Below are 144,179 nucleotides of genomic sequence, written 5' to 3' on the forward strand. Positions count from 1 at the left end.
AGCTTCCGAGGCAGGGTATCCTTTGCGCTGTCCCTGTTGTATTAATCATATTATGAAGGCCAAAAAAGTCAAGAGTTCCTGGAAAAGATGGTTGAAAATGCTCCTTGCTAGCAAAAATTTGATACTATTTTTTTCGACAGGTTACAGAATTATGCTCAAATCTTCATAAAAGCTCGGACAACCAAACATAAAAGCTCCAGCTTTAGAGCCTTTCCCATAATGTAGCCAAATTAGTACTTCAGTAGTATTTTAACTGACGACCCAGCAAAACAAGAAAGATTTTCAACAGAAGGGAGCGACCAGATTGTGCATAGTGGCTTTGCCTGTTGCATAAGGAGCGCCGCAGTTGATCCCATGCACATCTTCCATGCTCCACAAGCCATCCTCCCACAAGAAATCCTCATTTGTTGATGTTGATGACGAGGCCTCAGGAAGAGAAGCATTGAAAACAGAGTAGAACAAGCACTGGTCATAGCCGAAGTTATTGGGACATGCCCCCGCGATCTCGGGTCGGATTTGGGGTGCGTACGGGATTCTGTGGTGGTGGTCGTTGTTTTCTTCGAGCAGGGACAGGATGCTCCTCATGTCAACCGGAGTCAGTTGCAATTGCTGTTGCTGTTGGGGCAGCTGCTGTTGCATTTGCTGATGTTGCTGCTGCTGTTGCTGTTGCTGTTGCTGTTGCTGTTGCTGATGATGATGAAATTGTTGGCGCCGCAGAATACGCGCCGCTTTCAACCTGTCCGGGTTGTTCAGAGAGGCCTTGGCCTTGTTCTTGAAATGGGTCCTCCAGTAGTTCTTGATCTCATTGTCTGTCCTCCCTGGCAAGCTTCTTGCAATTGTTGACCATCTGTTTTTCAATTTTTTTTAGTTTCAATTCGAGAAGTTATTCCAGGAAGATCTTACTATTATTTAAAAACATAAAAAATAAAACTTTCAATAGTTTGAGTAATTAAATTTACCTGTTTCCCCACCTAGCGTGGAGCTCTAGGATGATGCTCTCTTCATGTGGGGTTATCTGACCTCTCTTGAGGTCAGGCCTCAAGTAATTCACCCACCTCAATCTACAGCTCTTCCCATTCCTCTTGAGCCCTGCACAACCGAAACATATAAGACACTGAAATAATTACCTTTTACTTCCCATAATCTCAAAATTCGACTCTAGGTTTTCCCTTCCCTTGATGCAAAAGTCTTGTGATAAAAGCTCATGCCAATAGAAACAGAATTAACCTAAGAAAGCTTGTATGGTTTGTAGCCCCTCAAAAGGAAAACAAAGGGAGATTTTCTGGTAGGTTTTTGTGGGGGATATCTAAGAAGTAATAAGTACCAATAATGCAAACACAAGAGGGCAACAAATTTAAGAGGATTATAAGGATTGTACCATTAAAAAAAAAGATAAAAAAAGAAGCAAACCAAGGATGGCATCACTAAAAAGAAAACAGAAACCATGAAAACTTTCAATAGCCTTACGTGGGCATCCTGAGTACTAATAGTGCATAAACATGAAGGCAACTAACTCAAAGAGAACATACATAAGATCCAAAGATTAAGAGGTTTATCATGTGGGGATGCTGATTGATTGAGCACTAATTGAACATAAAAACAAGCACATGTATGTGTTACCTGTGAGCCTAGCCACAGAGTTCCACCTTCCCTCCCCATGCAACTTCACATAGTCAATAAGCAACTTGTCTTCCTCGGCAGTCCAAGGACCTTTCCTCCACACCTCTTCCATGGAGTTTGAGCCCCACCCAAAGTTCCCTGTCATTGCTACGCAAGACATGCAACTCTAGAGGGCTGAAGAAGTGAAAAGGGAAGAAGAAAAATTCCTGCTTAACTAAATATGGTGGTTCCCGAATTGTGACTCTTTTGGTTTGGTTGGGTGTAGTTCTTTTCCAAAGATCTTCTGTGGCAATTTGAGTTGGTGTGCATCCCATATTTATATTGGCGCTTGAGCAATGTGTTTCATGGCATCACCAAATTTTCTGTCGCCATCAAATCATCCCTATCCTTTCCACTGTTCAAGGTACGGGGGTGATTTCTTGATAAAAATAAACTATCCACAATGACCCTTTTAACCCCTTCTCATCGTTGGTTAGTTTGGTTCATTTGTTGAGATATTAGATGATAAGGTCATTAATGAGACCACGACAAGTTGGATTTACCTCGTTTCGCATTGTGCAATAAGCATTCAAGCCCTTTGCTCATATAGTCGAAGTGATTTTTGGAGTTACATCATAAATTCGGAGTTAAGTGAATATTAAATTGTATGGTTCAATTTAGGAGTTGTTAAACCGTGAAATTTTAAATAAATGATAGGTTAAGGCGTTGTGCAGCCACAGAATTTGACAAAAATTGATTCGAAGTTTTGGCTTAATCGCGCGAGCTCCACGTAAATGACAATTGTGAATATCTACTTTGATCGAGCATTTTCATTGGCAGAGTTGTTCTGTCAGCAATTAAGCTTAGTTTAGTCGTGGATGACCTTTTTCCGACTTCAATCGAAAGGACATAGGGGCCAATTTCTGTCAGACAAAGGGCATTTGGAGAATTCATTCTTCTGTTGAGGCATTGGGTGACATGCTCTTATCAAAGATTATTCATATCAGATTTTTCCCACACAAGTTTTTATGATGCTAAAGCAAGACAAAGGGAAGGGGGAATCTCATTGCAAGAGGCCACGTACGATCTAGCGATTATGCATCTAGACACAACAAGAGCTAATTTAATCAAATTAATCAAAGCATTCCAAGCAAAAGCTTGAGGAAAGCTAGTGCACAAAAGAATTCCTAGGTGGAGCGGAATTCTTTACTATTGAAAGCCACCAGGCCACCAATGGCTCTTCACCAGCTGGTGTCCTTATATTACTAATTAAGGAGATTGATCCCTGTAATCTACAACAAATCTTATTATTTTATTGTGTTGTTGGATACCAGATAGGGTTTTGTGGGCATTAGAATAATGAGGCATTGATGGAGTTTAGTGGCATCAGCAGGGACACGTGGTGCATCCTTGGTGATTTCATGTGCTTCTGGAAACTAGCAGGCTTTTTTTTTTTTTTTTTTCTGTGGTCACATGCTTCTCTGGTAATGAGGTCACCCCCTATTGGTTTCTATGCTTGATTCTGAGACTTGATGATTATTCCAAGCTCCCTCTTTCCCCTTAGGATTCTCACATTTAAATTTAAGAAGCTAGAGTTTGAAATTCTCCAAAAATTGAGAGATTTAGGAAGAAAATATTATGTCCCTTTGAAACTGAAAAATCGAGAGGGATTGAGTGATCCACTAAATGATTGTTCCCATGAACAGTGATAACACATTTATATGTCAAGCGACAGAAAGTATTCCGCTAAATGAAATGATTCATTAGATTTCATAATTTTCTGAGTCATATGTAGCTTGCTACCCCATATTCTCTTTTTAATATGTAAATAGGTTTCATTGCAGAACCACATGCTTAAGGAGAGCTGAATCTCTTACATGCTCACAGAAATGTCTCCTGGTATATGACCCAAAAAACAAAGACCAGCGTCAATCTCATATACCAGTCAATATCCCTAGACAAGTCATCTCCTCAGCCTTAACCAAAGTCGTATCAATCCAAACTAAACGACTGCAAAGACTTCCAAAACCATTTTTTTCCGGGAAGAAATAATAATAAAAATAACAACAACAATAATAATAATAATTTTAAAATTTTAAAATTTTCCTTCTTTTAAACTTCGCAAATATTTCGAAAGAAAAAATATTTCCCTCCTCCCCCCCCCCAAACAAATTTTTCCCCAACTCCCCCGACATCCTCTTAATCAAATGATTTTGCTAAACAATTTAGTTAGTAAGTATCATTGATTTGTTTAATTATGAGTGCTACTAATAAAGTGGGCATGCGAATAAATCTGTAGTTGATACTAACAACTTGTGAACTGATAAAGCTTGTGTGCCCCTCAAAGTACCCAGTTATGAAAGCAGAGACAAAAGATCACTGATTGTTTGCGTCGTGATGTAATGGACAAGATCTTGTACGAATGGTACCTTATCCTTCTTTTCTTTTCGTTTTCCTAAGATGTCGTGTCAAGATTGATCATAATATAAAGTATGAATATCAAGATACTGTGGGGCTATAAGGAGGTTATAATTACTTATCTTCTTTCTTTTCAAGCCTGAAAAGAAAAAAAAAAAAAAATCTTGAAGCGTAACCATGATGTTCTAGAAACCAATGTCTATTTTCTCATAGATTAATACGGAGAAACCCGTAAAGTTGCAAGAATAGTCGTAAAATAGAAATTTGGGAAAATTCTAATAAGTGCATAAAATACCTTCATTTTCTTAAATAAAAGCTTGAATTGAACATTATTACAAATAAGGACTTGAAATGCCGTCATTATTTCAAAGAAGAGTTTGGTCGATGATAATTTCGTCTTTTACTTCTTTTATTATTATTTTTTATTATTTTTTCTTTTCAATTTTTCCTTCTTCTTTTTTTCCTCTTTGTTGCGGTCGGTGAGGGCTCGATGGTCGTCGTTGGCCGCTGGTGAGACAACCCTTCTCCGGATGTGGCGAGAGCCAACCTCTCTTGTGGCTAGTGAGGGCAACCCTTGATGGCTAGGAGCACCCTCGCCTAGCCTCCGCTAGTGGACAACCATCACATAAAATCGGCCACCGCCAAAAAAGAAGGGAAAAAGGAAAGAAAATGTAAATGAAGAAAATTTCATTGATCGGCCCCTTTGTTGAAATAATGAGTTATTTGAAATAATGTCCACTTTCAGGTCATTATATAAGAAAATGAAGGCATTTTATGTTTTTATTTGAATTTTCCTTATAAATAGTCATTTACTAAAAAAAATAAAGTTACCAAAACTGAAAATTGTGTACGTGTCAGCGTTTGAATTTGGTTTCTACTTGGTTGTAGGAATACACCGGTCAAGATGCCAAGCAAGAGTCCGCCTTTTCGACGGCACCAAGGTAACTTCTTCCTAACATCATTAAACAAATACTAGAGAACACCGAAAGTTGCTGCTCTTTTAGTTTTGCTTTGAAGTTGCAAATCTTGATCCGATTTTCTCGTATCTGGTGTAAAGCTATTTGTTTTGGCCACGTGTCATCATAAAGTTTGTCAGAGGCCAAACTGCGAAAGTCGGAAGCAAAGACCCAAAGAAAAGTTTTCTTCATGTTTTCTTTTTTAGTTTAACTTTTCGTGATAAAATTTTGGATTGCTAATTTTTATAACTTTTCATGATAAAATTTTGGGATACGTGCTCCAAAATCCTAAAATTTGTCATGAAAGTGCAATTGAATCCTACAATTTTTAGAAACTACAATTAAATCTCACAACTTATCATGAAGTACAATTGAGTCATAAAAATTTTAGAAAGTACAAATAAGTTCTAAAACTTATCAAATTGATCTAATCAAGTCATTCCGTTAATTGCACTTCTTGAAATTTTTAGGACACGATTACATTTTCGTGATAAGTTTGAGGACTTAATTGCACTTTTTGAAAATTTTAGGACTCAATTGAACTTTCGTAACAAATTTTAAGAATTTCAATGCATTTATTCCTAGTATTTTCATGGCCTTATTTTAAAGTTCATGTAGTACGAGTTATAAAATCTTGACTTTTATACAATGAGACTAAAACAAGACATAACATTATTTCAACCATTTTTTCAAGATCATGGGTTGTATCATTAATAATCTTTTTAATGTTCATCTGAGAGGTAGAAAATGATACATATATAATAGGGTTAATATTATATTGTTTCGGCCTGCAAATGTTTGGTACTTTGTAACAATCTATCATTAGGATATACGTACTTTTTGTGTCTATTAGCGAGATAAGTAGATGTACGTTGAGCAGCATAGCTTTTTTATCTTAATCTTCTAGCGCGAAAAATTTCCAATACGTGAGACATGAAAAAAGAAGTTCAAAGTACCACTTTTTTGATATTTCGAATGAAAGTAGCTAGCTAGCAACCTACTTTGCATTCAAGCGCTATGTTTACGTGACGAGTTTAAGAACATATGGATGCCTTGAAAGACAACAAACAAGCATAAGATCAGCCGATAATTTTGATCCTAATAAAATAATGATGGAACACACTTTGTTAGTCATACGTCGAGAAATTAACAAAGCATGCACATCTAGTAAAAGTCAAATTTAGTGTGAAAACACTTAACGGACTTTAATGTCTCAAGATTTGTAACCTGTCGTGACCGTGAATTTCGTATTTTAAAGAATTAAATATGACCCCTTTTTTCTCGTATAATTGCTCGATAGCTCAAAGTTTAACTCAAACGAAGTAGCGAGCCCCTTTAATTTATATCTTTTGAAAGCTACTTTCTCACTAACTTTTATACCCAAAAATATAGAAAAAATTATTTAATTATTTATTGTTAAGATGCACGTATTGGGGTGTTAGGCGAAAGAAGTTTTAAATTGGCAACGTGGTGTAAGGTAAAATATTTCATATATATATATATATATATATATATATATATATATCAGTGGACTATAACTCATTAACTTAATATTTTACATTAAAATTGATCTAATTGACTCGGACTTGGATTCCCTTTTGATAATCTCATCAAATGAAGCTATCGAGCTTTCTCTCACCCGTTTTCACAATTATCTTTTGCTAAACAAACAAAAAAATCTTGGTATCACGCATCTACTTGTTTTCTCATTTCTGTTTCTAGACCGGATAATCTACAATTTTTTGCTTCTCATTTCTCTTTCAAATCTATTTCTGAAATAAGAATTTGTTTCAGAAACGGAAAAATAGAATTGTATTACCAAAACAATTTATGTTCCAAACATACTCCAGAAATAGGTTTGAAATAAAAATAAAAAAATAAAATAGTTATCATGCACGTCCTAATAGATCCAGAAACCAATAAAACTTGTGGTTAAAGGAGAAAACCCATCTCCGATTCTCATTTGAATAAACGATTCGACATACTATTCAAAGCATGCCGGGATATTTCTCGGAAAATTAATTTTTTATAAGTCAGTGGAGCTATAAATATTAAACTTTGCGAGATAGTTGCTGGTGGGACCCTACGAATATTTGCATGTAATTGATTAACAGATTGAATGCTAAAATTAGAATGATTACAAGATCTTAAACGTTCTGCTATGTTAACTTTTTCAAGTTATAGAACAAACAAAAACATCTATCTACAAGGCTAGCATGCGTAGAAGTGAAGGATGTGACTTTACAGCAATTAACCATTAAGCTTGAAAAATTAGTAACTTTGCTTTACAGCAGCGAGGCTAGATATGGATGATTTCATGGGATTTGCCTGACCTTTTTTTATCGGAAAAGTTGAGAAAATAATTATAACCCTTTTTTTTTTGTGAAGTGTACCCTATTTTTCTGTGTAAATATCTACATATTTTATTGCACTCACTTACCATCGAACATCAGCTTCGGACATACTATGTAGTTCATCTTTTGTTCACTTTGTAAAAGTTTTGGCGGCTAGCGGTGGCGGTGAGGGCACCATTAACCACCCAGATTAAAAATTCATGACCAATTGCATCGTAACATTCCAAATCTCACATCTGTTGTGATGCTGTTCATAGATAAGGTACATTCCTAGGAGGTTGCTCCTAGGGATGGACAAGTATGATAGAGTTTCTGAACCGACTATGTTCTAATGCTATGAAATTTTGTAGAATCACTATCAACTGTTCTCAAAGCCTATTGTCAAATGAAGACATAGTTTAATATTTGAATATTCTAATCCTCCCCCTTATGCATAGACTGAACATTGGCCTAAGCCAAGCATGGAAACCTCATTGTTCTAATACCATGTGAGATCCAATTGTTCTAAAAATTTAAGATGTTAAATGAAAGGTCATTTAATATTTAGCAATTTAACTGAGTAGATGTAAATGGGTAGCTGATTTGGAGAAACAGGCTGGCATCCTATAGGGTTTTGGACTTCATAGTTGGCAAATCAAATAGCTGAATCCCATATTCATAGCTAATAAACAGTTTGTGGGATTTTAAGTCGTTTTTACCCTATTAAGACTCTCGAAGTTACATAGTCATAAAAGCTTGTGACCGCTGACAATTTAATCTTGTGTAACAGAACATTTTTCAATGACAGTCATCATTTCACACCTAACTTTTAATTATTATTAGACCTATGATTTTATGATCGTTGAGCTAAAAACTTTTGCAATCTTATATTAAGACTCTACTGATTTATACTTGGATATTTGCAATACATGAGTATCAAATAAATAATTGCGTTTGCAAATTTGGGTGGTTCATCTTGTATTAATCATAAAATTAACGTTTATTACAAAAACTTATGGTGAGTAGTAGGAACGTCGATGGGAGCACGAAAACTTTAATGAGATGAGTTTGGGCTGTCATATCAAATTTCATAACTAGTTTGGGGACTAATTAGAAGTTAATGAGAGATGAGTTTGGGATGATGTTAGCTATCCTAAACATATTTTACTTCCATTCCTAGTCTAGTGTGATTATTTTGAATATTCCTTTTGGAGAATTAGTTTTTGTGGATGGATTAGGTTCTACTAATTGTATCAGAGCAGAAGCTCTATAGTAAATATGCTGTTAACGAAGAAGGCCCGAGAACCTATTCAACGAGGGCGTGAAAAGGTAAGAGGTGTGAATAAGGTGTGGCTCCTGATAAACTTTTGAAAAAGCGAACAGTTGAGAATATACCATATTGCACATCAAATAGGAGGATTATTGGTAGGCAATAAGGACCAATGCTAACGGGTGCATGAATCCTTTAAGTTGGGGAGTTTGAAAGGTCCCAAGTCTCACATTGATTATATTTGCCTACTAATGTTATTCATAAGTACGATTCACTCTAAATTATCAGAATCTTGGGTGCCAAACCTTGAGTATTGTTTTTAGAGACTTGGGTCACATGGAACTGGTCGGATCATTATACTTACATGGCTGTTTGAAGCATGTGCTTTATGTAGATAATAATATTTGTTGTGTAACATACAGAATATTAATTAGACTATTGTTTAGCGCCCTAGGTAAACCCTGTTTGTTAATTATGTATAAACTCCGTAAAGCACGCCCAAGAACGGTTAATGGTAGGATTGAATTAGGTGTCATTTTGAAAGCTTGGAGTGGACATTAGTTCTTTCTTTCATCTCGTACGGTACTCCTAGGAAAATTGTTTTTAGGGACAATTGTCCAAAAAGCCCTAAATCTATTGTAGCTTTGTCAATTCAATCATAAACATTTTCACATTTTGCCAATTGAGTCCACTTAGCCAATTTTGATAGGAAATTACTAATGTGGATGTCGGCCTCCTAAGTGACATGATTGGCATTGACATGAATAATTTTTTATTACGTTTTAGTATTTTTTTCCCCTTGTTTCTTTTCTTTTGCTTTCCTTTATTTTATTTTTTTTCTTTCCTTCTTCTCTTTGCTAGCCATTGTCGGGCTCGTCAATGGCTGATTGAGAATAGAAGGGAAGAAAAAATTAAGGAAAAAAATAAGCAAAACAAAAGTGAAGAAACAAATGAAAAAATTGAAAAAAAATTGAAAAAATATTATTAAATTTTGTCTACATCAACACTAGCCGTGCCACGAAGGGCAGCTGGTATCCTCATTAGGTATTTCCTGCCAAAATTGGCCGGATTGGAATCAATTGACAAAAGGTGAAAAACTTTAGAACTTAATTGGTAAAATTAAAAAGTTTAGAACTAAATTGATAAAATTATAATAGGTTTAAGGCTTTTTGGACAATTTTTTTCATTTTTTTTTAACTTCAGCATTCCCTTCATGGGTGTAATATTAGATTGAAACAAATCACAAAAGAAGAAAAAGGAAAGAAAATCCTAGCAGTGTGAGCAGTCAAAAAGTAGCAATTCGCTACCCCCGCACCAGCATGTGTAAGACATGCCTATGGCCAGGTAAATCCAAATATGCATATTAAGTTTTAAAAAATAAACTTAAGCTCCGTTTATTTCATAAAAAATAAATAAATAATTTTTAGTAAGAATAATCGATTGTATTGCATATAAAAAATTAATTAATAAAATACATTTGCATCGTTCATAAAAATATTTAAATACAAATTATTATCAAAAAATAAATATTTTTATTGACTAATTATTTTAAATAATATAAGCAATTATTTTCTAAAGAATATTTTACAAATTAATCATTTAAAGAAAAACCAATGAAAGTTTATTAATGGCTAGAAAACTCTAGTTTTTACCGTGCCGTGCGTCCATCGTCGTCTCCTCTGTGGGCCGCATCACCGCACGACAGCGTTGATCACAGTCGCCGTACGAGATCCCCGCATGACACGACTTGAACGACTTGAATGAATCTGAATTGCAGTATTATAAGATTAAGCAGCCAATAGAAGTAAACATGTAATCGCAATAAAAGGAGTTGTTAAGATATCCTCCTATCAGAATGGAGGTAACTGGTATTAATAAAATAAAAAAAAAAATCATCGTTCATATCAGATTTGAAAGGTTTATGTTTTCCTCCATCTTTAACCGGAGAAAATCCTCCGACCAAATCTGTGATTGGTGGATGAAAAATATGGATATTACTCATATGCAAACTTAACTAAAAATAAACATGAATGATGTCAATATATATGTGCTCGCAAAATTTGAGGACTCTTTAGTGGAAGTTTCCTGAAAAAATTATCAAAAAAATTCTAAACCTATAGTAATTGTGCCAATTCAGTCATAAATATTTTGCAATTGTATCATTTCATTTTATCCGGCAAATTTTGGCTGACAACGTTGACGTGGACGCCAACTAACTAGTGACATAATATTTTAAAAATTTTTATTTTTTTATACTTTTTCTCCCCTTCCCTCTTCTACTCCAAGTCCTGGCAACCAGCTAGAGGTATGAGAGGGAAGGGGAAGAAAAAAATAAAATAAAAAAAGGTAAAAGATAAAGGAAATTAAAAATATTTAAAAATATTAAAAAATTATGTTGCCGAGTCGATGGCGTCCACGTCAGCGCCGGCCAAAGTCCACGTTAGTGATGGCCGATCAAAATTCATCGAATGGGCTAAATTGACACAATTATAAAAGGTTTAGGACTAAACCGGCAAAAAAAAAAATTAGGACTGAATTGACACAAGTGCAATAAGTTTAGAACTTTCTTAATAATTTTCTAAAGTTTTCTCCAACTAGGGAAGGAGAAAATAATGACTCTTTACAAAATGGACCTTTGATTTGTGGAATAAAAATACGAACATAACCGCTGACCCACATACAAATTTAACCTAAACGAATGTGGGATATGCTCATGTTCGTAATCCGCCAATCAAAATAGTGAGTGGAGCGGACCTAAGTAAGTCCCTAAATCGTTTCGTCCGAGACCTTATCCGGACCTTGGGATCTCTCGGACATAAAGCAATTAGATTGTATTCCCAACCTTCAAGAAAGAAAAAGATATGGTTGGCAATTTGGGGGTGATAGTGGGGAAGCTAAACTTTATGTCATATTTGGATGACTACCTTCGAGAAGGATCGTATAGTAGCGTCTCGTGTCTAGCATGACTCATCGGAATTTCAGCTCCTACGTTGTCGACTCGTGCTTCGCATAATATCCGTAACCGACTTGTCGGCAGAGATATCGAATATGCGCGCATTGGTAATCCACCAATCAAAATAGTGAGTTCAAAGTTTCCCCTAGACGGATATGGTGGAAAAATACGGCCTTTGTAAACTTGCTTGGCGAAAAGAATTAATATGTTTAAACGTGTGCTGTCCAAAAAAAAAAAAAAATCTGTGTCGAGTTCGGAGAAGAGATTAATCCGTTAGATATAATGAAATAATTAAATTAATGGGCCGTATGCGATTTTATTATATGTGTCGGTAAGATTAAATTCCATTATAAATCCGTGAACACAACTATTAATGTTTCATTGATACTTTAGAATTATTATTTTGTTCCTTATATGATAGCATATAGAACTATCATTCCCTCTTGATTATTATGGGAAGAAAATTTCCTAGCCAAAAAAGTTGCTTTTGGGTTTCGTCTAGACCTGTCAAAACAGGTCACAAACTCATTTTTAACACATATGCAATAGGTTGAGTTGTTTTTTAGATTAGTTATATTTAATAAATGAGTGATAATATGAGTGTTAGTGGACCATAAATGTGTCGTAAATGAGTCATAAATGGGTTTATAACTTGTTTAGACCTAACACACCTCTATGACTCTATCCTTATTCTCTTTCGCCCTCACTCGATCTCGCGTTTGCTCACTCACTCCGCATTCTCACCTTAGTTTGAGTATGAATTTTTCTAGATGAGATTAAAAATGGAGGTCCTTTAATAAGATGAGTCAAGTCGGGTCGGAGTTGTGTTAGTTATGACTTATTGATCGGATCGAGTATGAGTCATTAGATATGCATTACAATAAATTAATTATAAACGGATTTAAATGATTCTATTTGGATCAAATCACTTTTGATTTGATCCGATCCATCCGTTTACTGGTCTAGTTTCGTCCAACAACGAATAGAAGGTGGAGAATATAGCTAACGAAAAGTGAGCTGATGAGCTAAGCATGGATTTCCCAAGAATGGGTCGATAATTCAATGCCAGCTACCGAAAGAGAGAGAATCTGAGAGATAATCTCTGTATTTTATATATAAGGTAGGTTAGTAGCTGGCTTCAAGGTTGAACCAAGTTTGACCGGTGAGTGGTGGAGTTGACCGTACCTGTCCAGGCAGGCCTAAAAGGGAATTTGAGTCAATGAGTAAAAACACTGGAAGGTCCAAATTCGTTTCCGTGTGTAAGCCTCTCAAAACCAGTCTTTAATTTGGGTCAATCTCTTTGACTTTGCTGATGTGCCTGTCCTACGCATTAGTGAGAACCGCATTTACAAGTGGTCCCACGAGACAGCTTGGAATTCTTTAGTTTGCATTATCTGACAATAAGAACAAATTCCAAAAAAAAAAAAAAAACCTAAAGTACCCTCATTTTTTAAAATAAATACCTGAAGTGAATCTTATTTTAAATAAGAGCATGAAATGCTCAAATTATTTCAAAGAATGAAAATGCCCTTCGACTAGACCCCTTTTTGAAATAATTTGAGCACTTTAGGCTCATATTTAAAACAAAATCTACTTAATACCTTTATTTGAAAAAACGATGACACTTCATATCCTTATTTAGAATTTTCCTGACAAATAATTCATCATTTTCGAATTAATGGATATTTCTTCCCCTGTTTTAACGAGTCTTGAATGCACCTCTTAAACATAAAAATAAGGAAAGTTTCTCATTATCAAAGCATGATTATTATTTTTTTTTTTTTGGTGTTCTACACATCAATATAGTAAATGAATATAATTTGTTTTATTAGATATGATTAATCAGTACTTTTGAAATACTTTTAAGCAAGACCCTTGACTCAACCCATCAAAAAAAAAAAAAAAACTGACAAAAAAATCTCCAATACTTTTTTGAGATTATCCTTGCATGATGATTCATATGTGGAATTTTCATGAAGCATTAAGCATATGTGCTCACTAGCCGGCCTACCTAGCTAGCGATAGCTAGTGACAGGCACTTTTTATGTCATTTTTGACATGGAATTTTACGGTCACATATTCCTTCCTAATGAATAAGTCTATTTAATATTTGCCCCCAAACCAACCTGCATTGTTTTATAACCTTTTGTTTTGTAGACTATTGACTGTGCACATAACCCGACCCAGTGCAATTTACATGCCGTTTTAATTTGATTTCATGAAATTATATATCCTTTTTTTTTATAACCAACAAATATAGTCATTGAGACTTTCCTACCTAGAAATCCATATAACAACTTGTAAGCACCAAGAACTAATTAAGTTTAAGAATTTAACATGTACAGGTGGTCCTAATCTAGAATAGCTAGCATGTAGTTGATGGGTTTTGACAAATGACCTACAACTCTTGAGTTGGAAATCCCTTGACACCTCTACAAACTTCGCCAACCCTTATGTGGCTTCTTGAGGAGTTTACAAGAATTTTTCAATCGTTTCTCTCTATATCACACTCTACTACTTTTCACACAACCCAAAAACTTTGGGAAACATTGAAAAATATATCACATAAAGTAGATTAAAATAATGAGGAAGTGACAAGGCATGTTGAGGATTTTTTAACTGTTTGATTTTTCTTTTCTAATTTCACACGTTATTAGTTTTTGCATTCCTAGTTATATGAATTATCAAATGTTTCGCATGTTGGAATAATACAAAAGTTATCTTACCTCTTGATCAAGATATCATAGAGTTTTGATTACTTTCCTACTTTACAGTTTTTAACTTATGCGTATACCCTTACCATTTTAAACTAAAGTTTCTAGTCGAATGCATGTTACAACAAATAATTTCCAATTAAGATGGAATGGGAAATATGAATTGCATTTTGTTTGAGCTATCTTTTTAGAATCATGGGTTTATGTTTTTTAATTTGGAAAAATAAGAAAGTTAATACCGTTCTTTTCTCATGGCAAAACCCGATAGTAATTGGAAGCCTGTTCAATTCGGTTTTTGGTTCTTTCCCCACCCTTAAGATGCTTCATCATAGTTGACATAAAAAAAAGATGCTTCATCATAACTTTATGATAGAATTCTATGATGGTAAAAGTGAATTTTTATGATTAATATTACTACATTAACATATATAATTTGGCTTTTTGCTACACAAGTACAGTGCAATAAATAAGAGTAATCACGCACTTTCATATTATCTCACAAATGATAGTTTAAGCACGGCAATATTTGTTTAATAAATCGCTTTTTATGTATGAATAGACAGTCTTGTTATTAGCTTGGTTCATTATGATTATCAAGATAAGTATAAACCTTGTTCGACCGATTACAATATACGAAACATTAGGTGGATTTGTTATTTCTGTGATGAAGTTTTATTTTTTTTCACAATAATAAGATCATTCGGTATTTTTTTTTAATATGTCTGATATATCTCATATACCCTTATTTTCGTTGCTCTCTTTCCCTATTGTAATCACTTCTAATTACCCTCTCCTCTCACCATCACTTACTTTCTGCTGCATAGATGCCATCTCTAACCCTTTTTCTCCAAAATCTTCTCTCTCTCTCTCTCTCTCTCTCTCTCTTGCTGAGCGGACATTGATGGAACTGATGTCCCCTCGAACTTGGACAGCGTGGGGGAAGAAAAGCTCGTGATTGTGCACCAATTCACGTCCGAAATCGCCAGAGATAAACTAGTTTAATGCAAGCTTTCTCACCGAAAAACATAAAGGAAAAAGAAAGTTCGAAGCAATTAAGCGAGTTCAAAAGGCATTCGATTCTTATCCCATCCCCTCATACTTTGACTCCAATCCAAACCCCATGCCCTTTTTTCCAAAGCCACCTTTTTGACCCCACGTGGGAAGCCGAATGATCCTCCCATAGGCGGGTCAACCGGTCAACCCTTTCGCCTCTCTGGAACACGCTTGGGGGGAGGGGGGGCTCCTGTTTCGGTAGGCATCCATTGTTGTCATCCTCACGAGAATCCCACCATCATCGGTTGATGAACCCTGGTCAGGAGAGAGGGGCTTGGCACCGCCATTGATGCACCCTTCCCCTAGTTTATTTTGATTATCATCTTCGCTTTTTTGAGGGAGAAGCACTTCTCTCTCATGATTGCTGAGAGATCTCGAAGGATACAGTGGATCTATTAATCTATGGAGTCTTTTGTCTGTTTCTCTCTGCACTTTTGGGTGTCATGATTGATGGGGCAATGAGATGCACGCTGCGAGCGAAGATCTATCGGAATGGATTCGTCACTGAATCGGAGAAAATATCTTTGGTCCAAGGTTTCGGTCGTGTCGATGTAATAGTTTTGGCCTTTTTTTATGAGCTCGGACCAGATAATATCATCATAAATAAAATAATGGGTTTATCGTCCAGAAGGGATCCAATCACAGTGATATGTGAAATCATTGTCGTTTAACCCATTGAAATAAAAAAAAAAAAAAACAAATACCATAACTTCTAAAAAATATTCACTTCAATGTCATCTTTTAATCAATAACTTGAATACCAAAAATTTTAAAAAATATTTATCCAAGTGCCAAAAATCCAATGTGGCATAACACTTGTGGTAAACGTTTTAAAAAGCTTTGACACTTAAGTGATTGATTAAAAATTTATATCACAATTAGATCTTTCAAAAATGGATCCAACACCCATTTAATAATTCAAAAATAATTAAATGGATTACAAATGGGTCATAATAAATTTCATAAGTCAGCATAATAGGTTTGAAAAATAAATAGGCTAAAATAAGTGAGTCATAAATGGGTCCATTATGAACCCATTTACAACCCACTTAATCCATTTATAGTTTTGAAAAAAAAAAAAAAAAAAAAAAAAAAAAAACCTTTACAGCGTCTCTCTCATTCTCTCTGCTTTAGGATTCAATTAGGGAAGATGGAACGAAGGCAGCCTCGATATGTTCGTTAGCGATGGAAGACAATGATTCCTCATCGTCAGAGCGGGACTCGATGGATTCGTCCAGTGAGGGTAAGAAGATTGACGACGGACGAGGAGAGGGGAGTGGGAATGGAGGGAGCATCGCAGAGAGGAGAGCCGCCAAGTTCGGGTTCAATGCGGCAGCAAGAACAAGGATCGACATGGCTGCAGCAGAGGAGACGGCAGTGAGTTCTTTGGCTTCGTTGTGCCTCACGATACCTCTTGGAATCAGCCCCATCGTTTTGCTCGATTTGCCTGTTTGCTCCGAGACCTCCCATGCCTAAACGAGAGAGGTGTCTTCTCTTTGGAAAATTTGTCTTTTCATTTTTATTTTTTTGTTCTGCTTCTGAATTGTGCAACTGATTGAGCAAGATTTCAAGCGTTGATGCCGATTTTCTGAACAATGTTAAAGTAGATTCTTGAAATTGGAGGTGGAAGCTTGTACTGTCACAACAAATTTTAGTTCCTGTTCAGGAGATTTTGTTGTTAAGAAATGGAAAAGTGAAGGAGACCGTGTGAGTTGTCTATTGCCTAAATGGGTTGGGCTGGGTTGGGTTGGGTTGGGTTGGGTATGAGTTCGGTGTGGATTTGGTCAGATATGAGTCAGAAAATCTATATGGTAACTAAATAGGTCACAAATGGGTTAATGAGTCTATTTGAGTTGGACCATTTATGACCCAACCCACCCATTTGATAGGCTAAATGACAACTAAGTGATCGGAGAAAAAGTTACGACACTTATGTGAGTATTGTACAAACTATGGCACTTAAGTAATTGGAAAAAAAAAATTATGGCACTCAAGTAAGCATTGTATAAAAATTATTGCATTCAAATGATCCAAAAATTAATTATGACACTCTAGTGAATGTCATACGAAAATTATCATACTTGTGATGTCCTTTTTCCACTCATGAGTTTAGTTTGAGAGTGCTTCTATGATCACGGGAAGAAATATTTAGAGAATTGATAGTCATTGGATCACAATATAGCAACATAATATCATGTTTGAGACATCTATTAGCTTTTGACACGCATCATATTTGGTCCTTGGATATGGTCAATGGGCTATCTCCTAAGTGTAAGTTGGCAATTTGAATCTCTAACGTCAATACTAGTATATAACAATTAGTGCCGGTCTAGAAGATATCCATTGTTTAGTTTGTGAATATTACACAGGAGGTCACTCAATCTACTTACTTTCCAAATAGCCCAACTGTAATTTTGCGTTCAATAAGGTTTCCCTGGTCATAGGCCCCACCAACAACTCATTAAGAATTGGGCAACCCAATGGAGCTTTTTTTTTCGAAAAAAAAAATGAGCCTTTTTCCGACATCGACCAAAAAAAAAAAAAATGATGCTTTTTTCACTAGGAATCTAACGTGACAGCTTCAATGCGATATTACTTTTCGAAACTTTAAAAAAATTGAGTGACCTATAACACCAGTCATCTAAAGTTGAGCGAAGGTTATCTAAAACTTAACCTGCGACAGAATTTTTCAAAGAGTCAAAACAATTCCTAGTAACCAGGGCAGACACCCATTAGACACAATTCTAAGCTCAATTCGTGGTGAACTGATGCTAATCTCTCTAAACGACCTGCCACTGTTTAAGCGAGGCTTGCACAGTTATACTTGCCTTGTTGCTCGGCATTAACGACAGAAATCCAAGTTGAAGTTCAGCAACTAATTTCATTCCCAGAAGAGCAGTATAGAGCTTAACGGTGCAGATACATGTACATGCTTATGCAAGTTAGAAAGAAAAGTTCGACGCTCTCTGGCTTTCAATTAAATTTGAAGAACATCAAACCAAAAATACACGAAGGGCACAACACGACAGTCAATCCGTAATTATCGTGGCGATCAGACTACTTCCGGATGCATTTAAGATCAGCAAGTGTGAGAGCCATGGAGCTAGTAGCATCCGTGTTTGGTTCAGTGCCCCAAACTGGCCAATTAACACAATTCTTGTTCCCCTCTAATAATCGAATTAGGCTGCTGTTTGTTTTATCTTCACCATTATTTTCTCGACGTAATGGAATATATGGTGACTAGATGTTTGTATACATCAGATTGGTTACTAAAGAGGTTTTTATTTTTTTAGGTCAAATACTAAAGAGGTTTGATAGGCATAAATCAGCACTGCACAACTCCGATGCACTGCTTCCCTTGTGCTAATCAACATTCTTCAATCTAGACATGGTTCAATCTGCAATCGGTCTAAGAACCATATGTATGTCGATTTGCTCAGCGTCGGAAAACACCCGCCAACAAATCAACAGAAACATCAATCAAGTGACCCTTGTTAAGATGGATGGTGTTAAGGAGGGGTCATCTCCTGCTTAACGTTTGATCAAATTGGACTTGCAATGTTTTATACCAGGTATGTACATATTTGCAATGTTTTATAACGGGTTGTGGCACATCGTATCTTATATTTTCCAACATATTCTACATTTTCAAATAAAAATGTCTCTGCTCCTTATCCAAATCATGGAACTCTTGCCTGCTAAAGCTGTTAAAAAGAGGACAAACGACATGATCATGCCATTACTGTAAATAGTGGACCATTGCACAACTACAGAATCCATAGTGCTGCAACTAAAGTTGAGCAAAGTCATCCCCAGTTTTACCTAAAAAGGGGAAAAGTCCCCGCTGAACTCGAACACGGACCTATCCGTGCTAGAAGATTTGCTTAATGACATGCACAGTAAGTCAACAACATTAAACCCCTATTATTGGATTTGCAAGGAGAAACTGGTATCGCTAGTAACTTCCCCACTCATCCCTTTTTGACAATCTTGGCTTCAAGGCGCAATTTCTTTGAATTTAATCAAAAACTAATGGAGACATGTATCATTGCCACAATGTCTTTTTGAGTTCCCGTAACATCGACATAATTGGGGAGTTGATCACTCAAAAATACCTACCTATCTAAAGTTAATCAGTAAATTATAATAAAGCTTACAGCGTACAGCAGCCCTTCGTAAAGCTTCACTATCCTTTTCTCCACTTTTGCTGGTCACTTCAAGAAAATAAGTTGTGTAGAGTCACCATATCACGTGACATACTGACTTGATGTCATCGATCGATTGAGCCTGTTTTATGTCTTGATGTCGGCGTGAAAGTCCTGTAATTCTAATGTGGTCTTCCAGTCAATCGGCATCAAAGCAAGAGCTCCCGACGGGGAGCCGAACTAGATCTTTTCTTTCTCGGGCGCAATAAACAGAGATGCAGGGTTAAAAGGGCTCAGCTGCCGAATGGAGTGATTCCTATCCCATGTTTACTAGCAAGACATGAGCATGTGGCTTGCTCAAGAACAAAATGTCAAGAAGAAAAATACTTGATAAACCAAATCGATGTATATGAATTATTAATGCCTTGAAGATTGTTAGTTTCGAGATAAGCCTCGGGAGGGCTGGCCCGAAGTTTTATTTTACTTATTTGTTGCCGACCTTAGGGGCCTGAAATGATGTCCATCGCTTTCGATAACTTTTTTGTGATGCTGATTAAAACCCAACCACACTTTCTCTTTGTCTCTCCGCATGATCTCACAAGCAATAGCGGTGTCAAGTGCAATTATTCAGGGAAAAAGAAGAGAAAGCAAAGACAAAGGCGTTTGAATAAAGGCACGATTCGGGCCGCAGGAATCAAAGGTCGGTTCATCACTTTCATTATTTCTACTGGGCATCGCCTGCATCTATATAGATTAAACCCGAGCTTAACGAGTGGTTCTATCTAATTCCAAGTTATCACAGAATAGAAGGGCCTCAGAAGAAAATTCCACAAAAAAACAAGGAACAAAAGTGAAAGTTGTAGGAATTAGAAAGCCCCAGCGACATAAATAACTAGTAATCTTCTTCATTTTCTAAATGACTGAGCAGTTGGCTCACTGGTAATCATCTTCATTGGTCATCGTGACATTTTGGGACCTTTCTTATTATAAATAAGGGTAGTACCAATAAATATCAAATTCAGCCATTCTATGCTATTTCCTTCAAACTATTTTTGTGTTCATTTCACTGAAAATTCCATGATGATGAAAAATACTTTTTATGAAAATCATTTTCAAGAAAAATGCTTGGTTTTTATTTGTATAGTTAAAAGATTTATGATTGAATTGACATAAATATAATAAATTTAAGACTTTTTGGTACTTTTTTCTGAATTTCACATGAGCGTGTACTCCTATCCCCTCTAGACCCACACCCAAGCTCTTCCGTATTGCTTTAGTTAACAAGGACCCTGTAGTCGGGTCGCTTCATTTGAGAGTGAATAGAAAGTGTTTGTGTCTACTTACTTCGTGTGGCACGTGTCGTACTTGTGTGAGACTGACTCACATTATATTCTAAGTACAAAAACCCAACATATTTATACGTGTACGTTGAGTTAAATATACAAATGATCATACATAGGCAAAATAAATAAATATACATTGAGTAAGTCTATTCAAAAGCATGGTTTATAACTTTTAGATTTCCTCTATTGGTTTTGATGATGCGTTTGATTCTCCATGCTATCGCTTGTAAATAGGAGTGAGTAGTTCTAGGTTCTTTACGGGTTCTATTTGGAACCTGGAACCTACCCGTCGTAACGGATTCCTCATTTTTTGGAACCTAAAACCTACTCGTCACACCTTGGGACCCGGAACTTACCCTATCACAGGTTCTAGGGTCGGTTCCAGGGTATCCGAGAACCTATCAATTTCTTTTATTTTCTTTTATTTTTTCATTTTTAGTTAAGCGGAATGAGAGTGAACGCTATAAAATCTAAGAGAAAGTAGAAGTGAATGATTTTAGGCTCAGTACAGGTTACATTTAGAACCCGAAACCAATCCATTGGAACACGTTTATCATTTTTTAGAACCCGAAACATAAAAAATTGTTTGGCTCCAAATTATATACTCATCATCTAATGCCATAGAACATTGTATGATTGTGAAAAAATATATACCAAGAAAAATATAAAAATTTGTTTCAGAATCTAAGGTCCAGGTTCCAAGTTCCAAGTTTCGGGTTCTAGGTAGTGGAACCCGGAACCTACCCATTGGAACATGTTCCTCAATTTTTGGAACCTAGAACCTACCTTGCATATCTTGGAATCTAGAACTCAGAGCGGATCCTACAAGTTTCGGTTCTAGGTTCTCGATTCTACCCCGGAACCATGCTCACCCCTACTTGTAAATGATTATTGATGTGAGTATCACTTTTTTTTTTTTTTTTTTTGATCGGTAGAGTATATCCATTTCATTCATATTGAAAAAGCTGGTAAGTATACAGATGGGGCTTCTAAGCAAAACAAAATCCCAAATGATTTGAAGTAGATTGGAAACCCGGCTAAGGGGAAGGGTATTTTGGGCTCATCCTTTACACCTAGTTCGCAACGGTTTGCCGGGCTCGAATATAGTGGCTCAACTGGAGGCCTTTTATTTTGATAAGCGGGTGCACTCTGTTGCCAATCTCTAATAAAAGTGCATAAACTTTCCATGACATTTGATCCGTATGTGACAACATTCTCATTAAATTTAAGTTGTCTAACTCAATTATTACTTAATTCACGAGGTTATTGGGGTTTACTAATGAAGAGTAGAATCATCAATGGATTTGACTTCATGTTAGCCTCCTCATTTTGCGAGATCGATGTCTCTCTCAATGATGACCATGAGCCATTTATGGAAGGATGAAACGTTCTCCCTATTGATACGGGAGCCCAAACTACCAAACCATAAACATTGAGTCTAATCACAAAGGAAACCAATGTGATCCAGGTGATTCGGGTTGATCACTAATTAGACAATCTATCGAAATGCTTAGCCGACCTTCTCAAACCACTATTGGCAGCAATGGCATTGAAGCAAAGCTTCGATAGGAACATCTTCATAATTGAGGGGCAGTTGGTTTTCTAAACAACAGACCTCGCATTTTCACGGATTGGGTGCAAGTTAGAAGGGTCGACCGACGAAATGTGACGGACTAATCACATTGCTAGCATGTTGGACCGACTAATCACATTGCTTGCCCGACATGCTTGCCATCTAGCGTGATGTTTAAAGTTAGAAAACATTTACTTCTTTTGACGCCGCGTATCCCCGTTTTCGAATAGATCCTTACTCTACTCTATTTAGTATCTCATCAAAGTTGAATTTCGAATAGATCCTTACTCTACTCTATTTAATATCTCATTAAAGTTTGACTTTCTTTGTCCCCCACGCCTCTTAAATTCCAAGAGTTCATCACTTCAATGTGGTGTGACCGTTACATGAAATACATCTTCTTCAAAAGGGCCAAACTTAGATTTTTGTTGCATTTTCTTTTCCTCCCCTAAAACTTTAATTGGTTGGTTAGGATTATTGGCACTATCCAACGTGGAAGAAAGTTTCACCTAATTCTCATTAAATCCTTGTGAAATTACAGCTAGATACGAATTAGTACCGTCAAGAGTGCGATGCTGAATGTGTTTTATTTCTTAGAGTATTATAAATTATTAAAGAAAATTAATCCTAAAAAAGAGGAAAGTGCAAAAAGAACAGAGATTATTTTTTTATTTGACATGCGGAACTTACCCCGTAGAAATTGGCTACATCAAAAGTTAAGCCCAAGAGCCTGCGATGAAACCACCACAGCCGGATCATGTCCTTAGGACCGCGATCACTCCGCTAATAGCTCATTGAAGAAACTAACTCGTATCCACAACCGAAGAATAAACCGACAAAGCATACGGACACAAGCATAACATGATTGTGAAGTTAGATCCAGCGTCAAATAATTACAAGTGCTAAGGAACTTCCAACACACAAGTACTACAATTCCAAGAAAATCCAAATCACAAATAGACTCTTATATAATATTATCAGTTATTTTGTCTTTACTCCTCGACCCTACACCTGAGCTCCGGTTACGCCGCCGCTGCCGCCGCCCCCCTTGGGCTCAAGACCACTGGCAGCGCCGCTATAGGGAGTGTCTCGGTAGCCCGGCCCATATCGGCTGCTGAAATGGCCGGCGTGGAGTGCCAGGACGTACAGCAACTGCGTGACCGTCACGATTATCACGAAAGCTTCCAACACCCTCAGCCTCCATCCTCTGTACCCTCCCACACTTATCTCTTTCCATGCCAACCTACACATGCCAACCCGGAACCCAAAATAGAATAAAGACGTCAATGAATTGATTTAACTTATTCATCGTCATTCCCATAGTCATTCCTTTATTCTCAGAGTAAATTGATATAGTATATAATATAAACCTTTGATGAAAATCCCGTCCAAAACGTAACCGGCAGATAAACGGTGAAGAAATAAGGAGGACTTTCTATATCGAAATATCAGTTGATGGGCAAATTCCTGCCCGCAAAAATGTGGAGAAGAATGAAAACATAATGGTTCTATCTACTAAAGAAGAGATGCTGCCTACAACTATATCCTAATTTTTGAAACAGTTGCGTTGCGTTCTTCCATGCAAGAAAGATGACTTGGAAAGAGCAAAAAAAGTTTGGATCCGAAAAAATACTTACATATTCAGTGACTTTGACACTAAATATTTTTAAATGAATAGAACCGCATCGGGTAAATTCAACATGGGTCTACAGAATTTATATGTATATAAATGCATCTATTAGTCTCCTACCATCTACATCTTTTAGATGGAAAATTCTAACCTGGCATGAGAGCTGGATTTACCCAATTTTTTTCGGATCAAAGCTAGATTTACCCAATTTATATTGTACGCGAATCAAATTTAACATGTAATGAAATTTTACCATGCCGTATGATATGCATATGGTGTATCTTTATATTACAAGCTTAAAATTTTTTAAGTGCACTTTTTAAATATATATGCAAGTACATTAGCCTAATTCGTAATGGTTCAAAGTCTGAAGACATGTGGCTTGCCAGACCGTCAATCTTAAGCAAACATTTAGACCATGACCTATTTTCCTTGGCTCCACTATGTCTCCACTATCTGAGGTAAAATCAAACGAAAATTGAAAAGAAAGAAGGTAATCTAGCTTTGAGCTTAGTAACTTATATCATTCTGCTAAAGTAAGATGAATAGGAACTTATATTAGGCTAAAGAATGTACCCAAAGGCAAGGGCAGTGATGGCAAATGCCACCACCGAAGATGAAGCCGCCGCAGCCAAACTGTCGCCCCGCCATGGCCTAACATGGAGGGCTCCTGGCAACTTCGAGACTGTCCCGACGACTCCCGCCACAAGCGCGAACACGAGGAAGAACATGGTCGCGCCATTCCCTCCGACACCTGCCGTCATCCCTTCATATTAAATTGAAGAAAGGAAGAAGATTAAAGTGGCATTATAATCTAGCTACTCATTTCCTAGATAAGTAGGATCGCTTATCTATTTCCATTTAAACTATCTGAAGATCGTATTTTTCCATGCGACAAATCAGTCGAAAATTCTTGTCCTTCTATCAAGAAGATTTTCCAAACCCGTCTATTCTTTTCTTTTTTTTCTCGTTTCCTACGTAAGGTCTTTGAGATGGGGGCTGAACCGGAATGATCGGATTGGCCGTTTATGTAGTGGTTGATGCACCAGCTAGCGAAGCCCACCACGACGCAGTACAACACCAGGTTGAGGATCATCAATGGCCCCGCCATGTTCCTCCCCATCCCCGCCATTTTCTCCCTCTCCTCCTCCTCGCTCCACCAAAACTTTCACAAGAACTTCTCGAAAAGTCTTGAAACCCTCCTCACTCGTTCGTTCACACAAGCAGACGCATGAAGATCGCTTCAGAATAATTTGCACAGGTCCTATACAGAGGAGGACGAAACAGAGGATGCTTTTGGAAGGAGACTCGAGGGAGGGAGAGACTCTGCATGCAACGGCCCTGGACACGCGTCGCCCTTCTGGCCTCTGCAAGTGTGCTCCGCTCTTACAGGTGTTCGGGCTACTCGTCCAGCTTCTGTCGAATGTGCCTTTTTGTTTTGTTCTTTGTTTTGCTTTCTTTCCCGAGGTACGTGTAATTTATGAAAGGACGGTGCGTTATCTTGAGGACGTGGCTCGTATCGACCGTTCTCAATTGTTCAGTTTGTGTTCTCAAACTACACAATGGATGATTTGTGTTGTTTTGGCTAGACTTAATACTTCAAAGGGGTTAATAGGTGTTTGTAATCACATTTTATGAAATTAATGCGGAAATAAAATAATGAAATTTGATAGGAGCAAAAGGTAATCAGCAAAACCATACAACGCTTCTACTAAACAAATGATATAGTCAAGTAAGGTGTAAAAGATAATGCACAAGAGATTATAGTGGTTCAGCTTTTAATAAACCTACATCTACTCTCCCATACTAATAACTTACTGACTGGATTCTACTAAGTAATCAAGTAAGAGATTATAGAAAAATATAATCGCCACAAGCACTTACACAGAAGCGAGTGTTGCCTATATCAAGACTATACACCTCTCACAAGATCTCAAGTAAATGCTCAAATAGACAATTTAGAACAAGTAAAGCTCTCTTGAAATAAAAATGGTGAATTATTCATCTATTTCACTTATCTTCGCACTTGGTGCTCTTTATACTCCTCATCTTCCAAGCTTCCTGTTGAATAAAACCACTTCGAGGATCAATCTCCAAAAACTAGCCATTGGTTGATTGATGAATAAAGATCACGAGCCGTTGAGATAAGAATGATCAGAAGTTTAAGAGGATTTGTTCGCTCATACAATCAAATCCTAGAATCTTTAAACCAAGCTTCTAACAAATGAAATCGTCTAAAGGGTGATTGCCAATCGATCAACATTCCTCATATGAAAAGTCACAAGAATATCTTTGTGATTGATGGTCAATCAATTTAACTTAGAAACACAATCCTAACTAGATAATCGACCATTAGTGAGGCAAATTTATCCTGTTTAATAAATAAGAATTAGAATGAAGTAAACAATGAGGATTAATCTAAAGGTTTAAAATCATATCTCCCATAGAAACTTTGTGAGTTTGCCTCTGCCGTAAAAAAGTTCAGAGCAAATTTGGAGGTTGGGGTTTATATTCTAGACAAAAAAAAAAATTCGGCCCAAAATGGGGACTGGAATCAAAGTTACGAGTTCTTTACAGAATTAGGACTAAAATATTGATTTGTCAGCATTTGATGCTTGTGAGACCATATTGATAACAGAAAAAGAAAAGGGACGGTTCGATCCATATCCTTTCAGTACAAACTACCTCACCATAGCAAATCCAACATTCTTTCATGCGGGCACTACCTCATGAATCTCTTACCATCTTATTTAAGAACTAACAAAAGAAACAAGTGAAGGACTGATCCTCAAAATTTTATAAACTGAATTTGAATATTTTTTTATTGTGAATCTGATTTTTCGAAAATTGGTTAGGTTTTCATATCATTGACATATGTAAAACATGCCGGATTCTTTCTCATGACATTATCACATGTTCAATGTACTTCTATGTAAAGACCTACGTGTCGATACCTTAAGCGCAATTATCAATACTTTTAGTTGAGGATGATAGTGACGACAGAAAAATATAATATTCTATGCATATCAATAGAAGATTATGAGAGCCTATTTATAGGCTTTACATGAAACTATATGAAGCAACAAACTAAATACAATCAATCGGGATCAATCAAGGTAAATATACAGAATCACAGATTATCCTAAATATCTCTAACATCCCCTCAAACTCAAGGTGATTTGAATGATGTCAACTTGAGTTTGGAAAACAAATCTAGAAAATGCCTAGGTGGATGTGTCTTAGTGAAGACATCAACGGTCTGTTCATCGGATGAAGTAAAAGAAAAGTCGAACGGAGCCTCAAAGGACATGACAACGGATGAAATGACAATCTATTTCAATGTGCTTAATGCGTTCATGGAAAACATCATTATATGCAATTTGGATAGAACTTTGGTTGTCGCAATGAATGATTATTTCGCTATAATGACACACTCCACATGTCTTCTAGTAGCCACCATAATCATAGCAGCTCCGACGTCGTATCGGCAAGAGCTCAATATTCAGCTTCTGCACTTGAGCAAGTGACAGTGGTTTGTTTCTTGCTACACCATGAGATAAGCAATACGCCAAAAAAGAAACAGTATCTTGTAATGGAGCGACGATCTTGAGGGTTACAAGTCCAATCAGCATCATAATAAGTTGTCAACTCCAAGGTAAAATAAGCAAAATAATGGAGGCCATGAAATAACATACCCTTGACATACCGAAGAATTCGAAGGACTACAAAAAATGAAATCGTAGGCGGTGCAGTCATATACTGACTAATAATGGGAACTGCATAGGTGATGTGAGGATGGGTAATAGTGAGATATAGAAGATTGCCTACCAACAGCCGATAAAGTGTAGGATTCGGAAGAAAAATTCTATCCTTTTCATTGAATTTAACATTTGACTCAATGGGAATGTAAACAATCTTGTTATTAGTGAGGCCAGCTTGAGAAATAAGATTGGTGACATATTTTGCTTGAGAGAGATAATAACCTGAAGCATCAAACGCAACCTCCAAGCCTAGAAAATAATTGAGTTGCTCGAGATCTTTCATTTCAAACTGTTTACTAAGATACTATTGGAGTTTGGTACATCTAGCTCGATCATCACCGGTAATAACCACATCATCCGCATATAACAATAGCATAATGTACCGCGATATGTGCACCGAACAAAAAGGCAACTGGATTTTAAATCAAGAGATTCCATGGTTGAGCTAAACTTCAAATACCATGCATGAGGAGCCCGCTTCAATCCATACAATGCCCGATTTAATTGGCAAACTTTTTTCGATGAATGAGTGTATCCATGAGGAGGTACCATATAAACTTCCTCGGTAAGATCACCATTGAGAAATGCATTTTTAACATCCATTTAATATAGAGACCAATATTTAATAGCAACGATAGCAAAAAGACTACGAACAGAAAAAAGACGGGCATCGGGGGCAAATGTCTCATCATAGTTAATGTCATACTCATGAGTAAAGCCTTTTGCCACTAGCTGAGCTTTATAGCAATCCACAGTACCATCTACCTTGGTTTTAATCTTATAAACCCATTTACTACCAACAGCAAGCTCACCAGGAGGCAAATCAATTAAAATCCCACGTATGAGACTTTTCCAAGGCTTGCAACTCACTTACCATAGCTTAACGCCAAAGAGGATTAGTACTGGCTTCTTTATAAGTACGAGGTTCCTAAAGAAAAAGCAATGGTAGAAGAACAATGATAATCACGAAGATGAGCTAGAGGTTGGCTTACTCCGATGGAACGACGGATAGAAGTAGATGAAATGGTTGAAGGCATACGATCCTCGATTGGGGTGGACATGTTAGGAGTAGCCGAGGTGGAATCGCTAGATGGTCCTGTATCAAGATGAGTAGAAGATAACTGTGGAGATGGAGATTTAAATGACGGTGGTGCCAAATCTTCCTAGGAATAAATCCATTGGAGGATCGGTAAAGAAAGGGACATGAGAAGTAGAGGATTCAAAGGGATGAAGGAATGAGAACATCTTATGTTCCCAAAATGAGACATGACGAGACACACAAAGACGGTTAGAGACAGGATCCCAACATCTATATCACTTGTGCTCAATACCATACCCAAGGAAACGAACATGAGGTTCTAGCTTCATGTGCATTCATGTGGAAAAATGTGTACAAAACAAGCACTACCAAATACACGAAGACGATCGTAATATGTAATTTTGCCATATGAGTGCTCATAAAAAGAAATTTTGTCGATGGGAAGGGACATGGTACGATTGATAGTATAAATAGTTGTGAGACAAGCTTCCTCCCAAAACTTTTATGGACAAGAAGCAGAGATTAAAAGAGCTCTTGCAACATCTAAGATATGCCTATGTTTACGTTTTGCACGTCCATTTTGTTGGGAACTTCCTGGACATGAACGATGAATAATAGTACCATGCTAGGAGAGAATTCTAAGAAATTATGTGTCTCAATATTCCATAGCATTATCCGTATGAAAACTATTGACATCTTTAGAAAATTGTGTTTTTATCATGGTAACAAAATCACGATAGGTACGAGTAAGCTTAAATCGATTTTTCATAAGGTAAAGCTAGGTATAACGTGAGTAATCATTGACAAAAATAACAAAATAGTGAGAGCCTCCCGTGGTGGGTGTTAGAGGAAGTCCCCAAATGTCATAGTGAATAAGATCGAAAGGAGCATGAGAAATAGATTCACTAAAATTAAATAGGAAGGCATGATGTTTTCCTAATTTGCAAGGTAAGCAATGAAAGTACTTATCATCAACTAAGCCTAAATAACCACTTAAAATCAAAGATTTTAATCTAGAAGAAGAAGAGTGAGCTAAGCGAGAATGCCAAGTTTCAGATGACACTATGGTAGCACAACCAGCAAAAGAGTTGGGAATGTTTAAGGAAATGAGTTCAAAGAGGCATCTCACTCTACGACCAGTTCCAAGGGTCCATCCTATTCATGGATCCTGTACATGATAACCATGAGAGGAGAAGTGAATATCAAAATGAAATTTACACAATTGTCCTCCTGAAATAAAATTTAGAAAGAGTTTAGGGATATGTTCACTAAAAATCCTAAAACTCGTCATCAAAGTACGATTAAGTTCTAAAATTTGCAAAGAGTGTAGTCGTCTTAAAATTTTTTAAATTGGTGCAATCGAATCCTTCCGTTAACTTCGTCTAATTTTACTAATGCTAACACGACTTTTTTTAATATTTTCTTTATTCTATGTGGCAATAACCTAGCTAAAAAGACATCATTTTGGTATGAATAAGATTTTTATTTAAATTAATTCAAAAAATAAAAATAAAAGAGAAAAAAGGGGGTTTGCGGAATCGGTGGCGGTGATGCCCTTGCCACCGCCGCCCCACCACCGCCGGGAAGCTCCAGTGATGGTGGGGGAAGTGATCGGGCAGATCCGATCGAGTGCCGCCACAAGATCCGGTGAGGATGGAATAAACAAAGACAAACAAGCAAAATCGAGAGAGAGAGAGAGAGAGCTACAACCGAATAGCTCAAGGACCCACACAAAGCTGCAAGATAGAAAAGAGATGAGGAGGAGGTAGAAGAGCTTGGGCTTCTTCCTCTTGTAGCCGGAGCTTTCATAGTCAAACGTGAGGAAGTGGACTCTTCGTTGTCGGAGACATGGGCTTCACCTTTCCTCCACTAATGGAACCTCTGGTGGTGTACGGCCGGCCGCAGGCGCTTCCCACCATCGCCGGCCCTTCCCGGCAGTGGTGGAGCCCACGGCAACGAGGGGCAAGTATTTGGTTTTACAAAACCTCTTTATTTTTTTAGCTTATTTTTTAAATAAAATTATACTGAAAATCAAATTCGGACCAAAACGATGTCATTTTAGTCATGTAGAGAATAAAAATATTAAAAATAAGTCATATTAGCATTTTCTATTAGTCAAGTTGGACGGAGTTAACTGAAAGACTCGATTGCACCAATTTAATAAGTTTTATGACTCGACCGTAGTTTTTGCAAGTTTTATGACTCAATTGTACTTTAGTAATAAGTTTTAGGACTTCTAATGAACATATATCCCTTAAAAAAATATGTTATGTTTTCATTCTATTTGAGAATAAAGACAGCTCAAAAAGATGAGTTTTGGTTGTTTTCAAAGCTCATGATGCATTAAAGATGGATAAAGCTTTCAAAGACGAGAACTTTAGGCTCAATAAATAAAGAAGTCTCTTAAGATTTTTTATAGAAGATACTCTCATGCTTAAGTAAGTAAAGGATAAGGAAACGAGAGAGGATTGAGATGATAGCTACAGAAGAAATCCCAATTTTGCCATTATAAACGCGTATGGGATCTATTTGTGTCCACCTATCTTGAATTTTTTCGAACTGCCTAGGATGCTTGAGTGATGCGGGTCGGAGTCAGGCCCATATGGGCTTCATGATTGGGTTGGTCTCCATGGGCTCATTACTACTTTTCATCAATTAACATGTCCAAGACAGAGAATTTCATAGTGATGAAAACCAAACAAACTAGGATTTCAAATTAAACATTTGGTTTCGTGGAAGCGGTTCGAGCTTCATCAGTAGAGGAAATCGAGGCCCTAGCGTTGAGAGCTGTGATCGTGTACTCGGATAAGGCAACTGACCTGTGGTCTGAAAGTGACCTGCACGTGGAGGTCTTCTCTGATAGCCTATCAGTTGTGGGGACGGTGCTGGGCCGGGTTCATGTCCATGGGAGTTACGGGCCACCATTGAAGATTTACAAGGACAGGTTGAGCCGGTCCAATTCTATTAAGCTGGCCTATCGTCCCCATGAATCCAACCAAGTTCCAGACCGGTTGGCCAAAGCCAAGCGTAAGAACGCCCTTCCCCGAAAATTTGATTTTGTCAACGCCTTTACCACTTTGGCATCTCTTATGTTCAGAAATTCACTATCTCCGTTATCCTTTCGAAGTTTGATGAATGAAAAGTTACGTTGTTGACCAAAAAAATAAAAATTAAACATTGGATAGTAATTGCCTGAAGATGTTTCAAATCGAAATTTGATAGATTGAAATTACTATTAGTGGAAATTGGAACCTATTTATTTATGCAATTGGCTTGGGAAAGCTATCCTTCCAATTAAGGAGGTGGGGTTAAATCACTGGGCACATTTGGTTTCTGGTGTGGGGTTTGATTCCCTCGTTGTACATAGAGGCAGAGTAAAAATCTGAAAGAGAGAGGAAAATTAGAATAGGATAAACAAAAATAATAATAATAACAATGATAATTAATTTTCTTCAAAAAAATAAAACTACTCTTCTACCCACCATGTTTCCCTTGGGTTTGTCATACATCAGGGAGGAATCCAGAAGGAGCTTGGGGGCCAAATTGGCCGAAATATGTTATTAATTTTTTCTTTAATCATAGTTGCATATTGATGTCTATATCCAATAGAAGTTATCCATTCAATCTTAAACTTATTGTACGGATACCAATTCACTCCTAAACTTTTCAATTTTATCAATTTAGTCCTTCGGTCAATGTTTGCCGGAAATTGATGAAGTGGGTATATTAGAATTTGGCGTAAAAGTTTTGAACTAAATTGGCGGAATTCGAAAGTTTAGGACTGAATTATCAACCGTACAATAAGTTTAGGATTGATGGAGTAATTTTCCCTCTATATTTGTAAGAACCAATCAAATATCTTGAAAACACAATTCTTAGGGATCAAAAAGCACGGTTTAGCTCATTCATATAGTGCAATCTCGAATATATGAATTGGTTTTAGCACGACAAGTCCCCCCTAGGATGACGAAGTTTTGGATAAAATGAATATATTGCAGTTTTAAAAGTGTTTTATCTATGCAGATCATATTCATTGTCATTCTACTGCAATCGGTTTTTAAATTCTAATCAAATTGTGTTCAGTCATCGTGCAAGGCATACAAATTAACAATTTTCAGTTTATGGCATGATTTCAGATGTATGAAAGGGACTTTGAAATAATGGAGCGGGTTCTATCGAAGACATTTTGTGAGAGTAGCACAACGTTATTGTTTGGACGATGAACAAATTTGAAATTTCAAAAGAATTGATGACAAAGCGGTATGGGCTTCATCGTGTACATAAATCAGTGCTTAGAGTTGAACTTGACTGTAATGTTAATTGAAGACCGAACACTCGATTCAAAAGAAATGTAACACAGAATTCAATATCGAGCTCTTCGGCTTTCAAAATGCTTGAAATAAGCTCACGGCCAAATCCAATCAGGATCCACGTCGTAGCAGCTATCGAAACCACAAAAGAATTCGATTAATCTCAAATAATCCGCCCAATGGTCTCGAATCATAAATACCTTTTTGGGTGAAACGAAAAAATAAAAATTAAAAATTTCATGCATTACTAAGGAATCTCGTCAATTGAGTACATGATATTATTTACTAGCCAAAATATTATTATATTACTCCAAATCGTTAACTCTAGTCAATTATACCAAAACGAAGGTTTTCATCTGTCAAAATTGCGAGTGTATTTTGCCAAGGGCACAGAGTCGTGGTTTTATTATACCTACAACTTTTCATTTGATATAAGTGATAGCAGCAAAATAACATGTAGCATTTTTTAAGTATTTTATTGATGCAATATTTTATTCATCATCATTCTATTATAGTTGAGATTTGAACTATTATAATTGATATTCAATCACCGCGGCATGATTTCAAAGACATGACAAAACTTTGAAATGACAGAGCCGATTTTAGTCTAATTTTGATTATGATTTCGCAAGTACATATAGAAATAGTCACATACATTTAGGCTTTGGTTCAAAGATCCTTAGCCTTCGGGGACTCCTCGCCTTTGGTCCGTTCCGCCCTATCCCTTTGTTAAGCGAATTAAGGTCGGGTTACTTTATTGAGATTGTCTATAGCATCAATGTTGAGATACATATGGGAGATATTTTAGAAAAGTCTCACATCGGAGAATTGATGAGATGAGGTGCAGTTAATATATCCAAATTGACTCATAAAGTATCGGCTTAAGCTTTTGAGTAAATATGGATCTAACTAGATATATTGACATATTTGGACTTGGGCTCCTTCTTGTCGATCTACTCGAGTAAACGTATTTGACTTTTTGGATCTATGGATAACAAAAAGAAAACACAGCTGTAAAAACTCAAGATAATAATTTTCAAGAGTGAACGAGAGAGGAATCCACTTACATTAAGAAAAATGAGCCCCATTTGTGACTGCCACGTGACACTCGTGAGCTACTTTAGCCTGGCGGCCGTTATTTCCTTTTTCCGATGTCTAATTTCCTTAAAAAGCACAATTTTAAGTCAGATTTCAATTCTTAATTAAACTTCTTTTTCTCTCTCTTTTTCACACACACACAAAATCACCAATTTTAGGTTGGATCACAATTCTAGCCTAAAATTTTGTTATCTCATGAAAAGACGCGTGCTTTGCCTAATGCTATCAAAGATTTGACGTGTCATTTCACGTGTACTCTTTAAAAACTCGATGCGGGCCCAAATTTGGGTACTATGTGAAAGTTTGTGCTTTTGCATTAGACATAAAAAAAATTCGGGCTAGAATAAGTAGATAAGCTGAAATTGATTATGATTGGGACACGACCTAAAGTTGATGTTTTTAAAAGGACTTTGACCGCCTGTTTCTCTCTCATCCGAAATCTGTCGACTCAATTTTTGCATGCATAGAAAGCTCACAATTTGTGCTTTCAAAAAGTACGTTGCATTCCTAAGAAAATTATCAGCGTTCTAGATTTTCGTGTAATAATGGGTCAAATGGACCTTTGAGATGAAAAGTTACGTTATTTCCCTTCAAAAAATATCGATCATAGTGATTTCCAAGGCGTTGGAAAGTTCCCGACAAAATTTTTGTGATCTCATTACTTGATTTGTGATATGCACGATTTCTCGGCACCTTTAAAATCCGAAAACTATGGTTAAAAGTGGGATTTCTTGCCATTCAGCTTTTTGATTTGATCAAATTAGTTATGATTGGAAATCTCTCATAGAACATAATCTAATTGTGCTATCGACCAAAATATTGACGAGGTTGACTTTGGGTCAAAATTCGATCAAACCCAAGTACAATTTTGGTGTCTATAAGAGACTAGGGAGACAAAATTTTTTAAAAATTGACCAAAGGAAACGATAACTTTCATCGCTTTAGGCCAAACTTTTTTTTTTTTTTTTATGGTTTTAAGCTAATTTTGGATCAAACATTTAACTTGAGATTAAGCTGCATTTTACCTTCCGCTAGTCTTTTGTCCAAAACTTTTATCGCCGTACGAGCTTTATCAAGCCATAGGCCACTAGAAAGTTGGTTCTTCACACTCGTTTCCGGAATATACGCTTGAATTTTTTGTGAAGGAATATTTTGCATATTTCTGATCAAGTTTTCTATAGAAATATCGAATATAAGATGGAAGGATGCATCTTTACCACCCAATTATACTTGCATCTCTCGAGGTCTGCATAAAATATGTCGGTAAAAACAAGCTTTATGTGGCTTCTAAAAAATATTAATACAAACTGATTAGTGATAACATGTGTAATTTCTATTAACAAGATCAGTCCTGTTAACAAATGCCTCTAAAGTACTTGTATGTATAATTGACACGAAAATATTTCGATTTTCAATGACTTGATTACACTAGAGAGAGTCAATATATTGAAAATTACAATCTTAATATGGGTGTTTGACAAATTTCTCACGGTCTTTATTAACAAAATTTATGAGATATTTTCAACTACTAGTCTTTCTGGTCGGTCCACTTCAATGCTTGCACACTTTCAATGGTAAGAAACTCCGTTTTTCATTCAAATCAAGTCCATATACGCTGGATTTCCATCATATTTTAGGTGCTCTTGAAAGTATGCTACTCTAAACCGCTCAAATCAATCAAGAACAAATTTTGGCGGTTGGTGATCAACTTTGGTGAATGGCGAAATTGTTCTTGAGGAGCAACTAAATAATTTTCCAGAAACAGACAAAACTTTTAATGTGCTGTAAATGCTTTGTGATCCTTAATATCTTGACCTAGAGAGAGAAATGGACAAAAACGTCACCAATGAGTCTTCTTTTACTATTTGACAAAAAAGGTCTTCTTTTACTAAATAGCAAGTACTTCAACGTCAACACCTTTCTCTCATTTATGCGAACGTCTCCATAAAAATGAACAATGTGCAAGAGTCCCCATCACCGGCTTCAAACAATGAGGACTATCTTCATCACCTATGTGCTTCTCATCCTTTTAGAGCTCGTAATATCCTTAGTCCTTCCAACTGTATCCGCTGATGAACCATCAAGTGTTCTTTTCCATGATTTCCACATTCGCATCATCAACAACTTGCCCTACCCGCGGCCAGAATTGCACTGCAAGTCCAGGAACAATGATCTAGTGGTGAAGTTACTCAGGCCTGTCGAGGTATATAAGATCGTCTTCAAAGTAAACTTTTGGAAGACCACTCTTTTCTTTTTCCGGTTGGAATGGGGCGAGAAAGGAAGGAGTTTCGATGCATTCAGGACGTGGAGAGATGCACCACGATGCCAAAAACATGGTTTGCATACGGTCCATTAGACCCGACGGGTTCTATTTCAGCAGAGACTAGGAGAATTGGCGTTTGGAGTACAAATAAAATTGTTGTGGGTCCTTACCTTGTAGGTTTCTTGCAAAGTTGTGGAATAAAAGTCCTTTGAAATTTGGGCTTTTGTTTGCTTCATTTTGTGAAGTTACACCTTACGTAACTTTTATTTTTACGTTGGTAACTGCATCCAAAGATGTCCCTTTTCATCATACGTGTTGTTTGTTGAAACTGAGTCAAAATTTGTGCATCTAGCTAGAATATTACCTTTTTGCAATGTACGGGATGCATTAGAAAAGTCCACTGATCTTCCTTATGTATGAAGTCAATTCTTTTGGTTAAAAAAAGGCCGTCTTTCATCGTTTAAATTGTAGGTTTCGTAGACTGAAGAAAATTCGAGATGGCTTTTTGAAAATTATCCCACTAATATATTTGATTAGCGTAAGAGATAATCATAGAACACCCTGTTCCAAATTCAAAACCCCGTTTACTTTCTTCCTCTAAGTGTTGCGTTATCATCATGAACTTTCTTCTTCCATGTATACAAAGTTCTATCAAGAGTTGTTGGGAACATTCGAAAACTGGGAAAAATTAGATCAATGTAGAATGCCATGGAAGTTTCCAGATTGAAATTTTAAGGCGTTCTCTATGATATCATAGTTTGCAACTTTCCAAATTCGGCCCACAAAAAATACAGAACTAGCAATCTTGCTCAAAGGTCACTTAGGACCTAAAGTAACGCCCACACGAAAAACAGCAAGTTCGAGTCCAAAACGACCAAACAAAGGACTAAGATCCACCCGCCAAATCGAAGCTACAGTCCAATACAACTTTGTAGTTTATGATCTTTCTAAATTTTCTTCCTAAGGGCCTCGCAACTTTAGAAAATTGCAATATATTCAGCCTGAAACTTTTCAGGCCACAGAACCAGTAAAGGATGCCCAGATTTCGAGAGGGTTAAGCCTAGCAAACGATCTCAGTTCTGGACGTACGACCTATGAAAACGGCTAAAGTACATTACAAGCGTCGAAACTTGTGTACGGCACTCACTTTAGTACCAAAACTTTTAAAAAGCGATCACTTAAATGCCAATTTTCTTTTAAAAACGCTCACTTCATTGCTAACTGCGATTGAGTTGACGTGGCTCGACGAAAACTTTTCTTTGACTGGTGGGAGTTTGTTCAATACTTTTTATTTAAAGAAGACATGGCCTATTTTTTAATTAATATTTGAGTTGACATGGCTGGCGGAGTTAGCACTGAAGTGTGCATTTTTTGAAAAATTTGGCACTTAAGTGATCATTTTGAAAGCTTTAGTACTGAAGTGATCGTTTTCCAAAAAAATTAGTATTTAAGTAATCGTTTTGAAAGTTTTGACACTAAAGTGAGCGATGTGCACAAGTTTTGGCACTTGTAGTATATTTAAGCCTATGAAAACAAAGCTTGTTCTGTCTCGAGCCTAAGGTTGTGTAACAATTAATGTTGCTAGTCATGTCGCTTTAGGAATTTTCACAATAACAAGCAAAGTCAATTTCCGGCAAACCAAATGAGCAGAACGGACACCCAAACTTGATTCAGTGGCACAGAGGGCCTTAACCACATATTGTGCATGTGGACGTCATAGACAAAGTAAGAATCAAACAAGACACAAACCGCAACAAGGCATCTAAATGGGCAAGTTCAAGGAAGACTTATTTTACGGAAGGGAAAATCGAAGAAAACATCAACCAAATAACAAACATTGGTGAATGAATGTGAAAAGGATAGCAATCACACTCCATACGTAATGAACTTTCGTCTCTCGTTTTCATTGTAATCCATTTGGGATCCTCAGAGGACGACAAAACAAGGAGAAAGACATATGAATTACCTTGGGAATCTTGAAGACAAGGAGCCGGGAGATGGAAGAGAGCCATTGGGAACCAAAGAATGCCGAGAACAAAGGGGATGCTGGAGGTGTGACATTCTGAATTTTAACCCACTTTCGAAGCTGTGAATGAATGAAATATCTCATTGATGTATTTCAGTTAAATCTCATTCAGATTTGATCACTCTTGAGAAGACTAACCAATGGGGAATGGCCAAATAGGAAAATCAAGTATGTGGATTTAAGAACTTAATTCGAGATTGACTCTTTGGCCATAAGGATTGTCGAGGGAATATTTTGGACCATTATAGGCCGATCCTAGAGCGGTTAAGGAACGATTTGTTAATATCATATGATTGGATCACGGGTGATTCCGTTTGACCATGTATAGGTTCCGAACGTCCTTAAATTATTTTCTAACGATCGTGTCCTTCGGGATTAGTATTTGACCCTCGCAATTACATGACAACCAAGGTTGCCATGGCTCGAGTAACTCTTAAACATGATAATAATTACAAGTCGATACACGTAATTCCTAAAAGCCGCCCGTTAGTTTAAGATACACCGAATTTGTAATTGATCGATATTGACCACGAATCGGACTTCGAAATTGGATGTCGGACTTTCGAGGATTCCAATATTAATCTTTTGGATGTCGCCTCATCCCGAGCATGTGTATTTCACGGTTTGCTCCAAAGTGTTCGGAAAAGTGTAGTTTAGACGGGAAATAGAAAATGACCCTTTTACCCTTAGGAAATGCTCTTTTCTCTATTTTAGTAAGAGGACATTTAAGTCTTTTCACCTCCTTTAGTGGCCAAAATTAGTGTGGGCTAGGTGTTACTTGCGAAGCCAATTTGCCAAATTGCCTTTCTTGGGTTTTAAGAGATAAAAAGGATTGAATTATTGGTAGGCCCCACAAATCCTAGTCTATTCAGCCAAGTTACATCATTTCTAGCTAAATATCCCATTCAAAAGTATTCTACCCTATCTTATCTATTCATTATCTTCTTCCTCTTCATTTTGGACAAGATTTTCTCTCAACTCTTTCTCTTTTTCTTACCATGCCCGAACCACCACCCACACGCCGCCGCCGCTACCGAACCATCGCCTCACGTTGCCACCATCACCGTGAGCCGCCAGCCACCGCCGAAAGCCCCGGCGGCCACCGTTGGGCCACTCAACATCGTGGAACCGCCGTGGATCAACTCCGGCCGAAAGGGAGCCACCGTGTCCGCCGATTGGATCTCGATTTTTTGCAGCTTCTTGGCCTTAAGTTCTTGTTAGATTTTGAGGTGAGTGAGCTTCTAAACCTTGATTAGGTAGCTAGGTTGCTAAAGGTGGTAGATTGAAGTGGTTTTAGGTGGATTTGGTGTTGAATGTGTTCTTGAATAGTTAGAATCGAAAATTGGAGGCTAGGGTTGATCGTGTGGTCCCGATTGATTGTTGCTTTGGTGTGATTAAATCGTGTGGTCCCGATTGAGTGTTGCTTTGGTGTGATTAAATCGTGTGGTCCCGATTGATCGTTGCTTTGATTTGATTAAATCGTGTGGTCCCAATTGATTGTTGCTTTAGTGTGATTAAATCGTATGGTCCCGATTGATTATTGCTTTAGTGTGATTAAATCGTGTGGTCCCGATTGATTATTGCTCTAGTGTGATTAAATCGTGTGGTCCCAATTGAATATTTCTTTGGTGCGATTTAATCGTGTGGTTCCGATTGATTGAGCGAGAAGTTTAGTGAGATTCGTGTGATCCCGATCCGTTAATCGAGAGGTTTAGAAGGATCGTGTGGTCTTGATTTGTTGATCAAATTGTTTAGCAAGATTGTGTGGTCCCGATTGGTTGATCGAGAAGTTTAGCAAGATCGTGCATTCCCGATTGTTAATCGAATAATTTGTGTCGATTGTATGGCTTCGAATTGAGAATTGAGTAGAATGTATGGTAAACCGCAACGATCACGACCGATATTGTTTGGTATATGATCATTCCCGAGACGTTATTACGTGGGGTTTTGTGTATGAGAGATCATATTATGCCTTGAGGCATTATTACGCGAGATTTTGTAGTCATCTTGAGGTGTTAAACGCAAGATGCTAACCCGAGGCATTATTACACGGGTTATACTAGCCTAAAGCGTTATTACGCGAGTCCGGAATACTATATTGGCCTGAGGCATTATTATGCGGGTCTAGAGCACCGTAATGACTCGAGGCATTATTACGTGGATTTGTTCTTATATTGTAGCCCGATGCATGTTACCGAGGCTTGTAAACAACTTAGCTTAATTAAAGGCATTGTGAGTTTGAGAAATAATATGCTTTTGATTCTTGCATTATGTCATGTATTTTTGGCTAGGTTGGTAATTATTTTAGAACTTCCCACCTAGGATGAATCTGGAGGCACTATCGCCCTAATTTAGGTTTAGGAACTTACTTGCCGAGATTTATTCTCACTCCGTCGTGGGTTACCTTTTTCGGACCCTTTGCCTTGATTATGAATGATCCGCCGCAGCGTTTCGGGATACCTATGGATATGGAGATAGTGGTTATCGAGTACCATGGAAGAGAGGACAAGGTATACTTTAGACACGCCGATCTTGTATGCGTAGATGAGGGAGGCGACTTTTGGAAACCCCATACCTATTTAGCTTGGTCGTATAAACATAGGGATCTGTCTGTTGGACCGCTTAGAGGTTTTGACATCTCCTATGATGGAGTTGGGGAGTGGGACCCTACTCGAGCTGCCCTCTTGATGGTGTTGTGGCAAGCCCGGCACATTGGTCTTGAAAATTCAAAGCCCGAGCCAAAGGTTATGGAGCCCGATCAACATGTGAAGATAGTAGAGCCTTTGATGCAGAGGTTGATCCAAAGTTGCCTTCTGAGACCGACGATGAGGAGAAGTTAGGAATGTCCTATGATGACAATAGGGATGGGGCATGGACTAATCGCCCCTTGACTTTTTGGGGGTATTCTCCTAGTAGAGGAGATAGGCTTCGATCACTTGGTCCTTTTTGTTATAGGTGATCTTAGGCTTGTATATTTGGTTTTTGAAGCTCTAGGTCTAATGTTGTAAAGGACATGTGGTTTTATATATATATATATATATATATATATATATATATATATATATAAAGCTTTCTTTTACTATCCCAATGCATCGTATAGTATTGTTATGTATGGAGTTTTGTTTTCACTTCCGCATGTGCTTTTCATTTGTGTATAGTTCAAGTTTGTTGTCTACTGGATCCTGGGAATTTGTATTCAAGTGTGGCCAAGTGGAATGTTGGCGTGCTCGTAGGGTTCGGGGCATGACAACCTCATTTGATTGGTATCAGAGCAAGGTCAGCTCAATCCAAGTTTGGATGAGATTTGGAGTGATAAAGAGAGATGATTTTGAGATGGTTAGGTAGAGAGACTTTAGGTATTCACAAGGGTTTGACGCACTATGCATGACATATGATTATGCGCCCGTGATTGACATATCCGATTGTCTTCATGTTGAATGTTTGATGTTGCCCTATTAAGATATACTTGGAATTTTTTGGATAACTAGTTGTTAGTTTATGATTATTGCCGTGATAAGTAGTGTGACACTGCTAGACTTGAGTAGATGGCTTAGGTCTCTAATTCCTTGGTGGAATTATAATGGTTCAAGTATTGTGAAACTTAGCGAGGATGAGAAATCGAGGTAGAGGTACCGGAGAAGTGTCTAGTTCGAAAGCATCAATTATGGAGGACCCGATAGTGAATGGAGTCCTTAGGGCTCTAGAGGAAATTGGGAATTTGATAGGTAGGCTCAAGAACGAGCTGCCACTATTGCCCAAGCCGCTAAGGTTGCTGCAATTGTTGCTAATGGAACAAATGGTAATTAAGGAAATAGCAATGGGAATCGTCGGATGCATTAGCTAGTAGAGCAGTTTTTAAAGTTAAAACCGGCCAAGTTTAACGGGAAAGGTAATCCCGAGATTGCTTCTCGTTGGATAGAGGATTTGGAAAAGGCATTCGAAGTTCTAGGTTGCATTGAAGAGGAGAAAGTGACCCTGCGGTCTACCAACTTCAAGATACTGCTAGTGATTAGTGGAAGACCACAAGAGGAAGAGTTTTTCCTAAAGGTACGGTTCGAACCTGGACCGCCTTTATTGAGATTTTCAATGGGAAATATTTCTCTGAAACCGCTCAAGAATAGAAGATGTTGGAATTTCAGCATGTCCGTCAAAATCGGATGACAATCGACCAATATGAGGCAGAATTTTCGAGATTATCAAAGTATGCGCCAAGGATGGTCGAAAATCCTTTGGATAGAGCGAGAAGGTTCCGGGATGGATTGAAGCCGGAGCTTCGTAGTCGATTGATATTGTTGAACTTGAGGGATTACGACGAACTTTATGAAAGGGGTCCGATGGTCGAGTGGGATATGAAAGAGAGGGGCTGCCACTTTTGGATCGCGGTTTGTGCCAGCTCGAGACAATCGCCGGTTTGGCAAGAGGCCTATGGTGGGAAATCGACGTTTCGTCCCTCCCGTCAAGAGAAATAATGGAAAACCGACATACCGGTCCAATTGGAATTGTGACATTTCGAATTCCGACCCTTTCGAGGTCTATAAGTGAATAAAATGTCATCCGATGTATTTCAGTTAAATCTCGCTCGGACTTGATTACTCTTGAGATAACTAACCAAAAGGGAAAGGCTAACTAGGATTTAAGTACGTGGACTAAAAAACTCGACCATGGACTGGTATTTTGACCATAAGGATTGCCGAGGAAAAGTTTTGAACCAAGAGAGGCTGATCTAAGATTTGTCTTAGAACGATTTGCTAATGTTATACGATGGGTTTGCGGGTGACTCCGTTTGACCATTGTCTGATTTACAAATTAAACTAAACCAATTCTTGACGATCGCGTCCTTCGGAACTAGTGATTGACCCTCGCATTACATGACAACCAAAGTCGCCATGGTTCGAATAACTCTTAAACTTGACGGTAATCGCGGGTCGATACACGTAACTCCTAAAAGCCGCCCGTTAGATTGAGGATCAATCGGCGTCATTAAATCTCAAGGATTATGATGATCTATATAAGATAGCTCAAATTGTGGACCTCAATCCATTTGAAAGGGCTCTTGCATTGGAATCGCGATTGGTACTCTCGACTAGAAGGGATAATCAGCAAAGAAAGAGATCGACAATCACCGGTGGGTCCTACATCCCGCCTAGTAGGACATGGGCGATCAATAAATCAACATACCGTTAGAATGATGCGTGTCATTTGTGTCGCCAAAAGCATGGATCTGCTCCATGTCCATTTCGTGATGGATCTTGTTTTGGATGTGGCCAGCCGGATCATCAATTGAGAGACTACCTACAGAGGCAAATAAACAGGTCGCAAGAAGGATAGCCTGGAGGAAATATATCACAAAATTTCCGGAACCGTTCTCAAGCATGAGAATAGGATGACGTTTGTGGTAGAATATCCTGGCTATAGGTTAGCTATGATTAGTCGAGATAAGAAGGACTTTTTGTTAAACTCGACTCATAAATATGGGTTGTAATAAGGTGATTGGTACTCTTGTGGATTATGTAAGCTTGAATTGGTATTGTTTTTTAAGGGTTTTAGTTATTGACTTTCGTTAATGCTTGCGACTTGTGATATTGTTGAGCTACGCAAGAAAGTTAGTGAGATTCGGGAAGTTCTAGGCTTCGATTTGAACCGGTAGAAGCATCTAAATTGAACAAGTTTTCTTATGGATGAATAATAGCTGGATACTATGATCGTAAGTTTGGGTTGTTATAGACCAAGTCTCGAAAGGCGAAGATTCAACTTCGGTCGTGGGAGGCAATGAGTACCCCATTTGAAAGAATTGTGGATATGGAATTGAAGTAACCGATACTCGTAGAGTATGAATCTGAATTTGTGCGGCACCTCAATAAGTTTAAGTTATTGATTTGGTTGATGGCCTTGATTGCTGAGGCAAGTAGTGCAGAGACATCTCGAGATATCGACATATGCTACGGGATTAGTAAAGAGCCATCAATTACTGTTATCAAACCATGGTTTTGACCAAGGGACAGTTTTCACGTGGCGAGAAATTTTGGATTTCACCAAGTCAAGAGGAATCAAGATGATCCATTCAACACCCTATTATGCTCAGGCAAATAGTCAAGTGGAAGCCTCCAATAAGATAATCATTGGGCTAATAAAGAAGCATTTAGAGGATAACCCAAGGGAGTGAGATTCACTACTTTCGACAATGTTATTGGCTTATCGAACATCTAAGAGATCAAGCACCGGAGTTAGCCCTTATATGTTGACATATGAACATGAAGTCGTATTGCCTCTGGAAATTACTATACAATCATTAAGAGTAAAACTCCAAGACAACATGGCGAAAGAACAGTATGATGAGACGATGTATGCCAATATCGATGACCTGGGAGAAAAAAGAGCCGCGACCCTAGAAAAGTTGATGATTCATAGGCAAAGGGTGGCTAAAGCATATAACAAGGTGGGAGATTTGGTCTGGAAAACTATTCCGCCTACAAGTCTTGACAACGAAAAATTCGACAAATGGTCGCCGAAATGGGAGGGACCGTATTTGATAGCCAATGTTCTCCTAGGGAACGCGTGCCGGGTAATAGAGATTGATGGGCGAGAATTACAGCGATCCATCAACGGAAAATATTTGAAGAAATTTTATCCATCCATGTGGGAAAGCATAGAGGAAATAGGGGGCACAGAGTGAAAAACGTCAATTCATTACTAAACAACTTTCGTACACTTTTCCTCGCCACTCTCTCTCTCTCTCTCTCTCTCTCTCTCTCTTCTCTTTCTGCTTTCCCCGGTGCACCCTCACTTTCGCTTAAGATGCTTGTGAAAGCAGGCGGCGAAATGATGCAACCGACCCTCGAGTAAGGTGTTCTCCTCTTGGGTACAGTGCTTGGCCCGAGCCGGTTCGCCCATCAAAGCCTCCAGAGCATCCCTTTCACGTTCCAGCCCCCGAAGGCGTGTAATCTGGGCCTGGACGAGATCATTGGCAGTGTCTACCATGGTCTTTAAGGCTTCCGCAGAGGCTTCGGCAGAAGTCAAGGAGCAAGCCTCACGAGCCTCACCCAATTCGTATTCCCGACACTCGTAATCCTTAAAGGACCCCCGCAGATGCGGTCGACCGACCTTCGAGCGGTCGAAATAATGTTCCGAAGCTGAAGAACGCCGGAGTAAGATGAGAGAAGGGCTTCTTGGGCATTACAAAGCTCCTTGTACTCTACTTCTCCATTCTCAACTTCTTCTATTTTACACCACAGCTCGTGCTTGGCAAGGTCGTGTTTGAAAATAACGGCCACATTTTGTTGAAATTGTTCGAGTCCATAGTCAAAGGTGACCATGAACTCATCGTAAGCCGCCTAAAATGGGTGATCGGCAGGGAGACCAGACGGTATGGTCCGTTTTAGAAGAGAATTCAATTTTTCAAGAGCCCGAGGATGCACCGTCAACAAAGCGTAAGTATGATCCAGGAAAGAAATAATTTCTCTCCACAGATTGATGAACTCACGAGTGAAAGGCGAAGATAATTAGGCAGAAGAAGTGGTGGGCTTCATATTGACAAGAAAGAAGGCTCGCGCTCCGGTTTTGAGAAGTCCGAATGAGGAACCGCTCTAAATAAATGGTGCTACTTATAGACGAAAGTCCAAGCGACGTCTCATCTCACGATACACGTAATCCATCCACGACCTTCCGGTTATCGTGACGCTTATGATCGTGGTTGAGTACCGAGTTACGAGGCAATCAAGTGCATCGTGGAAAAGTGGAGAGGTGCGGTTAATCCTAGTAATGTGGATAGCAGTTCCCGGTTATCCGCCGTTTCTATTAGAAGACTATGGTTATCGGACTTCCGGATAGGTCCGAAACGACGTCTAGCATTTAAACACCGCAAGGGAGAAGGGGGGATCTTTTGAAATCATGCCTTGCTGAGTTACGCAGGATTCAACGTCAGAACTAGGAGATTCACACCGAGGATGGACCAAATAAAGACAACAAAATCAGAAAAAAGATCGTGCCGACATCGGTCCAATTATAGTGGATTATAGTACATGATGCTTAATGCTTAGTACGAAAGTGCGAAGTTGCATGTCACAATTACAATTAGCATCGATAATTAATGTCTTCTGGTGCCTAATCCTTAACGACTCATGGTGAAGAGAGTCGCAGTTAGCCTCCTGCGGTTTGATCGCCTTTAGCTGGGTAGATAAAGCTTGCAGGGGAGTACGTTCGTCATTATTTAAGGTGTTGAGTATACTACGTTGACAGGACATCTCTTCGTCAGCAAGGAGAGAAGCCTTTTCTAGTTCATCGATAGCCTCTAGATCCTTTTGCCTCGTCCTATATGATTCCAAGACCAAGCCGAATGTAAGGAAAAGTTCATTGACGGTAAATTCCAGAGCACGACATTGGATTGGATAAGGCAAATGAGCCAGGAAAGTAAGAAGATCTCTAACTTCATTTTCGATGGCCACAATATGACATATGCTGGCATATCCCTCTTCCAGAAGATCATGGAGGCGTAGCCACTTGGCACCGATGAATTGGTAGTTGTCATGAAACATATTCGACGAGCCAAGTGAGATACTTGTCATGTTCACGGGAACAACCCACGTATCGCTGGAAATTCCTTTAGTGCGACCATCAGAGGCTAGCGAATCACCTATGATATGACAAAGATTAGTTTAGCACAAATACTTGACAAGAACATTGGGGAAAGGCTTACCTTCATCGATCGGCGAATCAAGTACAATGTTCGATATGAGCAGGGGAGCAGACTTCCTTCGAGGATGTAGTAAACCCAATGGAGTTCGACAGACCTTGAAAAGAATGTTGTCCGTGCTATCGTGGAACAAAGAAGAACTGTAGCCTTACTACCATTGCTCGAAGAATGAAGAGCTATAGGGGTGGCCGGAAAAGTTGACGAACATGAAGCATTCGAAAGTGGCAGATGCTATTTCGATATAGCAAACCATGTCAATGAGAGCCCCACGGTTACGTAAAGGGAAATTCAGGGAATATACCGCTGACATGGGAACACCCCGAGTAAGCCCAAATTGGTGAGCACAATAATGAGGATTATAAATCTTGAACCCTAATGAGAATCGTCCCCTCCGGATAAGTTCGGAGCCAAATCCGTTGGAACTAGAACACTCATCCGTAAAAGGTGAGCGTCAAAACCGCCGCTTAAGGAGCTATAAATACCATCTTCGACAAGTAGCTGGAAGAAGTCGAAGCTAGTAAGAGACAACAAGATAGCAAGGATATCGTCGAAGGATGTGGAGCCATCGGACTTGTGTTGAAGGATTCAATTAAAAGCCATAGGCACACGGTTCTCCTCGATAGTCGCCGAAGAAGATGCTTTGTCATGGTCATGGAACATTTGGGGAGAGTAAACTTGCAACCACCAAGGTAGAATCCATAAGAGACCGGAAAAGGAAAAAGGATGTTCACCCACAAGTGAAAGTTGCGCATTCGCCAAACCACGGTATAGGGCAGCCAGGAACATCCGGCATAGTCCTACATCAATGCCTCGCGCAAGTGCACATGCTACATCAAGAAACTTCGAAGATACTCGACACGTAGGGAGGCAAAAGACATATTTGCATAACCAACACAGCAGAAAAGCAGTATGTTCTTTGGGACAGATGGGTCCCGAAATTTTGGCATGATAATCCATGAATTCATCATAAGGAAGATTGAGGTAGTGGGCCATATCAAGCAAAGGTTGGTCACTTAGGAATTGGATATCACACTCGACAAATGGGGAGAGACCGATCAATGACCAAATATCAAGCAAAGTAGGGGTCACGGGACCGGTGGGAAAGAAAAAGCAATTTGACGAGGGTGACCAGAAACAACACAAGCTACCAACAAGTCCATATTCAAAGGGGTCAATGGACATACCGCAGAATGATAGCAGGATGCTGATCCTAGCTTGTGCCCTGACGCTGGTTAGCTTCCCCTCCAATCGTTTATACCAATTATAAAATCAGCTATTGAAAGACGGATATGAAGAGAATCTATGATTATTCGACAACCAGGCCGAAGCGTAGATAATGGATTGTTCAACGGGTAAAGTTTCCTTAAAACTACGAGGAAAACAATCCGTCAGCATCGAAGGGGGTGGTAGGCGCGTAAGATGCGGACCCAAAGCTAATATGGCTGTTCCTCGATTTACAATCCATAAAAGGACAAGACTACCTTTCCTTCGTCCTCATAGCGAGAAAGATCACTAAGGTACGACAGGCATGTGGTTGAATGGACACCTAAGCTATTAGGATAAAAATCCGCAATGGTTAAACAGTATCACGTCCGAAGACGCAGTTATATATGGGGTATCAAGGAACCAACCGAAGTGGACGGACAATCAGGCGAACGTGGGGAGGTCACGTTGCTAAAAAACGCGGCAAATTTTGGCGCGAAAACACATGATTTCATTAACAAGATTCAGGATATAGGAGTCTTGGGGCCGCTTTAAGCAAACTACAAAGGATAGATTCAAACTTCCTAGTGTGCTCAAGGCCAACGCCCCTAGCTCGTCGTCTTTCTGCTTCCACTCTTGCTATCCGGGTATGGTCAGACTGTTTCTTCTCCTCCAAGGAAGCAAGAGACATTCCGAGTTGTTCCTCAGCAGTAGCCTAGTAGGAAGATATGACAGACCGCCGACGCTGGATCTCTTCTATCTCTTTCTCTATCGCCGGCCTTTACCGCTCAAGATCAAGCTCTCACTCATTCAAATCGGCAATCTCAGTATTGATGGATTGCAAAGATTGCCTCCCCCGATTCACAAGCCGCTCTGCCTCCTTAGTCTCGACGCTAGGTGTGAAGGACTAGCCAGCAGATTTGGCAAGTGCAATCACTTGACTTTGATTTCGACGGAAATGCTCGAAACCCGTGGAGAAGTGTTCTAAGAAAACTCTGAGTTTTTGAACCAGATTTGCAGGAAATTTTGTGCTAGCTTCTCCACTAACTAGCTCTTCCATAACGGCCCCGATTTCCCGAAGGGCTTTTGGGTCATTCACGAAAGAAGTGACCCCAGAGTAAGCTAGATCTAAGGAGCAGGACAACATGATCTTCAATTTATTGAAAGCTGGTGCAATAGAGGAACATCGCCCTAAGGCAGTGCTGGGAGGTCGGAAGAGGAGCAGGATAAGCTGGTGAAGTAAACTTGGACGTCTCCTACGGGCGCCACGGAGGTAGAAGCAACTGGAGGATCTTGAGCGGTCTGGGTAAGTAGTGGATTGTCGATTAGCAGTGCCGAAGCAGCAGTTGGAGCTGAAGAAGAGGGCTCTCCATGAGCTATCCCAACTATCAATGGAATGTCAGATGATGCAGCTTGAGGTGAGGCAAGATCAGCAAAGGGTTCGTCGTTGGTCTCCAAAAGCAATGGTGGCAAAATTGTGGCTAGAGCAAGAGGAACAGATGGCTGATCAACAGCGGGGGCATCGTCTATGTCATTGACGTGGTGGCTTGCGCCTTCATATTCGACAACCTCATCGAGGCCACTCGGAGACTCCGTCGAAGACTTGAGCTTTTTTGTTGTCGAAGGAGAATCCCTCCTTTTCCGCTTGAGCGAGGAGAGTGTCTCTATATCAGCCTCATCATCCGAGTCGTTATCTAACAAAGAAATATGAGTAAGTCTAGCTGAAATATTGATAACTTCAAGATTATGAAAGGACAAGAAGAACTTACCGCCAGAAAGGTAGTTGAAGTCTTGGGACCGCCAATTTGGAGGGCCTTTACCGAACATTTCCTTCCCGCCTTCTTCGACGAAGGGACAAAGGGCTTTATCTTCCCACCTCTGAGAAGTGACGAGGTAGCTTCTTCAAAGAGGCTGTCGAAGATGAAGGACAACCACCAGGCTTTGAATGCAGAAGATACCCCGGGATTCGGCAGGATGACAACAAGAATATCCTCAGAAAATTGCCGGTATATCCGAGCGGTAATTTGTGCGCAGCAGGCAAAAGAGTTGTCATCCTTGATGTTGTATACCCTCTTGTTCATCAAAGGAAAATCCATCATATAAGGGATGGGCATATGCACGGCTTGTCGAAGACCGAATTGACGGGCGCAATACTGGGGGAGCTATGGTTCAAACTCGGGGAAAAATCTGCCTTTTAAGCAAAGGCGAATCGGAAGGTCTCTGGGGAAAAGGATAGAGGTCCAAACATCGCGATGGTTGAACCGTCTTATCGTTCGGGAGTTGAAGAGGAAGTTGAACTCACTTGAATGGTAGGAGAAGAAGTCTATCCGACTTGTCTCTTGGGATACTACCTTTTGAAGATAAAAACGCAGAGGTAAGACATTGGCGGGAACCTTTAATGGAATAGCTCGAAGCAATGGCGTGCCTAGACGAGAAGGCGCACCGGTCGCCTCATAATTAGGGACATCTTCAAACATGAAAGGAAGATAAAGCGCCGCCCAAGCCTGGAGAATCCAAAGCGGATCGGCCAATACACCGTCCTTTCGAGACGACACCATTAAAGAAGCAGCATGGGTAACTCCCCCGTATAGAGACGCAAGAACTAGAAGACCAAGGGCAATCTTTTTTCCTTTAGCCTGACTAGAAGCTAGTGTGAGGTAATCCTTCGACACCTTGACAGTTGGGCTGAAAAATAAATACTTCGACAACCGTAAAAGAAGGAAACCCATCCGCTCGACTAGGGTAACATTACCAGAAGTTTTGCAATAAGTCTCAAGAAACTTCCCATACGCAAGAAGGTTGTCGAGAATAGAGATGTCTGTCGCCTTTTCGAGGTCATTGACGTGGGTCCCATAAAGAGAAAGGCCAACAATAGAGAAAATATCGAAAAGGGTAAATGACATAGGGCTCCATGGGAAAAAGAAGCAGTTGGTTGAAGAGAACCGGAAACTTATGATGGAGCCCAAGAAACACCTATTTAGGTCGTGGGACAATAAGCCGACTTCGATTGCCGTCAGTATGCTCAGAGTAGTCCGAGAGGAAACGGCCTACGCATCCTCTCGAAGCCAATAGAATCAGGTGTAGAATTTGTCGTCACACAAGGGGAAGCTTCTGAACCACCGGGCCGGAGACGACCAAATATCTCTTAGAGGGGTGGTTTGAATAGGAAGCTTTTCGCCTTTTTGCATCGGGAAACAGGGCTGAAGAAGTGCTGGAACACGATGATGATCAAAGAGACCGGGTCCAAGAATAAATCCAGCGTATTCCTGCTGGGTATTCAGAAGCCGGAGAAAACAATGGTCGGCATTCTGGCTGTTAAACAGTTCGTCGAAGCGGTCAATAAACCGACGTGGGGTGAACTTGGAAACCTCGGTCGCCATAGGAAGGAAACTCAGGAAGCCAGGAAGGGTTTAGGGTTTAGGAAAAACCTCGGAAGGAAGAAAACGACTATGGAAACCTTTACCCAGGAGGACAAAAGGGATTGAAGCTCCGTATGAGGGAATGATTGCACTTCGAGAAAGGAAATCGAGGAGGAAAATGGCAAATCACAGCTGGTAGCTGTCAAATTGAAAGATCTTTTAAAAGAGATAAATCTTCGATTTATCTACGGGTAAGAGCTTTGATAACCCCCCGGGTGAAGGCCACGTGATGAGCAAGAGTTTTGATCACCTACGGGTAAGAGCACCGAAGACGCGACTCGAAGAGCCTCGGGGACGTCACATGTCAAAGAAAGTTTTTGCAGCATCTTCCTTGAAAGACGGAAGAAGAAGCGTGCAAAAGGAGCCACAATCGGGACGGTGAGCAAAAGATTGGCGGTAATCCTCACGAGGCAAAAAAGAAAGAGCATGAAAACCAAGAAACTGCCAAAGGGGCTACTCGCATGGCTTATCAAAAAGGATAAAACGTGGAGCCAAAGAAAATAACCGCTCGACGGTTACCAGACTGGGTCTATAAATACCCCGCGACCACAACAGCGAGAGGGACACCCAAAAATACACACAAACTCGTCTCTATATTTAGCCTTTAGCCTTTAGTTTAGATATAACCACCAGATTCTCATCATCGATTCAATTCTGGTGAGGTTCATATTCAGAGTTAGATGTCATCGATTGGATTCCGACGTCTGCTCATTAGATTTAATACCGTCGATTCAATTCCGGTGTTGTTTCCCATCACTCGCCCCGTCCAATATCGTTGATTAAATTCCGGTATTGTGTCCTACATCTACCGTCCAGTGTCGTCGATTAGATTCCGGCATTGTGTCCTACAATTTTGGTTTGACCTCGTTGATTGAATTCCGGAGCCAAACCCCAAGTCCTAGTGTGTTAAAGTTTGTTTCATTGTCGAAAGAGTGGGTTGTCGAATCGATAAGAGTCTGTATCACGACTTTCGCATCAACACGCTTATTTTTCGCATTTGACACTCTCTGTCCAAAATCGACTCTTAACTCCTTATTGGAAAACGAACGGACTAAGTTCGATAAAAGATTCCCGCATGAATAACCCCTTTGGGCCTTAACCTTATTTGGGCCAAGGCCCGAGAATCTGTTTGGGCCTAGTCGAAGGATATTTTTACGCGCAACAGCGCTATGCACCAATTGTTCAGTGTGTAAGGCCAAACGGCCGTTAATAATTAAACTGTATGTAATTGTGACTCGTTCATGGGCGAGTGTGTGTGCATCTTGACTATGAAATCTGGTATGGGACGGATTGAGTAGAACGACGGAGGCACATATTCGCACATGTCCGAGTTATCATTGCATTTTGTGTGATATCCTAGCGGATAAGTCGCATGTGGCTGATATATCTGCATTTTGAGACATGGGAATTATTGATAAGACATTACGAACGAGTTGATGTGATGCCTTACCGGTGAATTGATTGATATGATCGTTACGTCATATTTTACCCGATACTATGCATGGCTTCTATCGGGTAAGCTCGTATGTGACTGAAATATTCATACCATGATTCTGTGATTACTTAGTAGGGGTTCTGGACAAATCAACGCCCTAGCCGGGCTTAGGAGTTGACTCACTGAGATTTATATCTCACCCTCTCGTTGTTAAACCATTTTCGGGTTCCAAGTGATGGAGCTAGTAGTTCTTTGAGAAGCTGATGAGGATGAGGGTGACGTAGCATTATTTGGAGCAGATATAAAGTTGATCCCACCCCGCCCCGAAGTATGGGGCCAATTAGTGTGTCGTCTCAGTTGGTCTATGACGTGACTGTAAATAAAATCATGTTTTTGAATTAATGCGTTTTCCTACTTACCTATCCCTATCTTGCATTATTGTTCGGGAGTACTAACGTTTCCGCATGCGTAATTAATCTCAAGGGTCGGTAGCGTGCCTGGGACGCTATCCTTTTGACTCTAGGGACGAGAAAGCAGGGATTCCGCATGCTTGAAGATCGGGGCGTGACACGTTCCATATTAGTTATGCAGCCTTGGTAGAACTGACGATGTTTATTAGCAGTTCGTGCTTGTAAAGCATTCGGGTTGGAAATCCTGTGACATGGTACAGTGTAGTGTCAAGCTTACTGTCTTAGTTCCATGAAATAAGTTCATCACAAGTGGATGGTGCGGAAAACAACATTCTTATTGAAATCGATATAAGATGTTACACAAGGGAACTTTCTTCATGATTGAACCGGGAACTTCATCAGACGACTTAAAGTTCTTTTAATCAAGTACACAGAGATGACGCCGTTGTCAAATACATCTCTCAGGCTAATTGTAGTACCAGAACTTCTTCTGAAGGGTCTCAACAAGCTTCTCATCCACCTGGAACCCCTTGGCTAGTACCTCAGGGGAAATAGGAGGCTTCGAATTGAACAGAGCATTAGCGACCGTGGTGACTCCTGGGTTTTGGCTGCTAAGACCGGCGATCGCGACTGCGTTGATCTTTCCAACATTGAGCTGGAAGTGAATCGTCCCGATGGGGAAAACAAAAACATCTCCGGGGTGGAGGACTTTCTCAAAGAAAGTATTGTTCAGTTGGTTGGACGTGACAAAGCCTACATAGAGGGTGCCCTCCAGGACAAGCAAAATCTCGGAGCCACGAGGGTGAAAGTGCGGAGGATTTAAACCACCTATACCATAGTCAATACGAACCATGGAAATGCCGAGAGTGTTGAGTCCTGGTAGCTGGTCCACAAACACTGGGGTGACTGTGGAGCCCACTGGATTGGCCGTGCTTCTAGGAACTTGGAGGCCAGAAAAGAGGAAGTCGTTCGCTGTCGTAAGAACGGGGTTCTTGCAGAACTTTCCATTCACAAACACTGCATAGAGAGGAGTTTCTGTTAAGAGGAAATTGTTGCTGACTTTCTAATGCTTTGAGGCACATCCTAGGATGCAATAAGGTCGCACCTAGAACAAGAGTGCTATCTTGTTGTTAACTTAATTGTCTTGTTTTGTTTGAAATTAGTGTACACTATGTCTTGTTTAAAAAATCAATCGAAATGCCCGATGAGCTTCCCCAGTGCACCCTGTAAGAGTATTAGAGGACCACTCCGAAATCAAGAGAAAATGTAGTAATTCGGAGAGTTCTACCAAGGAGGGGAAAGACAAGCTTACAAGCATTCTTGGGTTCTTGGACTGCTACACAGATGTCCTGCAGGGGACTTGGGTCATAGGCATCGGCAAAGGACAGTGCCAGAGCCAAGAGTGCGAAACTGGCGGAAAGCCGAACCCTATTCGTCATTTCGGTTTTCTTCTGCCTCTCTTTTACCTACTCTCAAGTGTTCTGATGGATGCGAACACTTGCTTCCAAATGATGCCTATTTATAGATGCCAGAACTCGTGCACATCTCATATTTTTCTCCACAAAGCACAAAAACATCGACAAAAAGAAATGTCTTAGAGGTCAAGCTGATGTGGTTGTTGACATGTTGATGTCAATGCAGTCTGGCACACTTGAATTGGTTCGTTCCAATACCGAGTTGCTGATGATACAGATGCTTTGGCATACTAGTACTGACAGGTAACAAATTCATCCTTGTCCAGATCTGACAATAAAGTAGAAGTTAAGATAAAACTCTGGAGATGAGATCTATGGTACTGTAAGCTATGAGAGTCCTAGTTACTCAATCTTCGGCCGTCAAAGTTCCAAACCATTGGTGAAGGATTTGATGTCACAACTAAGTACCGCGACACAATGAGACGGATGTTTAATGTATTATAATATTTTATAGATAATGTGATCCCACATTTGATTCTTCATTTGATTATTTCATTAACATTTATTGATCCATTAACTTGAGTGATAACTGTTCTTGCCCAAGAGTTACGATAACCTCTTGATGGACGACGTTATTCGAAGAGTTGCGAATGAGAGAATATAAAAGGGTGATCTAAGCTATGAAATATTCAATCTTCAGCCCAACCAACATGTACAACGAAACTTGGAAGAAAAAAGGGACACAAAGTGCCGAATAAAATCAATCTAGCACATACAGCAATCAAAACGGAGGTTTCGCATTGAACAGTGCATTCGCGATAGTGATGACTCCTGGACTCTGGCTGCTTAGACCTGTGATCATGACTGCATTGGTCTTTCCAACGTTGAGCTGGAAGTGAATCATCCCAATCGGGAAAAAGAAAACACCTCCAGGGTTGAGGACTTTTGCAAATCGAGAATTGTTCAGTTGGTTGGACGTGACAAAGGAGGCCAGAGAAGAGAAAGTCCTTTGCTGTGGCAAGATTGGGGTTCTTGCAGAACTTTCCATTCACAAGCACAGCATAGAGAGGAGTTCCTGTTGAGAGGAAATGGTTGCTAACATAATGCCTTTGAGGCACATCCTAGGACACAATAAAGTCGCAGCGAGAAGGAAAAATGCATCAACGTGTACTTAATTGTCCTGTTTTGTGTGAAATTCAACGTCTCGTTTGGAAGATCGTAATGCCTAATGAGCTTCCATAGCGCACCCATTTAGAATGTCGTCTTAAAGGTAGACTACTCTAATATCGAGAATATTCTTTGACTGCAACACAGATCTCCTGCAGGGGACTTGAGGTCATAGGCATTGACAAAGGATAGTGCCAGAGCCAAGAGTGCGAAACCGGTGGAAAGTTGAATGCTCCTCGACATTTTGGTTTTCTTCCCTCTCTTTCTTACTACTCTCAAGTGCTCTGTCGGATGGGAAAACTTGCTGCAAAATGTTGCCTATTTATAGATGCCAGATCTCATGCACATCTCATATTTCTCTCCCCAAAGAACAGAAACATATACATAGAGTAACAATTAGTGTTTATGCCATTGACTTTCTATATTCAGGGTCAGTACAGCTTTGCCAACCGGAACATGCAAAACTCAATTAATCTTCCCATCCTTAATAAACATCACCTGATTCTGCAAGGGGGACAGCAACAGAATAAACGTTTCTGCTTCATATAGCCATTGTAGTTACATGCTGATGTCAATGCAATCCGATCTTTTCGAGTTTTGAAGTCCTCACTTAGAACTGAGTCTTTTCGAATGCCGAGTTGCTGATGATACAGAAGCTTTGGCATAATACTACTGACAAGTAACAAATTCATCGTTGTACAGATCCAGAAAAAACAAGTGAAAAGTTAACAATAACCTCTGAAGATGAGATCTGGGGTATTCTAAGCAATGAGGGTCCGAGTTATTCAATCTTCAGCATAGGAAGTTGCAAACCTATGGTGTTAGATTGGACGTCACAATCAAGTATCACGGTACTATGAGACGGATTAATATCGATCATGACTAATAACATCTTCACCATGAACTGTCGTGCATGACTCATTTGGAAAGGAAGAAACGAGTCAAGTCCTGCTCAAGGTAATTTATGGCAATACTGATGCAAAGGAAGATATACTCAGAAAGGATTCCAAAGGATAATGTTTATGCTGAATAATGAGTGCCATTACAATGTCTTAGTTGCCTATTTATAGGGAGGTCGCCTTTAGGAAACAATCAAATAATTAAATCGAATAACACAATTATTTGAAAAGTTGATAAAGGGGGAAGTCTTCAAAACGCGTCCCAAAAATCTTCAGGAAATGTGTGAATTTGGAGATCAAACGCTGCCCAATTCACCTCAGCCAATTTGCAACTTCAAAGATCTCGCAATCCTCTTCGATTTGATATGTTGTATGCGTGAAAACTCCCGCATCAAAAGTTATGACCGTTTGAAGTTGCCCCGTCATTTATGGTGTGGGTGGAATCGCCCGCTCTTACGGCGCTGAAGGTTTCCATATAAGTATTTTCCAGTCAGCTGTTCCACATCAAATATCCATGTTACATTCGTGGAAGAATTTTCGAACTTGCCCAGACACATTTTACATTCACTGCAAACGCATTTTTTGACCTCTTATTCACTGAAATGCGAGTTGTACACTATGATCGACGTGGAATATGCTGAAGTAGACTGGGGAAGGATTGTCAATCCGCGTGAGAAAAACATTGGGCATCATGTAGAAGAAGATGGATGGAAATTATAAATTTCAATTTGTAAGGGGGACATTAGCACACGACGAGCAGCAATCATCATGCTTCGTCTTAGCTAATAAACAAACATTTGAAATTATAAAATTCTACCAAGACAATAACAATCTCCATGGACCGGTAAGTGCATACGATCATGTCACAATCTTTTTAGAGAGTCAGCGCTCGCGCTACGAAGCTCGCTTGCTCACTGTTCGACTCTTACTTTACCTCATTCTGCAGCATGCCAGGAAGAAATGTGTGGAATTCTACTAGAAGTTAGCTCCATATCTGTTTCTTCAGGAATACGTATGACCTTAAAGGATTGTGAGAAGTCCTTAGTTCTCTTGTTCTGGGCCTTACTTATTGTTGAAATTGTGCACATCTGGTCGGGAGACTCAAGAGCTAGTAAATGACTGGGATAGATGCCAAGGCACCCCGGATGCGGACTCGCTAGGCCGAGTTTTCTTTTGAGTTTTTGCTGTCAGGAATTGATGTTGGCCGCGCAAAGTCTAGTTATGTAAGCATTTCGTATGTCTTGTAGTTAAAGGAGTAAGTAATTTATTTCTGCATAGGGAGATGGGACAATCTGCATCAAACCGTTCTCATGTACAGTGATCTGCAACACGCCGGAGTTACAGCCATGCTACCATAAATAGCGACCTCCACTTCATGTCCTCTCAAGCAACATCCCCCATTATCTCATCCTAGCCGATATCCAAGGATGATCAATAGCAGTGCTCCTTTGGCGAGGAAGTTCCCCTGAGTCGATCGGGTGCTCGACAAGGTCGATTCCGAGCTGTTGTCTCATGGGCCCGGCATGCTCATTCCTAATGGTTGGTTCTTTTGGGAGTGGAGAGAACGGGAGTAATCCATGCTCCGTTGCCAGTGAACCCACGGGTCTCCGGCCAAGCCCCGGAGAGAAGAGGATTGATAAGCTGATCAGCACTCCGTTAACAAGTGAGAATTTTCGACCTGGACAGTGCAAAATAGCAAGAAGTTACGACTCATGCAGCGTTCATTAGTATCTACAAAGGAATATGCTGAAGTAGACTGGGGAAGGATTGTCAATCTGCATGAGAAAAACATTGGGCATCATGTAGAAGAAGCTGGATTGTTGCACTGGAAAGATTGGAGTAGCTAGAATCGGTTGATTGTGTTAAAATTGGTATTGGGCTTTGAAAGATAAATTGAAATTAGTATTGGGTTCTGAAAGATTAATTGAATCACTAACGATAATGAAGCCGTAGAATACTGACCAAAGGAGCAACAATGTATTATTTTCCACTTCCTAACACTTGACCAGTCCACAACTAAATATCACTATTCCACTTTGGAGACAATTCATTTTATGGATATACGCTTGTGATTCACATTGTTCGACAATTATGCTGGGTGAAGTTACATTTACTAAATCGAGCTTCTATCATTGCAGTGACCAAGGTTTTGGAACAAAGCCGTACTGACCGGCTTTCGGAATAAAAATCAATTGATTTGCTCTTCCGTAAGCAAACGTCACTCTCGAGTTAGGAATTATGCAGCTTATCATTGGTTATTAAGCTATCATTGAAAAGTCTAATTTGTGGAATCGTTTGCTTTGCCTACTAAAATCTTAGGCTGCGTTTGGTCGTCGGGATTTCTGGTCGGGATAGGATCGGATAGGATAGGATAGGATATGATAAGAAATCTAGAGATTTGGCCATATCCTATTCATTGCTTGGTGAATTACGGATTTAAAGTCGGATATTATCATATCCTATCATTTCCCGCATTTTGTAGAAACCGTATATCAATATAAAGAATATATATGCCCCTACGTGATGCTCATGAAATATTTCGATCTTATTACTATAAAAATAACGTTCTCATACACAAAAAAAAAATTTGAAAATATGCACATTTTATTAAATTTTCAAACCTCTTTGCAAAATATAAAATAAAATGAAAATAGAAACAAATGAGATAAGAAAGTTGTCATCATTCTAAAAGTTAGCTTTTATATAACGGATAAGAGAAATCCTATTCGACCTTATCCTACCCCTTACCCTCGGATTTTTTTATCCGGGTTATATTCCCTCTATATCCAACATTATATTATCCGGGACACTTACCAAACACGGGATAGGATAAAACATATCATATCCCGAGTTTTATACGGACGATCAAACGCAGCCTTAGAGTACAGTCTAGGATTTGCAATTGTACTAGAAAACTGCCTATTTTGGTAGTAGGTGCTGCACCAATTAAACAATCAAAACGAAATCAGGGGTGGTGGAACCCTCATATAGCATCTGTTGACAACAATGGAATATGCTGACAGGCTGAGAAAGAGTAATCAATGTGCTTCACCTAGAAGAAGAGGAATAATTGCACCAGAAAGATTGGATTAGTGGAATAAACAGCAAATAATTTATTTCATCGATACGCCCTTATGATTTTGATCATTCTTCAGCAATCATGCCAAGGATAAACAATAATGCCTAATTGGTAGTTTAGAACTCCAGCTCGCTTGTGCTTTTGGGCCTTCCGTGGCTCCGTGAAGTGAAAATAACGGAAGATTTTCGTACATTAACAATTTTGGTCTGCAGCTCATTTGATGGATGACAAATTGATAGTTATAATTCTTACAACTTTATAACCATGCTTTACAGTCGCTTATGCAGCTACTAATGCAGGAGAATAACAAATCAATTGAAACCTTACCAGCATCTGCAATTCGAATAATCTTAGTACCTAACATAAGGAGATCAACAAATCAATTAGGAGATTCGTTCGCTAGTAATCTCATTACAATCATGGGGACTTCAAGAAACTTGCTAATATACGTACGAGGAAAACTGCATCATAGCTGTCATTTTATTTTCTTCATTTCTTTTATTAACTATTTTAGCACTTCTCATAGATTAAATAAATAGGAAATGGACAATAATCAATGGTGATCAAAACCTTAAGGAAATGCAATTTAAGAACCCCAACTAACATGTACAAAAAAGGAATCCTGTGAGGCTTCATTCCCAATAAACTCAACGCAGCATCATGATCACTGAAACTACTGAAGTTCCGTCGTTACTGATTCGTTCCATATTAGTTATGCAGCCTTGGTAGAACCGACGATGTTTATTAGCAGTTCGTGCTTGTAAAGCATTCGGGTTGGAAATCCTGTGACATGGTACGGTGTAGTGTCAAGCTTACTGTCTTAGTTCCATGAAATAAGTTCATCACAGGTGGATGGTGCAGAAAACAACATTCTTATTGAAATCGATATAAGATGTTACACAAGGGAACTTTCTTCATGCTTGAACTGGGAATTTCATCAGACGACTTAAAGTTCTTTTAATCAAGTACATAGAGATCACGCCGTTGTCAAATACATCTCTCAGGCTAATTGTAGTACCAGAACTTCTTCTGAAGGGTCTCAACAAGCTTCTCATCCATCTGGAACCCCTTGGCTAGTGCCTCAGGGGAAATAGGAGGCTTCGCATTGAACAGAGCATTAGCAACCGTGGTGACCCCTGGGTTTTGGCTGCTAAGACCGGCGATCGCAACTGCGTTGATCTTTCCAATATTGAGCTGGAAGTGAATCGTCCCAATGGGGAAAACAAAAACATCTCCGGGGTGGAGGACTTTCTCAAAGAAAGTATTGTTCAGTTGGTTGGACGTGACAAAGCCTACATAGAGGGTGCCCTCCAGGACAAGCAAAATCTCGGAGCCACGAGGGTGAAAGTGCGGAGGATTTAAACCACCTATACCATAGTCAATACGAACCATGGAAATGCCGAGAGTGTTGAGTCCTGGTAGCTGGTCCACGAACACTGTGGTGACTGTGGAGCCCACTGGATTGGCCGTGCTTCTAGGAACTTGGAGGCCAGAAAAGAGGAAGTCGTTCGCCGTGGTAAGAACGGGGTTCTTGCAGAACTTTCCATTCACAAACACTGCATAGAGAGGAGTTTCTGTTAAGCGGAAATTGTTGCTGACTTTCTAATGCTTTGAGGCACATCCTAGGATGCAATTGTTAGAGATATGCCCTAAAGCGACTATGTAATAGTTACATGTTAGGGATTTCAGTTGTATTTTCAATTTATTATTTAATTAATGGCAAAGACGTATTTATTCATTTGTCCAATTATTTACTTATATGAATAAATTCCACAAGATCGGTTGTGGCTGGACCTATTCTTGAGACGTTGAGAATATGTGTGACGGGTTCACAGTTAGACTGAATCTTTAAACTGTTCCCGGTTGATGGATTATTGAATGGATATCAATGATCCTGTTGAGACCGGTGTGTTCTTAACTTCACTATTGAGCATTGGATGCTTAAGGGAATGACGAGTCACAAGTCATTGGGTATTGCGATGCTCGAGTTAGAACACAGGTGCTTGTATCAGACAAGTTCATCGAACGTGACACGCATTGAACGATTAGCGACATGGAAGCTTTTAGCGTGGTCAATGTCTAATTGTTCATGCTTTGGTCTTGTGTAAATAATCCTTAGACTCGAGGCATAGTGTTGACTTGTGTGTTGCATGACTATGGTTCACGAGGACGCATATTGATGGTTCGTCGATCCGTCTCTGTTCTTGATGGTCGCAGTTCATGCACATACGAAGTCACACGTGTGCGCAAAATGGAATCTGTCTCCTTGTCACATGCAAGGTATGATATCCTATGCAATTTAATTATGACAATGCATTGAAATCCTCGGCCGGGGTTATAATCGAGAATGAAATGTTCATGTCTCGTATAAATGCATGTCGATTAGATTTGTGCATATGATCGAATCGGTGACTTGACAAATATTCCATGGTCTTTGTTCGATCGGGATATAGTAAGACAGAGGGATTGAATTACACTGTAAGCAAAGCTGACAGGTTCATTATGTTCTTAAAGAATTCACACTGTCCGGGTAGCCATGACATATTGCTAGATGTCACTCGTGACTTGTAGGACCTAGAGGTTGATCGGGACAATCAATTCTCTTGGAAGTACTAATGTGTTAGTGCATGTCTTATCGCCAGCTCAGTGATGAATCTAGGGATGTCATACACCTTAACCAATACATGACGACGTTGAACGGAAAGACGATATTGCAAATATGTTTGCAATTACGTATACCGATTTTAGTCGGGCTAAAATTAAATTAAATGTGATTTAATTTCAATTTTATTTTTGGTCATAGGCGCAATTGCATATGATGCACACGTATGTCCTAAATCGACACAAAATTGTTATGCCGGATTTGCACACATATCATTTATCTTTTGTTTTTTTTTATTATATAAATATATATATGATATATGTTTATATATTAAAACTAGGAAACAAATTTTTAAAAGATAAAAAAAAAAATTTGGTTAATGCACACGGTCAAGAAGTTGACCGTGTGCATTTGTTGATGCCGTGCGCTGCACGGTCAAGAAGTTGACCGTGCAACACACTTGCACGATCAGCAAGCGGTTGCTGATCGTGCACATGCATGATCGGCAACCGCTTGCTGATCGTGCGTTTCTTTTGATTAAAAAGAAAGTGTCACAAAACAGTTTTTGACCTTGCGATTAGTGTGTGCATTTTCAGAACCGTGAGAGTGTAGTTCTCTTTGTTCATTTTATTGACCAAAAATTCAAGAACGCGAAGAGTTATCACCACGGGATTGCTAGCACAATTAAGGTGGTGATTTTCGCGAGTTCATCTTTCCGTTCGACGTTGCGATTGGTGGTGTGTCTGAACTAGAGGCTCGACACTTGTGGGGCTCGGTTCGAAGAACGTCTGAACCTTTTTCGTTTCAAGCACGCTTCAAAAGGTAATCCGTCAAACCACTTCTTTGCACATGTTTTTCGATTGAAACGCACGAATAACGCCTCTGAAGATACGTGTATAGGTTTTTATTTACTTCCGCTGCATATATTATATGATTTATTTGCCTATGCATGTTACGCAAATCCCAACAGCAATAAGGTCGCACCTAGAACAAGAGATGCTATCTTGTTGTTAACTTAATTGTCTTGTTTTGTTTGAAATTAGTGTACACTATGTCTTGTTTAAAAAATCGATCGAAATGCCCGATGAGCTTCCCCAGTGCACCCTGTAAGAGTATCAGAGGACCACTCCGAAATCAAGAGAAAATGTAGTAATTCGGAGAGTTCTACCAAGGAGGGGAAAGACTAGCTTACAAACATTCTTGGGTTCTTGGACTGCTACACAGATGTGCTGCAGGGGACTTGGGTCATAGGCATCGGCAAAGGACAGTGCCAGAGCCAAGAGTGCGAAACTGGCAAAAAGCCGAACCCTATTCGTCATTTCGGTTTTCTTCTGCCTCTCTTTTACCTAATCTCAAGTGTTCTGATGGATGCGAACACTTGCCTCCAAATGATGCCTATTTATAGATGCCAGAACTCGTGCACATCTCATATTTTTCTCCACAAAGCACAGAAACATCGACAAAAAGAAATGTCTTAGTGGTCAAGCTGATGTGGTTGTTGACATGCTGATGTCAATGCAGTCTGGCACACTTGAATTGGTTCGTTCCAATACCGAGTTGCTGATGATACAGATGCTTTGGCATACTAGTACTGACAGGTAACAAATTCATCCTTGTCCAGATCTGACAATAAAGTAGAAGTTAAGATAAAACTCTGGAGATGAGCTATGAGAGTCCTAGTTACTCAATCTTTGGCCGTCAAAGTTCCAAACCATTGGTGAAGGATTTGATGTCACAACTAATTACCATGGCACAACGAGACGGATGTTTAACAGTCATGATTAATAACTCCATCTCCATGCAAGTGCTGTGCATGACTCGTTAATAAATGCAGAAACGAGTCAAGTCCTACTCGAGGCAATTGGTGGCAATATCAATGTTGCATTCCTGGAAAAATTTCGAACTTGTCTGGGCGTTTTGAATTCCGTGCCAACCCATTTTTTCCGGCTCTTATCTGGCTTAAAACCGAATAGTACGAAATGATCAACGTAGAAAACACTTTCTGGGACTCTGTGCTCTTCAGTCGAACTGTTAAAATCCCCTAGGGGACCAGCATTTAGATAATCCCCTTTTGAAGTAAGTTCGTTTTTCCTATGCCTGAGGAAAGAAGTTGAATCTGCTTGAAAGGTCCAAAAGCCTAGTGACCTATTATTAGAGAAGGAGGAGATGAATTGTGGTACCTAAGGGCGCGCATGATAACACTTCAGAAGTAGAATTTCTGCTTCAGAAGTGCTTCTGAAGCTGAAATCTATTTGGTAAAGACACTTCAGAAGTGCTTCTGAAACTGAAATACGTTTGGTAAAAATATTGACTTATGGTAGGAATTTCTACTTCTGAAAGAGATTTCTACTTCTGGTTGGATTTTTGTCCAACTTTGAGAAGTAAAAAATTGTTACTTCTCAACTTCGTAAATCACTTTTTCAACTCCGTCGACCAACGCTCGCCCGCCCGCTGGTCGCCGCCGCCGCCCCCGGTCGCCGCTCGCCTAATATCCTAAAAGTAGAAATTTCAGAAGTAGAAATTTTATCAAACGTCTTTTTTTTATCGGAAATCAACTTTTGATGGAGAAGTTGAAAAATCAACTTCTATTTTTGATGGTCTGATGGTGTTTCAGAAGCAGAAGTGTTGCCATGCGCGCCCTAAACCACTTGAGTAGAGTTGAAGTTGGCTGGCTGTCGAGAATTCAAGGACAGGTTATGAAGCTTATTTGGTGTAATTACTTAATGACCACGGTAGTGGAGATCGATTTACACAATGCTTGAGAATGGAAAAGTTTATCATCTTCTCCATTTCCATGGAAATTTATCAAAAGAATTCCTAAACCTATTATAATTGCATTACTTCAGTTTTGAACGTTTTTTCATTACCTAGTGCCGGCAAGAGCATCCCGACCCTAAGCGGTAGAAAGAAAAAAAAAGAAGTCAAGAAAAGAAAAAAAATTATAAGAAAATTCAAAAAACTATTAAATGATTTTAAAATTTGTCCACGTCGGTGCGAACCGTCCCAAGTGGCACTACCAGATCCATCTCGGGGATTTTCTGTTAAAATTGGACGAATAGATTGAATTGACAAAATGCAAAAATTTAGAACTGAATTGACCAAAAAAAAGAGTTAATACCACTAAAAATCATAAATTGATACACATGTGACAAATTTACTCCAAACTATATTTTTTTACAACCAAAAATCATAAATTAGTAGACATGTGGCAAATTTACCCTAAATTAGTGTTTTTGTGACAAATTTACCCTCCTTTAGTTTCCATTAAATTGAGTTAATATTACGAAAAATCTCAAATTGATACACTTGTGAAAAATATTGAGTAAAAACCCCAAATGAGTACACCCGTTAACTGTCACGTGTCATCTAAATCATCAATTTGACAGTAAAATTTCTTGAAAATTGACGAAGGGTTAATTTATCACAAGTATATAAGTTTAGGGTAAATTTGTCGTAGATGTACCATTTTAGTATTTTTAATGGTAAAAAAAAATAGTTTCGAGATAAATTTGTCACAAACGTATCGGTTTAGGGCTTTTCGTGGTCATAAAAGTAGTTTGGGTTAAATTTATCACGGATATACCAATTTAAGATTTTTCTTGAAATTAATCCAAAAAAATTAAGACTAAATTGGCGGTAAAAAAAATGGCAATAATAGATTTGGAACTTTTTTTTGGTAATTTTCCCTGGCTTTAACATACCATCAACAACCTGTTAACATCAGCGTCTCATTCCGACCAAAAAAAATAATGACAAACATCAGCATCTCATGTTGACTTAAATGGAAAAGTTGCATTTCATTGCATACTCTTGACGATTCCCCACCATGTAATGACAGATCTGAATGTTCGACCCAAAAAAAAACAAAAATTTACAGATCTGAATGAGATCACGCCTACGTAATTTTGTTAAACGAAAACCCTAAATTTTGACCCATTTTTTGACCGGGTCGGATCTTTGTGACGTGATTCCTGATCCGCCGCCTTCCCCTACGTCGGTCCAATCCACATTTCCATAAGCCTGTGCTCCCAATTTGCCTCCCGCCATTTCGACAGCCTCTCTCTCTCTCGGTAATTTCATCAAACACTTCGCTTCTGCAGCGGATGGGGACGCCATGAATCCACCTCCAAACCTCCCTTTCTTCCCCTTCTCTCCCCCTAACCCGAATGCCAACTTCTTCCCTCCTCATCCCCAACAAATCCCGCCTCCCCAAAACCCCACACATCCTACGCCGCCTTCTCTCGCCGCCGCGCTCTTGTCCCTCGACCACCTCATCGCTGCGTTGGCGTAAACCCCATACTCCCTCTTGGCCCTGTTCCCTCTTAAGCCCCAAGTGGGCCTCGACCTCGTCTCTTGCCCTTTCAACCCTCACCACCGCATGCCTCCTGAATCCCTCTTCGGTCACTATCTCAGCTGCCCCACCCCTCTCGATTTAGATTCCTCCCTGCAATCTCTCAACTACCCGAAAACCTTGGAGCCCTCGGACGACAACCCCCGGTTCGTTGGAGCAGCTAGCGGTCCAGGCAGCGAGCTCTGCCTCACGTTAGACGGTTATGGGGATTTTGGGTCTAACCTTTTCTACGAGGATTGTCCTGGTGCTGTTTCTTTCCTTGTCGAGGATAGTGATGCTAGGAGGACGTTTACGCTACCTGGAGTTCTGTCGATTGAATGCGGTAATTTTGGTACTGATGGTGACGTGGATATTGAAGAAGTTGAGAATTTGTGCGTTAGTGTCCTGCCCTCGGAATTGTGGAGCGCTCAGAGAGAAATCGAGGAATGGAGGGATTATCCGAAATGGTATTTGTACAATGTGCTTAGGGTGATTTCGGCGGTGGGGTTGGTTAAAGAGAGTGCTTTGAGGAGATGGGTTATTGTTAATTCTGTGCGATTTGGCGTGGTTATTGATGTGGCCATGGGGGATCATATTTTTACGCTGTTTACCCTATGTTTGAAAGCAATTGTAAGGGAAGTGTCGCGACCCTCCTTCCGGAGCGGGAGCGAGAGCGAGGGTTAACGAGCCTATCCTTTTCTAAATAATCCCGGTTGTCGGCGGAATCTTCAAGATCGCGGGTCTCTCCCAAGACCCATTACTCGAATCGCGATGTCGGAGAAAATTTTATCGAAATCGACTTTAGTGTGGTCGGGTGGCATGTGCAATGTGTACATGCAATTGGAGTCGCCACCAATCAATTTATTGGAGGGTATGATCGGAAAACCCTACCGAGCGGTCGGGAGAAACCGTTCGGTTCCGCGAAAACCGGAGATTTTTGGGTCCGGGGAATTGGTTACACCGAGATTTTCATCGACGCCCTTCCGGTTACCGTTGTTGAGTGATTTTCTAACCTACAGATTCATGTAGACGAACTTTCGGGTGAGGTATGTCCTAACGGTTCTAGGTATACATGCAGACGGGAATTTTACTATTCCTATCAATCACAATCGGAAAATCGAAAGCGCAATCAATATAATCGCATACAATCAAATCAATCAATCAAGGTCGATATGTCTAATATGGCCCTATCGGCTCACAAAAATGTCAAATTTGAGTTCCGAGGTGGTTTGGGAAAATTTGGGGGCGAAAGGCCCGGAAGGGTAGAATGGTCATTTTTGGGGGTTCGGGACTCGAAAATCACAAAATTGGGGTCGGGCCGGTTGAATGTGGCCATTTCCCATTTTTTGTGATTTTCTAGAATTTTTCTAATTTTTCTATTTTTTTGGATTTTTTTTATTTTCTAAACAAAATTGGGAATTTTCCGGATCGATGTGAATCGACCCTCGAAGTCTCAAAAATTTTCAATCCAGACTTTAAGAGTCCCGAATCGACCTAGAAATTTTTAGAAATTTTTCGGGAGAATCTGGAAATTTTTATGAATTTTCTAAGCATTTTTTACAATTTTTTTGGATTTTTGGAAATTTTTATTTATTTTTTATTATTTTTTATTAATATTTCCGGACCAGGTCAAACCGGTCAGCGACCGGTCAACCCGGTCTAGACCGCCCCCGACTCGCTCAACCTCAATACGATATCGTATATGTATTTATCCTATTTATTTTTTATTTTCTAAAATATTTTCCTAATATTCAGAATTAAAAGAAATAAACGGACGGTCGAGATTAAGCCTAGAATTGATCTCGACCGTCGGCTCATTCGGAACAAAACGACGCCGCATATATTAAAAGAACGGACGGCCACAATCTAAATCAAGATCCAATCTGAGCCGTCGACCTGTTTCTACCAAAACGACGCCGCATCAATTAAGTACACAGACGGCCACGATCTAACCTCGACTCGATCTCGGCCGTCTATTCCATCTAATGCCAAAACGACGCCGCATTACCGATATAAAACGTCACCGTTTCTTATTTATAGACTATTATCTGAATTATCGAAAATAAAATAAAAAAAAACGATCCGACGGCTCCAAATCAAACTCAACTATTAATCGCGGCCGTCGGATTGAATCCGAGTCCGCTTGCTCGCGCCAACGGCCGAGCCGACTCGGACACAAGCTGGACCAACCGAACTACACCACATCAGCCTTTGACCCGTTGATCGTGCCACGTCGGCATCGTCGTCTACCTTGCGACAACACCAAACGGACGGCCAGAATTACTCTGGCGAGATCCAACGGTGAGACCTCGCCGGATCGACGCGATACCACCGCCGATCGACTCGACTCACTCCCCGGATCAACATATTCAATAATCAAACAATTTTACCCACGGGATATTCACTAATCAAGTTCGCATGGACCTAAGCTATAGATGATCAATCGAGCAACAGAGAGCATTTCAACTCAATTCATTCACACAGAAGCATTACGAGGTGTCGAGAAAACATACCTCGAGCTCGGATCGAGCTCGCGACGGCTGGAATCGCCCGGCCGAAGTCCGACCGGAGCGAGGGAGGTTGGAGGTCCGACTCAAGGTAATCGTGCAAAATCAAGTCACAAGCACAATGCGATGGTGATCTGCAATGCCCCGGAACAAAAATGCACACAATAATTTCAAGGATCGTGCTCGAATCGACGTGATGCCATGAAAATGCAGAGCTGAGTTTGGAAGTTCAACTTATCGTTTTCGGAGATCCGAGGTCGATTGAACGTGTTCGATCGCTTTCTGGCACCTGTGTGAAGCTTCTGGAAGTGGTCTCGTGCTTCGATTCAACCTGGATTGACCGGCCGAGCGATGAGCGCTTCGAGCTTCGACGAGCGACAATGGCGACCGCGAGACCTTCTCGCTCTACTCTCTCTCTCTTTCTCTCTCTATTCTGTTGGTGGACGAGCACAATGAGCCTCCTTCCCGTCTCGAATCTTCTCAATCCCCTTTTATACTCGTTTTCAAATTAAGGCGCGCACGGGCAAGTGTTCATTGACTCACTTCGCACGTGCCCACACGTGCGAAGTGAGCCGGACGGAGACCGGAACGGAATAGGATTCCGTCCGGCTCCGTTTTGGCACTCTGGCAATGCCAATTGTGCGCAAATTGGACTAAATTTGCAGAATGTTGACTTTTTCGTATGGCCGTAGCTTTGATCGCTCGCGCGGCGCTCCTCCGGCGATGATCATCCTCGGAGTTGGGCTTAATCAACGCATAATCGATCGAGGAACAAAACGCCTGTGTCAATTGATCCGATTATTGCCGATTGCCCCATCAATTTGCTCGTTAAAATTAGCCCAAGTACTGTTCATATGCGCAATCGTTCTCGGGAAGACGATGCACCGTTTTGGACCGGTTCGGCCGGTCCGACCGACAATTAGACCGGTCCGAACCGGTTCGGACAGTGAATCTTGTAGAATTTTCAAAATTAATTGAAATTTACTGGGAATTTTTGCAATTAAACTTCAAAATTGGACTTAGGGGCCTGGATATTATCTAGAAATGCAATTTTGCCCAAAAGTTCACTTCAATTTCTATGAAAGCCCCAAATTTTTTTAAAATTGCAAATTAGAGAAAATGTTCAATTGGATGTCCTAATGATCAAATTGGACCAAACCACCTATGCCAATCGATTCAAAATGTGTTAAAACCCTAGGGGTGATCCAATTTTGCAGAGAAAGTCCCCCAATTAAAAGTAATTTCAAAAATTGGCAAATTTGAGGGACTAAATTACAAAACTTTTGGGGATTCTTGTGCAATTTGAGCAATTGAGGGTGCAATTGACCAAATTGAAGTTTGAAAGGCCTGCAATTGAATGTCTAGACTTAAAATGTGCGAAAATTACAAATAAAAAGACTCAATTGGTATTTTTTGTGTAAATTCAACTTTAGGCATTGTGAAGAAACACCTAAAATTGAACCTAATTTTTAATTTTTCTTGATGTCAATATGAAAAGGGAATTAAAAGAAAAATATTGGGTATTTTTCTATATTTTTGTGACCTCGAAAAGTATTTTTTATGAATTTTCTAATATTTTTCTATTTTCTGAAAATATTAAAAAAAGTGAAAAATATGAAAAATTATTTTTTGTTCAAAATTGGTTCTTTAAGCTTGGCCAAGGCTTCCAATGTTGATTTTTTAATTTTTTTTTAATTTTTTATGAATTTTTTTGAGAATTTTAGAAAATAGAACTAAAGAAAAATTGATTAAAAATCGGGTGTCAATAGTTGCCCCTCTTTGAAAGTAATCTCGGTTAGAGATTGCTTTCAAAGACAAGGTGACACCCGAGTCCTTAATCGACTCTGCTGGGGAGAAATCTAAAGAAAATTAGTCTTAACATTCAATTGTCTTACCTTCATTGTTAAAGCTTTGACTCTGCGGGGAATTATTTCAGCTCATGCTCATTTTATGTAAAAGAGAGATGAGAAGAGAGAGACTTACCTTTAGCTTACCTGTTTGTGGTCTAAAATTTGGTTGATCCGAAGTTGAGAAAGTGAGTGTATGGAATTACCTTTGAATGGTTCGCGAGATTTTGTGATGGTTAGCGTCCGTCTGGTATCGAGTTGTGGTTTGAAGATTTGGAAGAAAGGTTCATCCTTGTAACAAAGGGGTTTTACCTATTAAAACGCAGATTGGTTATCCTCTAGGAAGGGACTCACCATCCGGAGAAATTGGCTATCCTGTAAGGAGGAATTCACCATTTGAAACGCAGATCGATTATCCTCTAGGAAGGGACTCACCGTCTGGAAGAGAGGTTCACCCTTGTAACAAATGGGTTTCACCTATTAAAATAAGATTGGCTATCCTCTAGGAAGGGACTCACCATCTAAAATGCAGATCGGTTATCCTCTAGGAAGGGACTCACCGTCTGGAAGAGAGGTTCACCCTTGTAACAAAGGAGTTTCACCTATTTAAAATGAGATTGGCTATCCTCTAGGAAGGGACTCACCATCTAAAATGCAGATCGGTTATCCTCTAGGAAGGGACTCACCGTCTGGAAGAGAGGTTCACCCTTGTAACAAAGGGGTTTCACCTATTTAAAATGAGATTGGCTATCCTTTAGGAAGGGACTTACCATCTAAAATGCAGATTGGTTATCCTATAGGAAGGGACTCACCGTCTAGAAGAGAGGTTCACCCTTGTAACAAAGGGGTTTCACCTATTTAAAATGAGATTGGCTATCCTCTAGGAAGGAACTCGCCGATTTAAAATGGGTTTGGCTATCCACCGGGGATTCACCTTTTAAAAGAGGATGGTGCCATCTGATGACCTAGGTTTACTAGTGTACCTACAGAAGCTCAAACCCTATTTTCAAAATTTTCAAATGGGAGGGTGCTATCTGAGGACCTAGGTTTACTAGTGTACCTACAGAAGCTCGAACCCTATTTTCAAATTTTCAAAGGAATGGGTGCCATCTGAGGACCTAGGTCTACTAGTGTACCTATAGAAGCTCGAACCCGATTTTCAAATTTTCAAAGGAGTGGGTGCCATCTGAGGACCTAGGTTTACTAGTGTACCTACAGAAGCTCGAACCCGATTTTCAAATTTTCAAAGGAGTGGGTGCCATCTGAGGACCTAGGTTTACTAGTGTACCTACATAAGCTCAAACCCTATTTTCAAATTTTTCAAATGAGAGGGTGTCATCTGAGGACCTAGGTTTACTAGTGTACCCACAGAAGCTCAAACCCTATTCTCAAATTTTAAAGTTGAGGATCCGAGGACACGGGGATGCCAGAAAACCTGCAGAAAATCCAAGTTAATCAAATCTTTAAAATGTAACTTTTCCGAGGATTTGGGGTCACCAGGGAACCCGTAGAAAGTTCAATCAAACATCATTAGAATGATAATTTTAAGTTCTGGGGAGAAACTTAAGAATTCGGGACAAATTTTCAAAGTATAATTGTGAAGGAAATGCATCTAATCACAAGTTCGGACCTCCACTTGGGATGGATTTTGAATGACACATCCCGAGTATTCTACAAAAAGGTTGTTTTAAAAGTTTTTCAAAAGGGTTTTCCTTCATCCAAGAGGGCTTCTCACCATTTTGGGAAGGCTTTTCTTAAAACTCGAATCCGCTCACAGGAAACCCAACCTTGAGATTTCGGGATCATTCGAGATGCATACAATCCGACTAATCAGAGAAGGCATTTTAAAAGGGACCGTAATTCAGGCCAGGTCAATGGTTTATCAAAGGATATTCATTTTGAGGCTTAGAAATGAACATTGATTAAAAATAGCTTCTTCGGGTTTACAAGTCAAGAACCCCGAAGACATGATAAGACATGATTGTACTTACCTCTTTAAGCGGTAGCTTCCTGTGTGATTTCTTGCATCAACCTGAGACACCTCTTAAATCAGAAAAGTTTTGGTGACAGGTTGTATCTTGGTTTAAGGTGGGCTTTTTAAGAAAGGCCATATTTTCAGAAAAAGGGGTGAACTTGAGTGATCACCTTGACATTCTAACCAGCATTCATTTGCTTTTGAGGAATTTTCATGATCAACTTTCTCCAGCATGTTTTGAGGATTTTCCTCCTTTCATCTTGATTTTCAAACTTTGTCCCTTTTTCGGAATGCTCTTTTTTATGGGCTTTGGCCTTGCTTTTACCAGGCACTTTGCTCTTTCTAGTCCTTTTGGTTTCTTGCTATTTTTTTGCATTGAGTGGCTCTTTTGAGACCAGGATCAAAATTCTTCCAATTATGCTTTTGACTTGTTGCTGGTAATTCCTTTGCTTTGCCTTAGTGCGGGGAGATGATCACCAACAAGGGTTTAGAAATGAAGATTAAAATACTCAAATTGGCTTAACAAAAGATAAGGTGTTTGGGGATATAGAAATGAAATGCTTTTCTTCACTTTGAGGTGTTTCAAGTCTATGCCAGAAATCACCTAAAGCTATCGCAAAAAGATTGATGCAGGTTAGCACAATAAAATCTTACCCCGATCTTTTCTCCAAGGAATCATCCAATGAACCTCCAAATATGCCCTAGTGTGGGGTGGTTCTTGACAGGATTTTATCCAAAAAATTCTCCCTTTTTGGTTCAGAGTAGTTAACAAGGGATATAAATGTGTATGGATAATTTTGAAATGGAAATGTCTTTCATCATTTCAATCCATGTAATCACCGCGAATGATCCCTACGTCCCAAAATTAAGCTTTTTTTCTCTCTATCACTCTCGCTCATCACTCAAGTGTATCGGGGACGTGTCCGAGGATAATGTTTGCCTCTTTTCATCTGAAGGATCATTCTCTTGAAAAGCTTTCAAAACATGCCCTTTTAGAACCCTCGGGGTGTTTCCATCAAAATTCATCATTTGCAAAAAGTTCTCATCAAAAGATGTATTCAAAAGATGTTTTTGAAACTTGAAAGGAATGTTTCTTTGAAAGGGCCTTATGGCTTTGCAAATCCAAGTTTTTTCAATTTTTTAAGCATGATAGTGTATGAAAATACTTCATAAAGGAGGAGAACCTCAAACCTGTATTCTTCAAATGTTGGCTTTTGTCTCCTGCGTAAATAAAAGGAAATAATCAGTTCAAAGACGTTCAAAATTTCAAATCCCGAAGCGACTTTCTCCTGTCTTCTTCGGATGTTGATTCATGTTTCCTGCATAAACAAAAGGAATCAATTAGTTAAAAATATCCAAAATTTCAAATCCCGAAGCAACTTTTTCCTATCTCCTTTGGATGTTGATTCTTGTTTCCTGTACAAACAAAAAGAATTGATTAGTTAAAGATATCCAAAATTTCAAATCTCGAAGTGACTTCTTCCTATCTCCTTCGGATGTTGATTCTTGTTTCCTGCATAAACAAAAGGAATCGATTAGTTAAAGATATCCAAAATTTCAAATCCCAAAGCGACTTCTTCCTATCTCCTTCGGATGTTGATTCCTGTTTCTCGCATAAACAAAAGGAATCGGTCAATTAAAGATGTTTAAAATTTTAAATCCCAAAAGTGACTTCCTTGTTTGATCCATTGCTCCTGCAGATTCTTCATGACTCCCGGTTCACCTGCAAAATACAAACGTATGCAAATGCATGTATGTATGCAAATGTCATGCAGATGCTAAATCTTATGTGACTCGAGATCGCTCATCAATCGCTTTGAAGCTTGATTTTATTTCAAGGATAATATCTCTTCACAGCGTCTGCGTTCACCGGAGTTGCTAATTCTTCCCCATCCATGTTTACAAGGATAAGAGTTCCCCCGGATAAGACTTTCTAAATCACGTAGGGGCCTTCATAATTTGGCATGAATTTGCCTCCCGGGTGTTGAGCATTTGGGAGCATTTTCTTCACAACTAGCATCCCTGCTTCAAAATTTCTGGGTTTGACTTTCTTGTTAAAAGCCCTGGTTACTTTCTTCTAGTAGCTTTGATCATGGTAGATAGCCTTCAATCGTTTTTCATCAACCAAATTCAACTATTCGTGTCTTTGATGGTTCCACTCATCCTCTGTGAGTTCTACCTAAGACGGGATCCTTAAAGAGGGGATTTCCACTTCTCTTGGTAGGACCGCTTCCATACCGTATACCAAAGAATAAGGAGTTGCCCCGGTTGAGGAACGAATCGAAGTTCGATAAGCCATAAGAGCATATGGCAATCTTTCGTGCTAGTCTCGATATTTCTTAGCGATTTTGGCCAATATCTTCTTGATGTTTTTGTTTGCCGCTTCCACAGCTCCATTCATTTGTGGGCGGTAGGGTGAGGAATTAAGGTGCCGTACCTTAAATTGGTCCAATAAATGATCGACTACCTTGTTGTTCAAATTGGAGCCATTGTTTGTAATGATGTCTCTTGGAACTCCGTACCTTGATATGATATCTCGCTTGATGAATTTTGCCACACTATTCACAGTGACGTTGGCATATGAGCTAGCTTCAATCCATTTGGTGAAATAGTCAATGGCCACCAGAATAAAACGATGTCCGTTGGAGGCCTTTGGGTTGATACGGCCAATCATATCAATGCACCACATAGAGAATGGCCGGGGTTCTGACATCTGATGCAGTTCATTGGGTGGCGCATTTATCTTGTCGCCGTATGCCCGGCATTGATGACAGGATCTAACATGTTGATTGCAGTCCGACTCGATAGTCATCCAAGAATATCTGAGTCTCATAATCTTCTTGGCGAGGAGGTGACCATTCATATGCGGTCCGCATTCCCCTTCATGGATTTCTTTCATGATGAGATTTGCTTCTTTGGAGTTTACGCACCTCGGTAGGACCGAATCAAAGGACCTCTTGTATAGGATCCGTCCATCGAGGAAAAATTTAGAAGCCATCTTGCTGATATATTTCTTATCTTCTGGTTGACTACCTTGAGGAAATTCGCCCTTCAGCAGGTAATTTTTGATGTCATGATACCATGGTTCTTCATCAAGTTCTTCTTCGATGACCATGCAGTATGCGGGTTGATCAAGTATGTCAATTCTCAGGGGCTCTATCTCAAGGCCATCTTGTACTTGTAACATGGCCGATAGTGTGGCCAAAGCATTAGTAAAATGATTCTGAGTCCTTAGTAGATACTCGAAAGTGATCTCCTCAAAATGTTGGATCAACTCTTTAAGGAATTTATGATAAGAGATGAGCTTGGGATCCTTTGTCTTCCACTCTCCTTGGGTTTGTAAAATGATGAGCATAGAATCCCCGTATACTAGTAGCTTCCTTGCTTTTAATAAAATGGCCAATTGTAACCCCAGTATGCGGGCTTCATATTCATAAATATTATTGGTGCATGGGAATACCAACTTGGTCGATCTTGGATAATGTTGATCTTCGGGGGATATTAAGACTGCTCCAGTACCCGATCCAGTGAGATTCACTGCGCCATCAAAGTACATTGTCCACTTGTCTTGAGATATGTTCAAAATTTGACCTCCCTTATTTTGCTCTGAAACGTCTTTAGGAGGATTCTCAGCTAGCATGTCCGCAATTGCTCTTCCTTTGACAGATTTTTGAGTGGAAGTTTTAATGTCGAATTTTGAAAGAAGCACTTGCCATTTGGCCATCTTTCCTAATAAAGCTAGTTTCTCCAGGAGATATTTGATAAGGTCATTCTCGGTGACCAATTGAATATAATAGTGCAAAGTATACTGCCTCAATCTATGGAGAACCCAAACCGGTGCTACGCAAGTCCTTTCCACATATGAGTATTTAGCTTCAGATGTTGTGAACTTTTTGCTCAAATAATATATGGCCCGTTCCTTTCGATCATCGGGGTTGGTTTGGGTTAATAAAGCTCCCAAGGACTCATCATGAACTGTCGGATATAGAGTTAAAGAAACGTTAGGGATAGGAGGTACCAATCTTGGGGTTTGTACCAAGTATTCCTTGATCTTTTCAAACGCTTGTTGACATTCTGCATCCCATTTTACTTTCGCGCCTTTTTTCAGAAGCTTGAAAAAGGGTTTTGCCGTTTCTGATAGCTGCGATATGAATCTGGATATATAATTCAATCTTCCAAGTAGACCCCTCACCTCTTTAACAGTGGAAGGAGTCCCTATTTCCCATATAGCTTTGATCTTGGAGGAGTCAATCTCGATACCACGATCGCTTACAACAAATCCAAGCAGTTTTCCGGATCTAACGCCAAATACGCACTTCGCGGGGTTCAACTTGAGCTTGTACTTTCTCAATCGATCAAATAATTTCCTCAGCACTTGAACATGGTCTTCTCCAGGTCTAGACTTGGCGATCATATCATCCACATAGACCTCCATCTCCTTATGTATCATATCATGAAAGAGGGTTACCATAGCCCTTTGATAAGTTGCCCTTGCGTTTTTCGGTCCAAAGGGCATGACTTTATAACAGAAGATCCCCCATTGTGTAGTGAATGAGGTCTTGATCTTGTCTTCTTCTTTCAACATGATCTGGTTATATCCCGAGAATCCATCCATGAAAGAGAATAGTTCAAAACCCGCAGTGCTATCGACGAGCACATCGATGTGCGATAGCGGAAAATCATCTTTCGGACTGGCTTTATTCAAGTCCCGATAATCCACGCATATTCTAATTCTCCCATCCTTCTTATTAACTGGTACGATGTTGGTGACCCAATCGGTATATGGGACAGCCTTAATGAATCCAACTTTGAGGAGCTTCATCACCTCCTCTTTGATATTATCTGCCAGTTCAGGATTCATTCTTCTAGATGGTTGATTAGCTGGTGTGCAAGCGGGATCCGTGGGCAGAGCATGCTCCACTATTTCACGGTCTAAACCTGGCATGTCAGCATATGACCAGGCGAAAATATCTTGATATTCCTTGAGTAACGCCGTCATTCTTAAAACATTTGCTACGGATAAATGTCCTCCCACTTTCACTTCTTTGACGCAAGTAGAGTCTCTCGGGTTAATAGTAATGGGTTCTTCGGAGATAGGTAGCTTAGATTCTGCAAAACAATCCCATTCTCTCTTGATATCACTCACATCGCCTTCTTCTATATCGATTTCACATGCATAGTCGTCGAGCTGATCTGAGTCACATATTAACCTGTTACGCATGGGTGGGATGACATGCCCGAAATGCATCATGAAAGGTTAGTATTCAAAGATGACAAAGTTAAAGAATGCATGATTTTTAACATGAAAACATTTTTTGAATTCAATTTTTGAAGAAAAAGAAAAGAGAACTAGTCCATAGTTTTTCGGACATCCTTGTTCTCAAAACACTATTTAAAATCCAAGATCATATGGCGGATCAGGCCTCAAGTTTCACAGTATAAGCAATTGTCATCATCGGACCAATCCGTTGTTCCACATGCCCGTAATAAAACTTGAGATGATTTTCATTAATAGATGCAACTAAAGGTAATACAAGATCGCACTTCTTGGATCACAGCATGAGACCTAAAGGGTGCTAAAATAGTGAAAAGCTTTAAAAACAAATACGATAATCAAAATGCATTTAAAAGGTAAGGTTTAGAAAGAGCCTTTTACTCCGGGGTGAGGAAATCATCTTCCAGCCACTCAATGATCACATGCACCCGATTATTCGAGAACGGGTTGAACATGTCCGGCTCTGCATCTTCGGAAATATCCTCATATTCCAACCATTTGCCTCCTTTAGAGAACACCTCCAATAAGGGATTTTGGAACAACTTTCCCCTAGCTTTCCATGCATCGGTGCCAACAAAATAGCCACTTTGGTGTCCACGGCATCCACGGTCTCCATGACACTTGTTTCGACCTTGGCCTCGACCCGTGTTGCGCCCTACTATCTCTTTATAGCCCGGACCTACCTTATGGTCATTAGAGCTCAGATTCAAAGGGTTACGGATCCCCCGACCGCACTTCCCTAATCCGGCACCCGGAATAAAACCATTTGAGAGTAGCACTCTTCCCGCCATAGTTGCAGGTTTTGACGACTCCGGAGTAGCTATTTTTGCATCTAGCGATACATGCATGACAGATACGATGTCAAAAGTATGATAACTCAGCTATTCCTCCTTTGAGGGTTCGATGTATGGGACCATCCCTTTTAAAGAAGCGCAATGCCCTGTCTTGCCATGGATGGTGATCAGCTGGCTTTTGACTACAAATTTTACCTTCTGATGTAGGGAGGAAGGTACCGCTCCGGACACGTGAATCCACGGTCTTCCAAGAAGCAAGGTTGAGGCACTAGGAATGTCCAGCACTTAAAATGGTACGGAGAAGATTACCGGTCCAATAGCAATGTCCAGTTCAATCTCTCCCACCACATTTTTGGAGACTCCGTCAAATGACCGGATAGTAGCCTTAGATGTCTTAACGAAGTCTTCGTTTATCCCTAAGCTTCTCAAAGTGCTTAGAGGACAGAGATTAAAGGCCGAGCCATTGTCAATCAGAACGTGAGGAACCTCCTTTCCGTGGCATTTTACGGCAACATAGAGGGCTCTATTATGCACACACCCTTCTTTTGGGAAATCTTCATCTGAAAAGGATATCTGGTCTTTCAAGAGGATAGAGCCCACGAAGTCCCCTAACCGAACTTCGTTGATGGTCTCCGGGACATGCACCTCATCTAGTACTTTCGGGAGGGCATTCTTGTGTTTTTCTGAATTCTTGAAGAGATCTAATAAGGAAATCTGTGCAGGCATTTTTCGCAGTTGGTCGACAACCTCAAATTCACTGGTTCTTACGACCGATTGCAACTTCTCAACTTCTTCCGCAGTTGGGACTTTCCTTTCAAAATTCGCTTCTCTTAGTGGATAACATCTTCCCGATCTCATAATGGCGTCAATCTCGCCCATTCCATAATCCCAGTGAATTGAATTCGGGTTATACTCTTCCACAAGCGGTAATTTAATCTTCACCGGTCCGACTTCCTCTTGTGGTGATTCGGACGTTGACGATTTTTCTGAGGCGGATGCTTCCCAATTATCCACCTTATTCGGATCAATGACAAAGCGAATCGGAGTATCCACCATCCCGATCATCTCATCTTCATGGACATCATCGGGGTTATGTTCCGGACATGGCCTTACCGGCGTGACATTTTCTTCATCCGCACGCCTTTGCCTTTCCCTTCTAACTCTCGGGATTATTCCTTCAATTCTCATGCTGATCTCCACCATATGTTGAAATGAAGAATACGTATATGCATACATGCGATCAAAATATTCTGCCGTAAGAGACTTAAGCATGAACTCCAACATCTCCCTTTCTGATAGTGGCGGTTGCACCATCACAACATGTTTCTTCTCTCTCCTAGCAAAAAGTTCAAAACTCTCATCTTCCCCTTTTCTGATGTTCAACAAATTGGCCTTGGTAAAGTACCCTCCGATCCTAGCTTCAAAGTGTCATATAAAATGCTCGATAAATCCTCCCAGACTTGGGACCCGGTCTAGGTCAATGGATTGGAACCTTGCCGGTGCGAGGCCCATCAAGCTATGTTCGAAGTTTCGAATCAGCGTTTCATGATCTTCATGATGGCCAACCATTTGACGGAGGTAATACAAAATATGCGCCGGAGGACATCCAGTACCATTATACTTTCTGCGGAAGTTCACCCTTGGATTCACGCCTTGGGGCGGAATATTTCTAGCTTGGGTGAGTGGCGTAATTAGTTCTTTCAACTCATCCATCTTCCTTGACACGTCATCACTTTGCTCTTACAGTAAAGCGATCTTTCGATTTTGCGTCTCCATGGCCCGCCGTATTTCTAGAATCTACATATTCTCATCTACCGCCATGGTGTTACTCTTAGCCACTAATTGAGATAACTCTGCCACCATAGTCGTCAAATGACGTATGTGAGTTTCCAGATTAGAAAGTTGCACGTTGGACTCCCGATTCACTTGTTCATTCCGAGGAGCCTCTTGATTCTTAGCTTTATCAACCATTTTCACAAATTCTTCACTTTCGGGATCATCCATGCCACCCCACCCGTCGGGAACTATATCTCCAGAATCGACGAAAAAGCTTGGTGGCGCCGAGTATAGGACTTTAAAGTTGTAGCTACCGCTATCTTCTCCGAGGTTATCAACTCTCTCGCCTCTCTCAAGAGCTTTTTGTAAAAACCTTCTATCTCCTCTACGAGCCTTGTCCGGGCGGACTTCATATTCGTCTAGCTCTTCGATTTCCTTATCATCTTTGACGCTCATCAAATATACCGAGGGTATTTTCCAGACACCTCCCCTTGTAGCTTTCATTGTGAACTCCTCTGCCACCATGTCCACAGTCACGTACGTTCCCTTAAAAGCGACATCTTCCATTCTTCCTATGACACCCAAATTGATCAGCTTTTCCAAGCAAGCCTCCTTTTGTTCCCCGGGAAATACTCTCTCCTTCCGGGTATTGTGAGGCCAATGTCGGGATATCCCGCATTTTACTTATATCCATTATAAATTCCGGAACCTCTTCCTCTTCACCTTCAAAAATGGCGTTCACCTCGCGATGCTCGGGTAGTGGGTTTTGTTGCACATTCGGTTCAGCCTTATCAAACTTTAGGACTTTTCCATCGATCAATGCTTGTACCTTGAACTTGAGAGCGAGACAGTTATCCACGTTGTGCCCTCTTTCTCCCATATGGTATACACATGTCCGGGTTTCATCAAACCCGGGAAATCTTGGAGGATGAGCTCGAGGTGGCTCTTTTGCAACTAGTCGATTTTCCAACAACATGGGCAGTAGTTTAGATAACGGCCCGGGTAGAGGGGTAAAAACAGGTTGATTTCTTCTTCTAGGATCGGGTGGTTTAGAAGCGGTCCGAGAAGACGTTCCTTGGGTAGGGGTAGAAGATGAGAGATTTTTGGGCTTAGGCGGGTTTGGGACAAAGGCCACTTCTCCGGTTTGCTCCCTATTGTCCCTTCTCAAAGGGTATTGGCGTCTAAAAGGTGCTTCGGGTATTTTATTCTCTCTCGGTGCCCATTCATGAAGTTACGCCACCTTGATCGGGTGCGCAAACGTCTAACACCCAGAGTTGTTCAGCTTGTCGAAGTATTCAAAAGGCAACACCTTGAGGAAGAGGTCTATCAATTCTTCTTCGAGAACGGGAGGTTTTACTTGTACAGCCAATGCTCTCCATCTCTAAGCGTAGGCGCGAACATCCTCATTCCTTTCTTTCACGGTCCTCGGAAGGTCTTCCCTAGTAAGGGTAGTCAAAGTGTTAAACTTATATTGCCGAAGGAACTCGTCAGCCAGCTTGTCCCAATCGGCGTGCCTCTTAGGCTCCAATTCAATGAACCATGCCAAAGCTGCCCCGGATAGGCTTTCTTGGAAAGTGTTGACCAGTAGTAGGATATTATCCGAGAACCGAGACATTCGGCGCAGATAATACTTCAGGTGCGCCTTGGGACACCCGGTTCCATTATACTTTCTCACAAAATCTGGTTCCTTGTAATCGGCGGGAACCTCGATCTTTTCAAATGGCGCAACTTTGTCAAATCTCGAGAGTTCATATCCCCGACTTGCCAAACATTCTTCGATCTTGGCAAGTCTTTTGATCTCCTCTTCCATTTTGAGGACTTGCTTCTCTTTCTTTTCCAGGTCTATTACAACGGGATGGTCCTTAGGCGGTCGTTCCGGATTTAGAGTACGATTCACGGCGGGAGCCGAATTAGCATTTTTACCATCCGACGAGCCCGAAGGGGCTTGAGTATTAGGATCGACAGGGTGTCTCCCCTGACTAACGACCAGCATCGCCTTCATCTCTGCCACTATTGTGGCGATCATATTCACTCGATTTTCTAAGTTACCCACGCGAGGTGCGAGCTCCTCCCGTTCTATTCTCAATTGATGTGTCTTGCTACAAGTCCTCGTGTTTTACCACTCACCTGTTTTTCATGAGATTAAGTCGGTATGGAGAACGTTCAAGGATTTGGAGATGTCGATCCGTGGTAATTGAATTTTCTATATGTGTGCATGAAATGCTCATAAAAGGAATAATATGCAATTATTACAGACCAAATTGTTCAAGAGTGTCTAAAAAAATAACAAATATGCAGAATCTAAATGGGGAATAGATCTATCCAAGTCGAGGACGCTTCCACTCTTCTTGCTCTTCTGATCCGTTTGAATCCCACGGGTATTCTCCCTCTTGGGACATCCACTACTCCGGATCTTTGGGAATGTATGGCTCCACTCCCGGGACGTATGGCACTATATATTCGGGCTCATAGGACTCTACCTCTTCAATGCAAGGAGATACGCACTCGGGTACGTATGGCTCAACTAATGATTGGCGATACTCCTTAAACTTCTGAATGTACTCCTTAGAGGCTCTATGAACGTTCATCTCGTCATCTAAATAATCCGGCCATTCAACTTGTTGCAGTGGGGAATTCTTCAAAGCATGAAGTATAAGCTTGATCCGGGCTCGATCTGACTTCTTTGCTTCCTTTGTTAGCTTTCCTCATGTCATGTCAAATGAGAAAATCCCGAGACAAACATCCGGTGGTACCTCTTGTAAAACTTCGAATTGTCTCATCACACGAATGGGATAATAAGCCACGGCGCCAGTACATCCCAATAAGGGAATAGGGCTATCTTCAACGCCAATGATGCGAGCCTCCAAGATCTTAGGCCAAGTCAAATGCCATCGAATGTGTTCGGGCTTCAAATTTTCTAATAGCTCAACCCATTTCTTAAACGAGTGTTTGGGTACGAGGGATTGACACTTGAGGAAGGATTTAAGAGGGTGAACGTGCTCGTTGATCTCATAACACCCTACTCGGAGTTGGAAGGTCTTTATATGATAAGTGAACCACATGTGGAGTAGTCCGTTGGATGCTTGGAAAATGACCTTTTTGGAAGTTTTTGAATGGTTTAGGGAGAGAAAGGTCTTAGCTAAAATCATGTATGAATAATTCCAACGACAACATGCTTGTCTGGCTATATGGACTATAGAAGGGTCAAAAGTAGTTCTAGAGGTTGGGAATAGGACGAATGCGAAGAAGGCTAAAATGAACACCTTTCCCGATTTATGACCGGTTTCGATGGGTAGAGAGGAATAGTTGTCAAAAAGGAAGGAGAATGTGAATTTGCCGGAATTGGACTTATAGACTTTCTCTATTTCGGAGGTTTTGAGACAAAGAAAGCTCGATAGAGAATGAGTAGAATCTATGTCAAGAGGGGGTTGAGCTATATGGTCGTCAAACTTGGCCCCAATGATAGCGGTATACTCCTCAAGCGTAGGAGTCGGTTCAAGACCTTGAAAATTAAATGTCATCATGCGCATATCCCATGCCTTGGCCAACGCTTGAATGAGGGACGGTTGGTACTCAACTTTGATCAAATCCACTAATCGTCCCAAACGCCCTTCAACGTATGCCTTGTTGATTATGTCGAGGCGATCCCACCATAAAGAGAGCTCCTTGCGCGGTACCGGTATGACTTTGATGTCTCCATTCCCCATGATCTAAAAATGCAAAATGATGATCCTAAAGTCAATTACCACGGATTTAATATGAATATGCATGAAATGTGATGCAAATGCACTAACCAAATTCCATGTCATCTTTTGGTAACATGAGGGTCAACTACTCCTACTTGACCCAAATAAGCCAAATAGGGTAGCTACGAACCAAATCTCACCCAAAAATGGCATGTAATTGATTATGATCGTTTAAGTGTAATCGGGGTAGAAAGTCGCTTTTAAAATTTGACAACCCATGAAATTTACAAGTCTAATACAATAAAGCCCACGGAGATAGAATATGAAAGCACCGGAAGATGTTCGACCAATACTTGTAAGTGAACATACATAATCGACTCAAAATGTAATGAACCCTAGAAATGCCCCAAAGTCGTACTAAACTAGATAGTCGAAGTAGTGTCCTCATCGGGTGATATCTCTACTATCTCAGGAAATTTGACATTTTCTTCATCATTAGATGATATGGTGATGATTTCCTTTTTCTTAATCGGGGAGTGCTTTGGAGTCGTCTTGATTGCACGAGGTCGCCTCGCCAATTTCATGTATAACTCCCAAATTCTCTCTTTTCCACGCCTAAGCTCCAAATGATGCGCACATCGCGTATAATCACAACTCTCGCTACGAATGCGGTTCCGTCCATTGAGCTCCCGTCCATGGACAAATCCAAAGACTCGAAAAGTAGCGGGCACTCGGTCCTTGCGTCGAATGGTCCTCTGCTCCCATGTGAATACATCGGGGACATCAATATGATTTCGGGACGCCATCTATCCTAAAAAGGAAAATTCACCTTCAACCCCGATCGCTTAAACGATCTTACAAATTGTGATGATATGCTCGTGAAAATGCATGATATGTAAAATTTAAATTTACAAAAATAAAGAGGGTAAAAAGCCTTACCAACCGATGTTACTCTTTTTTTTTGTTTTTGATTTTAGGTATACCAACCGTCCATTTCACATGCGCATGAGACAGGTGAGGTTCAACTCTAAAGAAATCAAAAAGGCTCGGGTATGGACCTAAAAAGGCTCCCGCTATACAAATCGATGAGCCGCCTACAAGCGCCATCAAATAACAAGTGGGTAGGATCATCAATCTTGCATAGCGAGCGGGATCAAATATGGTTAACCCAAGTGCAATCAAACACAGGAGCTTCGCATACCGATCCCTATCTATGGCGACCTATAAGGGTGATTCGCGGCTCGAGTTTAGGCTCTTGTGTGTGCAATGTCGTGATCCTCAAAATATGCAAAACATGCACAGCAGTTTATATCAAAACACCGCTTCAATATGTGCATAAATAAACACACAACTCGAAACACCATATCTGCATCAAAAAGGTTAGCATAGACGTCACCCCTTATAACTTCCATCCGCATCAACATTTAACACTTTTGTTAGTGGACGTACCTCACCTTCAAGAGCATCCGCAGAAAACGGGGTTAGAAAGTACTCAACGTTTTTATCGACTTAAGTCCTCTTATCGGTTTAGCAACTAGTTCGATTCCCTAATGGAGTCGCCGGTCTGTCACGACCCTCTCCTTCCGGAGCGGGAGCGAGGGTTAACAAGTCGATCCTTTGGAGACCCCGGTTGTCGGCGGGATCTTCAGGATCGCGGGTCTCTCCCAAGACCCATTACTCGAATCACGATGTCGGAGAAAATTTTATCGAAATCGACCTTAGTGTGGTCGAGTGGCATGTGCAATGTGTACATGCAATTGGAGTTGCTACCGATCAATTTATTGGAGGGTATGATCGGAAAACCCTATCGAGCGGTCGGGAGAAACCGTTCGGTTTCGCGAAAACCGGAGATTTTTGGATCCGGGGACTTGATTACACCGAGATTTTCATCGACGCCCTTTCGGTTACCGATGTTGAGTCATTTTCTAACCTACGGATTCATGCGGATGAACTTTCGGGTGAGGTATGTCCTAACGGTTCTAGGTATACATGCAGACGGGAATTTTACTATTCCTATCAATTACAATCAGAAAATCGAAAGCGCAATCAATATAATCGCATACAATCAAATCAATCAATCAAGGTTCGACATGTCTAATATGGCCCTATCGGCCCACGTAAATGTCAAATTTGAGTTCCGGGGTGGTTCGGGAAAATTTGAGGGCGAAAGGCCTAGAAGGGTAGAATGGTCATTTTTGGGGGTTCGAGACTCGAAAATTACAAAATTGGGGTCGGGCCAGTTGAATGTGGCCATTTCCCATTTTTTGTGATTTTCTAGAATTTTTCTAATTTTTCTAATTTTTTTGGATTTTTTTTATTTTCTAAAAAAAATTGGAAATTTTCCGGATCGATGTGAATCGACCCTCGAAGTCTCAAAATTTTTTTATCCAGACTTTAAGAGTCCTGAATCGACTTAGAAATTTTTAGAAATTTTTTAGGAAAATCTAGAAATTTTTATGAATTTTCTAAGCATTTTTTACAATTTTTTTGGATTTTTGGAAATTTTTATTTATTTTTATTTATTTTTTATTAATATTTCCGGACCAGGTCAAACCGGTCAGCGACCGGTCAACCTGGTCTAGACCGCCCCCGACTCGCTCAACCTCAATACGGTATCGTTTACGCATTTATCCTATTTATTTTTGATTTTCTAAAATATTTTCCTAATATTCAGAATTAAAAGAAATAAATGGACGGTCGAGATTAAGCCTAGAATTGATCTCGACCATCGGCTCATTCGGAACAAAACGACGCCGCATATATTAAACGAACGGACGGCCACGATCTAAACCAAGATCCAATCCGAGCCGTCGATCTGTTTCTACCAAAACGACGCCGCATCAATTAAGTACACGGATGGCTACGATCTAACCTCGACTCGATCTCGCCCGTCTATTCCATCTAATGCCAAAACGACGCCGCATTACCGATATAAAACGTCACCATTTCTTATTTATAGACTATTATCTGAATTATCGAAAATAAAATTAAAAAAAAATGATCCGACGGCTCCAAATCAAACTCAACTATTAATCGCGACCGTCAGATTGAATCCAAGTCGGCTCGCTCGCGCCAATGGCGGAGCCGACTCGGACACAAGCTGGACCAACCGAACTACGCCACATCAGCCTTTGACCTGTTGACCGTGCCACGTCGGCGTCATCGTCTACCTTGCGACAAGACCGGACGGACGACCAGAATTGCTCCGGCGAGATCCAACGGTGAGACCTCGCCGGATCGACGCGATACCACCGCCGATGGCCTCGACTCACTCCCTAGATCAACATATTCAATAATCGGACAATTTTATCCACGAGATATTCACTAATCAAGTTCGCACCGACTTAAGCTATAGGTGATCGATCGAGCAACGGAGAGCATTTCAACTCAATTCATTCACACGGAATCATTACGAGGTGTCGAGAAGACTCGGATCGAGCTCGCGACGGCTGGAATCGCCCGGCCGAAGTCCGACCGGAGCGAGGGAGGTTGGAGGTCCGACTCAAGGTAATCGTGCAAAATCAAGTCACAAGCACAATGCGATGGTGATCAGCAATGCTCCAGAACAAAAATGCACACAATAATTTCAAGGATTGTGCTCGAATCGACGTGATGCCATGAAAATGCAGAGCTGAGTTTGGAAGTTCAACTTATCGTTTCTAGAGGTCCGAGGCCGATTGAACGTGTTCGATCGCTTTCTGGCATTTGTGTGAAGCTTCTGGAAGTGGTCTCGTGCTTCGATTCAACCCGGATTGACCGGCCGAGCGATGAGCGATTCGAGCTCCGACGAGCGACAATGGCGACCGCGAGACCTTCTCGCTCTACTCTCTCTCTCTTTCTCTCTCTATTCTATTGGTGGACGAGCACAATGAGCCTCTTTCCCGTCTCGAATCTTCTCAATCCCCTTTTATACTCGTTTTCAAATTAAGGCGCGCACGGGCAAGTGTTCACCGACTCACTTCGCACGTGCCCACACGTGCGAAGTGAGCCGGACGGAGACCTGAACGGAATAGGATTCCGTCCGGCTCCGTTTTGGCACTCCGGCAATGCTAATTGTGCGCAAATTGGACTAAATTTGCATAATGTTGACTTTTTCGTATGGCCGTAGCTTTGACTGCTTCACGGGCGCTCCTCCGGCGATGATCATCCTCGGAGTTGGGCTTAATCGATGCATAATCGACCGAGGAACAAAACGCCCGTGTCAATTGATCCAATTATTGCCGATTGCCCCATCAATTTGCTCGTTAAAATTAGCCCAAGTAATGTTCAAATGCACAGTCGTTCTGGGGAAGACGATGCATTGTTCGGGACTAGTTCGGCCGGTCCGACCGACGGTCGAGGCAGTGTCCGAACCTAGGTTCGCATGATGAATCTTGTAGAATTTTCAAAATTAATTGAAATTTACTGGGAATTTTTGCAATTAAACTTCAAAATTGGACTTAGGAGCTTGGATATTATCTAGAAATGCAATTTTGCCCAAAAGTTCACTCCAATTTCTATGAAAGCCCCAAATTTTTTTAAAATTGCAAATTAGAGAAAATGTTCAATTGGATGCCCTAATGATCAAATTGGACCAAATCACCTATGCCAATCGATTCAAAATGTGTTAAAACCCTAGGGGTGATCCAATTTTGCAGAGAAAGTCCCCCAATTAAAAGTAATTTCAAAAATTGGCAAATTTGAGGGACTAAATTACAAAACTTTTGGGGATTCTTGTGCAATTTGCGCAATTGAGGGTGCAATTGACCAAATTGAAGTTTGAAAGGCCTGCAATTGAATGTCTAGACTTAAAACGTGCGAAAATTGCAAATAAAAAGACTCAATTGGTATTTTTTGTGTAAATTCAACTTTAGGCATTGTGAAGAAACACCTAAAATTGAACCTAATTTTTAATTTTTCTGGAGGTCAATATGAAAAGGGAATTAAAAGAAAAATATTGGGTATTTTTCTATATTTTTGTGACCTCAAAAAGTATTTTTTATAAATTTTCTAATATTTTTCTATTTTCTGAAAATATTAAAATAATGTGAAAAATATGAAAAATTATTTTTTGTTCAAAATTGGTTCCTTAAGCTTGGCCAAGGCTTCCAATGTTTATTTTTTAATTTTTTTGATTTTTTATGAATTTTTTTGAGAATTTTAGAAAATAGAACTAAAGAAAAATTGATTAAAAATCAGGTGTCAACAGGAAGGTGTTAGTTTGCTGAAGACAAGGGATTTGGAAGGAAATAAAGGGTGTTCAAGTGAGTTTAAATGTCCCAATTTGATCCAGGTTATGATGTGGTTGGCATCTTAGCTTTCTGTTTTGTATGCTGAGGTGAATGCAAAGTTCTTTGCTATTGACATACTTAAGAAGTGCTTATTGGATGCAGTGTCGCATTTGTTATTGAACTATTCGGAGCAGGAGGAGGAATCCACTAGTAAAAGTGAGAGTATGCATGAAAGAGATGCTGGCGGTATCAAGAAGCAGCTTGATATTGAAGTGGATGGAGTAGATGGAACAGTGGTTGGAAACATCAATAAGAAGGTGATTTTTGTGTCCCAGGTAGCTGCTGCTGTTGCAGCATTGCATGAGAGATTCTTACTTGAGGTAAAAATTAAGGCCTTACGGCATTCTCAACAGGCTTCTAGATATCAGCGGTATGTTGATACCCTCATTTTCTTTTTCTATCGAGGCTTTCGATATTCTTTTACTTTCAGCAGGCAATTCCTATGGAGATCATGGACATAGTAGATTAAACCAGGCTTGACATGCCATAAAATTATCTCTCTGGACTGAAATATTCAATGATGATTACTTTCTGCTCATAAAAGAACTTTTGTTACTTTGATCATTAGTATATCAACGTGATAGTATGACCTGGCCTTTCTTTTCACAAGCCCTGCAATTCAGAAATTGGAATTTATTTGCATATGTTTGCTAACCTTTAGCCATACTTCCTGCCATGCACAGGTGTTATTACTGTTGGTCAATGGTTTAGTCTGTATTATAACCATAATTTTCTGCTTAATAGAGACTTTTTAATACATTGTGTAGTATTCTCCTTGGATTATCCTTTGAGGATTTTTATCTCATGTATAGAATGATTGAGCATGCTGATATAACCAAGAAAGCCAATGAGGAGCGAGAAAAACGTCCTGATTACAAACCTATCATAGACCACGATGGGCTTCCTCGGCAGTGGTCATCTAATCAGGTATATAGAAGCAGTTCAGAGTAAATCTCTATTGGTTTAAGAAAGAACAGGCAAAGCTGGACAATGGCTCCTAGCTTTAAAATTTGGTTCACTCACCGTTCCTGCCGTCCTTATCATAATGATGTTCTTGTATGATTGAGGAAACGGGCAAGGCAAAGACCAGAGAGGAACTATTGGCTGAAGAAAGAGATTACAAGCGCAGAAGAATGTCATATCGTGGCAAGAAGTCAAAGCACAATATTTCTGAGGTAGGCATGCTATCTGTTGGAAGAGCAGAATCTCTGCTAAGTTTGAATTATTTGCATTGGGACGGTGCAGGAGCTACATTTGGGAACCTGAGAGTTATCCATGATATTAGTACTTGTGCTATTTATTTTGATTTTCCCTTTTGCTTTCTCCCAAAAAGTTTTTCCTTTGTACGGGAACATCCATACTAATGGCTGAATTTGTTGTACTTCGACTCTGAAGGTGATGAGAGATATAATAGAGGATTATATGGGGGAAATTAAGCAAGCTGGAGGTATTGGATGCTTCGAGAAAGGTCCTCATATTGGGGTTCAATCAAATGAAGTACCTTCATCATATGAAATTCCAGCAAATGGCACCTTTGAGTTGTGTTATGAACCTGAAGGGTACCCTGTTTATTCTCAGAGAGGATTAAGGACTAATCATGATGTCACATCTACTTCTAATGTCATTGGGGATACTTATTCTGAACATGGAAAGTCTAAAAGAAGCTATTCTCATGACAATCAACGTAAGAGTACTGGGGTGTACAAGCGTGATAGATACTATTATTCCCGAAGTCTAGAAAGGAATGCTCAAAGTCTTTCACATAAGAATACCTATTCATAGGATAGAAAGAGAAGATGCAGAACTGACCAGAGAAAAACATCAAGAGATCAAAAGGTAATACACCTGTAGATCCCACCGAGGTGAGGACAGATCATCTTCTAGAAGTGACGTAGGTGGCAATGACTGGAATCGAGACTCCAGAGATAGAAGGCGGCGAGAGGCTCATGGAAGGCATAATTCAGATGTCGTGCTTCATGGTTTTGATGATAGATATAATCCTTCCAAGTCAGATGACCTATCTGAAGTGTAGACGTTCATGCTGGTAAATGAAGTAGCCGCTAGAATGAGGTTAATATTGAAATACCAAAGGAAAATAACCTTTTTAAGACATTCTTACGAGGTTCTCTCCTTGTCAGGTATGTTATTTGAATCCTCTTGTAGTATCTGGGATCGAATTTCAATCTCTTTTTTAACTTAGTTTATGTGCATTTAATTTGCGGTATAAAGTCATCAGGCTTCCGAGAATTAGATCTACCTCTGTATCCTCAATTGTCCTTGCTGTTTCTTCGATATTCTTCCGTCGGTTTCTATTTATCTTTTCTTTTCTCTTCAGATAATATCTTTGGGTGAAAGTTCATGTTAATGATTGTCATGCTTTGACTATTCATGCATTGATTTCTGACCAACTTGAATAGATTAGAAAATTTCCTCACGTTTCCAACACCTTGATCATTGTTTCAATCAGATTCTTACCAACTAGTCGTGATATTTAATGTCTCTGTGCGTGCAAGTAGTACTGTGTATCATGCAATGTGATTTGGAGTCTTTCTATTCCGTGGGATTAGAGGGGTTGAATAAAGTTGTGGTCAGCCACTTTTGAACCCTCTTGTGGAGTAGAAATTTACGCAGAAAAGTCTCCCTGCAGTTTCCAATCAATTGAGGTTCAAATTTGATGGATGGACAAGCTGATGGTTTTTGCAGGTTATCATCGTCTACCTCGAAAATGAATTTACAACTCACAAATGCCATGTGGTGCAGCTGCTAAGTTTCTTTGACAGGTGATGCGGAGAAGCTGCAGTGACTCATTTCTTTCTAGACTTCGAACCTGGGTATCGGGAATTCAAGGATTCCGACAAGGAAAATTTGGAGGCCGCCTCATCAATGATAAGTGGATTGTGGATTGATCATGAAAAGTTAGAAAATGAAAATCGAGACCGTAAGTTGTAAGTTTGCCGTTTATCCCTAGTATTAATGCTCATTCCTCTAGGATTAGCAAGGACAAAGTTGTCCCAAATTTTCTTGAAATCTTTGTGAGTTGACTAAAAACAAGGAATGACCCATGAGAACCTCACCAACAACTCCTACTATTCACTTCTACTGTCACGACCAGGGTCCGACTTGCGTGGGAGCATCCCTCTGTACACTATAAGACCACTTGCTTGTAAGCTAACCTAGGATCTTGGCGGCAAGGGCACAAGCTAAAACAGATGATCATGCATAAGCACACATCTGCGAACGTACATAAAATATACAACCGACATTAGAACAACACAATACAAACATACTTAATATATATAAACGATGTATAAACGTAGTTCTAACGAAAAACAAAGTACTGCAAGATAGACCCAAGGACAATCTGGGGGACATCACTGTCTTCGACTTCATACACCAAAAGTGGACTTCGAGCATTGCATACTAACACATATAAATGGATACGGAAGGAACATAGGCCCAAGACTGAGGCGGGGTCAACTACTAGAGTCGACGGACTCCTCCGCATCGGCGTTGGCTATATAAACCCCTGGGGGCTGGTGGAGAGAGTAGAAAACCGACGCCTTGGGCTCATCCTCATCCTCCTCTAGGTAGATCTCCATCACTATGTCGGAAACAGATATGTCATTCACCTCTACCCGGTCGTCCTCATCCACTATGATAGTGACCTCCTCCTCTGGCTCGGGCTCGGGATTAGGAAAGTCGGGCTCAAGGGCAGCTGGTTCAAGTATAGGAGTAAGGCCAACAAGATTTCCCTCTAATGGTCCATCAAAAGCCTAAGGGGGTAACTCACCGGGCGGTATCGCCGAGGGTTTAAATGGACCAAAACGCATATCGTTTTCCTTTACATACCAAATCTCGAACACGTGGGGCATCCTATGTACCCCTCCCTCGTCAACCCAAACAGTGCTACCGCACGGTATCCGGGTCTTATTTGATCTTACAGGGAAGTCAATCACATGGGTATCTATGTCCTTGGGTAGTCCAAAACGTCATGTCGGCACCATCGGGGTTTGGGATCTAAAAGTTTACCCCACGAGGGGCGGGATAAACGGTTTAGGTAAGTCGAACTAACCCTAGCCTGGTTTACGGCTACCACAAAACGTTGGCAATAAACAAGCGTGCAAAGTGCATTTAAAGCGATAAATCCCATGAACCAAGATAAGAATCAATCATACTCATATAGACTAGCCATACATGGAAATCTCCATCGAAGGTGAATCACATGCAAAAAGAACACAGAGTAGAGTAAAGTGGTAACCAAAACAACCAAACAAACAAGGACTGACTCGATTGTTAGGCGTCTTTTGGGTAACTTTTCCATTTATTAGACTCGGGATCCCAACAAGCTAGTCTCTTTGGCAAGTCTTGATGACGTCTGGCTACGGGTATGCCGTCCTCATCTACTTGTATATCGGTTCAGCAGAGGCCCCGGACCTTCTTTTGTACTCCAATCACCACCTCGAGCCTCCACTAGCCATTAACATGATTCGCTTGACTAAAGGAGACAACCTCGCCCTTGACACAATTTTCAGTCACTTTCTTAATCGAACACCGGATAACCATCGAAAAGTCCATGTCACCCCGACAGACCGTATTTCACTTTCAACAATATACGATAACTCAAGATCTCAAGCGATTTGGTATGTCATTATTCAAGTCTCGATCGTTTAACCATATATCAAAGCACTCTTAGACTCAACATAGTCGGCCCAAACATACCATGCATAAATAATGCCATAAAAACATGTATAAACTCATTTTGTTGTGAAGTCGAACGCAAGGTAAACTAGATATGTCTTATCCATGCAAGGACCGAATCTACACAACCAAGGATCATCATTTTCGTGCTCGTTTAAGGTGAAACTTCATGCAACCGGCAAGCATCGAGACTTGGTTTACAAGATAATAAGCGATATAACCCACTTTACACTATGAGATCACTCAAATCATGCATTTTAGCTTCCCAGCAAGCTAGACAAAGGTTAGAACGACTTACTTTGGCCTCTAAGCAACTCGAAATCACAACACAAGGTCAACAAATTCACAGCACGGCTTCGTCCAAGTCTTAAATCCAGCTTGAACAAGCCTCGGAAACGGGTGGAAGGGCTCAAAGACTCGCGAACTCTAACCGGCGTAAACTGGTTGTCTGTGCACCTCACGGCCTCGGACGTCTTTAGAGAGCTACAGAGATCGTATGAATGCAAGGTTAGCACGGCTTGAAAGAGGGCTCAAAGACGAAGAGAATGGTGGTGATTTGAGGTCAAAATGACGTCGAATGAAGGAGATAAGCCCGCTCGAAGTCGGTGGTACGGCAACTAGCGGGAGTTAGTGAGTGACCTACTTTCCTCGGTTTTTACAAAACGCGTCTGGTTGAGTTAGGAGACGATCCAGGTATGCAGGGAAACAGAAGAGAGAGACAAAGAGAATGGCTATAGTTTGATGGCCATACGACATCGGATGAAGGAGATAAGCCCGCTCAAAGTCGGCGGTTTGGTACTAGCGTGGACAGCGGGAGACCAGAAACCCAGTAGAAGGGAGAATTTGGGTGAGGAAATGAGGGAGTGAAGGGGAGAGAGAGAGAGCTTGGTCGGTTGGGGCAAGAAGGAAGGAAGGAAGGAGAAGATGTCCATTCAATTATCATATGTTGGAAATGGGAAGTGGGAGTGGTTGACCAACTTGTACTTGTAAGATTAGATGGATGGTGATTTGAGGTATGGTGGTTGGGGCAAAGTGGTACCATTGTCATTCAAGTCCATCAATGGTTTTGTCTCTCTCTCTTCATTCCTTGACCGACCATCAAAGGGGATAATTGACCATTTCACCCTTTCCAAGTCCAATTAGATGCAAGAAACCTTACGGGCAAAAGGTCATTTCATGTCCCAACCCCGATTCTTGATTTGATTTTTCTAACTCTTGTGGTTAAACTCATGATCCAATTAGCTTCGATAAAGCGCCACTCGACTTGGTTATTGCAAATTCACGAACCCAACCTCCATATTCAAAATCTCATTTCACGTCCGAATCCCGCCGATTTTGATATCAATTTGCTTCAACTAACGAGTGGCACTATTGGTATTTGCCTTTCCCTTTTGGTTAGTATACTCATGAGTGATCGGTTCAAAGCGAGATATAACTGAAATTCATCGTTGGATATTCATTCATTCATAAGTTTCGAATTGGGTCGGAATTCAAAATGTCACATCTACTAATCCATCACCATGTCATTCAAGCTTATCTTTCACTTGTCTATCAAGTATATCCCATCACTAACTCTTCCACTCACCATTTTGAACTTTTGAAGCATTGATATAAGCCTTGTGAAGCTTCATTCTCCCTCTCCTTCTTCATTTGTTCGGCCGAAGCAAACTCTCTCTCCTTACTCCCCCTCTCGATTTTCTCTCCCTCTCGCGGGTTGCTCACTCGCCCAAATGCCACCTTTCCGTTGCCACCGTGAGCTGCTCCAACCATCATCACGCCCCCACCAAACCACCACTAGCCACCGCCCCTTCGACCGATTGAACCGTCGTGCACCGCCACTCGAAACCACCGAGAACTACTACTGCCCCATCACCGGTTTTCTAGACTAGTCACCGATTTTGTGGGCTGTTTATAGCTCATCCTTGAGTCCCTAACTTTGCAATTTGGTCGCCGGAAGTTGCTGTTGTTCCAAGGGCTTAGAAAGTTCATTTTAAGTGGTGAGTTAACCCTAAACTCATATTAGGACTTGGGGTTACTAATAGACCATGTATGGACGTGAATTGGCATGAATCAATGGGCTGTTTTAGTGGATTTTGCTCCAAACCCAAGAATGCATGACTTGTGTACTTTGTGCTCAATTTGTTGAGAACTATTGTGAAGACAACCAAGCTATTATGGAGAGTATGGTTCAGCCTTGAATGTTATATGGCATGTCGTGCATGTATTTTTTGTGTACATAGACTTGATTGGTTCTTTATGGCTTGTAAGCTCGATATGGACTTTCATCGGACCTTGATGCATGCGGAGTTGTTTGGGCTTTGGGTTGTCCTAGGAGGTCGAATGCATGTATAGGTGACCTATTATGGTACCCTTATGATCAAGCCAACTATTTGTTTGTTTGAGCCCAAGTTGAGGACTTGAGTATTATTGGAGATGATGAGCATGCAAGGTCAATATCCATGCAAATTTGACTTTGTGAAGAACGTGTGAATCAAGTACTTGAATTGTGAGTTAAGCCTTGTATGTTCGGTCATGAGCGATCTTATATGATGAAATTGGTTAATTTGAACTTGAAATGTGGCGTTTGGCTGTAAATGAGGAAACGAGGGTTAGGCGTCGAATTTGTGAAATTGAGATTGAACTATGCCCATTGATATTGTTGTGTGCTTAGTTGGCCGATTGGGTGAAATGTGATAATGTGCATGGGAATATCCTGAGGCATGTTGACGCGGGTTCTTTAGTCGACTAAATATCGTAATATGAGTATATATGCACATTATGCCCCGATGCGATAATCACGGGGTTTATGACATCTTGATGTGTATTAACGCTAGTCTATGAATGGCAAATTGTAACATGATGGGTACTAACACGGATGCAATGTCATGTATTATTCTGATGCATATTAACGCAAGCTTGGCCATTGAAATTGAGAACTATTGAATTGAGCACCACTATGATGATTCGAATAATACCTTATAAGCTTGTTGTTTATAAATTGCCCGAAGTACGAAGCTTGGTTTAGTTTGACCGTAATGTTCGACCCATGTTTTGTGGACTTGCCTGTGATTTATAAAGTGCCGGTATGTTACGATTCTTGTGAATGTATCTTTTGCCACATATCTTTATCGAGTAGGATTGCATGACGTAAGTGTCTGGAGGTACTCTTGACCTAGTTTAGGTTTAGGATTAGCTCACCGAGATATATTCTCACCCCATTGTGGGGCACCCTTTTCAGACCCTAAACCCCGACCATGCCGCCTATCCGTTTTGGGGAGCCGATGAGCATCACGATAACGGCTGCCAAGTATCCCGGGAGAGGATAAAGTTTATATTAGGAAAGGAAGTATAGTTTGAGTCGATGAATGGGGTGACGATTGGAAACCTCATCTCTATGAGGCATGGTTTTATCGAGATGACGATACGACTTATGTGCCATTGAGGAGCTACGACATACCGAGGAGCGTGATTCCTGGGTGGTGTAACCTAATGCCTCCTAATGGCGAAGTGTTTGACTCCATCACCGAGCCCGTAGCTAGCTAACCGCATCTTCCGAGCCTTGCCGTCGATGTTGAGATCGTGGAGCCCTCTAATGTCAAAGGCGAACCCGGAGAACCTCCTAAGTTGGAGCCCATGGACGAAGATGATATTGACTTCCCTCTGGATCCAGATTTTGAGCATGTGGAAAAGGAAGAAGAGGAATATGTTCCAATGGACTCCAAGTCGGACTCTTCCACATAGTACGACCAGTAGCCGACGAGGACCTATTTGAGGATAGCGAACCCGGCCTCTAGGTATAGCTGCAGTATCTAGCTTTTGAGGTTCCTTTGGGTTTAGGTAGTAGAACCCTTTTTAGTCCGTACCGCCTTCGTCGAACCCTTAGTCTTTTGTTTTATTCCTCGTGTTGTAAAACACTATATGTTATGTTATGTTGCCTTCCTTAAGTCATCTTGTTTTAACTTATTTGGATTTTTGGTTTTATGCTTCTACTTGTGCATATCATACCATGTTAAGTTATACGTTGTTGAATCCTGGGTTTAATCTATGTGAACAACCGTAGTGGGATGTTATCGAGCTCGAGAGGAATCGGAGCGTGATAGGAATTGTCGACTTTGTGGAAGGAGGCACGGAAATGGACCTTGCTCGAATAGGATGAGAACGTGCTTCAAATGTGGCAAGCATAACCACCAAATAAGGAATTGCCCGGAACGAGCCACGAGACCCCAATTCCAACCTCGGCGACCTTAGGCAAGACCTCAAGTTGGAGTTGCCCCGTAGAATAATCAAAACCGACCGCTAGCTCAAGGGAGAATCTATGCAGTAGTGCGGAAGGAGGCAGAAAATATGCCCGGCATAGTTACAAGTACGGTCTTCTTATGTGATCATGCTGTTTATGCCTTATTTGATCATGGAGCATCGCATTCCTTTGTATCTAAGCAATTTGTGGAATTAGCTAGAATTGAATCGAAACCATTAGAAGTAATGTTGCATGTTACCACCCCATTAAAGGATAAAATGTTAGTCTTTTTGGGATGCTCGGATTGTAAGATAGTCATTAGTGGTAGGGAGGAATCGATAGACTTGGCAGTTTTGACCATGTATGACTTTGATGTTATAATTGGGATGGATTGGTTGGGAAAACAAATGGTTGTTTTGGATTATAGTAGCAAGGTGATCCAATTTAATCTGATTAATCATCCTAGATATGAGTTTGTGGGAAGTCGAGGAGGAATCTCGATTCTCTTGATCTCGTCACTTGAAGTGACTAAGTTGTTAAATGAAGAATGCCAAGGATATCTAGCTGCAGTAGTTGATTCGTCGGTTGAAGGATCGAAGCTAGAGGATATAGCCGTGATGTACGATTTTCCCGATGTCTTTCCTCAAGAATTGTTGGGATTGCCACCTAAATGGGAAGTGGAGTTTGTAATTGAGTTTACCCTGGGACGGAATCAATTTCTAAGGCGTTATACAGAATCTCTATCGGAGTTGAAGAAATTGAAGGTCCAATTGCAAGAATTGCTGGATAAATGATTTATCCGCCCTAATTCATCGCCATGGGGAGCGCCGGTCTTGTTTATAAGGAAGAAGGATAAGTCATTGCTTTTGTGCATTGACCATCGACGGTTAAATCAAGTAACCATTAAGAACAAGTATCAATTGTCAATGATAGATTACTTGTTTGATCAACTACAAGGGGCATCGGTGTTCTCCAAGATCGGCTTGAGGACGAGCTACCATCGCTTAAGAATTAAGAAAGAGGTTATACCAAAGACCGCTTTCCGTACAAGATATAAACATTACAAGTTTATGGTTATGCCGTTTGGATTAACTAATGCCTCAGCTGCCTTTTATGGATATGATGCATCGGATATTTAGAGAATTTTTGGCTCAATTCGTCATCGTGTTCATCGACGATATATTGGTGTATTCAAGGAGCTCTGAGAAACACAAATACCATCTAAGTATAGTTCTATGGACCTTAAGAGAGCACTCTCTCTATGCCAAGTTTAGCAAGTGTGAGTTTTGGCTTAACCAGGTAGCATTTCTTTGGTACATTGTCTCCGGTAATGGAATCTTAATAGACCCAATAAAGGTCGAAATTGTTTTGAATTGGCCAAGGCCAACGTATGTCACGAAGGTTCGAAGCTTTCTAGGTTGGGTGGGTTATTATAGGCGATTTGTGAAGAAGTTATCCTCTATAGCTTTTCCGTTGACATGGTTAACGAAAAAGGAAACACGTTTTAAATGGACAGATAAATGCGAAAGAAGTTTCCAAGAGCTTAAACATAGGTTGACGACCGCATCGTTTTTGACGGTACCATCCGGTCTTGGAAGATTTGAGATTTATAGCGACGCATTGCTAAAGGGATAAGGATGTGTCCCGATGCAGCATAGCGGGGTTATTACATATGCATCGCGACAGTTGAGGCCTCATGAGCTAAACTACCCAACGTACGATTTAGAGCTTGCGGCGATTATCTTTGCATTAAAGATTTGGAGGCATTATTTGTGGGGAGAAAGGCTTCGGATCTATATGGACCATTAGAGTTTGAAGTACTTATTCTCTCAAAGGAACTGAACATGAGACAACACCATTGGATGGAACTGTTAAAGGACTATAACTATAATATCTTATATCACCTAGGAAAGGCTAATAAAGTGGCGGATGCCCTTAGTATGAAATCAAGCATCTCGCATTTAATGGTTAAAGAGTGTACTCTACTTAAAGAATTGAGGGATTCGGAGTTTAAGTTTGAGGTTTGTTACTTCTCAAGTTTATCGGCTACTTTGAGAATTGAGCTAAAGATCCGGGCAAGGATTAAGGCATTGCAGTCTGTGGACCTTAATATTCAAAAGATTATGGATATGGATTCAACTAAGAAGAAACCTGAATTTCAAGTGGCCAAAGACCGAATCTTGAAGTTTCGCGGACGTTTATGTGTTCCTAACGATGAGGAGCTTAAGGAGAAGATTTTATCAGAAGCTCACCATAGTAACTACAATATACATCCGGGTAGCACCAAGATGTATCAAAACTTGCGTCGGCGTATGCGGTGGAATGGGATGAAAGTGGATGTGGCTAAGGATGTGGCTAAGTGCTTAACGTGCCAATAGTTGAAGGCACAACATTGTAAGCCTGGTGGATTACATTGACCGTTGGAGATTCCCGAGTGGAAATGGGAACATATTACAATGGACTTCGTCATGAGTTTACCGAGAAGCCAAAAAGGGCATGATTCGATTTGGGTGATCATTGATAGATTGACTAAGTTTGCACATTTTCTAGCAATACGAAAGGACTTCACAATGGATAGGTACGTCGAGCTGTATATGCGCCAGATAGTTCATCTTCATGGAGTTCCAATTACAATTACTTCGAATAGGGATCCTAAATTTACCGCTACTTTTTGGAAGAGCCTTTAGAATGCTATGGGAAAAAAATTGCAATATAGTACCGCTTATCATCCGGAGACGGATGGACAATCCGAGAGAATGATTTAGACACTTGAGGACATGTTGCGGGCATGCGTAATAAATTTTAAAGGAGGTTAGGAAGAACAGTTATATTTGATCAAGTTTGCCTACAATAACAACTACCAAAAGAGTATCAGAATGACACCGTTCAAGGCATTGTAGGGCGGGGCTTGCTAAACTCCTAGTATGTTAGGATGAAGTTGGTGAAAGGAGTATAACGGGTCCAGAGTTGGTTCAACAATCAATCGAGGTGGTGAAAATAATCAAAGAAAGGCTTAAGAGTGCTCAAAGTCGTTAAAAGTATTATGCGGATAGACGACGTAGACCTTTAGAGTTCCATGTGGGAGATCACGTTTTCCTTAAGGCGTCACCAATGCGAGGTTTGTCTTGATTTGGAAAGAAAGGAAAGTTGAGTCCAAGGTACGTAGGCCCATTTGAAATCTTGGAATGGATTGGAACTTTAGCCTATTGTCTCGTCTTGCTACCGAATTTGTCACAAGCTCACAATGTCTTCCATGTATCCATGCTGAGGAAATACGAGCCGGACCCAATCCATGTGTTAAATCATGAAGTTGTAGACATGGATGAAAGAGTATCTTACATGGAGAGGCTAGTGCGAACGTAAAAGAATAAGTTCTGAGAAACAAGACAATTCCACTAGTCAAGGTGATTTAGGAGCACAATGGAATAGAAGGAGCCACTTGGGAAAGTGAAGAAACGATGAGGCGCCAGCACCCATAGTTATTTGAATAGTTAAGTTTATTGTAAATTTCGAAGATGAAATTTTTATAATGGGAGAAGAATTATAACATTTTGAATTTCGACTCACTTTCAAAGCTATGAATGAATAAAATATCCCATTGATATATTTCAGTTAAATCTCACTCAGATTTGATCACTCTTGAGAAGACCAACCAATGGGGAATGACTAGCTAGGAAAATCAAGTACGTGGATCTAAGAACTTGATCATGAATTGACTCTTTGGCCATAAGGATTATTGAGAAAATATTTTGGACCATTATAAGCCGATCCTAGAGCGGTTAAGGGATGATTTGTTAATACCCTATGATTGGATCACGGATGATTCCGTTTGCCTATGTATGGGTTTCGAACGTCCCTAAATCATTTTCTAATGATGGTATCCTTCGAGACTAGTGATTGACCCCTGGAATTACATGATAACCAAGGTCGCCATGACTCGAGTAACTATTAAATGTGATAATAATCATTGGTCGATATGCGTAACTCCTAAAAGCCGCTCGTTAGTTTGAAATACCTACGAAGTTGCAATTGATCGATATTGACTACGAATCGGACTCGAAATTAGACGTCGGACTTTCGAGGATTCCAATATTAATCTTTTGGACGTCGCTTCATCTCGAGTATGTGTATTTCACGGTTCACTTCAAAGTGTTAAGAAAAGTAAAGTTTAGACAAGAAATAGGAAATGACCCTTTTACCCTTAGGAAATGCTATTTTCTCTATTTTAGTAAGAGGGCATTTTGGTCTTTTTACCCCCCTTAGTGGCCGAAATTAATGTGGGCCAGATGTCCACTATGAATCCAATTTATCAAATTGCCCTTCTTAGGCTTTAAGAGAAAAAAAGGATTGAATTATTGATGGGCCCCATAAGTCCTAGTCTATTCACCCAAGTCACTTCATTTCTAGCTAAATATCCCACTCAAAAATGCCCTACCCTATCTTATCTATTCATCATCTTCTTCCTCTTCATTTTGAAAAAAATTTTCTCTTAACTCTCTCTCTTTTTCTTGTCTTGCCCGAACCACCACCCACATGCCGCCGCCGCCACCGAACCATCGCCTCACGCCGCCACCATCACCGTGAGCCGCTAGCCACCGCCGAAAGCCCTAACCGCCATCGTTGAGCCGTCGACGCTTTGGAACCGCCGTGGATCAACGCCGGCCAAGAGGGAGTCGCCGGTCTTGCCGCTTGGATCTCGATTTTTGCAGCTTCTTGGCCTTAAGTTCTTGTAAGATTTTGAGGTGAGTGAGCTTCTAAACCTTGATTAGGTAGTTAGGTTGCTAAAGGTGGTAGATTGAATTGGTTTTGGGTGGATTTGGTATTGAATGTGTTCTTGAATAGTTAGAATCGAAAATTGGAGGCTAGGGTTGATCGTGTGGTCCCAATTGATTGTTGCTTTGGTGTGATTAAATCGTATGATCCCGATTGAGTATTGCTTTGGTATGATTAAATCGTGTGGTTCCGATTGATCATTACTTTGATATGATTAAATCGTGTGGTCCCGATTGATCATTGCTTAAGTGTGATTAAATCGTGTGGTCTCGATTGATTGTTGCTTTAGTGTGATTATATCGTGTGGTCCCAATTGATTGTTCATTTGGTATAATTTAATCGTGTGGTTCCGATTGATTAATTAAAAAGTTTAATGAGATCGTGTGGTCCCGATTTGTTAATCAAGTGGTTTAGCAAGATCGTGTGGTCTCGATTTGTTAATTAAATAATTTGTGTCTATCGTATGGCTTCGAGTTGAGAATTGAGTAGATCGTATGATAAATTGCAACGATCACGACCGATATTGTTTGGTATATGGTCATTCCCGAGGAGAATTAAGTATATTTGATGATGTTATACCTTGAGGCGTTATTAGGCGGGGTTTTGTAGTCATCTGAAGGCGTTGAATGCGAGATGCTAACTTGATGCGTCATTACGAGGGTTATACTAGCCTAAAGCGTTATTACGCGGGTTTGGAATATTATATTGTCTTGAGGCGTTATTACGCGGGTATGGAGCACTTTAATGGCCTGAGGCGTTATTACACGGGTCTATTTTTATATTGTAGCCTGATGCGTGTTATGCGGGCTTGTAAACAACTTAGCCTAATTAAAGGCGTTGTGAGTTTGATGAATGATATGCTTTTGATTCTTGCATTATGTCGTGTATTTTTGGCTAGGTTGGTAATTGTTTTAGAACTGCCCACCTAAGATGATTCCGAAAGCACTATCGCCCAAACCTAGGTTTAGGAACTTACTTGCTGAGATTTATTTTCATCTCGTCATGGGTTACCTTTTTTAGACCTTTTGCCTTGATCATGAATGATTCGTCGCAGTGTTTCGGGATACCAATGGATATGGAGACAATGGTTACCAAATACCCCGTAGGAGAGGACAAGGTATACTTTAGACACGCCAATCTTGTGTGGATAGATGAGGGAGGCGACTTTTGGAAACCTAATACCTATTTAACTTGATCGTATAGACATGGGGATCTGTTTGTTGGACCGCTTAGAGGTTTTAACATCCCCTATGATAGAGTCGGGGAATGGGACCCCACTCAGGCTGCCCCTCTTGATGGTGTTGTGATAAGCCCGGACATTGGTCCCGAAAATTCAAAGCCCGAGCCAGAGGTTTTGGAGCCCGATCGGGATGTGGAAATAGTGGAGCCTTCTGATGTAGAGGTTGATCCGGAGCTGCCTTCTTGTTGGTGGCGAGTAATTTCACTTGGAGAGGGGTGAATAGGTGATGGAGTGTGATTTTAAGAATTTATTGCGGAATTTAGACTGCACAGTGTAAAATAGAGATCTTACGTGATGGTGATAGAGTGTGTCGCAAGGAGCAAAAAATTTAATTGATGTAGGATATGCAATGTGATTAATACGCGTTCGTGTGCAGTTTAGCTATCACAAGATATTCAGAGTGATGAAGGTAAGAGATAAGAAAAACTGCACATAGAGTTTAAAGTGGTTCGGCTTTGGTTAAGCATATGTCTACTTCTTCGGTCGAGTGCCAATCGGTGGATTCCACTAGTAAGCTGCTTAGAGGTTACGGATCGGTGATCTCCTTGACACGCAGGTATTCACACCTAGCACTCAACACTTATGCGTACACCTCCTCACAATTACAATGGATGGATCAAGAAGTGTGTTGGAAATGGAGTACACTCTATCTAAGAATTATGAACAATTTTCCCTCTTAACGCCGATCTCACTTCTCTTCGTCTTCGAGATGTCTTTTGTACTCTTCCGCCTCCAATCTAGCCGTTGCAAGACATCTAGAAGAGATCTCTCCAAATCTACCTTTTTGGACGACATGATTACCAAAAGAAGATCTCTTAGTCGTTGGGGATCGCCAAAGAAAATCTTCCTCATTTGGATCAAATCGCCCATACAGTTATGATCTCGGGTTTCCATAGTTGATTTCTTCCATTTGGAAAGTCTTTGTATGTATCCTTGGTTCCGCATCGTTGATTGATTTTTGTTATCGAGAATCTTCGAGAATGATCCAGCTCGATGGCGTCCGTTGATATGCATCAATTAAGCTCAATATGTATTTCTCTTGAAATTCTAATTACCGCTTGTGAAGTACTTCTCTCAGAGCTTGAGCTTCATTCCAACATCCGAGCTATCCCCACTTATCGTCCGAGCTTGAACCAGCATCTAAAACTCTTAGAAACAACATATGAGCCAAATCCTTTTGTCGGATTCAATCCTGTGCATCCCCGCACAAAAGGATAATCTGCAAAACAAGTAAATCACGGCATTATCTCAAAACACAAGAGTACTTGGATTGTTTTGTTAACTTCAAAACCGTCTAGGGATTTTTCTCAACAATCTCCTCTTTTTTGATGATGACAAAATGATGCACAATAGTAACTAGTAATTGAGTTAAGAAGGTGAGCAACTTTAGCAAAGTTACTCTGGTGAGGATCTTACTAAAGAATAATTTTAGCGTTTCGTTCCTTGTACTTTTAGCAAGAATAAGTTCCGAAAAAAAAAATGTATTTATAAATGATGATGAGTAGTCTCAAAACTTGTGCTATCTCAATTGATGATGAGTTTGTATTCTACGTACATATACTTATTAAGATGTGTAATAGTTTCAAATATGATGCGAGTATGAAAATTGTAACTCCTCAAAGCATCACGTTCTATGGGATGCTCGGAGCTTGTCCTGCTTAGCAAAAAGCTTTCAAGATTATCTTGTCAAGTGAAATATGTGATTTTGAGTGCAGGGAACTTATTCACCTGCTCATCTTAGGAGAAAGTATTCCTTCTCGGATGATTTTTCCACGGATCATGCTTCCCATATGATGTTTTTTTGTATTCCACAAAATATGCTTATCCGAAGATCCTGTACTTGAGGGATTCTTGTCGGAACACGTACGCATATCACGGATTGATTTCACACGATTCATTCACATATTTTTCCGAGTCATATATCGCACATATCATTGCACATATCACATCACCACAAGTTAGTCATATATCGCATATATATCACACAATATACCATTCTCCCCATTTTTGTCATCAACAAAAGGGAGTGACGTGCATAGTCAGATATAAATTGTAGAGATAAAACATTGCTCCCCCTGCATTCGATGCCTTTTCAGATCATCTATGCAATATACTCAAATCAAACATGCTAACATTCGGATATGAATTTTAGCAGAGAATAACGAATCATTCAATCAAATGAATCAGAGAAAAAAAAATTGGATTGAGTGTGACGGATGAGGATTTTATTCAAGGCAACGAGGTCAAGATGAAGTCTAAGTTAAAGGATTTTTGGTGTTGGAGAGTTCTTTAGTAGATGCGAAACACGACAGCTCGTGTCATTTGAGATAGCTTTTCATTGACTTCAGATGCTAGCTTGTACTGAATCTTTTTAGTCTGTTCGAGCTTGAGACTCGTGAGATGGTATTTGTTGTTCATATTTTCTTTGAGAGTCTGTCCCTTCAAACTCAGCTATTCTTTGATCGCAGTCATTTCAATATTAAATTCTGTACTGAACTTCCTCAGGTTATCTTTGCATTTACCCCGCTTAAACAAAATATCCCATAGTTTGTTTGTGTCAGAGATTTCTGGTTTCTTTGTTTCTCCAAGGTAACACCATTCTCCCTAAGTGTGATTAGGTTTGTCTTGTTGAATCTTCTAGACGATATCTCTGTTCATCTCAATAGATAGCTTTTCAAGAGCCCGTATTCCAGTCAAGAGTAGCTTGGATCCAATTTGCGTTCTTCCACCACTGCTCTTGCATATTCCGCTCGAGCAAAGTCTTGCTCATTTTCTTTGCAGAAATGAAGGAGATCATGAATGTGAAAATCATTCGGATTCAACTCGTTATCGGTTTGAACTCCTTGCGGTGAGGCCTTCCTCAATTCTTCCTCGGTTGGCCTGGTTGCATATTCGATCACATCTTGTTCCGAGATGAACCCGTTGTCCTTTATCAAAGCTTTCACAGTTTTCTCATTGTCTCCTTTCTGTCGAGCTGCAAGAATTGTCTTCCTAACAACTTTGGCCGGCCTTATTTTCCTTTCAAGATAAAAAGCAACCCTTTTTATAGTGAGAGATCTTACCATTTCAGAATACCGGTCAGATTCCCGCCCTATTGGTTGTGAGGAGCTCTGTAGTGATGTGGACCGTATAAAGTCTTGTGAGAATTTCATCAGCACTAGTTTTGAGAATTCTTCTAGCTTTTGGTTGATAAAATCCCGAAGTGTAACCATCATCTTGGTTAATCTATCAGTTTTGAAGAGGGTTTATCTTGCTTTCTCTGAAAGGCCCTGTGTCAGTGTATCGAACTCTTCCATTATCCTTTCTCTCATTTCTCCTATCTCCTGAAAGAGCAAATTATACATTCCGTTGATTTGGTGTTTCATCTCAGTGCGGTAGTACAGGACATCCTCCAACAGGTCAGAGTTATTATTCTGACTCATTTCTTCTTCCTCAATGCCTGGTTCTATTTCCATGTCCTCCCCTTGAGATTTTTCTCCTTGGCTTTCAGTCAGTTGCGTTGGATCATCGGTTTCTTCTTCGCGATTTTCAACCGTAGCGTCTTGCTATTCTGCCAACATCTCTTTATGAAAGGTGTCTTCTTCTTCCAGTATTCCATGTTTTGCTTTTGTGATTGCCGTTATTTCTTTTTCGACTTTTTCAATGAACTCGTTGAGGGAAAGGTGATCATCATTCATCAAAGATCAGGGTATTTTGTTGAGAATGGGGCGCTTTTAGGGTTCATGAGGATAGAGAAGTGTTGAGTGATTCCGATCGTGGAGCTTTGGAAGATTTTGGATTTTGGATTTCGTAAGACTCGGAGTGCGATTTGTGAGAGTGAGCGAGTAGAGAAGGTTTAGGGTGTAGGAGACGGTTCTTATTTTGATAAAATAGGAAGTCTTTTTGAGAATATTTTAAGAATATTTCAACTCAATCAATTTAAATTCAATCAAGACAACCAAATATCCAATCAGCACAATCATATAATATTTGCCGAATATTTAAGAAGATTGTGTTGATGCGTACCTTATTTGTTGCCAAAAATAAAGATGACTTACACGCCAAGATTTCGAACGATCAAATCTTTTGTCGTATCTGCTCAGAAGATATTATCTCGGATGATCCTCTAAGTTCTGAGATCCTTGAGTTCCTTCAGATGATGCTTTCAAGTTTTGAAGTCACTAGAAATCTTCAGATGATATTTTCAAGTTCTGAATCAATTTCTCCTATCTAGATCTCAGCTCAAATGGGAATCATAGTAATACCCAATTTTTGTATAATGTACTAAAATGTATTTTTGTGAAGTGCCTTAGTGAATATATCTGCTAATTGATGTTTAGAATCAACAAATTAAATGTTAACATTACAGTTATGCACATGATCACGAATAAAATGATGCTTGATTTCAATATGCTTAGCTCGCGGTGCATAACTGGATTCTTCGTGAGGTTGATAGCACTTGTGTTGTCACATTTGATTTCACGTTGTGAGTTTCAACATCAAAGTCCTTCAGTTGTTGCTTCATCCATAGCATTTGAGCGCAACAGCTCCCTAGTACTACATATTCAGCTTCTACAATTAATAGAGCTACGGTGTTTTGTTTCTTGGAGAACCAAGACACTAGCATAGACCCCAGATGTTGACATGTTCCTGAAGTACTTTTTCTATCCAACTTACAACCGGGCTTAGGGTACTTGCTTCAATCAGTAAAGAGCCTTCTTCAACTTGTATACATGATCTAAGTTCTTTGGATCTTCAAAGTCTAGAAGTTGTTTGACATAAACTTCCTCCTTGATATATCCGTTGAGAAATGCACTTTTAACATCTATTTGGTACAACTTGAAGTCATGGTGACAAGTGTAGGCAAGTAGCAATCTAATAGATTCCAATCTTGCTACCGGTGCATATGTTTCATTGTAATTAATCCCTTCTTCTTGTGAGTAGCCTTTTGCAATGAGCCTTGCTTTGTTCCCGATTACTTTTCATTTGTCATCCAACTTATTCCGGAAGACCCATTTGGTTCTAATAACGGGATGATTCTTTGGTTCGAGTACAAGTTCCCAAACTTCATTCAGTCCGAATTGTTGTAACTCTTGTTGCATAGCTTCGATCCAGCTTTCATCTTCAAGAGCTTCTTCGATTCTTTTGGGTTCGACTTCAGAAACTAGAGCAAAGGCATTTATCGTATCCTTGAGTTTGGACCTGGTTCTGACTCCTTCATCTATATTTCCAATGACCTAATTTGTGGGATGACTGGATCTGTATTTCCAACTCTTATTTGATTTGTCACGTTCGGTCTCGGTGAAGTCTTCATCATTTGAATCTTCAGATGATGTGCTTTGCGAAGTGTTCTTCATGTTCTGAGAGGTTTCATCTGGTTATGTGTCTTCAGATGATGGTTTTACCTTCTCGGATGATGATTCCAAATCTTATTATTTCTTCAGCATCTATCGTCCGAGTAGTCCGTTCATCTTCAAATTTCACATTCATTGATTCCTCGATTGTCCGAGAGTTCTTGCTGAAGACTCAGTAAGCTTTACTAGTTGTGGAGTATCCCAAGAATACACCTTCAGGTGATCTCTCATAAAACTTACCAATCCGATCACTTGCATTCTTAAGAATATAACATTTGCATCCAAACACATGAAAGTATAAAATATTTGGCTTCCTTCCCTTGTAGAGTTCACAGGGAGTTTTCTCAATCAATGGTTTGAGAAAAACACGATTGATAATATAACAAACAGTTGAAACAGTTTTAGCCTAGAAATGGGGTGGACCTTTGCTTTCAATTAAAAAAGTTCGTGTCATTTCTTGCAATGATCTATTTTTCCTTTCAACAACTCCAATTTGTTGAGGAGTATATGGAGAGGAAAAATTGTGTTGAAAACTATTTTGATCACAGAATTCAGCAAAGTAGTGATTTTCAAATTCTCCTCCGTAATCAGGTTTGATGCTTGTAATTGAATAACTTTTTTTCATTTTGAACTTTCTTAGAAAAGGTTTTAAAGAATGAGAATGCATCACTTTTGTGAATAAGAAAGAATACCCATGTGGATCTAGTATAGTCATCTATAATAACAAGACAATACCTTTTACCTCCAATAGTCTGTGTTCGAGTAGGTCCGAAGATATCCATGTGCAACGATTACCGAGCATGAGTAGAGATAACTTCATTTATAGATTTGTAGGAATTTCTTACTTGCTTTCCAAGTGTGCATGCTTAGCAGAGTTTTATCTTTTCGAATCTGGCATTTGGAAGTCCTCTCACAAGCTTCTTTTTGGAAAGTTTGTTGATTTGCTTGAAGCTTATATGTCCTCGCTTCCTGTGCCATAGTTCTGGATCATCTTTGACGGATAGAAGACATTTTTCATCTTCAGACGATGTATCCAGAAGGTACATGTTGCCATATCTTCGTCCGGTGAATGATGACTTGTTGTCTTGGTTTGTACCTAAGCACTTATTTTCTGCCAAAGAAACTTTGTATTCAATATTACATAGTTGGTCGATACTAACAAGATTGAAGTTCAAACCCTTGACTAATGAAACATCTTTGATAGTAGATTGTCAATCTTCACGGTTTATTTGCCGATAATCGTTCTTTTGTTGTTGCCTCCAAAGGAAACGTTTCCTCCATCAAGATTTTCAAAATCAATGAACATGGATGAGTCACCAGTCATGTGTCTAGAGCAACCGCTATCAAGGTATCATTTGTTTCTTTTTTTGTTCGATACCTGTAATGATCAAAGATTCTCACTTTTTCTTTGGTACCCAAATTTGTTTGGGTCCTTTGAGGTTAGCCGTATAAGTGTATCTAAGAATGTTACATGTTGGTTGGTTGATCTTTAAGCAGTAGCTCTTGGAATGTTTCGGATCACTATAATTTGAACATCCCAAAAGATGTTGTCCTTCAAATCTAACAAATTGTTTCCTAAAGTGTCTCACGTAGGCGTGTTTAGAAGGTCGTTGCCTAAGTTTTTCTTTTACAGTTGGAAAATAATTTTTCTCATCACTTTCCTTTTGAAAATCAAGTCCTAACTTGTTGTAAAAGAGAACTTGTATAGAAAGTATATGTTGTAGAGTTTTTGAATAGGATGAGAATCTTTTGTGTATCTCCAAAACTTCCTTTATCAAAATGGAGTTCTCTTTTTTGAAAAGATCTTTTTTTTTTTTTCAGAGAAACATTTTCTTCTTCAAAAGGATTTCTTTTCTTTTTCAAGAAATCGTTTTCCTTTTCGAGAGTTTCCACCCTTGATTTCAATTGCACATTTTCGCAAGATATAGAATCGGATTTATCATTTAGTTGACAAAATTCTTTTTCGAGAAAGCTGATTTTATCTTTTTGCGAAATATCCTTTTATTTAAAAACAGCTACTTCCTTTTTCAATTCAGAAAGTTTCTTGAGAGTAGTCTTGTATTCTAAACATAGCTAATCTATATACGCAGACACATCGGGTGAAATGTTTGAATGAGTTACCTCAAGGTCATCATCCGAGTCCGCCATTAGATAAATATTTGCGTATTTTTCATCACTTTCACATTCGGTGTCGCTCCAAGTCTCTACTTTCAATGTTTTCTTGGATTTCTCATCCTTGCCTTTCTTCTTTAATAGTGGGCAATTGGGTTTGATGTGACCTCTTTTCTTACATTCGTAACGGATGACTTCTTGACCTTCATTTTTTGTTTCAGATGATCCTCTCTGATTGTATCATTTGAGATCCTTCCTATCTTTGAAGTTCCTACCTTGTTTAGCCATTCTTTTGAATCTCTTGACCATGAGCGCTAGCTCTTCATCATCTTCAACTTCGGAATCTCAAACGTCAAAATCAACATTAGATTTTAAGGCAATTGACTTCTTATCTCTAGTTGTGTTTTCATCATTGATTCTTTCTTCTTCATAAGATTGAAGAGTTCCAATGAGCTCATCCATTAACAAGGGAGATATTCTTTAAGTCTCTTGAATGGAAGTTTTAACGTTGTTCCATTCCTTTGTAAGAGCTCGGAGTAGCTTGTTGATTCTCATCGGTCCAGAAACTGGTTGCTCGTAATATGTGAGACCATTCACTATTTCAGTGAACTTGTCAAACATTTCTTTTCTTGTTTCTTCAGGCTTCATTTTGAATGTTTCATATTGTCCAAATAAAAAAATTTACTTTTGTCTCATTTACTCTGCATGTTCCTTCATAAGTGACGTGAAGTTTATCCCATATTTCTTTCGTTGAGGAGCAATCTACAATACATCTATATTCGGTAGGAGATAATGCACCGTAAAATGAATAAATAGCCTTTGCATCAAGAGCATCTCTCTTGGTTATCTCGGTTGCAGTTAGAGTAGCCATCGGCGTTGTGTTGTCCTCTGCATTTGCGGTCTCTGTCTTTGGTGTTACTCCTCTTTGTACGACATCCCAGATTTGGGGATCCTGGCATCTGAGGAATGCTTTAAATTTGTTCTCGCAATCGCTATAATCTTTTCCTTCAAAGTATGGTGGCATGTTGTTGCTTCCACTTTCGATCCAAGAAGAAGAGAAATTGCTAGCTATAAAGATCATTAACTCAGAAGTAAAAACACTTCACAAAAGATGAAAATCTGGCTCTGATACCAATGTTGGTGGCTAGTAATTTCACCTAGATGGGGTGAATAGGTGATGGAGTGTGATTTTAAGAATTTATTGCGAAATTTAGATTACACGGCGTAAAACGGAGATCTCATATGATGGTGACAGTGTCGCAAGGAGCAAATAATTCAATTGATGCGGGATATGCAATGTGATTAAAACACGTTGTTTGTGTGCGGTTTAGTTATCACGAGATATCTAAAGTGATCAAGATAAAAGATAAAAAAAAACTGCACATAAGATTTATTGTGATTCGGCTTTGGTTAAGCCTACGTCCACTTCTTCGGGTGACAACCAATCGGTTGGATTCCACTAGTAAGCTACTCGGAGGTTACGGATCAATGATCTCCTTGACACGTAGGAATTCACACCTAGCACTCAACACTTATGCATACACCTCACAATTATAATGGATGGATCAAGAAGTATATTGGAAATTGAGTACACTCTATCTAAGAATTATGAACACTTTTCCCTCTTAACGATGATCCCACTTCCCTTCATCTTCGAGATGTTTTTGTACTCTTCCGCCTCCAATCTAGTCGTTGCAAGGCATCCAGAAGAGATCTCTCCAAATCTACCTTTTTGGACAAGATGATTACCAAAAGAAGATCTCTTAGCCGTTGGGGATCACCAAAGGAAAGTCCTCCCCGCTTGGATCAAATCGCCCACACAATTATGATCCCGGGTTTCCATAGACGATTTCTTCCATTTGGAAAGTCTTTGTATGTCTCATTGGTTCTGCATCCTTGATTGATTTCTATTATTGAGAATCTTCAAGAATGATCCAGCTCGATGGAATCCGTTGATATGCATCAATTAAGCTCAATATGCATTCCTTTTGAAATTCTGATTACCGCTTGTGAAGTACTTCTCTCGGAGCTTGAGCGTCATTCCAACGTCCGAGCTATCCCCGCTCATCATCTGAGCTTGAACCAGCGTTTAAGACTCTCAGAAACAACATCTGAGCAAAATCCTTTTACTAGATTCAATCCCGTGCATCCCCGCACAAAAGGATAATCTACAAAACAAGTAAATCACGGCATTATCTCAAAATACAAGAATACTTAGATTGTTTTGTCAACTTCAAAACCGTCTAGGGATTTTTCTGAACACTTCTAAGACTAACAATGAGAAGGAGTTAGGGACGTCCTCTGATGATAGCGGGGATGGGGCATAGGCTAGTTGCCCCTTGACTTTTTGGGGGTATTTCCTAGTAAAGGAGATAGGCTTCGACCACTTGATCCTTTTTGTCATAAGTGGTCTTAGGCTTGTACATTTGGCCTTTGAAGCCCTGGGGTCGATGTTGGAATTTTCTTGCAGAACGTGAAAACAAGGCGGGGGACCGCCATTTTCACGCGGGGGTGCGTTCACGCCATCCACTTTCCTTAAAAAAAATTAACAAAAAAAATAAAAAAAGTAAAAAAAATTATGTGACATAGAAATTGATTTTCCTTACTAAATGATGGAAAATATTTTCCAATTCGCTTTCGGGTTTTAGCCAAATACAAAAAAAAATCGTTATTTTCTTAGAAAACGACTTCCTAGAAATGACCGAATAACGACGTCCAAAGACGTTATGTGTTATCACGTTCTAATAATGATGATAGTTATCAATAATGGGTAATGGAGTGGGTTAGCCTACGTGGGTGGCCCACCCACCCATAAAACTTGACGAGAACAAAACTGAATCTTTGATGAGAAGTCCACGTCAGAGTTCCTAAATGAACATAAAAGACCGCCCCTTTACCCCTTTTTAGCCGCTAAACTTCAAATTTTAAGGCCTCGTTTGGTCGTCAAAATATAAATCAAGATAAGACATGTTTTATCATATCCGGTTTGGTAGCTGTTCAAGATAGGATAAATGGGATATAGGAGGATATACAACATAAAAAAAAAATCCTAGGGGAGGATGTAGGTAAGACTAGTATAGGATTTCTTAAGAGAATAGACATGAGGAGAACCAAGTTGTTCCCACAACCATCACCTCTCATCCACGTTGAGCCTCCTCTCTGTCGCCCAAGCCAACTCTCTAGTGGGGGTCGCCTCTTCGGCGGTGGCGACCATCATCGGCTGCCTTTCTAGTAGCGCCAAGCTGGGATCTTCGGTCGGCGAGCCTGGTATCTTCATAATGTTATTCTTTAATTGATTATTTAGCATGATATGAGAACTCGAAATTGATCATCGACTTTCAAGTTAGCTCTCTTAGATAACTTGCATAAGTGTATCTTCAACTTGTGGAAAAATGTCGAATAATTAGATTGTTCAGCACTTATTTACTTACTCGACAAGACAACAAGCAAGGTTAGCAAGTCATTCGCAAAGGATTCAACTCCAAATTAAAACCCCCGACTTTACGGGGTCTACTCTTTCAATATTATGCTCGAATTCAGATGGTACAAATATCCGTACAACAATAAATCATTTATTAAGACTTATCATTGAATAAGTTTTAAAGCATCCTGATGTTTTAGCAAAATAGAATTGATCTCAGCCATGTCTTGCCTTTGCTTATCCAACCTTAAATCTATAGTTTACTAGACACTAAATAGGATATGACAAAATCATTGGATTTCTCATCCTATCATATCCAGTCCAATTCTAATTATAGATATGGACAACCGAATGCAGCCTAAGAGGATAAGACGAGATTTTCTTTTAGAGTTTTGTGTCATCGCCCTACTTAGCACGATCGAGAGGAGCATGAGCTTAAGTGAATAGATCGTGGGGTGCCAAATCTTTGCTCTGCCTGGTTGACTGGCTTCATAGGTTATAACTTGTTTAGTCGGATCTGAGGTCTCTCGGTTTTGTTGTCCCTAAATCAAATGTCTAAAACAATTAGAAACTAATGTAATTCTAATTGCATGGTCAAATGTCAAATTCTTCTGTTTGACCAAAAGGTCACCATTCAGCGACTTTTCTGAGAATCGGAAATCTAACAGTGTAATTCTACACGCCTATGCTAAATTGCATATATATGTAATTCTCATAAGTTCTTGTAACCTTTTACCTAGAGTTGGCTTTTTCCTTTTTAGGTTTGTACCACAAATCAACCCAAAAATGTCAGCACTTGATTTATTTATAAAAAAAAATCCTAATTACCTATGAAATAAAATGCTCCTAATTTCTACATGTTATTGAGATACTAAGGACACTTAGCTAATTTTTCTTGTCAAGAAATGAGACTTGTCGTGATCGGAGATCTCTAATTTTCTAATTTTGATCATTGAAAAAATATAGGTGTCGACAATTATAATGATTCAACATTATGGAGATTTAATTTCTCTTTTATGTGATAGTTTATCATCACCCGTGGACAACAACAAAACCAAAGCACACTCGCCGGATTCCTGCACTTGGCACAAACTGGCGATCGCACCTACGTTCATCAGACAAAGCAGAACACAAGATGCCATGAAATTGTTCGATGGAAGAATAAAGATGTTGGAGTTCATTTCGAGGACGGAGAAAGTGAAGCAATGAGAGGTGGAGGACCTTCATTTTCTCGGAAAGAGGAATCGATGGAGTTGGTCATTTCGATTAGAGAGCGAAAGAGGCTGTTCAACTCTGTAGTTTTCCTAAATGAAGTCAAATTATTCAAACTGCTGCGTGGCCTGATCTTCTATCCATGTTGGATTTTAATTTTTCTGAAGGTTACATCTGAGTAAAAATTCAATAAAAAGCGACATAACTTTAGATCGAAAGTTACTGCTAGAGGCACTTAAATTATAGTTTGTTTTCAAGACATAATAATAAAGTAATCCGGCAAAAATTTTTGCATTAATGTAAGGGTCATATTAAAGTTATGACATTTCGAATGTATTTCCCTTTAGTTTAACTAATTAAAGGATTTGACCAAAAAATATAATCATAGGAAATTTCAAGATTGAAAGGTAAAATCGGATCTGTGTGGATTGTACTTTGCTAGGTTCATTCTAAAGCTTATTAAGCTGTGAAATTATATGGTAAAGAAATTTTAAAGTGACATGGAGTCATGAAATTTTAGAGTTGACTTAGAGTTACAGCTTTTTCTTAGCAAATTTTTAAAATTTCGTGGGTGTTGTTGGCTAGTTACAAATTTATTTTTGAGAAAATTTCAAATAAGAGCCTTAAGTGCACTTATTTTCTCAAATAAAGGTTTGAAGTGAATCTTGATTCAAATAAAGATATGAGATCAGGTGTCCTTTTCAAAGAGGGCATGATAAAGGGCATTTTCATTATTTGCATTTTTTTCCCTTTTTTCTTTTCTTTTTCTTTTCTTTTTCCCCTTTTTTCTTTCTTTTTCCATTTGTTTTTTTCTCTTTCATTTCACCGGCGGCTGCCCATGCACCAACCACCGGCAAGGGCTAAGCGGCCTTGCTTGTGACCTTCGAGGCGAGGACCCCATCAACGGCCGCGAGGGATGGCCTTGCCCTACCTAGGCGAGGCTCGGGCCCTCGCTAGATCGAGTGAGGGCTCGCCTCGCCCGGACGAGGCCATCCCTCACGGCCGTCAAGGACGACCTCTCCTCGACCGCCACAAGCGATAATCATGTCGATTCTCCATATCTCTTAAAATTTTGCATATATCTTGATTGATATGTTACCTTAGTTATTCATCCAATAAAACTTATAATCAGGCTATGTGCACTCTTTTCAATCCATATTGAATTATACAGAAAATTCTTCAATTCTTGTGTTCTACTTTATCTTTCTCAACTGTTGGCTCGCTGGTCGACTCCTTTAACAACGGCGCAACTGACCGTAGTCCCATCGGCGGGAAAGAGAGCGAAGTAAGAGAACGAAGGGGCTGAAGTTGTAATACCACTCAACAAGCCCCAGGATCAATGAATTGATTAACAAATACCTATTAACAAGATCAGTCTTGTTAACAAATACCTCTGAAGTGCTTGTTATATATAATTGACAAAAAAAAGGAGTTTGATTTTCAATGAATTGATTACACTACTACATGAGAGCAATATATTGAAAATTAGAAATGGGTGTTTAAATAGCGTTCTGACTGCATTAATTAACAAAATCTATGAGACAACTTCGACGACTAGTATTTCTGGTCTGTGCACTTTAATGCTTGCACACTTTAAAAAATAATAAGTTACACTTTTCAATTCAAATCAAGTCGCTAGCTCCAGGTACGCTGAATTTCTATAATTTTTTAGGTGCTCTTGAAAGTACACTACTCTAATCCGCTCAAATCAATCAAGAACAAATTTTGGCGGTTGGTGATCAACACGGGTGAATGGTGATCGTTCTTGAGGGGCACTTAGAATAATTTTCTGGAAATAGGCACAACTTTTAATGTGTTATAAAATGCTTTGTGAAACTGAATATGTTGACCTAGGAGAGAAATGGAAAAAAAATGTCGCTAATTAATCTTCTTTTATTAAATGCATCAGCGTCAACACCTCTCTCTCATTTCTGCGAGCGTCTCCATAAATATGAACAATGTGCCAGAGTCCGCATCACCGGCTTGAAACAATGAGGACAATCTCCATCAGTATCACTTATGTGCTTCTGATCCTTTTAGAGCTAATAATATTCTTAGCCCTTCCAATTGCATTTGGTGATGATCCATCAAGTGTTCTTTTCCATAGTTTCCACATTCGCATCATCAACGACTTGCCCGACCCGCAGCCGGAATTGCACGTGCACTGTAAGTCTAAGAACAACAATCTGGGGGTGAAGTTGCTCAAGCCTCGCTAGGTGTATACGATCATCTTCAAACTAAACTTTTGGAAGACCACTCTTTTCTTTTGCGGAGTGGAATGGGGCAAGAACGGAAGGAGCTATGATGCATTCAGGACGAAGAGAGATGCACAAAGATGCCATAAACATGGTTGCCTAGGGTCCATTAGACCCGATGGATTCTATTTCAGCAAAGACTGGGAGAATTGGCATTTGGAATACGAATGGTCAGAAGATGCCAATTCGTTTAGTCGTTCATAAAATTGTTGTGGGTCCTTACCTTGTAGGTTTCTTGCAAAGGTGTGGAATAAAAGTCCTTTGAAATTTGGGCGGTGTTTGCTTCATTTTGTGAAGTTACATCCTAAGCAGTTTTATCTTTACGTTGATAACTGCATCCGGATGTCCCTTTTCCTCATTCATGTTGTTTGCTCAAAATGAGTCATTATAGAAACATACTAGAATGTCACCTTGCGCAATGTTCAGGATGTATACTAAAAATCAATTTCTGTTAAGAAGAAGTAAAAAATCATTTTTTGGCCAGAAGTTGGCTTCAAAAGCAAAAGTGTTTCTGTGCGCACCCTAAGGTTCCAAGGTCAGAACTCAAAGTTAGGTAGAGATAACGACTTAATTTCTAGCGAGATCAAAATTTCTAAACCAATAGACTAATGGCTATACTACTCAAATTTCTAGGCCAATTAAAGTATAACCTTTAAGTGAGAGGGATCGGGAGCCTACTAATCATTTGACGTTCCGTTTGCTTATCAAACTTCCCTTCGCTTGTCAAGATCTGAGAAGAACTAAGAGAAAACACAGCCTTCAGAATAAGATAATAATTTTCAAGGATGAATGAGAGAGGAATCCACTTTTGTCGAGAAAAATGAGCGCCATTGTCAGGAAATATTTGTGATTTAAGGTAAACTCATAGAAAGGGCAGACCGAGCCTTCGAAATTGCACAAAGTCACTTTGAAGGATCTGCTTGCCCCTTTCAAAGTGAAACGATATAGATTGCCTCTATGGAGTCAACTCAGGGCCCAACACGCCCTTCGTGGCATTGGCCCACCCCTGTGCCATGCTGGCTTGGCACTAGCGATCACTATTTTCTTTTTCTTTTTTTACAATGTCCTTAAAAAGCACTAACTTTTAAGTCAAATTTCAATTTTGAACCATTTTTTTTGTCATAAAAAACACAAACTTTAGTTGTGTCTCAATTCTGGTCCAAAATTTTTGTTGTCTCATGAAACCTAAATAGTACATCCTGCCCCATCAAGATTTCGTCCACTGATGCCGCTAAATATTCAACATGTCATTCCATGTGTACTGGACGAAAACTCGACGGGGCCAAATTTGGGTACCAACTAAAAGTTTGTGTTTTCTAATGAGACAAAAAAATAAGCTCGGGCCGGAATTAGGACACGAGCTAGAACTAATGTTTTTTTATGAGGCAAAAAATTCCTAGGCCAAAATTAGGACCCGATATTAAGTTGATGTTCTTTTATGACATAAAAAGAAGTTCCGGTTAGAATTGGGATTCGACTTAAAGTTGGTGATTGTGAAAGGAATCGGACATTTTTTAACGTAAAAGTTAGCTATTTGACCTAACTTTGACTGCCCATTTCTCTCTCATCCTGAATCCGTTGACTCAATTTTTGCTTGCATGGAAAGCGAACAACTTGTGCTTTCAAAAAGGACGTCAAATTCATGAAACGGTTTCGACGTCGTAGATTTTCGTATAATGAGTCCAATGGATGTTCGAGATAAAAAGTTGCGATGTTCTCCTCCAAAAAACATCGATCGAAGTGATTTCCAAGGTATTGGAAAGCTCAAGACGAAATTTTTGTGATCTCATCACTTAGTTTATGATATTCATAATTTTTCAACACATTTAAGATCCGACAGCTATAGTTAAAAGTTGAATTTCTTGCGGTCACGGCTGGCCGATTTGATCAAATTAGGTATGATTGAAAAGCTTTCATAGAGCATAATCTAATACCAGCGATCGAAATATTGACGATGTTGATTTTCGATTAAAATTTGGTGAAACCCAGGTAAAAATTAGGAATTTTTTTTATGGTTTCAAGCTAATTTTGAACCAAACATTTAACTTGAGATTAAAGCATCATTTTAACTTATGCTACTCTTTTGTTTAAAATTTTTAGGGTTAATATCACGAAAAATCAAAATTGGTACACATGTGATAAATTTACTCCAAATTATTTTTTTGATCATGAAAAACCTCAAATTTGCTCACTTGAGATAAATTTATTCAAAACTATATTTTTTGTCATAAAAAGCCCCAAACCGGTACACATGTGATAAATTTACCCCAAATCGATATACTTATGACAAATTTATCATATGTTGTCACAAGTGTATTATTTTAGGATTTTTCGTGATATTAGTCCAATTTAATCGAAAATAACGGAGGGTAAATTTGTGACAAGTATACCAGTTTTGGATTTTTTGTGGTTAAAAAAATAATTTTGGGTAAAGTTGTTTTCGATATACCAATTTGGGATTTTTTTGTGGTAAAAAAAATAGGTTGGAATAAATTTATCACAGATATATCAATTTATAATTTTTCGTAATAAAAAAATAGTTTTTGTAAATTTATCATATGTGTATTTATTTGGGATTTTTCGTAGTATTAACTCAAATTTTTGCCACCTTATGAGCTTATGAAGCCATAGACCACTACAAAGTTGGCTCTCCCGTCCGTGCTTCCGGATTATTCGCATGATTTTTTTTAAGGAATATTTTGCATATTATGATCAAATTTTCTATGAAAATCCGGAAATAAGATGGATGGGTGGATGCATGTTTACCATTCAATCATATTTACATCTCTTGAGGTCTACATAAAACATATCGGTCATGGATACGTTGATTAGATATTTTTCGACCCCATAAAATTCTAGTGTAGGAGAAGTATAATTGATTTTTTTTTACCAGAGCTAAAACAAGCTTTATCTGGCTTCTCAATAATATTAATACACACTTATCAACAAATACATGTGTAAGTTCATTAATCCAACCTATTAACAACATCAGCCTTGTTAACAAATAACTCTGAAGTACTTGTTATGTATAATTGACAAAAAGAAATATCTTGATTTTCAATGAATTGATCATACTACGACAGAGTCAATATATTATAAATTACAATCTTTCTTTAAATAGGTGCTTAAATAGTGTTCTCGCGACATCTATTAACAAAATCGGTGAGAAAACTTAAACGACTAGTCTTCGTGGGCAGTGCCCTTAAATGCTTGCACACTTTCGTAGTCACACTTTTCAATTCAAATCAAGTCGCTAAGTTCGATATGCTGGATTTCTATCATTTTTTTAGGTGCTCTTGAAAGTACACAACTGTAATCCGCTCAAATCAATCAAGAACAAATGTTTGCGGTTGGTGACCAACTTGGGTGCATGGCGAAATTTTTCTTGAGGAGCACTTAAAATAGTTTTCTAGAAATAGACATAACTTTTAATGTGCTATAAATGCTTTGTGAAATTGAATATGTTGACCTAGGAGAGAAATGGACAAAAATGTTGCTTCAAACGGTGCTTGTTAACCGAAAATACGCTGCCCGTAAGCTGGTTAATAAGCATTGTGTGAAGGACAAACCGACAACGTAGGAGTCGAAACTCCAATGACTCACCGCAGGCACGGATCGTTACTATATGGGCCTACTTAGCTGTAATCATTTGAAGATGACGTGAAGTCTACCTTTTCCACCACCACTCCCCCCTTCCAAAATTGAGAGAACAGTTTTTCTACCCTTTATCTCAAAAGAATACCCCACGTTTTCTATTCCAGAGTTCAAGCAAAGTAGTTTAAGGACTTGATTAGGTCTCGAACGGCGAAATTGTTCTTGGGGAGCAGTTAAAATAGTTTTCTAGAAATAGACACAACTTTTGATGTGCTATAAATGCTTTGTGAAACTGAATATGTTGACCTAGGAGAGGAATCGACAAAAATGCCACTCATTAGTCTTCTTTTATTAAATACATCAACGTCAACACATCTCTCTCACTTATGGCAGCGTCTCCATAAAAATGAACAATGTGCAGGAGTCCCCATCACCAGCTTCAAACAATGAGGACAATTTTCATCACCTATGTGCTTCTGATCCTTTTAGAGCTCATAATATCCTTAGCCCTTCCAACTGCATTTGCTCATGATCCATCAGCTGCTTTTTACAAGAATTACCACATTCGCATCATCAACGGCTCACCTGACCAGCCGCCAGAATTGAACGTGCACTGTGAGTTCAAGGACAACGATCTGGGGGTAAAGTTACTCAGGCCTCGCGAGGTGTATACGATCGTCTTCAAAATAAACTTTTGGAGGACCACTCTTTTCTTTTGCCGCGTGGAATGGGGCAAGAACCGAAGGAGCTTTGATGCATTCAGGACGAAGAAAGACGCATGGAGATGCGAGAAACATGGTTGCATGTGGTCCATTAGGCCCGATGGGTTCTATTTCAGAAAAGACTGGGAGAATTGGCATTTGAAGCACAAATGGTCAGAAGATGCCAATTCCTATAGTCCTTCATAAAATTGTTGTTGGTCCTTACCTCGTAGGTTTCTTGCAAAGGTGTGGAATAAAAGTCCTTTGAAATTTGGGCGTTTGTTTGCTTTATTTTGTGAAGTTGCATCCTACGCAACTTTGATTTTTACACTGGTAACTGCAGCCAATGTTGTCCCTTTTCCTCATTCATGTTGCTTGTTGAAACTGACTCATCATAGAAGCATACTAGAATATTACCGTGTACAATGTACGGGATGCATTAGAAAAGCCCAACGATCTTACTGATGTACAAAGTCAATTCATTTGTTTAAAAAAAGGCCGTCTTTCATAGTTTAAATTGTAGGTTTTCAAAACACGGGGATGTAGATTGTTATTAGAATGAAGAAAATTAGAGATGGCCTTTTGAAATTATCCCAGCAATATATTTGATTAGCGCAATAGATAATCATAGACCACCCTGTTCCAAATACAAAAAGTAACTAACTTTCTTCCTCTAATCTTGCATTCTCATCACGAACTTTCTTCTTGCCATGTATTCAAAGTCTTAGCAAGAGCTGTTGGTGACAATAATGCGCAGGGAACTTTTCGAAAATTTCCTAATATGGTTTCCTTATTAAGTCAAAGGGGTACAATTTAGCCTCCGATTGTCCAGTTTTTCTCTGTTAAAGACAGTAAATCAATGTAGAATGCCATGAAATTTTTTAGATTGAAATTTTAAGGTACTCTGTACGATTTCCATGTTTATGACTTTCCCAACTGGGTCCACGAAAATGTAAAACTAGCCATCTGGGCTAAAAGGTCACTCAAGTCCCTGAGGTAGGGCCCACTCAAGAAAAAATGTCAGCAGTCTGAAACTTTTCAGGTCACAGGACTAGCAGGGACACCCAGATTTCAAGAGGATTAAGACCTAGCAAACGGTCTTAGTTCTGGGCGTGCGGCCTCGGAAAACGAAGCTTGTTCTGTCCCCCCATGAATTTCTAGTTAACGATTTTTCAAGTTTCTTAGCTTAAGGTCATGTAATAATTAATTTTCAAAAGATTTAATACCACAAAAAACTTCAATGTGATACACTTGTAATATTTTTTTTATCACAAAAAATTCCAAGCAAGTACACCCGTGATGAATTTACCACAAACTATTATTTTGACCATAAAAATCTCAAACTGATATAGTTATGACAAATTTATCCTAAACTATTTTTGAATATCAAAAATCCCGAATTGATACACTTGTGACAAATTTATTTCTTGTTAGTTTCTATTAAATTGGGTTAATATCACGAAAAACCCCAAACTAATATACATTTGACAAGCATATGATAAAAACATCAAATTGGAACATCAATCAAGCGCCACATGTTATCCAACTCGGTAATTTGACACTAAAATTTAACAAAAATTAATGGAGGATAAATTTATTATAGGTATACTAGTTTGAGATTTTTTATAGTAAAAAAAAATAGTTTATGGTAAATTTGTCACAACTATACCATTTTGAAGTTTTTTGCGGTAAAAAAAATAATTTTAGAATAAATTTATCATAAGGTGTACCGGTTTGAAATTTTTCACAGTATTAACCCTTAAGGTCATATGAAAATTAATTCTTGAAAACATGTGGCTTTAGAATTTTTACAACGGCAAGCAAACTCAATTTCCGACAAACCAAATGGGTAAAAATGACACCCAAACTTCATTCAGTGACACAAAAGGCCTTAACCACATATTATGCGTATAGACAACATAGACAAAGAAAGAATCAAACAAGACACAAAGCGCAACACGGCATCTAAATGGGCCAGTTCAAGGAAGACTATTTTTTGCGGGAGCGAAAATTGAAGAAAACACAATCAAATAACGAACATTGGTGAACAATTATGACAAGACAACGACCACACTCCACACGTGATGAACTTTGGTCTCTCAGTTTCATTGTAATCCAGCCGGGATCCTCGGAGGACGACAGAACAAACAGAAAGATGGATGCATTACCTTGGATGTCTTGAAGACAGGGAACCGAGAGATGGAAGAGAACCACCGGGACCCAAGAATGCCGGGAGCGAAGGGGACGCTGGAGGCCGGTGGCAGAAGGGAGGACGGACGGTGGTGGCGCCAGATTGTGGAGTGGTTGGTGGAGGTCGGCCAAGTGGTGGCTGGTTGAGGGTAAGGGTTCACTTGAGAGAGTGTGTATGAAATGAGTGAAGGGGAGAGAGTGGGAGAGTCAAGAGAGAATAAAAGTTGGACCTAGAGGTGGCCGGTTCGTTGGAACCACCAGTTCCGGGCCGGTTCGGTTTGGGAATCGCGGTTCTTAGGCCTAATGGTTATTTTTCCCCGGGCCTCCTCCCTTTTTTTTTTTTTTTAAAAAACCGGGTCGGAACCGGCCCTTGAGAGCCGGTTCCGGTTCCGGGTTGGAACCGTGGGCCCGGTCAACGAGCCGGTTCCGGGCCCAAGATTCTTTTTTTTTTTTTTGATCGAAAGCCCACGATTCATTTTGGCCATCTCTAGTTGGACCTTTGAAGAGTCCACGTGAGAGTTCCAGAATGAAAATAAAAGACCCCCTTCTTTCTTCTAGAGTTTTGTGTCATTACGCCACTTGGCACGATCGAGAAGGGCGCGAGCTTAAGTGAATAGATTGCGAGGGGGGTTCCAAATCTCTGCTCTGAATGATTGATCGGCTTCATAGGTTAAAACTTGTTTAGCCGGATATGAGGTCTCTAGATTTCATTGTCTCTAAATCAAACGTCTAAAAAAAAAAAGTTAGAAACTAATGTAATTCTAATTGTATGGTCAAATGTTAAATTCTTTTGCTTGACCTTAAAGTCAACCTTTGGCCATTTTTGTGAAAATTTAAAATCTAAAAGCATAATTCTACACGCTTATGCTAAATTGACAGAAATATGAAATTCTTTTATGCTCTTGTAATCTTTTACCTAGAGTTGGCTTTTTGGTTTTTAGGTTTTTATCACAAGACCACCCAAAAAAGTCAACTATTGATTTATTTAAAGAAAAAGTCCTAACTACTAATGAAAGAAAATGCTCCTCATTTCAATTTTTTTTTAAAAAAGTCCCATCTGTCTAAGCCGCGTAACTTTATATAGGAATTTATCGTTGCAGGCACTTAAGTGATCGATTTTTTCCTAGTTTGACACTAAAGTAGCCAGGGAAAGAGTTTTAGCACCAATGTGAGGGCCGTATGAAAGTTATGACACATATAATGTCTTTTTCCTCTTTTTTTCATAAAATCAGAGGAAATTTCGAGATTGAAGTGTAAAATCGGAACCATGTAGATTTTAGTTTGTTAGGTTCATTCTAAAGCGTATTAAGCTGGGAAATTATATATGGTAAAGAAATTTTGAAGTGTCATGGAGTCATGAGATTTTGCAAAAGTTATTTGGATTTACAGCTTTTTTGGAATAAATTTTTAAATTTTGTGGGTGTTGTTGGCCAATTACAAATTTATGTTTTTAGTGATGATTTTCGCTCGTCTCCTGCCATCTTTTGAGTAGGCGAAGTTTATGAACCTTTAGTAATTTAGAAGAGCTTTCTATTACTATTTAATGCACTTGAATCAAAATTCAGTAGAGAGGGAAACGTGGCGCGATAAAGTTGACAGCTTGAGTGGTTGTTTGTAGCGTGAGTGGCCGCTGTTCTTGAGGTCTTTTGTCAATTCTTAGTGAACGATTCGACCCTAAAAATAGAGGTATCCGGCAGAGCCTTAGCCGAAATTAGTTGGCGTGTAAATTCGACATTCGGTTAATACTTTTTTGATAGAATTTCGAGGTCGTTGGCTCAAGTGGAGAGTTCATTGTTTCCTGTTTCTCGCAAAGGTGAAGTATCCCCCCTTTCTTTAAGGATGAATTATTTTCGTATGCACATTTTTCTTGACATAGGATTTGGAATTGAGATGCTTCACAGTAGAGGACACGGTATAAAACTAAGGGACCACCGGCTTGCTCGTCGACTTTTGCCACGACGGACAACTCGGTGAGAAAGAGAGTGACGAAAAAGGAAGGCAATTGAATCTTGATGCCTCAAATAAGGGATTGAAATCGTAACCCAACCGACCAGTCCCTAGGGCAGCCCCGTTGTCCGAAGACTCCAACTTATTGTCGAGAGGATATGTCTCAATACTACCATTTTTTCGACAAAAAAAAAAAAATGCTACCATTTTCATAGAGAGAGACTAGGGTCACCCATAAATGACTGCCCTGGGCTGCGCAATGAAATTGAACACCCACACAATGATTGAGTTCGCAATTCAAAATTAGTGGGTCACTTAGTCGGAATTTTTTTTTTGGGTCTAGACACTTAATCGGAATTGGTAAGTCGTTTAAATAAAGGTTGATGAATTCATATAACAGAATTGAAAAAAAAATGCAAGTCAATGATAAGAAAGATTTAAAAAAGTTAGTAATAGATAAAAACTAAAAAAAAATGTTGGTACTTTTCTAAAAGTGCTGGTAAGTTAAATAACCAATTCCCAAAAAATCTGGTGACTAGTACTTTTTTTTTACGGCAAAAAGACACCTGGAGAGCCAATATTTGTGTATGGTGCTCATTTTAGTGTTAATATTTTTTTTTTTGTGTGGATCACTTATGTGCTAATTTTTTTGAAGAACGGTGATTTTGCGCCAACTCCTAGTGACCTTCGCTAGAAATCATACGTTGCATCTATGTGGCTCGCCAGATGATCCTAATCAGTAAAAAATAAATTAATAATTAATAAAAAAATCCACGTAATATTAAAAAAAATTAAAAAAAAAAGGAACTAGTTGCAGCAACGAGGGCTCACAACCCTCGCCGCCACCGCCCCACTAGTCGCGGGGCGAGGTCACCCGTGCTCAACCACTACTAGGCTTGACCTTGCCGACCTTGGCGAGGCCCCGACAACGCCCATTGGCCATCCCCCACACCTCGCCAACCATTGTCGGCGATGGTGAGGCAACGGCGACGGCAAGGGCTTTGATTTTTTGGGGGGTTATTTTTTTTGTTTAATTTTAATTTTTGAAAAAATTTAAATATTTTTTAGTTGAACAATCCAGATGGACGCCACGTGGATTATTTTTTTAAAAAAAATTGCTACATAATATTAAAAAATGCCATGTATATTGTTTGGCTGAAATTGACACTTAAGTGATTGTTTTGTGCCAAAATTGGCACTTAGGTAATCTTTTTTTTCCGATTTGGCATTTAAGTGAGCTGGCAAAAAAAATTGGCACCAAAGTGAGTGACAAACATAAATATTAACACTCCATGTGTCCTTTTGCCTTTTTTTTTTTTTTTACCGATGAATTTTTCATACTTACCAACACTTTTAAAAATTTATCAACACAAAAAAAAAATGTTTTTGGGAATGTAGAAGGAAAAGAGGCCAAATCTGAATACAAATTATTAAATGATAGCAACAAACAAAAAAATAAGGAAGCAAATTAGTCAAAATATATCTAATTAATGCAACATATCTGGTGAGTTGTTTCATTCAATTCTCTTGGATATCATCATTAATTGAGAGCTACACCAGCAAATTGGCAGCACGCCATTTATATATATTCTGTCTAAAGTAGATGCAGTCACACACATATAAGAAAGGAGAAAAGCCAAAGGAAAATAAATGATTTCATCACCTGTCACTCTAGCGATATTACCTACTGTAGGGGTGTCAACGGGCCGGGTCTTGGCCCGCCCGAAACAAAACAATACCGAGCTCGACCCGGCCCGACCTGGGTCAGGTCGGACTCTGCTCTGATTCTTTTTTTTTTTCCTTCTATTTTTAGAATCAAAATCAATTAACAAACCAATCAAATGAAAGAATATAAAAATAAAAAAAAATTAAATTAAATAAAATTAAAAAGAAAATATTGGTGTTAAAAAAAAGTCATGCGGTGGGCCAGCTTGGCCAGAGTACCAAACCAGGCCCTAAAAGGTCCGAAAGTTAAGTGAATTTTCGGGCCTGGTCGGCCTATCCGACGCGGGTTTTTTACACCCCTGTTATCTAGGAAGCACGGACACTTTTTGAGAACCTTCCTATCCGTGTCCGATATGCAGCCGATACGTGATCAATAGGTGTCAGACATACGACATGTAATCAGCGCTCCGGACACACAAACGACACGCGAATCCAGCATCTTGACATGCCATTCATGAATTTTAAACATTTTCAATAAATTAGGGATCAAAATATAAATCTATCAAAATATATACTTAAGTCAATTTTAAATATTTTCATTTCAGGCCCTTTTTATTATTTACTTATTTGTGGATTTGAATTAAATTTATTCGATTGAAATAATCATAAAAATGATAATCTAAGTTAATATACAATGTGTCTCAACGAGTTAGAATTCTCTACTTTTTTTTATAAATAATGTGTCGACGTGTCGTATCGTATCGTGTCGCATGTCGGTGTCGGTGCTACTTAGGCAATTACTAATTCTTTGCCTTTTCATTTCCATCAATCTGTTTGAACCTATAGCTTCATCCTCAAGCCAATGCCATTTTACCGAGTCGATAAATCTCTACTTCCTAAAAAGCTTACTCTGGAGGAAAGCTATGAGAGAATTTCCGAGATGTCTCGAGTTTGTGTCCGCCGATTTGAATCCATTTCTTGAGTTTGGTGGAGCGAAAGGAGACAACCCGAGAGGATGTTCAAGTATGATAATTCGAACTCAGACATGAGAAAGTAAGATTAGCATGTTTATCAATTGTGTCATTCCTTGGCATGATAAGTCGTGATCGCGTAAAACACACATTATATCAGGCGTGATTGAGAAAAGCGGCAATGAAATAGAGCTTAAGACAATGACATTTTAATTTATGTTGATAATTTGCTCGTTGTTGAAAAAAGGAACATAAATTCACCAGTGAAATTTGAACCTACCTTGCTTGACATAGGAAACTATCTGAATTGAAAATATTTTAGGATGAGCTTTTCATAACAACGCTAAGAAAATAAAGAATAATCCAAATGCTCCATGTAACAGCTCTCCAATCTTAGGAGAAGGGATACAGATCGAACTGTCCCATGTTGTGTTACGGGAATTATCAAAAAAGTTATAAACCTGTTGCAATTGTGTCAATTTATTTATAAATTTTTTTTTTTCGCCAATTCAATCATAAATATTTATATTTGTGTCAATTTAGTCTATCTAACCAACTTTGGCTAGTTGACACCGACGTGATAATTTAAAATAATTTTATATTTTTCGATCTTTTTACAAATTTTTTCCTTTTTTTTTTCTTTCTTTATCTTTCTTTTTTTTCTTTCCATCTTGTTCCTCCAATCGATTGCCGGCTTCAGCAACCAACCATAGGTGAGGCGGGGGTTGCCCTCGTTGTTGCTAGGCTAGTTCAACCTTGCCCACTTCTGACGAGTTTGACCTCACTCATCGCTGGTGAGGTCGATCTTGCCTGCTACGCCTCTGGCCGGTTGCCATGATGAAAAAAAAAAAAAGAGAAAGAAAAAAATTTAAAAAATATATATTAAAAAAATGAAAAATATTAAAATATTATTAAAATTTGTCCAGGTTAGTACCGGTTGCGCTACATCTGTAATTTCCAACCAAATGGACTAAATTGGCACAAATATAAAAGTTTTATAACTGAATTGGAAAAAAATTAGAACTGAATTGATATAATTATAATAATTTTAGGACTTTTTTGGTAATTCACCCATTGTGATACCCTCATTCACCACAGTTGTTGGAGCTGCGACAATGCACAAGAAAGAGAGAGAGTTGCCAGTATTATGTGAGTTTTTTTTAGTTTGCACGAGGACATGCTAGATTATTGGCCTAATCCACTAAAAAGCCCAAACTTTACGTTGGCTCCTAATTCTGCTCCAAACTTTTCTTAATTTAAAAAAGACTCCAACTCTAAGTTTAGTCTCAAATCTATCCCGAATTTTCTCTTTTTTCTGAAATAAATCGCTACATTAATTACATCCCCAAATCTGCTCCCCTATTAGCCCTTCTTTTAAAAATAGCAGTTAGTCATCCCTAATTTCCCTAATCTTCATATCAAAGAACAATTTCATTTTGGAGATAGTTTTCCACGCCACCTTGATGATGTGGATTTGTTACCGATGTGAAAATGCCAAGTCAAACAACTAATGATGGTTTTTGGATGGAGGTTTTTTTTTTTGTCAAAGGATGGAGGGTTAATAGGGATAGATTTGAGACTAGATTGAAAGTTTGTGATTTTGTTAAGTCAAAAAAAGTTCAGGACAAATTTGGGGCTAGAGTTAAAGTTGATATATATATTTTTTTTTGGACAAAAAAAGCCGAGAGCATATTTGAGACCGGACCTAAAGTTTGGGATTCTTTTCTAGAAAAAAAATTGGGGACAAAATTGGGATTGGACGGACCTCAAATTTGGGATTATCTTTTAAACAAAAAAGGGTTCGGGGAACAATTGAGACTTAGATCCAAAGTTTGGGAATTTTTTTTAAAGAATAAGGCCTAAAATATTCATGTGCCAGCATTTGATGCTTGTGAGACCATATTGATACAAAGGAAAAGATAGACTGGCGGTCCATATCCTTTCAGTACAAACCAACTTCACTAGAGCAAATCCAACATTCTTTCGTATGGGCAGTGCCTTCGGAATCTTTTACCATTTTACTCGAGAACTAACAAAAGAAACAAGTGAAGGAATGATCCCCCAAATCAAGAGAATGTTATTAACTGAATTTGAACATTGTTACTATAAATCTAATTCTCTGAAAATTAATTATTCTTCCACATCGATGTAAAAACTTAATAGCATTGTTAAGGGACAAATTCCCCACAAATTCAACAATGTCTCATTTTCTCACATTTTGAAGAACATTGATAAAGCCCTACTTAGTGTGTGGGCTTGGCGGGCCGGGTCTTGTTGCTGCCCAGACCGAAAGAGAACAACATGATGCCAAGCCCGCCCAAATTGTTTACATAAGTTTTCACTTTTATCTAATTTCGCTTCACTTAGAATGGCAATCGAGAGCAACCGAATAGGTGATACTTAAATTATTTTCAATTTAGTAAAAGATCATCTCCGATTATGAAAAAATGTTGAAATATGTCTCGAGTTTGAGTCTATCGAACAAAACTCTACTGGAATTCTAGCAGATAAATTAATCAATGACGTTATACATGGACTCTTTTCATGGAAATTGAAAATAAAATAAAGAAGACACAAATTATGTTTCCGGTTGGCGAGAACGTGTACTGGAGTCGGCCGACAGAAAAGTCAAAAGAGAAAACTCCAAATCTGGACTTTCCTGACCGAATATATGGATTTCTTTCTTCCTGAAGTTGCTAGTCAGAGAACAATATCTTTTGCACGTCTATATATATTCGGATCGTGGAATTCCTCAAAAGTCTTGAAGCACCGTTTACTAAGCGAGTGTTTGGGTTGGGTTTTCTTCGCAAAATTACATCAACTATTTAAGTATCAAAGCAGATTAATCTTGTCGTAAAATTTGCGTATTAATTCCTTTGCGAGATTGAGAACTTATTTCGTGAGAAATTAGGGCTAAATACCGTGTCCGCTATTAGATGTGATAGGGATTGAGAAACACCGAGAGTATTTGAGTGACTCGAGCATGGTTTATAATATCTGATTGTATCGCTTATTCTATAGTAGAATTCATTGCTTTTCTCCCCGTGGACTAGGTGACTATGATCGAATCACGTACATCTAGTATTTGATTTATTTTCTTATTCTGTCTTTTATTATTCGATCACTTGTTCCACACAACAATTGGTATCAAAGCTAGGCTTACTTGAAATTGAAGCAAATTGATGGTGACAGAAGAAGTTAAAGTGAAAATTGATTGATTTGATGGGAAGGATTTTTGTTTCTAGAAGATGTAGATTGAGAATTATTTGTATCAGATGAAATTGCATTTACCTTGTCCGGGAAGAAGCTAGATACGAAGAAGCAAACCGATTAGGAATTGCTGGATAGACAAGCGATAGGTGTTAGTCGGCCGACGTTGGCTTATAACGTTGCGTTTAATATCGTGAAAGAGAAGACCACTGCGGGTTTGGATGAATACCCTATCGGATATGTACAAGAAGCCCTCTAAGATCAACAAGGTCTATTTGATGCAATGTCTATTTAATTTGAAGATGGATAAAGGTGCATTGGTTGCTAATCATATTAATGAATTCAATGTGATCGTTAGTCAATTGAATTCGGTTGATATTGACTTTGAAGATGAAGTATGTGTTTTGATCTATTATTCTCATTGCTTGATAGTTAGAATACTACTGTTATTGCTATTAGTAATTTATTTCAATCAACAAGTTTAACGTTTGATGGGATTCGATATTTAATTCTAAGTGAAGACATTCAAAAAAGAGAATCTTGTGAATCTGTTTCTACTGATTTAATACGTGAAAATAGAGTAAGAATTGATACTCGTGTTAGCAGAAATAGTATCAACATAAATAGATGCAATCATTCTAAGACTAGTGGTACTGTCTATTGGAACCGTAGCAAGAGAGAGCATCTTAGAACGGATTGCTATAAGCTAAAAAACAAGAAGGGTAAAGGAATTAGAGTTAAGTCTACTGATGATGTTGCAGCCATAGTTGATGGTAATTCGAATAATGCTGATTTTGTCTTGTTAATCGCCGAGGATTTGTCATTTGACCGATGAATCATGGATTCTGATTGTTCTTTTCATGCAATACCAAACATGAATCGATTTACTACTTATCGGTACACGGATAGTAGTAAAGTGCAATTAAGGAACAACGAATGCGATGTTGTAAGTGTTGGCGATTTAGAATCAAAATGCATGATGGTACTACGTGGACATTGATTAAAGTGAAGGCGTGTTCTAGAATTGAAGAAAAATATGATTTTCTTGAGTGCCTTGAATTCAACTTGGTGTCGATATTTATTAGAATGTGAAATTTTGAAAATTGTTCGAGGTGCCTTGGTTATAAGGACTATAGTCAAGCATAATGGTTTGTATGAGTTTCAAGGTGAGATAGTGACAGAATTCGTTGCGGAGACATCAAATTCATCTGTTCAAAGTTTGAATTATGGCATATGCATTTTGGGGCACATTTGTAAGAGAAGTCCAAAGATTCTAAGTGAAAGAAATTTATTGTGTGATTATATTGTTGACGAATTGAATGTATGCAAGTGCTGTAATTTAGATCAACGGCAAAAAGTGCAATTTAGTGTAACTTTCGGATAAACCACGGAAATTACAGAATTAATTTACTTAGATGTTCACAGGTTGTCATGGTTCCCTTTGAGGAAGAGCGCTAGATTTATGCTAACAATTGTGGATAACTAATCGAGGGAGACCTGGGTGTTTATACTTAGGCACAAGTTTGATGCTATTGTTAGGATCAAGCAATTGAGAGCTTTGATCGAAAAGGATTTTAATAAAACGATGAAGCTGGTGCAGACCGACAAAAGCATGAAGTTTTCCTCGAAGCAGTTAAATGAATTCTACATGAAGGAAGGCACACTGAGACACCGCGCTAGTGCCAATGAACCACAACATATTACAAAATTGATGGGTAGAACATTACTCAAGACCGTCCATAAAATGCTCTGTAGTACTAGTATGGCTAGGAGATTCCTTGCGGATGCAATTAGTGTGACGAGCTACTTGGTGAATAGATCCCCATCGAGTGCAATTGGATGTCGGACTCCCAAATAAGTGTGGTCATGTAGCGTTGCTAATTATTATGTTATTAGAATATTTGGTTGCCCATGTTATGTTCAAGTTAGTTATGGTAAGCTCTATGGAAGGGCAAGAAAGTGCATGTTCCTAGACTATGCACAAGGTGAGCAAGGTTATCGGTTTTAGTGCCCGGAATTAAGCTTATATGTTATCAAAGAAGTTACGTTTGATGAGTCTCCAATACTTTTGGTTAGGAGTGATTGTAGTAGTGTTCATACGGAATTGGACGGTATTAAGCTTGAGGTGAAGTTGCAACGAGAAACTCCTAAGGTAGCAAGTACTAGCGATGTAATCGAATAGAGGGTACTTGTAGTAAGGTGGAGCCCATATAGCTAATAGTTGCTGTAATCGCTGATATTGATAAAATACTTATTTGATCTTCTAAATAGATATGGATGCAATTATGATTTTGCTTTATCCGTGATTAAGGTGCTTGTGTTAGAAAGTCCTTGTGAAGTAGTTAAAGATGCATTTGCAATTGGCATTCTGATGAGATCCACATTTATGGCGAAGTTCAAATGCGGCTTGGACTTAGAAGACATTTGTGGCAATTGAGCCAATTGGGATTATGGGAGAGTAGTAGCGAAGTTTGGATTTTGGCAAAGCGATTGTGACATGACTCAAACGTCGAGCTAAGGTGGAGATTATTGAAATAAATCTCTAGTTTGAGTCTATCAAACAAAACTCGACTGGAATTCTGGCGGATAAATTAATCGGTCACGTTGTACATGGACTCTTTTCATGGAAATTGAAAACAAAATAAAGAACACACAAATTATGTTTCCTGTTGGTGAGAACGTGTATCGGAGTCGATGAACGAAAAGTCAAAAGAGGAAGCTCCAAATCTGTACTTTCCTGACCGAATATATGGATTTCTTTCTTTCCGAAGGTGGGAGTCAGAGTACGATATCTTTTGCATGACTATATATATTCGGATCGTGGAATTCCTCAAAAGTTTTGAAGTGCCGTTTATTGAGCGAGTGCTTGGGTTGGGTTTTCTTCGAGAGATTACATCAACTATTTAAGTATCGAAGCAGATTAAATTTTATTTAAGATTTACATATTAATTCTTTTACTAAATTGAAAAATTATTTCGTGAGGAATTAAGGCTAAATTTAGCGACGAAAAATATTTTATTGTGTGTGTTATTGAATTGTAATTTTCGACTATTTATCCGAGGTAAACACTAAAAGTGTTTGAGTGACGATTTCGACTAATTTGTGGAATTAGCGTGATTTGTAATATTTGATTGTATCGCTTATTCTATAGTGAAATTCGTTATTGTTCTCCTCGTGGACGTAAGCCACTATGACCGAACCACGTACATCTAGTATTCGATTTATTTTTTTATTCTGTTTTTTATTGTTTGATCACTTGTTACATGCAACAAAAACTGTAGGTGAATCTTCATTGTAATATCACAATGTCCTGAAAGTTTCAGGAGTTTTGAATTTAAAAAATATTAAAGTGAGTAAGCCATGATTTAGATTAAGTAAAATAAAAATAAAAAATGAAAAGTCAATCCAGACATGAGCGCCATGTTAGAAATAGAAATCAACCTCTTAAAACTAATTGTTGGACTCGTATATTTATCTGCTTCAGAATACCAAATGGTTTATTATTTGTAACTTTTTAAACAAGTATATTTGGGAAAGAGATTTCTCACAAGCAAATGGTTTGAATGAACTTTGATACATTCCAAAATCTTGGCTCGGTTTGTATCACAAAAAATGAATGATTTAAAAAGTATTTTCCTATGCCTCAAAAAAAAGTATTTTTCCTATAAATAGTCGTTTGTATCTCTTGAAATAATTAGTCAATGAAAAATATTTTTGCTATTGACAATAAATATCTAAATATTTTCATGGGTGATGAAAATATTTTTTGTTTGTTAATTTTGTAAGTCATATAAGTATTAATTTTTTATCAAAATATATTCCAAATCACTCATTTATTAAAAATAAAAACAAACGTAGCATTAGAGTCGCATCACTTGAGGGCTATGATGGGGACGTGTAGATGACATGTGAATGCAAGGACATGTTATTTTGATCAATGAATAAACGCAAGAACAACCTATCTTCATGCTCGCATGGAATTATACTGCATAAATTCGTGAAGTGTATCTTGACCCAAAAAAAAAAAAAAGAATTAGTGAAGTGTTCCATGATGTAAGCATGTTCGGATAGCGAGGCATGGACATATATCTGTTATCTACGTGTGGTTAAAGTCTAATTTGAAATGCCTACATTGTTGGATATATACGTAGGAGGTTTTCCATATCTCCTTGGACATTTATAGAGAATTGATTATGTAGCCATTTTCGATGACTATTATACTAACATTCTGTTTTTCACTGCAAAAAAAAAAATAATTAATAAATAATTAAAAATTGTTATATGGTCTAATCTTTAAGAATTTTTGGCTTATTCTCACCGTTCAAAGATTGTATCCGGATGACGGTGAGAAAAATAATATGTTGTGGACCGCGAGTTCTTGAAGAAATGGACCCCACTAATTTTTTGATTAATTTTTATGGTTTTTTATACCAATAAACAATGCGTTAATCTCATATTTACCTAAAGTCTAATAATCAATTCTAATATTCATATACCTAGATTGTGTATACATTTCTCTTAAGGGAAAATTACTAAAAAAGTCATGAACTTATTGCAATTGTGTTAATTCAATCATAAAAGTTTTTTTTTTTTTGCCAATTCAATCCTAAACATTTTGCGTTTGTGCTAATTCGGTTCATCTGGCTAACTTTGGCTAGGCAATGATGTGACAATTTTTAATAATATTTTACTATTTTTTAAATTATTACTCTTATGTTTTTCTTTTTTTTCTTTTTCTCCCTTCGAAAATATAAAAATAATTAATATTTTTTAAAATATTAAAATTTTGTGAAAAATTTCCACATTAGTGTCGGTTGGCAAAAATTGGCTAAATAGACGGAATCGGCACAAATGCAAAAGTTTATGACTAAATTGGTACAACCGTAATAAGTTTAAGACTTTTTTGATAATTTTTCCTCTCTCTTGATTGTGCATATCCTAAACAATTACAATCAATATTGTAACATCTTATTTTGATAGTAATATTTAAAGCCTATAAATAATACATGTACTCTACATTATTACCTGTTTATAGTATCCTCAAATTCTAGTTGATTTATTCAACATCACATTGAGTTTGAGGGGATGTTAAATATATATCTAGAAAATTTCCAAAGCTCTCTGAATTGTGCATATATTTTCCTTGATTGCACATACTTATGATTGATTATAATTGATGTTGTAATATGATTCCATTCTCTTTTCCACTTATTCTTATCTTGGTATTAAAGTTACGAGATCCTAAGAAGATTTGCACAATTTTCTTTTCCGCATATTCTTTTCTTGGTACCAAAGGCGATCTTGAGAAGATTTTGAGTCACACCAAAATTTGAGTACACCGGGTGCAACTCAAGATCTTTCTCAAATCGCCTGGCTCTTATACCGATGTAAGAATATGCCCGAGAGAGAATTGTGCAACTTTTATTTGTATAATAATGAAAAGTACCTGTAGCACCTATAGGTTTTCAGGGTGCGTAATACGACATTATCATATCAATTCTAATCAATGGAGGATATGCACAATAAAAACATATATATACGCGCAACTCAGCGAGATACGAAGAATTAAGGAAAATATAGAATGCCTGAAGTGTCAATATTTATGTACGGAACTCACTTTGGTGTCAATATTTTTTTTATTACTTAAGTGCCATTTTTTTAAAAAAAATGATTATTTGAGTACCAACTACGGTAAGCATTGCCGAAAATCTCACATGGCGTTAACGTGGCTTATTGGAGAATCCCAGTCAGCAACAAAAAATAACAAATAAAAAATTCACAAAATAAGCTACAAACAAAAAAAATTAAAAAATAAAAGAAAATAAAAATTTTGCAGCTTGGAGCGACGAGGGCTGTAGCCCTCAATGCCGATGCTGCCCCACTGTCGCCGATAATGGCCGGCGATGGGTGGGGCCTAGTTAACGGGGGTCGTCAAGTCCTGGATAGTGGTTGACGACCCCCGCCAACCGCTGGCGAGGACCCGCAGGCAGTCGCCCAGGAAGATTTTTGACAGTGAAAATGGAGAAGTCGCTGCAATGCTTCTCAAGCGAAGCTCTCGCTCTCAGTTCCTGGCTGTTGGCGGCGTCACGGCCTTTCTCCGCGTGGAAATCAAACCCGCGCGAGATTGGCATGGTCTGCAGTATACCCCAAGATCACCTTTGCAAGCGGGTACGAGCTTCTTTCCCCAAAATTGAAGAAAAACAAAGAGTTTAGAAAGAAAAAGAAAGTCATGAAGGCGGAAACTTGGAGCGACACAGAGTGCGAAGAGAGTGATGAAGAAGATTAATAGAAAAATTAGATTCTGAGGAAGACAATGAGGTAAGTGAGCCTGAAATCCCAGATGAAGTATTTGATTATATTGATGAATTGTGTTTGGAATATAAGATCACTCTTAAGAAAATATTTGAGTTGAAAATGGAGAATGCAAAATTAAGGCAACAGGATCTTTCCAAAAACGAAAAAATTGATTTTCTTCAAAAGAAAATTTTGGAAATCAGAGAAAATCGTGATTTAATCAAAAAGGAAAATGAATATTACAAAACTTAAATTTCAGCAATTTGCAAAATTTTTCCTCTTGGTTCGAAAACAGTGGAACATATCCTCTCTATTCAATTCCATATTTTAACAAGGTTGTACTTGGTCTTGATAAAGAAATCGTTTCACAAAATGATTTTCCAAAAGCAAGAGAAAGATCGAGACAAATGCCTTCACAAATTTCTTACAGAAATCATTTTTGAAAATAATTTGTAAAACTTGTAGACCGTGAATTCTTCAAGTGTTCAAACTGTGAAATCACAAATCATTGTAACAATGATTGTCCCAAAGTTTGGAGACCACCCATAGGAATTATCTTAACAATGTGAGAATCGTCTAACATTAAAGGATCCAAGCAAATTTTGGTGCTAAAGAAACGGTGAATCTACTCAGTCATTATTGGTGCCAAAGAGAAAGAATAATAAGTGGTACCTGGACGGTGGTTGTTCTAACATGTGATTTTGAAATCGATAAAACTGTTGTAGTATATTGAAAAGACTATGTGTTGTACTTTGAGGACACATTCCAAATGTATTCTTGTATTCGATTATCTGCCAAGTTTTATATGGCTGATAAAAGAAGATCTTATGGATAGAAGCAAACTCTATCAATCATTTATGAGCAGGATATATTCAAATCTTCATGCGATCCTCAAAGTTATTATAATTTTAATCTTCAATAGTTTTTTGGTATGATATATCTCACTAATAGCTCATGATTTGGTTGATTTTCCTTTCCTAAGTTTTATTGATTGTCCAGCAATCTTAAAGACCGTCTTCTTAACTTTCCATACAAGGAATCTTGATTGATTGGCAACCTCGATAACAATTTCCTTTCTTAGAGACACGATTTGCGGATTTAGAGATTTGATCGTATGGGTGAACAAATCCTCTCAAATCTCCGATCTTTTAATCTCAACGATTACATGATCTTTTTCATCAATTTGCCAATGGCTAGTTTAGAGATTAATCCTTGTGATGGTTCTATCCAATAGAAAGTTTGGATGACGAAGAGCATATAAGGAGCACAAGGCATTGTAGAGGATAAGTGAGATCAAGAATTTAATATCCATATTTCGAGAGAGCTACACATATTCTATTTTTACACATATTCTATTTTATCTTCCTTGAGCAGAACCTTATAATTATTTGAGAGGTGTTGTGCAGTGTTCAAAAATGTGTAGAGTGAAAAAACTTTGGGTAGAAGTAGCACTCACTACTGTATTGAAGTGCTTGAGAATGAGCTATCACATTTTACTATAATCTGTCATTTGATTCTTTAATGGAATCCAGCAAGTATGGTATTAATGCGGGAGATTGGACGTAGACTTAGTAAAAGTCGGACCACTATAAACTATAGTGTACTTGCTCTCTATTCTTTTATTCGCATATGTTTACAGTCTACTAGAAGTACTGCACAGTTTTGATCTTTATATTTGCTCCTATTAAACTTGAATTTTTTGGCATTATTTTACTAAGTTTGTTTATAATCACATATTCACCCCTCTAGGTGATAATGTTAGCAAACAACGGTCTCCACTTCTCTTAGGTTCAATTATAATAAAATTTCCTCTACTACTTATGATTTGGAAAATGACACAAATGGTTAATGAATTTTGGACTAATGTACATATCATTCCTGAATTTTTAATTTTTTTTATGTATGCCTTGAATTTTAGCCCAATATGCAATATCATCCTTGTTTAATGTGATTCTTGAATTTTGGTAGATGTTTAATATAGTTCATAGACTATATGAAAATGTTTAATATTATCCCCGAACTTGAATTAATTGAAGGATATCATTAAACTTTTTATATAATCCAAAAACTAAATTGAATATATATAAAAAAGTCAAAAATCACATTGAATAAATTAAGAGTTCATGGATGGCGTTTCATCTCAAATTGAACTTTAGGGATTATATATAGAACAAGTTAACAAATTCGGGGACGATGTCGCACGTTAAGTCAAAGTTCAAAAGTCATTTGTGTAATTATCCCTTATGATTATTAGACAAAAATGACCTTGAGATTAACACATGAGGTGCACGTATATGTACGCCGGCCGATCATTATTTTTCCATCCCACCGATCAAGAGGGCAAATTGACATGCACAAGACAAATTTAGAGGTCATTTGACACGAACTCAAATTCAAGAGCACTCTGCGAAAACGAGACTACTTCAAAGGGTTATTTGGTATTTTTCCCGATAAAGTTATTTTGTATTTAGCAAGGGCTTGTCACTAGTAAAAGTTCTTTTTAAAGGGGAAAAAAGATAATTATTCCATTCTATTTCATTTTTCTTACGTCTTTTTCTCCCGAAAAAAGTTACTTTATTCTCCCTCGACAACACGTCATTGTCAAATTTATTTATATATCTCCAAAGATTCGTCTCATTTCATTTCATTTCATTCTATTCCATTCTATTTTATTATAGGGCATATCCTTAGCTGGCACCCACTTACCCCTACCAAAAATATTATAATAATGATTAGTTTGCTCACGCATCCCCTAAGCACTATGTCAGACGAAAATTTCAAATTTCAAAATAAATGTCTGTCCACCTAAAAATTTAAAAAACCGTAGAAGAGGGCAACTACGTCCAATCACAATGACATTAATTTCATTTCCTAAGTAACAAAGCTAACCTGTCCAAGAATTCATCCATTTCTCTCCCCTTCTCTCTCTTTCTTCAAAATCCGCCATTGATCTTAGCTCCAAAGTCCAAGCCTGTCTCCCCCCCTCTCTTTCTCTCTCTCCCTACGTAACAGACAACAAAATCCGTCCTGACTGAATCAATTCCATCACACCCTCTCTCTCTCTCTCTCTCTCTCAGTAACAGACGACAAAGTTCCTCCTGACTGAATCAATTCCGTCCTTAGATTGCGTCTGAAAACATCTCACTCACACACCCTCTTTCTCTCTCTCTCTCTCTCTGAAATGGGCTCTCTTGTTCCATTCCAAGACCTCAATCTGCTACCGGACCCGCCCATGACCGCCACGATCACTCCCAAGATCGAGCCGAAGCTCGAACCTACCAACGAACCCTCGCAAACCCCCGTCTCTAACCATCCCCAACGGCCCCAACCGCTGCCAACCCCGGAACTTCCCAATTCGACCCCTGAATTCTTCCTCAATTCCCCACACACCCCGCAGACCCCCTCCCCGGACGGTGGCGACCAGCTCTTCTCCGAGTTCCATCGCGTCTCCGAGCTCTTCCGCAACGCATTCGCCAGGAGGTATGGCCGCGGCGGCGGCGATGTCAGCGTGTTGGATCCCGAGACGCTGGCCATTGTCCCGGTGAAGAATGAGGAGGCTCAGCTCTCTCCCTTCGTGGCTTCGCCGAGCAGCGGCAGCCGGCGCCTTCAGCTGCAGCCGCGGTCATCCGAGCTTGTGAGGGTCGCCAATCTCAGCGACGAGGAGAAGAGGTACTTTCGTGAGGAGGTGCGTCAAGCCCGCCTGATTTACGATAGTCTGCGTGTTTTTTATATGACACATGAGGAGGGTCTTGATGGTAGGATGAGGAGGGGTGACTTGGCGGCTGCTTCCATGATGAGAGGTCGTGGGTTGTGGGTGAATCGTGATAAGAGAATCGTGGGACCTTTACCCGGCATAGAGATAGGCGATGTCTTCTTTTATAGGATGGAGTTGTGTGTTGTTGGTCTGCATGGTCAGCCACAAGCCGGCATTGATTACTTAACTGCTAGCCAGAGCTCGAATGGCGAGCCGATTGCAACCAGTGTGATTGTGTCTGGAGGGTATGAGGATGATGAGGATGCAGGGGATGTGATTATATATACTGGTCATGGTGGGCAGGATAAGC

General features: G+C 39.3%; 7 protein-coding genes across 10 annotated transcripts in view; 3 read left to right on the forward strand and 4 right to left on the reverse strand.

Annotated features, from left to right (window-relative positions):
- Positions 1 to 90: 90 nt before the first annotated feature.
- Positions 91 to 1,889, reverse strand: LOC115731080 (transcription factor MYB13-like). The gene is made up of 3 exons (XM_030661701.2): positions 1,621 to 1,889; positions 960 to 1,089; positions 91 to 847 (listed from the first exon to the last, which is right to left on the reverse strand). The coding sequence occupies exons 1-3, from the start codon at positions 1,778 to 1,780 to the stop codon at positions 283 to 285; spliced, it is 855 nt and encodes a 284-aa protein (XP_030517561.1). The 5' UTR covers positions 1,781 to 1,889; the 3' UTR covers positions 91 to 282.
- A 21,296-nt stretch (positions 1,890 to 23,185) lies between these two features.
- LOC115755334 (membrane protein PM19L-like) lies at positions 23,186 to 25,225 on the reverse strand. Its single transcript, XM_030694688.2, has 3 exons — positions 24,993 to 25,225; positions 24,564 to 24,741; positions 23,186 to 23,600 (listed from the first exon to the last, which is right to left on the reverse strand). The coding sequence occupies exons 1-3, from the start codon at positions 25,117 to 25,119 to the stop codon at positions 23,363 to 23,365; spliced, it is 543 nt and encodes a 180-aa protein (XP_030550548.2). The 5' UTR covers positions 25,120 to 25,225; the 3' UTR covers positions 23,186 to 23,362.
- Positions 25,226 to 54,083: 28,858 nt separating this feature from the next.
- On the reverse strand, positions 54,084 to 55,163 carry LOC125316212 (germin-like protein subfamily 1 member 20). Its single transcript, XM_048283901.1, has 2 exons — positions 54,953 to 55,163; positions 54,084 to 54,657 (listed from the first exon to the last, which is right to left on the reverse strand). Exons 1-2 carry the CDS (start codon positions 55,077 to 55,079, stop codon positions 54,107 to 54,109), a joined length of 678 nt encoding a protein of 225 aa, XP_048139858.1. The 5' UTR covers positions 55,080 to 55,163; the 3' UTR covers positions 54,084 to 54,106.
- A 6,041-nt stretch (positions 55,164 to 61,204) lies between these two features.
- LOC125316217 (germin-like protein subfamily 1 member 16) lies at positions 61,205 to 64,167 on the reverse strand. Its single transcript, XM_048283902.1, has 2 exons — positions 63,995 to 64,167; positions 61,205 to 61,756 (listed from the first exon to the last, which is right to left on the reverse strand). Exons 1-2 carry the CDS (start codon positions 64,119 to 64,121, stop codon positions 61,206 to 61,208), a joined length of 678 nt encoding a protein of 225 aa, XP_048139859.1. The 5' UTR covers positions 64,122 to 64,167; the 3' UTR covers position 61,205.
- Positions 64,168 to 66,712: 2,545 nt separating this feature from the next.
- Positions 66,713 to 90,310, forward strand: LOC125316204 (U11/U12 small nuclear ribonucleoprotein 48 kDa protein-like). Its single transcript, XM_048283900.1, has 2 exons — positions 66,713 to 67,768; positions 90,181 to 90,310. Exons 1-2 carry the CDS (start codon positions 67,181 to 67,183, stop codon positions 90,286 to 90,288), a joined length of 696 nt encoding a protein of 231 aa, XP_048139857.1. The 5' UTR covers positions 66,713 to 67,180; the 3' UTR covers positions 90,289 to 90,310.
- Positions 90,311 to 90,426: 116 nt separating this feature from the next.
- LOC115755330 (U11/U12 small nuclear ribonucleoprotein 48 kDa protein-like) lies at positions 90,427 to 93,078 on the forward strand. The gene is made up of 5 exons (XM_048283897.1): positions 90,427 to 90,632; positions 91,075 to 91,189; positions 91,330 to 91,437; positions 91,658 to 92,400; positions 92,966 to 93,078. The coding sequence occupies exons 1-4, from the start codon at positions 90,427 to 90,429 to the stop codon at positions 92,042 to 92,044; spliced, it is 816 nt and encodes a 271-aa protein (XP_048139854.1). The 3' UTR covers positions 92,045 to 92,400; positions 92,966 to 93,078.
- A 49,966-nt stretch (positions 93,079 to 143,044) lies between these two features.
- LOC115755344 (histone-lysine N-methyltransferase family member SUVH9) overlaps positions 143,045 to 144,179 on the forward strand; it is a 6,636-nt gene continuing 5,501 nt past the window's right edge. For all 4 annotated transcript variants that reach the window (XM_048279833.1, XM_030694699.2, XM_048279837.1 and 1 more), the window contains exon 1: positions 143,045 to 144,179. This exon is cut by the window's right edge and continues 1,208 nt beyond it. In XM_048279833.1, the coding sequence (XP_048135790.1) occupies positions 143,297 to 144,179 (883 nt within the window). In that variant the 5' untranslated portion in view covers positions 143,045 to 143,296.

The sequence above is a fragment of the Rhodamnia argentea genome, chromosome 1 (assembly GCF_020921035.1).
Source record: "Rhodamnia argentea isolate NSW1041297 chromosome 1, ASM2092103v1, whole genome shotgun sequence".
In the NCBI taxonomy this organism is placed as follows: Eukaryota; Viridiplantae; Streptophyta; class Magnoliopsida; order Myrtales; family Myrtaceae; genus Rhodamnia; species Rhodamnia argentea.

Coding starts and splice junctions, on each gene's coding strand:
- LOC115731080 (XM_030661701.2), bottom strand. CDS start 1,780: ATGTCTTGCGTAGCAATGACAGGGAACTTTGGGTGGGGCTCAAACTCC. Junction 1,090..1,620: donor CTCTGTGGCTAGGCTCACAG/GTAACACATACA, acceptor TCGGTTGTGCAG/GGCTCAAGAGGAATGGGAAG. Junction 848..959: donor CACGCTAGGTGGGGAAACAG/GTAAATTTAATT, acceptor ATTGAAAAACAG/ATGGTCAACAATTGCAAGAA.
- LOC115755334 (XM_030694688.2), bottom strand. CDS start 25,119: ATGGCGGGGATGGGGAGGAACATGGCGGGGCCATTGATGATCCTCAAC. Junction 24,742..24,992: donor CGGCCAATCCGATCATTCCG/GTTCAGCCCCCA, acceptor GGATGACGGCAG/GTGTCGGAGGGAATGGCGCG. Junction 23,601..24,563: donor ATCACTGCCCTTGCCTTTGG/GTACATTCTTTA, acceptor TGGCATGTGTAG/GTTGGCATGGAAAGAGATAA.
- LOC125316212 (XM_048283901.1), bottom strand. CDS start 55,079: ATGACGAATAGGGTTCGGCTTTCCGCCAGTTTCGCACTCTTGGCTCTG. Junction 54,658..54,952: donor CCAAGAACCCAAGAATGCTT/GTAAGCTTGTCT, acceptor CTCTCTATGCAG/TGTTTGTGAATGGAAAGTTC.
- LOC125316204 (XM_048283900.1), top strand. CDS start 67,181: ATGCCTCCTGAATCCCTCTTCGGTCACTATCTCAGCTGCCCCACCCCT. Junction 67,769..90,180: donor GTTTGAAAGCAATTGTAAGG/GAAGTGTCGCGA, acceptor AGGTGTCAACAG/GAAGGTGTTAGTTTGCTGAA.
- LOC125316217 (XM_048283902.1), bottom strand. CDS start 64,121: ATGACGAATAGGGTTCGGCTTTTTGCCAGTTTCGCACTCTTGGCTCTG. Junction 61,757..63,994: donor CCAAGAACCCAAGAATGTTT/GTAAGCTAGTCT, acceptor CTCTCTATGCAG/TGTTTGTGAATGGAAAGTTC.
- LOC115755330 (XM_048283897.1), top strand. CDS start 90,427: ATGCATGAAAGAGATGCTGGCGGTATCAAGAAGCAGCTTGATATTGAA. Junction 91,190..91,329: donor GGCAGTGGTCATCTAATCAG/GTATATAGAAGC, acceptor TGTATGATTGAG/GAAACGGGCAAGGCAAAGAC. Junction 91,438..91,657: donor CAAAGCACAATATTTCTGAG/GTAGGCATGCTA, acceptor TCGACTCTGAAG/GTGATGAGAGATATAATAGA.